At 44.8% G+C, this 104,016-nt stretch overlaps 2 protein-coding genes across 8 annotated transcripts in view; both read right to left on the bottom strand.

Annotated features, from left to right (window-relative positions):
* SINHCAF (SIN3-HDAC complex associated factor) overlaps positions 1–1,048 on the bottom strand; it is a 13,949-nt gene extending 12,901 nt beyond the window's left edge. Inside the window, exon 1 of one of the 4 annotated variants that reach the window (XM_015866070.2) lies at positions 900–1,007. The gene's annotated coding sequence lies outside the window, so the exon portion shown is untranslated. Of the gene's footprint in view, positions 1–891 lie in introns of all 4 variants that reach the window. The other 3 variants (XM_015866091.2, XM_015866075.2, XM_015866081.2) reach the window with 3 other exon arrangements.
* A 10,457-nt stretch (positions 1,049–11,505) lies between these two features.
* DENND5B (DENN domain containing 5B) lies at positions 11,506–100,961 on the bottom strand. Of its 4 annotated transcripts, XM_032445502.1 has the most exons (24): positions 100,704–100,961; positions 67,842–67,907; positions 63,124–63,233; positions 59,199–59,865; positions 47,804–47,991; positions 44,579–45,115; positions 43,006–43,237; positions 42,148–42,234; positions 41,166–41,316; positions 33,354–33,447; positions 32,244–32,354; positions 30,187–30,318; positions 29,157–29,309; positions 28,627–28,705; positions 27,347–27,428; positions 24,127–24,255; positions 22,841–22,962; positions 21,705–21,850; positions 20,696–20,814; positions 19,440–19,627; positions 17,126–17,208; positions 16,842–16,968; positions 15,959–16,133; positions 11,506–15,409 (listed from the first exon to the last, which is right to left on the bottom strand). In XM_032445502.1, exons 1-24 carry the CDS (start codon positions 100,813–100,815, stop codon positions 15,226–15,228), a joined length of 4,074 nt encoding a protein of 1,357 aa, XP_032301393.1. In that variant the 5' UTR covers positions 100,816–100,961; the 3' UTR covers positions 11,506–15,225. The 4 variants fall into 4 exon arrangements, with proteins under 4 accessions (XP_032301393.1, XP_015721589.1, XP_015721598.1 ...); XM_015866103.1 differs by lacking the exon at positions 67,842–67,907 and having other exon boundaries at positions 100,704–100,960; XM_015866112.2 differs by lacking the exons at positions 32,244–32,354; positions 42,148–42,234 and having other exon boundaries at positions 100,704–100,958.
* Positions 100,962–104,016: the final 3,055 nt, after the last annotated feature.

Raw genomic sequence — 104,016 nt, forward strand, 5'->3', positions numbered from 1 at the left:
CGGGCCCCGGGAGCCGCGCCGAGCCCTTTAAATCCCGCCGCCCCGCTCACTCGCGCGAAAGGAAACGGCGACTCAGTGCTGGCGTGAGGAGCAGAGCGGAGCCGGGTCGGACGACGGACAGGATGAAGGAGCCGACGGCGCCGAACCCTCCCGCGGCGGCGTGCTCGCACCGCGTGGCACCGCGCGGGGCAGCGCCGCGCTCCGGCCGCGAACAAAGGCCCCCCCGGTCGGGCAGCCGGCCGACCTACTTTCCGCCGCCCGGGGCCAGGTGGGGCGGCCCCCGACCCGCTGCCGCTGCCGCTGCCCTCGCACGGGCCGCACGGGGCACGTTGTGCCGGCCGCCCCCCGGCCGTGCCGCTGGCGGCGCCCCCTCCCCACCCCCGTGCGGTGCGCGCGGGTTCCTCGTGGCTCGGCCCTGACGTAATTCAAACATGGCAACAGTTGCACTTCAAAGCGCGGCGCGGGGCTCCGGGACCCGCGGGGAGGAGCTGGGGGGGACGGCGGCACCGCACGGAGCGGCCGAAGTTTCGCCTCTCCCCGAAAGTCGCCCCCGCCCCCCGCTCCACGCGCTCCGAGCCCCGGCCCGCCCGCGGCACACGGCGGCCCTTTGTTTTCCCCTTGGCCGGGCCGAGCTCCGTGCCAACGGGATTCCGCCCCAGCAGCGCGTGTCAGGGCCCCCGAGCCACAGGTGTGAGCGGCCGCACCTGCACCCAGCACCGCCGGGCTCCGCTCACTGAGCGCAAACCAACGTGCCGGGGAGCAGAGTTCAAAACAGAGGAGAAAAATAAAAAGAAAACAGCAAGAAAAAAGCACGACCACAAACTCCCAACATTAAAGTCTCCCGCCGCCTCCCGGCCGCACTTTTCTCCCCTCCATCCCGCAGGTACCGACCGACTCACCGCTGTCCCGCAGCCCAGCCCCGCTCGGCGCCGCCTCGTTCCGCGCTGTGCCCCGTGGGCGCTGCTCCCGCCGCCCTCCGTCCCGTCCCGCAGCTCCTCCAGCCCGTCCGGCCGCCCCGCAGCGCTCCGCTCCGCCGCCCCCTCCCGCGCTCCGCTCGGCCCCGCCCCTCCTCCCGGCTCCCGCGCTGTGCGCACGCGCGGTTCCCACGGCTCCATTCTCAACAATCGCGCCGTCTCGTTCGCGCGCCCCATTGTCCTTTTAAGGCAGAAAGGCGCGGGAAGCCCGGCACGGAGGGGGCGTTTCCCGCGTGACGTCACGTTCCCGCCCCGCGGTGGGCGTTTCCCGCCACCTGCCGCCCCGCGTTGGGGGCGGGGCCTGTTTGGCGCGTCCCTCCCGTAGCGCGGGAGCTTTGGGGTGCCGCCATCCCTGAGTCTTTGAGTCTTTAGGGTCTGAATTTACCCTTAAAGGCCGCCCGGTCCAACCCCCCCGCAGTGAACGGGGACACCCGCAGGTAGATCAGGTTCATCCATGTTATGAATGCTGACACACAAGCTCTAGCACGGGCAAAGTAGGGCATTGGTCAGCTCCGACATCTGATCCTATTGTGTTCCGCTCCAATATTAATGAATAAACAAACACAAACAGGCTCCTTGTTGGGAGGTGAACAGCAGCTGTCAAAACCAAACCCCGGCAGCTGTTCCCGCTTCAGTCTTGCAAGGCATAAATGCTCACAGGGCTGGGATTTTAAAGTAAATATATCAACAAAGCAGCAGAAGTATCCGTGTTATGATTTAGGCAAGTGAACAGCGACAGCAAAGCTTGATGATGCTGAGGACAGGTACGAGGTTCTGCTGTGCTGCCTGGGTGCTCAGTGCAGCGCTGAAGGTGTGAGAGTCACTGACAACAGAAACTGCCTCTCACCTAGGAAGCAAGCAGAGCATTTGCACCTCAGCCTGCCTAATAATAATAGAGCTTAGCAGAGAATAATAACCTTTCTGAGGAGCTTTTAATTGGTGTGTCAGATTCCTTTGGAGGAGCATAATTCTCTCAGATTCTTCAGGGTTTGCTCAAATTCTATAACCACACAAAAAAAAGCCAAAATATTTTATATTACTGCTTAAAAACCTTTAGTGCAGCTTCAAAGGTGCTTCTCATTTCTTTGCGGCGCTGTTGCTTTCATCCTTATTAAAGCCAATAAGGCCATTCGATGTGGATTTGTATTAAGGCGATTTGAAGACACCATTAAGAAGATCAGCCCTCTGCCTGCCAGGCTGTTTCCTGTCAAAAAACTCATCTCTTCTTACGCTGCCTTTTGAGGCACTTGAAAAACTGGAGGCCGAGTGGAAATCTACCCCTGAGATCTGGAGGGAGGAGCTGGAGGCAAATGTTTTTGCAAGGGTGGGAGGGAATGGAGTTGGCTAACAGAGCCACCACATTACACAGATAACTTCAGATAGCTTAATTGGATTGAATCGGCTAATTGGACTGCAACAAATCAACCAAATTTGACATTTAACATGCGCAAAAATCCACGACGGGGGCAGGCAGGGGAATAGGGCAGGCAGGGGGAAAGCGGCATTGAAGGTGGGGAAGGTGGGAAGGCTGAAGGAGCCACTCAGCTCCTCAGGACGGATACGTTCTGTTCAGAAAATGAAAAGATAAGAAAAGGTGAAAGACCTTCCAAGAGAAAGTGTTCGCTCACAAACCTGTGTAGATAAGGGGTGGACAGAAGCAGGATGGGAAAGCTTCAGGCAAGTTTGATGTCAATCGCAAGAACCTCAAAAGCAAACTGAGTGTCGGGATGGTTGTTCCTGGTTCAGGGACTGGCCGTACAAAGGGGTGAAGGGCTGAAATAAACAAAGCAGGACACACATGTACCCGCAGTGACTTCCCACAGGGCTGACTCCCTATTCATATTGCAAATGATGGCATGCGAAGAATACAAGGACCCAGTTGTTGCCTCCGGGGCACATCAGAGCTTGTGTGAAGCATGGGGAGTGTGCTGCATAAGCATGTGGTGATCTGACAGACATCTTAGGGCCAGCAGGAAAATTTCTCTGACTTCACTGGCCCTTTGATGCAGAGACCACCAAGAAGGTAGGGTAGCATCAGCACAAGTGTAGGCACACGAGGGGAAGGATATATTAGGATATTGGTCCTGTAAGGCCACAGGAGGTGTTTTGCAGCTTGTCTGCCTCTCTCCAGGTAATGTACAAAGACTATCAGTTGAGCTTTTCTCTTTCTTGCTTGGACTGTCAGTGTGATGAGGCTCAGCTGGGAAGGTTTAAGGCTGATGAGGTACCATGGGAGAGGGACATAATCCCTCTGGGACTGAGCTCCCCAGACCAATTTGGGGTCCCAGCCAAGCAGCAGTGCCCCGATATTTGTGGGATGTAGGGGTCACCCGGATCCACAGGGAATGTGGGTGAGTGTCTATGGGGTTACTGGAGTGATGGCACCCCAAGTGAGCTCCTGCCCTTCTTACAAGCCCTGGGGGCTTCTGGAAAAGCTGCAGAGAGCAGCCTGCAGGAGGTGCCCTGGCACCACCCTTCAGGCACGGGCACTTTGTAGAAAACAGCTAAGCAAAGTGATTGCTATTTACAGCACTGTGAGCTGGTCAGTCAGAGACACTCCAAAAACTGGCCTTCCTAAAACCAGCCAGCAGTGTGGCTTGTGAGATGCTATTTTCAGCTTGCTGTCAAAATAAATCTCCGTCCTTGGCTGGATAAGTGACTCTTCTTGTCCAGACAACCACCCCTAGCAGGGGCTGAGCTAGTCCTAACACAAGGCTTCAGAAACAAAAGCAACGCTTACTGGTTGCTTTTCTTTATCTGGAGGATGGCGGTAGGATAACTGGATGGCTCTGGATAACTACGAAACTGACCTCTTGAACCGATCCATCTTTGCACTCAGAGTTGAATGGCTATTGGGAAATCATCTAATTCAGCCCATGAAAGCAAAACCAAAATTGTGGAGGGGTTAAAGCTCTCCTGCTTAGACCTTTTGCTAATGGCTTGAATGAGAGGGAAGATGGTTCGAGGTTCCAGACACCTTCCTCTGCACCTGCCCTGGTTCTAGGCAGCCCTCAGGTGTGAGGATGCATTAGAGCCCAGAACGCACAAATGCATGTTCTGCAAAGGCCCAGGTGTTTCCCAGCTGTGTGTGTGCAGAATGTGCAAATGCTTCTCACCTGAATGGCTGGGCCAAGCCTAACCTCCTATGAAACACATCTTGCTGTAAAGTTTCCATTCATAGGATGTCTACGAAACAGAGGGGGGTTTGTATGCACCATTCTTTAGCGCAGCAGCAGCCCTTTAAAGCTCCTTTTATAAGCTGTGGCCAATGGGCTCTCAGCATGCTCCTCACTGTCAGTCAGCACGTAGATGCCAGCTGGGGCTCTGAAAACAACATTTGGGGCTGTGCTGGGAGGCTGGGGGACAAATAAGAACCACTAAATCCCAGAGTCCAGTTGAAAGCAGTGTCACCTCTCTGTCTATCCCAAGATAGATGAGGGTGTTGGGTGTGATACGTCAGCAATGCATGCCAGAGACTCTGTCTTGGGGACAGACTGAAGTAGCTCGGTGCCATAGACCACTTTCCTGCATAGCTCTCGCTGTCCTTAGCAGCAGCCTATTTAGCTCTGGTAAACAGTGCACTGCTTTGTGACTCCTGTGCCATGAGGGGTTTCCTCCTAAGCCCCTGCTCCATGCTCTTGCCACTCTTTGCCTTAAAGCTGGGATTATTTATATGCTGGTTTTATACCCACCCCATCTCAGGGCTCAGCAGCGTCCCCACAACCTTTTGACTACAACAGTATACCTCCCTGCAAGGCTTACGTAACCCACCACTGCCATTGCTTCCAGCTGCATGTGTTTCTAAGACCTTAAACGCACTGAATACAGCACAGTCCCTACACCCAATGGGTACATTCAGCCTGTGGTAACACCAGTCACAGAAAACTAAAAATAATAACTCAACTCCAACAAACTTCATAGTATAAATACCATTAAAAAAGACCAACCAAACACACAAAAGAACAGTTAATAAAACAATTACCTTGCATTTCTGTGAGCAGCTTCTGTGTGGCCTCTTGTTGGTTGTAGTGCACATTTTGAGCACTGACCAGGGCAGGATTGAGACCAAAAAGCAGTATCTCAAGCCAGTGTTTTTCACTAAACACAGAGTCACCTCCCACCATTAGAACAAGATAGAAGCCATGATTCTTGTTTTGGCAGAGGAATACAATGCTTGTGGTTCTGTTCTGCTTGTGAGATAGCAGTGATATTCATGTCTGTGTTTCTGATACTTCAGAATAAGAAACTGAGGTCACACGATGTGACGACTCAAAGGAAATAAGCTGTAAAACACTTGCTCTCACCTTTACCTTCTCTTCTTCATGTGCCCTCGGGTCAGTTCAGCTGTGAAGTGATGCTGGCTCTGGTGTGGGATAAGCTGTTCCAAATGTAAAGTGGCACATGTGGCTCTGGCCTTGCGGGGCAGAATAACCTTTCTGGCAAAGCCTGCACGTCTGTCTGCTGTGGGCTGAGCTCCTGTCTGTTCTTTGAGGGTGTTATGCACCCAGACTCCCAACCAGCCAAAGCACATGAGACCCCTGCTTAGCCACTTGCCATCTGGGCAAGCTTTCAGATCCATTGCTATCTCAGCATTTCAAAGGTACATGCTGCACTGCTGCTCATCCACTAGGAAAGCAATGTAAACGTACATCCTCACCCTGGTTCTCTCCTCCTCAGAGAGGCTCCTGGCCCCACAGCACCTCCACTGACACAGAGGTGGTGCTTGTGGTGCAGGAGGTGGTTGGCACGGGCCCTGCAGACCTCCAGCTCCTGTAGGCAGGGGGTTGCCATCACGGCTCACTTGAGGCTGTCACCCCTTGATGGGGTTACGGCTCTGTGTTCCCTCAATCCTTCACTCTGTCCCCATTTGAAGTCTCCACAGGCGGCTGCTTGGCTGCCTGAGGGCAGCGAGGTGGGCCGCTGCACACACCAGGCCTGTAGCGTGGCAGCCGAGGAAGAGGAGGCGAATTCTTCATGCTCCAGTTGCTGTTTTGTTCCCGGCCCTGCAGCTGCTGCCCGCCGAGCCTGTGTGCTTCCCTGTGGGCCCTGTCTTCCTCAGCTCTCCTTCTCTTTCTTGATCTTTGAGCTCACGCTGGTTTCCCACATGTCAAACACGTTCCTAAATTTATTTTACATCTTCGATAACCATTTGGTCCTCCCACTTATTTTGCTGCCTTTCCTCGTTTCTGTTAGGATTCCTTTTGGATAAAGGTGGTGAGGCACTGGAGCAGGTTGCTCAGAGAGGTGGTGAATGCCCCATCCCTGGAGACACCCAAAGTGAGACTGGACGGGGCTCTAAACAACCTGATCTACCCATGGGTGTCCCATTCACTGCAGGGCAGTTGGGCTGGGTGACATCTAAAGGTCCCTTCCAACTCAAATGATTCTCTGATTCCTTCTTTAGGAAGCTGCTGAGATCAGCCAGAACTGCTGCAGGTACAGATGCAAGAACAAATTCTTAGCCTCATCAAAACTTGTTTGTTCCCTTGCTTCAGCATGCTTTGCCTTTCTACTTCCTTGCAACTCATGCTGAGAACACGCTGCCCTTGGAAAACCCTTGTCTTGCTGCACTGCAGTACCACAGCCATGCACTGGTGCTAGCTCCAGATCCAAGCAAAGGACAGCAGGAAGGTGTTCAGACTGCCCTGCTCCCTGCCAGCTGTTTGTCTTTGTGCATTTCATGCATTTTTAATCATACACACTTCTGTTTGTCTTCAGCTTAGTGCTCTCATGAAGAAAGCACGGCATTCTCTTGATTTGCAGCCATCCGCTTCTTCGCAAGAAAAACCCCGTTTTGTAACAGCCTTTCTGCAAGTTGGGAGCTGGTTGCACCACAGAACAGTATTTGAATACGTTATTTACATTTTTTCAGGGTAGCTAGAGGGGGTTTGGTTTTAATTAGCTGAGTAAGAGAGCCATGAGCGATTACACAGACACGGAGCTGCTACCATCATCTCCCAGCTCCTTACCCACGGCTCCTGTGCCAACATAGCTAAAAAAGAGAAGAAAAATAGCATAGTCCTTTGGAGGCAATCGTTTTGTGAAAGGGGATGGGGAGATGGATAAAGATGTTACAGTGTGTGTTGTGCCTGGAGTCCTCAATAGCTTTTCCATACCTGATTCACTGCCTGAACCAGAGGCAGAAAGTCTCCACTAGCCCCAGGAGGAGTGAAGGCAGCGTGAGCCCTCCTGCCCCAGGCAGTACTATGGGGGACAATGAGGAGTTGGGGTGTTTATTGCATGGTGACGTTGCCCGCTGAGAGCTATTTCAATGAGCAACAGGCTCTTTCCTCCCCCATCTTGATGTAAAACTCAGCTTCCTTCTCTTCACAGCCCTCATGCTCAGCACAGCAGTCACTCACTCAGAATGCCCCTGCTTATGAAACTTGAAGGGAGGGAAGTCCAAGGGGATGAGGGCATCCCAGGCAGCTCTCTGAGGAGGAGCCTCACTAAGCAGCTCAGCCTGGGGCTTCATAAGAAACAAGGCCAGCTATGTTGGTAGAGCAGGACAAGGCATCGGGCTTGGAATGCTTGGGAAAACTTGCAAGCCGCCCTGCATCAGTTTTGGATGAAACATTCCAGCACTCTAAAAGCATGCAGAAGCTGGTCCTGTTACAACACCACAGGAAAGCTTCCTTCAGCTGCAGGCCAAGCACAGATCAGAGACTGATGCATGCCAGCCTGAGCTGGAGAAGTGCTTCTGGTACCTATGGCCCAGGGTGAGCTCTTAGGAAGAACAGGGGTACTATTCTTTGCATTACTTTGCACTGTTCGGCCCTGATCTAAAAGAAAATAGGGTCTCAGATATGCTCAGAAAAATGTTCTGGGCTGCTGAGCTGGATGGGCTCTCCCCGGGGTTTCCTTCAGTTAGTGCTAAGGCCAAACATACTGTTCACAAGTCTGTCTAGAGTTAATGCTGCAGAAGCCTTCATCACTGCCAATCTCCTGCCTGTCAGACATGGCATCTCATCGCTGCTCTGACAGGCTGTGGCTACCAAGGAGATGAACACAAGGCTTTGGAACGCCTTCACTGGTGTGAACCATGCCCTCCACAGAGACAAGCGTGCTGTACTCAAAATGCCGAGCAAGGCCAAGGTGCAGCAGCCATGGTGGATCACCTTTGTATTTGCACCTCCTATGGCGCACGTTTCAATCAAAGACCGGAGAGTTCACAGCTCCTCCGTACAGTCCATTCCTTATTTCTCAGCATTGTGCTGACATGAATGACGAAGCCTGGAACCCATCACAGCTACCCACACTACCCCTGCCAAATTCATGCTGACGTCTGAAATTCTCTCGTAACAAAGCCTGCTCAGAGGACACATGCAATAGCTTCTCTGGTCTGCAGGCTTTTCTTTGGTCTTCCGTGTTCCTGTTACCAGGAAGGAAACGTTAAGAAGATGAAGGCTGGTAGAGCCCGTGGGTGGTGTTTTACTTTAGTTCCCAGTTTTACTAAAAGCCATTTTTACATAGGAGAGGAAAAATGTCCTGTGCACCACACCCACTTTCAGCCAGCTTCCTGCTATTTATACAGTCAGGAACCACAGACCATCTGCAAGAGGTTTAGATCTCAGACAAGCCAATAGCGACACAGTTCCAGGCTGGTGGGTTCAGCCTACGTGGTCTGATTTAAGCACATCCTATTTATCTCACTGGGTAATGACTGTCAGAAAGCTGCATGGGTGTGAGCAGGTAAACTTAGTTCAGGTGCGAGTATCGATCAGACGAAACAGACTAAGGAGTTGAAGCATGAGATCTTGACTATCCGAAGTACAGGAGCATGGTGTCCAATAGTATTCTCAGGTGACTCCCTCTTTGAGCCAGAGCACAAGAAGCTTAAAAGCTTGCAGGCATCCCCATCACCTCCACCCGAGCATAACTGCTGCTTCTTGGCCTGGACAGCTTTCTTGTCCCAGTAGACCTTGCTCCTGGGGTAGAATGAGTGCCTGATTTAGACTCGGGATGGAAAGCCAGAGGGACTTGCTCTTGCAACCATCTGTTATTCATTTCTCCATTCTGGTAGACTAGCACATGCCCACATGCCAAAGATCCACAGGTTTTATAAATGCCTTTAATCTGGACTTAGCCACAGATGAGAACCTCAGGGTACTTCTGTCACAACAGCACAGAGAAGCTGCTCCCAGTCACACACCAGTTCAAGCCGAAGGCCGAACAGCTGCTTCTCTTGGCAAGCCAAAGGCAGGCCAAAGACAAGACCCAGCGCTCTACTGCAGCTCCCTGCCTGCGGAATGGGACACACCATAGCACTTTGATTAAAGGTCTCTGTAGAAGACAAAGGGACCTAGAAACGAGAGCCACATTTTTCTGGCCTCTACCCTGTGCCTCTCTAAGGCAAACGTGGAATTTATCTTCATGTCCAAATGATTAATATATCATAGAGAAAACCAAACCAAACAAAAAAACAAAACCAAAAACCACCATCAGACCAAAACTTCAGTCTATTCCCCTTACATTTCTTCGTCCTTAAGCTCTTATATTTATGCTAATATGTCACTTGGATCCCTTTGAAGAAATGAACTCAGTATGGGAGCACAGTGCTGGAGGGGAGACTCATAAAGATTAATGTTAGCTTAACCTCCGCTAGCTGCCTCTGCTGGACTTCTCCAGGCTTAATTAAAAGCAGCCAAGTGAGGTTTCCCTTCATAGGGCCAACTGGAGGAACTCATCTTTTCCCTCTGGCTGCAGAGGCAGGGCAAGGAAAATGGCTTCCCTGGGCTAATGATGGCCTTTGTGGAAACCTCTTGCTGAAAGCAGGACAATATAAGGATTGCAGAGCATCCTTGGGGTGCCCACTGCATTCTCCATGCCTCTCTCTTGTTGGGATAAAAGAAGCCCCATGGTGTTAGAGCTCCTCAGGCATTAAACCTGCTGCACATTTCAGCCAACCTGAAACTCACTTCTTCACCACGCTCACTTGTGCAGCATGTAGCCCAACTGTGGGGCTTGGCTACTTCTGCTCCTCATACAAGTCAAGTAGACTTGCCACCACAAGCAGGAAAAACAGTGTCTTAGGGATTATTCAATTACTTACACCATTTTCTCTAATATATGTGAACCTCTCAGACTTAAACCATAATTTTACATTTCTGGATCCCACTGAATCAATTACTGAATGATAACAAGGCTGCCATTCAGTTACACAGCAACAAGAGCCTCTACAGCAATGTTTCTTGAGAACTGTGCTGTGGGTAAGCACTGCGGGGTGGGTTTGTTCCCCCCTGCTCCCCTTCTTCCCCCCAGAAGAGCTCCGAAAGGTCTGTGGAGAATGCAGATGGGCCTGTTACAATGTCAGCCCATCCTGCAGAACTGTACCTCTCCAGTGACAAATGAGCTTCACAGTAGCCTAGGCAGAGAGTTCACCTTAATGAACCACTGTGGAGGAAAGCCATACAGAAACATTTCCCATTTCCTTCACATCCTATGTAGAACTCAAACCATTTTTTGGTGATACGTCTGATGGAAGAGCAGGAGAACAAATGTGAATGTCAGCAGTGAAGTTCTCCCTGATAGCAGTGACAGGAGTTCAGTCTTTGAGTTGACAGAGTGACAGAGAGGCCAGTGCTTTGCTCTTAACTTGAGCACAGTCTGTTCCAAGCAGCCTACCTGAAACGCCGACAAGAAACAGATCAGAGCAGTGAGCTGCTCTGACTCTTACCCACGTGTGTTTTCTCAGACAGTTTTATTCTACTTTCCCTTTGCAGAAAACACGGCAGTGTTCCTAGATTGTACCACTGGCGGTGCAGTGGGGAGGAAGTTATTTGCACTTCCTCATCAGGACAAGTTCACTCCTGCTGTACATCAAGTATTTACAGCCTTTAGGAAGCCAGACCATTCCATCTCTGATTTACACACATCAGCCTAAAGCATTCAGTAAGGAAGTGTGTTAAGTGTGATCACTCCTACTGACATTTGACAACACGAAGCTCTGTGGATCTTACTCACCTATAGGGGATCCTATATTTTTGGTGCTACACTGCTGATAAACAGCAGTATCCTCAAATGATGTATTTGAGGATGTCTACATACATGCAGTGAGATTTGCAGTCCTCTACCGAGACTGCATTTTCTAAACCAAGAGTTACCCTCATAGAACCATAATCATAGGATCATAGAATGACTGAAGTTGGAGGGGACCTTACCAATTACTCAGCCCAAGCCTCCGTGCTGTGGGCAGGGCTGCCACCCTGCAGATGAGGAGCTGGGAAGCTCAGGGCAAGGCCATCTCTGAAAATCCAATCCAACTTAGAAAAGCCTTCACCTACTGAGCAGGGCGTTTCATTACCAATCTATTGCAGCTTCCTTGTTGCCAGCACCCATCTGTCTCTTCTCTACCAACCTCTCTCAACACGGTGTGTGCTAACAGACAGAGCAGAGGGCAGGAATTGCATTCCAACTCTTTGACACCATCTTTGAGTATCAGAGCAACCCAGGCACAGGGGAAAAGCTCACATCAGCTCTCCGGCTCGCAACTCGACTCTCGGTTCTTCTGCAAGGAGAAAGTGACACCAGCCATTATTCTCACAGTTTTATTTGTAAAGGACATAGCATGAAAAGCTGTATTTCAATGTACTTCAAAACCTGAAAAACCCATGTCAGTTTGTGATATGTATGTTAAAGTGCTTGATAGAACAATACTTTTACTAATGTCATCTTGAAAATAATCCAGTTCTTATTCAGTTAGTAATGATGTCAAGACAAAATATACTCAATGGAGACACCGAAGGGTTCATTTGAAGCCATACAGGGCACATCTGTACATTTCAAGTGTAACACACAATATTTCCCCGTAAGATGCGCACCTTCATTTGATTGAAAGAAGGAATTTTCTCGAATACGCCTTTGCACAACTATTCTAAAAAGACAGCTTTGATTCCTAATGACACATGCCGACTCAGAATAAACATGAGCAGATTTGTCACTAAACAGTAGAATCGCATTTGCTTCAGAGAATTATAAATACAAGTTTTGTACACAGTGAGGCATTGGATTCCCTGACTGTCCCCAGTCATCATCAAGCCGGACGTCAGGATAACAGGACTACGCAAACTCAGACATCTGCAAACAGGTATTGGGTAGGAATTGTTTTATAAAAGCAGATACCGCAGAGCTTTGGTCTTTTCCCAGATTCCCTTTTCTCAACCAATGAAGGTGCTTTAACACTGAAGTAAGAACTGCGTTAGCTTAGAAGGATCCTGATAGGTTTGCCGCTCTAGCAGGCAGAACGATTTCTGTAAACCTTACAGAGAGAACCTCACAGTTTCCAACAAACGAAGGTAGTTGACGATAATAAGCCATACATGAAAGAATAAAAACTCCCTACAAAGAATCGTACTCGCAAGGTTGTCAAACGTCCCATCTTCTGGGAAGCAGGGACACTGCCGCACCCCTCAGCACATCTTAGGGTGCTTTATTGCCTACAAAGAGTTATTAGACAGACCTCGTTTTTATCGTACTGTTAATCTGATGCGAAACCTGACATAAAACAAGTCAACGCTCGCTAAAAAAGAAGATGTGAAACTGTGTTCAAGGTAAGTGCTAAAGGCTCCTTAATGGAGTTTGAGACAGGGGAAGCCCCTGTTTTGAATTTTCAAATGTCTCAGGTTTTGACTTATTTTACCTTAAGAAATACTTCATCTTCCTGCCCTTTTTGGAGCCTACATTCACCCATTCCCAACCCTTCGAGGTGCCTGTGTTTCTACTTTATCCTGCTCGCACTTAACCCACATCATGTTAGGTGAATGTCATGTCTGATTAAGTCATAAATAACCACTAATCTGAGAGCCATGCAGCAGTGTACTTTGGAGAAGTATCCAGCTAGAAAATGCAGACACCGCTTGCAAAGAAATCCAAGGACTAAAGAGGTTGTTATTTCAGTTAAATGAAAGCCACTTAGGCTGGGCTGCACATGAAAAAGTCATGTACAACGCTTATTAGACATAAAATGCCTGAGTTGTATAAGAAATCAAAACATTGCCTAAGCAGTCATTACCAAATAATTCTGCCATGTGGCTTTTAGTGCTAAACATATCATTTACCAGTAGAGGAACACATTTCCAATTGCTGCTGTAGGGCTGTCACACATCTTCTGTGGACTTTAAACAGACTTGTCTGGCCGCACAGAAAACCCTCACGCCCTGAATTTCACCCTCCTGGAAATGCAAGAGAGATGTCACAGAGCTGTGGGCTGCCAACTCACACCACCACTCAGTGCCCTAACATCAGTTGCTCACCACCCACAGCGGTGATACAGCAGCGCTGCCTACAGTGTCTGCAATGAGTTCAGTCAGTTTAAGAAAGTACAAGCACAGGAGGAAGGAACAGTAATTAAAAGCTGGAATTCCTGTTACAGTCAGTGACTTCCTGACTTCTTTACTTTCTTAAATACCAAAACCAAAACCAACCATTCTTTAACATAAAACTCTCCCTTCTACTGAAATGGAGTCACATGAAGAGTTTCCTTCTGGCCAAGAATGTGGTGCAAACCTTCAACACCAAAACATGTGCTGCTCTAAGATCTGGACAGTAGAATGATCACAGAAAAGGAGCAGCTTGACAAGAGGCATGTGAGAGAACAAACCCCACTTTGCATCTTCTTTCCCTTTCCTTAGCTCTCTGCCCTTGCTCTACCATGTATGCACCATACTGAGATGTGCTACTACCCATCATCCCAAAGCCCCTCCTAATGCTGCCTCCAAGCAAAGTGCCAGGCAGTTACAGTACCACTGAGGGCTTCCCCAAGCCACAGCTGATGGCTCCAGCTGTGAGACATCCAGGAAATCCTCTGACAAAATGGCTAAGATCAAAGGGAATAAACAAGTTATAGCAGACACCTGTATTCAAACTAACCTGCACAACTGGAACTACATGAAGTTAACAGTGCCCTCAGACCCTTACAGCTCCCAAACTACAAATGAGGAAAATACACTCTGTATTTGCTGCATGGCACCTGACAATTTCAATGCAATCTGTTGCTATATTTTCAGCTTAGCAGATTTCAGTTGCTTCCTGTTCCTCTTCAAGACCGTAGCTATACAAACACACTGTATTACTAACACGTTAACTGGAAAGAATGTGGGAGATCCTCAAAACACCACCTTTGTTCTCCTTTCACATCATTCCTTTTTTTTTTTCTCTTTTAACTTTGTACCTGGATAATTAAACAAAGAAACAAACCCACCAAAATAATCAAAGGTCCTGGACCTCGAGGAACACTCGTCCTGTGGGATAAAGGAAGACTAGTAACCTGCCAGCATTACAAGACCAGCTCAGTATCACACAACATTGGTGTCTGCGGCAATGATTCTCTCAAGTACAGCAAGAATTTGGTAAGAGCCAAATTCCTCTCGATGGGAGGGGGAAAGGAAAAAAGCCATCCACAACACAGGCTGGCTGGGAGTAACGGGGAGCCACCAGATCATCTAGACAGACAAGGAAAACAGCGAGCAAAACAAGCCACTGTTTCCCATCTCTAGTGCCACTTCCACAGGTGTTAGGCTCCAAGGCTCAGCGTCTCACATCTCCAGTGTTGAAGCATTTCAGCTCTTGTGTCCTCTTCTGGAGATCAACAGAAGTGACACAAAAGACCTTTACAGAAAAAACCCAAAAAGACAATTCACAACTTCTGTGCATTGAAAGGGCTGGGTCTCTGAACAAACAAAAAACAAAGGGAGACCATGTACAGCAGGATAAACAACATACACTAATATTTCCAAGACTGAGACAATCACAATGGCTACATAAGGATATTTGCTGTATTCATCTGCAATACCTGAAAAAAGCCCTGCTGAGTTTGCGCTGTATTTACACATTGATTGGCTTCTTCCTTGCAAGCAAGTAGCAGCATCCCTTCCCACCGCAGTCCTTCCCTCCCCAGCCCTTCCCCTGGGTTTGAGCTACTCACAGTCAGAACAAGAACATTCAGTCTAAGAAAACTTTCTTAGAGTAATATAATTTCTTAAAGAAGATAGCGTATTTACACACATCTAAACACATGAAAATACTCTATTTTATACTAAATTTCTGTTTCAAATAAACTACAATACTGCATCTTAGCTTTCTGCAGCCTTAGAGGACAGTCCTGACGGAGCACAGACTGGGCTTCCTGCTCCCATGGGAGCCGGCAGTGGTGCCTCGCAGCGATGCGCTGCCGTCGCGTTCAAGTCCTGACAGGTCTCCCAGTTGTGGTTTGCTTGCTTGGGAAAGGAATAATGAAGTTCTCAGCAAAGCCATGCTAAACATCCACTCCTTTAATGAGCGATCCTTCTAGGACGATGTTGAAGTCTTGCAATGTCTGTAGGACTCGGATAAGGGAGTTGACAGTCATGCGGTCCCGTAGCAGGGCGTTCTCCTCGTACATCCTTGTAATGAGTGGGCATTCCGCCAGTAAGGGGATCCACTGAGGCAGCAAGTGATCCCTGCCAAGGGAGGAAAGGAGTGACTGCAGCACAATATATGACACATCTCAAACTGACATGCTTCTCCAAGAACATTTCTAGATATACCAGCTCCCCAGTAACATACAACTGAGTCTCTCTACTCCCCACAAGCACAAAACAGGAAGCAACCTACATGGGAGGAAAGATAAATCTAGAATAGTTTGTCAAAATCCTAACAGACACCCCATTTTCATAGGCAGCGATTCAATGAAGATTTAGAAATGCATCAATTCTTGTAAAGAAACTGCGCATTCCCAAAATCTGCACTTCATCGAAAGTACAGATTTCATGCATCCGACTGTCAAGTGAACAGGTATTTTAAAAGCTAAAAACGTTCTTAGAGGCTTAGACGGTATCTATGTATTATTACCACTTCTTTGCCACAATTTTTTGTCTACTATCAAAGCAGCCTAAAATAGGTACTGGTAATAGAAGGCACAAGATCTCTTGAAATGGAAAAATAGAGGTGGTAATAGTAGTAACACGTCTAGCACAAGAGGACACACATAATGAAGAGCAGTTCGGTACCTTGTCCCCAGGCAAACCAGAATTTGGAATTTGCCATCCTTTCCAATGTTCCTTGGAGCTGTATTGATAGCATTCACATAATGGCAGAAGGTTTTGCACGATGATCTCTGAAGCAAAAGGGCCTCCTCGTTGTCTCCAATCTGGTCACTGGTTTCAAAATAGGCAACAGCTTTTTCTGTGGTAGAGAGAAAAACCAGAACCTGGTGAGAAGTACTTCAGTACAACCGAGATTTACCCTACCCTAACCCAAGGGAGTCCTTGAAAAACCTGCCAATACCTATGCAGTTTATGTATAAACTCCTTGCCCTGAAAATAGTAGGTGGCTGGTGATCTCCCCCTGTGCTATGTGGCTGTGGTCAGCAGATACACTGACGTACGACACGTGTAACATCAAGGCACAGCACCAGCATCTATCAATGGTTTCACTGTGATACCATCAGCTTTGATTTTTCACTTTCTCTGAGTAAGCGCTTACCCTCAGGCTAAGAATCTCAACCTGTCAGCATATTTTAGGCTAGAAATCTAAACGCTTCACTACCTGAAATTTCCCAACTCTTCTTCCAATATCAACTGCTGCTCTACTCCAACCTCCAATCCACTTCCTTTTCTGGGCAGGGAAACAGTTGTTTGAACCTTTATCAATGAAAACATGACTAGAACCTGAAGTGCTCTTAAATTTCTGTGGAGATTGACACTTACTTTTTATGTAAAGTTCTGTATTTCTCATCTTCCACTCAGTTTCTCATTCCCTTCAAACAATCTGCATTTTGCTAGGCAGGAACAAACCACATCCTTGATGAACAGCATCTTAGGTCTGTACATAAGTAGCCATTTTGCCCTAATCTTTCATCTCCTTCTACCTCCAAATCACACAGCAGCTTACCTATGAAATCCCAGATGAAGACATTCTTATGAAAAATGCGAGCTGATTTGAATCCATGGTGGAAGACCTGCTCCAGTGCTGCAACCAAGCCATTCTCCCCGCACAACAGAATGGTAAGGCTCCCTCTCTGTGGGAAAGGGAGAGTCTGTGAGAACACCCTGTCCTGTTCATATGCCAGCAGGCTTAACATCTAAAGGTTAACTATCCCTACTAGTCAATTTCTCTTCATAACTATTTTGACAACTTGCTGTAGACAACAGACAGGTAATGATCAGTAGAAGTACCTCTTTCTCTGGCTTGTGAAAATGCTTCACGATGCCATTGACAGCTTCACCAATTCCCTCTTGGATCTGTCCTGCATTTGGCTCTGTGAAACCACAGAAAAGACAATAGATGAAGATATCAACTTTAAAACATTCATCAAATTCTCATGATGACATAGCTTGAACTGCAGGAATTATCCCGTATCTTCAACAGGAAAGAGTCAGGGAGTCATTTGTCTTGAGTAAACCTAAGTCATAATTATAAGCAACTAAGGAGCAATCCTGGAATAGTAAAATAAATTGCCCTACTTAAAAATGCACAACCCAAGGGTCTGGCTTGATAAATATTTTATTTGAGCTAATCACATCTTGTTCATCACAGAGTGCAGCAAACCTCTGATGAAGAGATGTGGGCTGGAAAGGTTGTAGGCAAGTCATCTGACTCGCTTCTAGGCAACTCATGTCAGAAAACCCTGCACCTATGAATTCCTGATTTGGATCCATAATGAGCCACAAGAAGTAACTGCTTTAGATGCGTCTGGTCATTGTACGAGTGTGAGAAGCAGAGGCAAGAGGATACTCTTTACCGTTACTTCCAAGAGAAAGTAATCTTCACTATTAAAATGTATGCCCTATTCCCGCTCTGAATTGCTACGCTGTGTGCTTCTGCTACTGAATAAGTCTATGCTTCCACCTGCTACCACCTCATCTTCTTCTGCAAGTACCTCCAGAAAGTTATCTAGTTACTCACACACAGAGAATCACAGAATCAAAGAGGTTGAAAGGGATTTGGAGTTCACCTAGCCCAACTCCCTTGCTAAAGCAGGTCCAGTAGAGTAGGTTGCACAGGAAAGCATAAGCAAACAACCTGCTGCAATATGAGCACTTGGTATGAAGAGCAAACCTGACTGCAAGACTGGCACCAAGTTGTACTGCACACAAACTAAGATGCTGCTGGCAGCAGATCTTGGTGCCCATCCCACAGTATCACCAGTGTTTCCCCCAGCCCTGCCTGGATCAGGCAGCTGGGGCTACGCAGGCTGTGCTTGTAGCAGCAGAGGTGAGTGGTTTGGGAACACAGCCCCCAGGGTGGATGGTAGGGAGCAAGGGCTGGGAGGGTTTGCTGCTGAGGGATTGAGGCATTGCTGCTGCCTGTCTTAGGGACAGCAATGATGATGTCACCTACACGACCCATTTCCACTAGCCTTCTTATAGCCCATCATAGCCATCATTACAGCCTCCTCCCATCAGAGGACTCCTGAGCTGCTCTGTCAGCCCTGCATGCACCAGTGCTGAGGAACTCCCCGGTGTCCTCAGTGGGGGCCCCAAACTTTAATCCTTTTGATGATTATTCTGACTTCTTTCCAGATTTTCATATCTGTAAAGATTTTCATGTCCTAGAATTGTTTCTCTGGAAGCATGGAATAATTCAGTATTACTTTACCTGCTCTAGCTGTGGTGTCTCTGCTCATTGCAGGGGAGTTGGACTAGATGGCCGTCAGAGGTCCCTTCCAACTCTAAGGATTCTATGATTCTATGATTTTAGTATGTGACAACCTCTACGGTCTCTGATAGGTCTGAAAAAGTATCTCCCGTAGCTCAAAACAAAAACAAATAATTGGGCCATAGTGTTCCCAGACCTAATTAAACACTTTGCAAGGAGCTCTGCCGGCTGCTCCTTCATGCATGTGAATAGCTGCAGTGATGATTTTTAGTTAATCTACTCTTGAAGGCTCATGTTTCCTTGCTTAACCTTTCAGCAATCATTTCAACTAATTTTACCAGAGCTGAACGGATTTATGTATATGATCCACAACGTGCACTGTGCTCACCTGTATGCTATAGCAGACAATGCCTCACACAGCCCTCACAGCCCTGCACCCTGTTGAAGCTGAGTGCTGCTATTCTCAAAAGCCAATGTGACAGACATGAAGCTGATGTCCCCACACTCTCTCTGGAAATGGATCCTCTAGAGGACAGTTCACAGCACCTACAGCACTCTGGACTGACCCCCAGAGGTGCCTGTCTAATTGCTGACCACAGAGAGAGATCCAGGAAGCTGAGCAGCACCAGCAACTGCAGATTCTGCTGCTTCCTACTGCCCCATCCCGTACATCCATGCTCCAAAGGCAGAGGTATATTCTCTGTCAGCTGTTAGGAGAAAGAAAGAGGCAATGTTCACCCCCACAAAGCAAGCTGCAGGCATAGAAGTAGGAAAAACAAGCTTGTGGCTGTTCTTCTGCATCAAGCCTTCTTCCAGCAGAAGCTGTCCTGCTCACAGCTGTCCTGACACAGCCCCCTTCTCTAGAACCCTGTGAGGAAGAACTGGACTTACTGGTGTTCTTTCCTGTGAGAGAGGTGATGCTCAGACGCCGAGCTGTGGTAGGAGACTTCTGCTGGGGTGGAGTACGGCACTGCTTTCCCAGCTCTTCATCAGACGTGGAGGACACCAGCTCTCCAATAAGGATTCGCTCCAAGCTGCCGTCATCAACGCCCTTTCCCAACCATCGCCCGCAGGGAAACCTGCCGAGTGCCCAGCAGAAACATGGGTCAGACACATGGGTAGGTAGCTTTATCTCAAAGCCAGAGGGACAGCTAGCACCCATCAGCACTGCTAGCAGGCAGGAAACACTGCAGCCAAGAGCTGTTCACAGAGCAGAGCTCAGCAGGCAGTATTTTACTGCACTGCAACTGAAAAGACCAAACCAAAGAACTACATCTGCCTTCATCCTTAAGGAAAGGGAAACATGCAAATCTAGCATGAAAGCACTGGAGAACAAGAGGTGCAATACCCTTATTTAATGGGCCACACGTAGCTCTCTGCTGGGTTATTTTTCAGTTGCAGCCACACTGGCAGTCCCAGTGAGCTCTATGCACACATCCATGCTACCGCTGCTTGTAGCTGTGTCTTCCCTCTTTTCCCCATACCATGCCCTCAACTCTAAGCTTTGGAGCTCACCCCTCTGAGGGATAATTTTCCAAGTTCAATTTAGTTCATTTTCTTCAATTTAGAAAAAGAACTGCCTGTTTAGCCAGATGATTTGTAAAAACAACGGTGAGTTAGGAGATAACATACAAGCAAGAAGTATGTGCTCAACAGAGCATTAATCTGGGTTTCTCTGTGTTTGTCAAACTACTTACAATATTTGAATGCTTTAAAAATAACAGCTAAAATAAAACAAAAAACCTCAGCCCCAGAAGCCCAAAGATTTGCCCTAAACTATCATTCCAGCTCTTGGGTTCATTTGTGCGCCATGTTACCATCCTACATTTAAAAAAGAGATTTAATTATTAGATGTAAACATATGAATCACTTCAAAAGCATCCACACCATCCCTCCTATCTCAGAGATGTAAAGAAAATCCTGCACTCAAGCCTCATTTAATATTTATCAGATCACTTGGCTTCAACTAGAGCTTCTGAAATGAGAGAGCCGGGGGTGGGGAGACCAACCCAGCTCTATCAGGTACCTAAATCAGCCTATGCTGCTCCACGATAGTTTTGCCCAACTGAAAAGGCGAATGCTTTCTTGCTTTTTCTTGACTGATCAGTAGGAATTTCAGACAAGGACAATTAGAACTTGTTGCTTACTTGTACGTGTGTCCTGTTATTTCGTTTCTGACCATGACACAATCAACCAGCCACTTGGCCAGCAGCCCTGAGTTGTCATGACCAATCTGAACAGTCGTCAGCTTTCCTAAATTCTGGCACTGAAACAAAAACGAATAACAGTTTTTACTTCATTAAAAGAAAAAACAACAAACAACAGCCCGTACCCCCAGACCGCATGCACATATATGGTCCCAAATGTATGCTTGTCTTCAATCTCCATTGATTTACACAGCAAGCGTTTTCAATTAAAGAGGCAGAACGTTTTGAAAACCAGAATAATCTGTTTCATTGTAAGACAGGAGAAAATAAATACTGTGAAACGAGAACTCTTAAAAGGTTATGAAGAGACTGCAGTCTTTGCTGTGAGGACTCTGAGTAATTCTGAGGAGCGTTAATTGCAAACATCTGAACTAAGTCGATATAAAGGTGCGCTTTTGTGGAAGAAATAGAATACTGGAAGAGTATTAGTATAGCCTGTCATTCTGCTCATTAGAATTATCTGAGTAAGAGTCTTTTGTCCACATGTTTTTGTTTTACTATTGTTTCTTAAGATCAGCCTGCACATGCTCAAAGGATGCAACTTTAGCAGATTTTCCTACATAATCACCTATTACTGGCTATGGTACAGCCTGGAGCTACAGGTGCCCAACTGAGCTTTCCCTGCAGCCAGCAGCTGCTTTGGGGTGGCACCAAGCCAACCTATACTACGTGGTGGGTGGGAAGGCATAGAGAAGCACGGGCAAGTCAAATGCAATGAAGGAAACACATTAAACACTGAGAAAAGAGCCCAGTGAGAATGGCAGCTCTGCAGTTTGATCATGGTAGTACCTGCCGCTGGGAAACTGAAGAGCACAGGGGTCAGACTGCCTGGTTGGAAGGGATGTAGCAAACCTGGACAGAGCCTGAAATGTTGTGTTCTCAAGACAATAAAGCTGATGTTTATGTGGAAGTGTGATTGAAAGGCAAAACGGAAAGAGAGCGCACTCACCTCAAATGTCATTTCTAGCAGGTTTTTAGGGATCTGCATGACGCCCGTGTCTCCCAGCTCTCCCGAAACACAAATCCACGGGTTGGATGTGGTTATCGCATTGCTCAGTTTCTTGATGGGGATTATCACTGCCCTGTAAGGGATCACTGAGAACACAGAGGAAGGAAACGTCAGTCTCGGCCTTTACTCCCCTAGTGGTAAATGCGACCCATGGAGCAAATCATGGCCTTCCCTTGAAGGCTGGTGCCGCACGGGGGTGCTGCAGGGCCGCAATGAGCCGCCAGCCTGAATGAGGGTGTGGGGACTCAAATCCAATGTCTGCTCTCGTTCTTAAGGGAAAGGAAAGGAGGGGGAATCTTCGGGGCGTTTAAGGAGAGCACAAAGCGCCTCGCGTTTCCTCCTCCGAGCCCTCTGTGCTTCTGTCAGCCTGCGGAGGGTGCTGGCTGTGCTTTTAGGGAAAGGCAGAGAGAAGCGTTAGGATTTAGAGGGCTCGCCGGGGAGGGAAGATGAAAGAGACTGTACAATGAGAAAGGCAGAGAAGAAAGCCAGGTGCTGCGGCACAACGTGCTGATTACTCTCCTTTGTGAGGACGCTCTTATCCTGCACACTCCCACACAGCCTTGCTTTCCAGCTGGTTTCCCACAGCAACATCCAGCACCTATGAGCTGGCAGCAACAGCCAAGGGCTGCAGATAAGGGCTCAATCCCTCACGCAGTGGCAACAGAAATGCAGAGTCACAGAACGGTTTGGATTAGAAGGGACCTCAAAGCCTACACAGCCCCAACCCCCTGCCATGGGCAGGGCTGCCACCCAGCAGCTCAGCTGCCCAGGCCCCATCCAACCTGGTCCTGAGTGACTCCAGGTATGGGGCTTCCACTGCTTCTCTGGGCAGCTGTGCCAGGGCCTTACTGCTCTCTGGGTAAAGAATTTCTGCCTAATAGCTGCCCTGAATCTCCCCTCTTGATTTAAAACCATTCCACCTTGTCCTATCGCAGTCAGACTGTCTTAACAAGTCATTCCCCTCCTGCTTAAAGCTCCCTTCAAGTACTGGAAGGCCACTGTGAGGTCTCCTCTCACAAATCCCAACAGCAAGAAGTTTTTATCCAGGGGTAAAATAATATAAATCTCCAACTCACCAATTGTGGTGAAGACGCTTGTGAAGCAAAAGTAATCCACAGCATTGAGTGAGAGGAGGTGATACAGAAACTGCTCCCGTTCTTCCTCGCAGCGCAGGAAAGCATAACGCTTGTAAAGTTTCCTGGTAGAAAAAGATACATTGCTGTCTTGTTGAAAAAGTACCAAAGAAAGAGTTGATAAACACAGCAGGTGTGAAACGTATGATTCCCCAGTTCATGCACGTTGCCAGAAAACCATACAGAGCACTTATCCTCTGTGTTACATGTGTTTTCAGACCACTCTGAACTCCCATGGTGCTGTAGCGGGGCTACAGAGCTCATCTCATTGAAGGGTCAGCTCTGGTTTTGCTGCAAAGTGCAGATGTAAACTAGTGCTACTCACAACCTGAGCCTACAGAGAACAGCCCCATTAAAGGCTCTTTCAGCTTTCCCACGATTATCTTCCATGGGATGTATCTTCCCAGAACTGAATAGCCATGTCTAATAACTTAATCTTCCTTCTGCTTCATGCTCCAACAGATGAAACCAAACAGAAGGCACCAGACCATCTAAAACCAAGCATCACGCTTGCTGCCACCCTTTCAGGTCAGCAAATCCAGTGCACATCACTGGTTGCACAAAACAGTGCAAAAGCCTGCCAGTAATGAACCTGGTCCAACTCAAGAGAGGCATGCAGCTCATCTTTAGCTGTTCACTCATTTCCAGATTACAGTATTTGTTAGCTTCTAGCATAATCAAGCATGCAATTCATCATAGTGCCAGTTCTGCTAAGAACCGCATGCAGTAGTTGGGATATTTTCCTTATATAAGATTTATTTATTTTTAATAGTTTTCTTTGAGAAAACAAAGTCAGGGAGCTGGCATTGCCTGTGCTTGCAAAAGGACGCAGAGCTGGGAGTGCTGTGTGGATGGGAGGGTTGGCTTCCATCCCAGTCCTGCTGCAGCTGGGATGTGTGCCTGCTGGAGCCATAACACAGTACCACTGTAAAAAAGGCTGCAGCTTCACTTGCACAAGACTGTAGGACTGTAAGTCTGTGAAGTGAGTTGTTTCAATCTACTGACCCTAAATCGAACCTCTTTTTCCTGAATGTTACTTTACTATGCCAAGAAGTGGACTCCTGTCCTGCTGGGTGTGCAGAACCTCCTCCACAGCCCTTCAGTCCCTTCTGTCTGGAAACCACCAAATCCAGACAAGGCACCAGGCTGTGCCCTGAGCCTGCAGGGCCCCTCGGCTCACCAGTGAGGAAGATGTGGAAAGAAAGCTGTGAGAATAAGAGCCAACTTACTTGGCAAGTGGCTGGTTGGAAAGCAGCTGCTTCAGATGCTGAGACAAAAGCTTCTTCTCCAGAGAAAGCCTTATCCAGGCTCGGGCTCGCCCCACATCAGTCTTTATCTCACTCATGTTCTGAACATGTCTGAAATGGGAGGGAAAATAAATAATAATGAATAATAGAGTAATAATAACAATAATAATAGATGAATCATAAAACCCCTACGTGTTTCAAAAAGTAGCATCCAGCGTGATGCAGCAGCTGGACTGGAAAATGCTTCTTGATTTAAATGCTGCAGGATAGACAGAACCAAATCCCATCCAATCCCTGCATGTGACAAGTACAACAGAAGGTTGTGCAGTTACTGCTAGGTATAAAAACCTATATGAAAACCATTTATAGAGGAATGGTCTCGCAGAGCTCTGCACCACGCAGCATGGCACTAAGACCTCCATTAGCACCTGGCTGGCCTGAGAACTACAGCAGATCCTCCTGGGCACAGCAAGTTCATTGCTAGAGCCCTACATTAGCTGCTCTATGACCCAATGCCTGCTTAGCCAAGATGAGCAGGGGTAGAACTGCACATCCCTGCACTGCCTGGGGTAGATGTCTCTGCAGACGCTGCTCCCAATTGTCTGCACTTGCTCCCAGCCTTTGTGGCGTGCTCCACACACCATCAGCTGAATCTTTGTTGCCATCATCCCTTATTGCCCCCTGCGCATTGCTGAGTGTTAGGAAATGTGGCAATATTTACTCCAAAGAAAATCTAACAAAGTCATGCTGTGGCTGATGCTTTCAATGTTGACTAGTCTAGTCTCACTGTCTCGTGTTTTTTTCCCATCTGTTATATCTCTACGTTATATTTAGACCCTGCATTAGTGGAGAAAACCACTCCCTTGTTTATAGAGCTTGTAATGTGACAGGACTAGGGCTTTAGGAACAGATCTGCAATGTACAACTTAGTGCTGTCCATAAATGTGTGTTTGCTCTGAACAAGTGAGGTGGGCACCAGACACAGCAGTGCTCAGTGCCCTTTGTAAGCAAGCTCATAAGCCTCCCTCTTTCAGCAGTGATACCTCACAGCTGAATCACTGCAGAGATCCTCTCTCCTGGCTCTGGAAAGCCCTCTGTGACACAGCCTCGTCTTGGCTCAGAGCAGGGCAGCCAGGAGCTGGTAGCCCAGGCAGCTGGGCACATCAGAGACAGGACGTGCACTCCACTCAGCTACACAGCACTGAGGTGCTCTATTCAAACATTTCATGTCTTTTGAGATGGGAAGATCAAAGCACAGACCATCTCCCTCCCCGCTCCCGTCTGCTTGGCTTAAATTACATTTAATGTGAAACGCTAAGTTATTTTACTTTGAGTAGATTCAAATACAGATGGACTCAACTGTATTCCATGCATACTCTATGCCTCTTCATGACTTGTTTCTGGTTGAGACCAGATTGGCGTAAACTGGGCATTTGGGAAAAATGCAGGTTGGCAGAAACATTAAAAAGATTCAGTGATCAGTCTTGGTGTCAGCAGAAGCAGAGTGTAACAGAACAGAACATTCAGGACCTCAGATTTATTTCATTCTCACTGGTGAGAGTCAGAACAGCCCTATTTTTATCAGTGACCTCAGCATAAGCCACCCGGGGATGCTCACCACTGAACAAACTCTTTTTGTCAGAGAGAACTGAACAGCAATTTCAGTGCAACTCCCCAGGTTGAAACTTGCTTTTTAATCCCATTAGCAACAAAGAAAAATCTCTTTTCCCTGCCAAATGTAAGCCTGGGGTATGGTGAGATAAACTCTCTGCAAGTAGCTGCGCTGCCAGAAAAGGTTATAGCTGCTCAGCATCACCACACCGCTGAGGATGGCACCACGCTCCCAATCCTCTTGCAGTCAGAAGTGAGCTGTATTAGTTGGTGCCACAAAGGTCTTCGATAGTGCAGTCTGTTGTGGCTGCAGCAGGTCATACAGCATCTCTGTGTGTGCACTGCACCCTTGGCTGGATGCTCCCCAAGGAGGGGAGGCACAGCAAGACCCCAGCACTGGGCACAGGAAACAACCTGGCTGATGTAAACAGAGCCCAGCTGGGCCAACCACATCTAGGATGGATGGTTTTGCAAGGGAGGCAAAGGACACACATGACATTACCTATAGCATAGGCTCATCACACATGCAGAAATGTGACTGTGATTCAGCCGTTCTGTTTAAGTTGTTTACACAACCTTGCATGAGCCATCAAAAACAAGCTGTGCTTAAGGCAACGCAAATCCTCTCGTCATATGTTCAGTTAGCTCTGCAGCTTTGGCAATTTAACAATTACCCTTCCTTCTAGCTTCAGCATAAACCCATGTGTGCAAACAAATATCTTCCCAAGCAGGAGAAAGCAGGCCACGAGATTCTGCATGACCGATTCAATTCATCACCTCTCTGGCATTCTGTATGACCAGATATACAACCTCAAATACTCAAGATACTCAAAACACAGTGTTCTGCTTCTGTACATTTTCTGTGAAGACATGGGCATCCCTGCCTATGGCAAAGGGTTGGAACTGGATGATCTGTAAGGTCTCTTCCAACCCAAGCCATTCTATGATCTTACGATTCTCTGCAAAACAGCGGAAACAGTGCTGGGACTCAAGCAGCAGAGTTTGGGTTTGTGCTGGACTTCCATTAGTAAGCTTGGCAAGTACATGGAAGACAACACACACACATGCAGCAGTGAGTGCTGCTGGAAGTGCCTTCTTTTTACATGGAAGAAGGATGAGGAACTACAAGAAACAATGGTTATATTTCCTCACGCTTTAAATTGCTAGCAGCTCTTTACAGATGAGCATTATAGCAGTACTCCTGCCCTCTTTTCTATGGCACTTGTATTCCACTGTCTGTCCCTTGCATCATCTATCAACTGTACTTGGTCAATAATTTATAACAAACAAAAAGTAGTAAAGTACCAAAGAATTCAACATATCTGTTATTAGCTCCAGTTGTCCTGCTATAATCACCCCGACAGAAGACAAAACCAGAAGCCCAGGAGAACTTGTTCATTTTTCATTGTCTTTCACTCAAAACACACACAGAAGTTTTGTAAATCCAAAAGGCAACTCTAAATTTGAATGCAGGCTGTAGAGAATGTTTAATTCTACCCAACATTAGTAAAATCAAAGCTAGTGAGGATCTGGTCTCTCCATTCTATGCTACAGCATTAAAATCATGGTTTAGAAAAATCCAGTTGCATACCTCATATCTTGTATCAGGGAAACCCTCAAAGTAGGCATAGTAATTCCTGTATCAGACTTCCGTCTTTCTGTTCCAACAGCAACTACAGTGGAGAAAATATATGAAGTTAATACAAAGTTATAGGAATGGCCTGCAATGCACTTGTTTTATATAAAGCTGAAAATAATTGCTGGCGCTGCGGTGTCTCTGTGCATCATCATTAACACTATCCTAGAAAAGTATGTAGAAGCAAAGAGACTTATTACCTATTCCTTCCTAACTCCAGTGCTGGGGATATAAAAGCTTCCTTTTACTGTATGTGAAATACATCAACAGAAATCCATACAGCGATGGTTTTTATTAGTAGTATGTTCTAATGGAAAACTCACAACTGAGAAGGATGTGATAGAATTAAGCTGCACATGAGATGTTCAGAATGCCATGCATTTCTGTGCTCTGCTCCTCTGATCAAACTGCTTTGTGGTGCAACATTTTGCTCTCAGGAATTTGTGCCTGCCGGTCAGATTGCTTAGTGCATTACTCACTGGAGCTTATTAGAAACTCTGAGTGAGTGAGACTAGTTTATCTGTCAATGTGTCTTTAAAGGACTGATCATAGAAGTTTCCCTCTGCAGGACATGAAGGATTTCAGTCCTTGGAAAATGACCCACGAAGTTCAGAGACCTTTACTACAGTGTGCTGCAGCAGCCATGGGGCAGGGAGATCTCAAGGTCATCAGAAAACCATCTTCTCTCACAACACAGAAGTAATTTGGTGATTGTAAAAGGCCAAACCGAAGCATAAACCGGGTGCCTAGATTAGTGGGTGGAGATTAATTACACAGCTTCTGAACTGTACCATCCACCAAAGATATATTGAACATGCAGTTACTCACACTGTGATTTGAGAGACAGATTATTCTCAGTGAAAGAAAAATGTCAGCTGTCTGAGCTGTACCTCCAAGGCTTCAGCAATTTCAGTAATAATCTTCTACAAAAGCACTGCTTCTCTCATCTTACTCAGTGATGGATAATAGGGAATGGGGGTAGTGAACAGGCACTGAATGATTTTCAGATAGCAAGAGTAAGTATCCTTGTTTCCTTCCAACAACATCAATCTGTTTTGTCCAGACATCAAGACAGCTTCATAATGATTACGAAAGGCCTCAAAATGTAAATATGATATTAGCAAGCAAGTACACTGAAAATCTCACATGGACTTCATGTGGTTGCACTCTTCCTCGCAGGCCCGAGTTCACTCGCTGTGATGGACCCATCAGAGGGCGAATTGCTGAGTACTCACCTGGGGACTCTGCACTATGTTCTTGCTTTTCTTCTCTCTCCTGGTACTGAAGTAAATGGGACCACAAAGCAGATTTCCCCTGAAAATTGAAAATGAAGTAGCTGTAAATAAAATGGCCAGTAGAAAAGATACTGATAAATGCAACAAAGGAACGGGGTGGCATTTCAGTGTGCCTCAAGTTCAGCAGTGACAGTCGTTACATTTCTCTTGGGCCACGAGGCCTCAGGAAGAGAATGTGAAGGTCACACTGACCTGGCAGCCACATCACCTACCTTGTTTGTTCTCTCTCGGCTTTAGCTTCTGAAGGTTGAAAGAAAAGAAACCAAACATCTATTGGACAATATCACTACAATTTCCAGAGCTGCTTTGCCAAAAGAAACCCCCTCAGAAAACGAGAGCCAGTGAGACTGAGCCCAAGGATATCTTAATGCTGAAATGACACTACTGGCTAGCAGCTTAGAAGGTACAGGGGACATTCAGTATTTGCTCAAGTGTTGTACAAACAGAGTTCTGAGTTTCTAATTACCAACCTGCTTGACCTGCAGACCATGGCTCCAGATTCTTTCTAGCAGATCACAGAGACTAGCAATCAATGTATTTTCCTCCAGTCCTGTAATATTTGCTTCTCCATGTCCCAGCTCAACTGCTTCATGGCCCATTTTCTCTACCAGCATACGTTTAGTCTAAGAAATAAAAACAATAATAATAATAACAACAACAACAACAACAATAATAATAAAATTCTAAAAGGCTTATAAAAACGTTATTTCCAAGGGACAGAATTGATAAATTACTTTACTAAAACATTCTTGCAGAAGGCAATATAGACACTATTGCTAATGGCCTGGCTTGAGAAATCTCGGATCTCTTTGACCGTGAATTAAAAAAGAATAATTAAAATATCACACTTGCATTATTAATTCATATTGGCCCATTTCTATCCTCTTTATCTGTTGTCCTGTTCCTACATTGCCGATTTATCACTGGCCGCTATCAGACAGAATACAGAGCTATATTCTTTCAGTCTTATTTAGTATCTGCTGTTGCTCTTGTCACAGGCAACAAAGCTTAAAACTCAGGTAGAGCATTATACCATCAACTGTGACTGACACAAAGGAATTATTTTTCAATGGATATGAAAGCTTCTTTAATATTAGAAACTGGTATACTACATTAGCTCTGCATAAATACCATGCACATGTCGAACACATCCATTTTGACACAGGGTCTCAATCTCATTATGTTTAGGCTACCTTTAAATATGAACAATTAAAGGAAATCCTTCCTGTCTGATCATCCTGATTCTCCTTCCTGTCCTTTCTACTCTTCCCATTGACTCTAACTGCATAAACAGAGCAGTGATAACACTTTTTTTTTCTCTTTTTTTAGCAGATGAAAAATATACAACACAAAGGAATATCCACCTTGTAAACAGCCCATTAAACCAACAGACCAACACTGTCCCAGCTTTGAAGTACTTGCAGGATACAACCTGCAGATGCTATTTACATTCAGCATACGTAACTGGAGAGCAATGAGCAGAGAGAGGGGAGGATGTACCTTCATGCGACATTCCTTCAGCAGCCCTTCCACGAATTTCGAGTTGGTCTGAGCAATCACAGCCGGAGAGAGGTCCGAGAGTTTGGGCTGCCTCAAATTTTTTCCTAAACTCCTCGCCTCCTGCATGTATTTCTAAAAATATACAGAATCATTTTAGGTATTACAAATTGGAGAGATTCTCTTCATCCTAATCCTAGGCAAGCAGATGCTGGTGAAAAGGAATGAGCTATTGTTAATCTAGTAACAACAACGTGATTTGTCTGATGCTTAAGTATTGGCCTGGAGAAGTGGAATGCTCCCTTAAGACAACAGGAGAAGCAAGATATTTTTCAGTGTAGAACTGAAACAGTCAGTGTTGGCTGGTGAACTGTGCTGTTAGCCACTAGCACAAAGTTAGACACACCATGTGTATAAAAAGCGTGATACCTTCATCCAGCAACAGAGCCAAAGCACCAAGCAAAATGTCTTTCCACTGTTACTTGATCTTCACTAATAAATAAATTAAAAGCCATCTGTTTAATTTATTGACTAGACTGTATATGAATGGAAAAAAGCCTTTGAAACAAAATGACAGGAAGCAGAAATGAACCCAGTCAAGGAGAAAAATGTATCTCATTGCTTTGCATTTGGATAGTTCATGTGGGAAAAATTAGACTTGATTTTATTCTCAATTTACTTCTTAATTACAACTGAAGCTCATTTTAAGTTAAACTGACATTTAGCGTCATTCTTGTTTTTACTGTGGGGGTGGTAATGGAGAAATATGTATGAAAACCATGCTCTTTAAAATAAGATCTGAGCTATAATGAAAGACTTTTAAACCTTTTTGTTCCACTGCGTTGTTGTTCTGGAGTTGGGTTTTGTTTGTTTGCTTGTAGAACAAGAAACCCAAGCCCATCAAGAAGTGTCATCTCCCCCTACCATGAGTGAGAGGACCACACGCTGAGCAAAGCTAAGAAGTTGGCCGTATTGAGGTGTGCAAGTGGGAAGTTCATCAGAAGGTCACCTGAACACTAGCAATAGTTTCTGTTAATATGATAGATAATAGGATGTTGCCACATAAAACAGTCTTCAAACACTGTGCTCAAAGGCTGATGTTCAAAATGCTCAATTTTTGTGCAAGACCTGTGAAATTCCAGATGTATGTTTTTGCTGCCTCTCTGGGGAGATGGTGGGTAACAATGACCATTCATTCTTCCCCCAAAAAGACAAGAACCACTTCACATCAGTCCAACAGGTCGGACAAGAAAGTAGGGTTCTATCACAGAAGTTGCGATCAACTAGTTAGTAAGTGCTTAGCTAAGTAATTACAGTTCCACTGACACTGTAAGGACTTAGAAATAGTTGAAAAATGAGATGGGAATAAAAACCACAGCTGGTGAAAGCACGTTGTTCAGCAAGCAATCTCACAAGTGACTTCCATCTAATTCAGTGCAAAAATTAGCAGTGAAAACAGTGAAAAAGTAAAACGGGGTGTATGTAAATACGAAATCTAGTGGTTCTTTCTAAGGGCAAAGGGATAAATAAAACGCCAAGTGCGGTTATAGTCTGAAGAGTACCAAAAAAAAGACAACCTTATTTTATTCATAGAATGTCTTGTTATTAAACAACAACAACAACAAAAAAAAAAGAATAAACTTTGATGAGTTTAACAACAACGAAAAATGAATATGGGATGAGAGGACCAACAGAATGCTCTCTGCCTGTTCAACAACCACCACCTTCCTCCATGTCAGGATGTGAAGACTCAGCAGTCAAAACAATGCTTTTTGGATTTGACATCCTGAGCTGAATTGCCAGCTGAGCAACACAGGGAAAAAGGAAGCAAAGCAAAATCCTCATCTTTCGATCTCAGAACTGTCATGTTTGCCGTGGAGCTGGCAAACATGGAAGCCAAGAGCTGTTTTCCAGCTACTTTTCTGATTATAACCACACTTCGAAGCACTACAGGGATGTGATCCTACTCTATGAGAAAGGGAAAGGTTTGGGATGCAGCACAGCGGTTCCTTACGCTACCACCTCAAACGCAGCTTTCAACAAGAAAAACTAAAACGTACCAGGCAGCATTCAGAGAAGGATTTTTTAGGAGGCCGTGCAGGAGGGGGCGGCCCCTGATCCCACTCCCAGAAGGCCATTGAGTTCTGGCGAAGCAAAAGCTCCTCCGAGGGCTAAGAGGAGACAGATGCCCCGATGGCAGAACAGCCAGGAAGAGAAACAAAGCAAAAGAAGCATGCATATGATCCACAGCCGTAAAGAAGAAAGTAAATACATGACAAAGTACTGAAAAGGCTCTGCTAAGATAAATGCACAAGGCAAAGTTTCAAATATACTTGCAAAGTCATCCTAGCGGAAATGACAACAAACATCCACAAACGCTGTTTTGCTTTGTGTTTCCATGAAACACCGCAGCCAACTGAGATTCAGGAGTCAGTCATTATTAGAGTTTTACAGCGCAAATGCCAACACTGGTCAGCATTATTCAGCAAGCCTTACCGCAAAACAGCATGAATGCTTTATTTTTGCTAGTGACATACAGAAGCAGCACACGGGCATCAGTGGAAAAATATGGCAGAAAATACTTAATGAATGACAAGAAACTGAAAAGATGGGACAGAAATGCATGCATGCAACTGACATTTACAAGATGCGTGTGGGAGTTCCCAAGCTTCAGGCCCAAAAAGGACCCTGAAGTCTTAACCTTTCAAATAGGCTTTACTCCTGTCAGTAACCTACATAAAGGCTAAAAAAAAAATAGGAAAAAATCCTGGGGCGGGGGGGGAAAGAAGAGTCCTGCCTCACTCACTGACATTTATTCAGGAACTTGGCTTTTCCAGAGACCTTCACCCTGGGCAGAGCTCACAGCTGCACTGAGGCAGGCACCAGAGCTCTGCTCTCCATGTGCAGTTATACAACAGGGGTCTATATCAGCAAATAGGCCATTTTCCTGATGACAAAGCGACAGTTTTATTCCAAAATAACAGAAGCTTGTCATCTGTGCTGTGTGCTTTGAAGTTGTACAGCACATACAAACATCAGCGATAAGCAGGTTTAAATGAGACCTACACAAACCTTAGGGTGGCAACAATATTGACTGAAGCAGCAAGGGTCCCTCTACCCAAACGTTACCTTGGGATGAACATCTCATGCCGCTCGCAGATGCCACCTACCTCCCTCAAGTCATTGTCCAGCCCGATGTGTTCTGAGTGCTGCCGGAGACGGTCTTTCCTCCGCTGTGTGGTGGCACTGCGACTGGCCCAGCGGCTGGGAAATCAGAGAGAGGGAAGACAGCTGAGTGGAACAAGTGTATTTGTATTTGCTAAGACTTGACAGAAATGGTATCTGTGTGAACAAACAAAATAGAAATATTTAGAGTAACAGCTCCTAAAATGTTTCTTCTCTTGTGAGGTTTCTGTGGTACCTCCACAGCAGGAAATAATCCAGACAATCTTGACACCATGATTGTAAAGATGAGAGGGAATGGCCTTACATGCACAAGAGAAGGATCAAGTTGAATATTAGGAAATACTTCTCAGAAAGAGCAGTGCTGCAGTGGCACAGGCTGCCCAGGGAGGTGGTGCAGTCACCATCCCTGGAGGTGTACAGCAGCCGTGTGGATGTGGCACTGAGGGACGTGGTCAGTGAGCTTCCTTATGCCAGACAATATAACAAGAACCAAGATAACACTGTGCCAATGAATTGACAATCTCAAGCGATTTCTGGGTTTCTAATAATACCGCATTCTGTCAAATCCTTGAAACAAAAATGCTGAACTAGTGCAGAAAATAAGTTAATACATTATTTATAGATGAAAACCAAAATAACAGGATATAACCTATCAAGCAATAAAAATAAGCGCACGAATGCTACATCTTCAGAATAATGATTGTGGTTGCATTTATTAAAATAAAACATATTTTCAAATATAGTGAAGATTAAAGCAGCCTTTAAGCCCTTCAGTCTGCTCACAAAGATCCTCTGCCTCTGTCCTGTGCTCAGAAGTTCCAGAGACAAAAACAGCACGTACTCATTGAGACTCTCCACACAGATGGATATCTGCAGGAACAGGAGTCACTGGACCCCAAATCCACCCATTTCCATGTGCATCCCAAATAAGAATATATACAAGCAGGACCTGAGGCCTGAACTACCCAAGCAAGGCTTCTGTCTGGCAACAGATTTGTAGGTGTAAGCCTGGAGGAAGCCCTTGCCTGTAGCTGGACTTGGGTTATGACATGTCTGACAAGGCCCTGGAGGCACAGCAGAGCATCGTGGCCCATGGGAAGTCCAGGCACTGCCCCTGGTCATCTGAGCCCTGCTGCTTCCAAGGAACAAGGCATGTGCCTAACTAACCCCACCAATTGCTCTAGTGAGGCAAAGACCACATTTTGCCTGACTGGCTCAAAAAAGCTTGAAAAATAAAAGTCACAGGAACTGACGTTTTTAAGGTCAGAATTACAGCGCTTTCCCACCTTCCAAATATCATCAAGAAAACAAGTGCAGAGTAAGAAATAAACATCTGGGTCTGCACATAATTATGCTTCAGCACTTCACCAACCCATATGACAAGGAATTTATTTTTAGAGCCCTGTAGCCTCAAGTCTCTGGTAACTAAATAGGTGTCTGAACAGGAGACATTTATACCTTCTCAGAGGAATGCATTACTGACATAAGTGTCTTTTCACCTCCTCAGAAATGTTAAAAATACACAGCCTACGACTTTAATTAATCATCACCTTCTTTCTTTTTTCTTTTTTTGCAAAAGCAACACCCAATGTCCTATTAGACAACTGAAAGTGGAAGAGAACTGCTTTTTGTTCATTTCAGCAAGCTGAAATATAACAAAAACTCAACACCCAGAAACAGAGGTTAGCAGATGCAAAACTGACTTTGTTTACCTGGCTCTAAATGGCTTCCATTTAATGTAAGTTAACACCATGCTTACGTTTTGGATAATAGAATGTCAATACTACACCTGAAATTTATGTTTAAACCATACATTATCTATATCATATTTTTCTGCTCTGATTCATCTTACGCATTCTGACTTGATCCCTTTCCACCTGCTTTTCTGCCGTTATTGAAAGATTTAAGAACTGCTATGAGCGTCCTTTGAGAGAACACGTCTCACAGAAGGTGAAGGCAGAACCAAACCTGCAGAATAATTACAAGTAATACAGCATCATTACAGCATTCTCAGTTAATTCCTGCCGGCTGGGAGAGCACACAGAGCATTCTCCAGATTATTAGTCAGAACTGTTTGAACATTTTCAACATACAAGCGGAAAGATCATTAGGCCTTTATGAGAAAGTGATGGCTGCTCATTAGGCGGAGCAATGACACGTATAGCGAGCTGCACGTCCCCGTGTCCCCAGGCACCAGGTGATGGAAGGGAAGCTACCGGGTACTGAGTGAGGTCTGTGCACTTGGATGCTGCTCTGAATCTCCCCGGGAGATTTGGTGAAGATCTAACAGCAGATAAGCAGCATTAAGCAGCTAAATCTTTTAAAGCCTTTTCTTTACTGGGCCACACAGAATTTTCCCGAAATAATGCTTAAATACCAAAAGAACCACTCGCTCTGCCCCTCATCAGCAGAGAACACACTTTAAATTACTCCTCCTCACCCTCCAGCAGCTCCAAGTATTTCTAAAAGGAAGCCCTCACCACCTCCTCCGGGGCCGCTGAAATCCCATTTGAGGTATTTTACTTATTCCCCACAGCAGAGGTGTTGCTCCAAGCACCAACTATCTGGGGGCAAAGCAGCTGCAGCTCAGGCCTACATGGAGCAGGGAGAGAAAGCTCTTTTTGGCAGTCTGTCCTTATCTCCTGTATCCAGAGATAAACACGCTTCACCTTCAGGGACTGTGAAAAAGGAGTGCTGTTTCAGAAGAGGGATGTGGGAAGACTGCGTGTTGTTTAATACAGAGAAATAAAAAGACTCTTCAACATGAAGTGCCTTCAGTATGAAGGCTGGAAGGTCAACCGTGAAATCAGTATTGTTTGATGCCAAATTAGACTCAACAAGCATAGTAGCAGGTTTGCAAAGGGGTGGAGGATCTGTATAGATGGCACTTGTAAAACACAACACTTAACCTGTGATGCTTGATTTCTGTAATGGAATGGAAATACAGTCAGCATCAAAGTAGAACTGTCAGAAACCAGTCTAGCAAAACAGCACCCTGGACATGCTGAGTTGCAACCATGCGTTCATCTCTCCATCTCCTGCTACCCCTTACCCCCCTCATTCTAAAGGCTGTCTTGGCACATTATGTGAGAAGAAGTGATTGCGAAGGGTGGCACCCACACCACCATCCTGTGCAAGCAACAGGGGGACAATCAGCCAGGGTCACCCTCAGACCTCATCAGCTGCTGCCCAAAGTACATTGATTGCAAACTTGATAGCAACACTGCCCAGCAGGGAGGCACAGTAAGGAGATGAGAGGCACAAGGATTGCCACACATATTTCCCTATAAACTTCTAAGTCTGCATAGTTTCCATAAGATGATACATTAAATGAAAGAAGTTAATTGTTCTTTTACTGCCTGGAGCAGGCTGAGCCAAGAAGCAGCACGTGGAAGGCTCACCCATGCACTTATAAGTTCCCACAGCATGTAATTCCTATTTTAAGAAACTGTTTTTAAGCACAGATTGTCAAAGCCATTCACATTGTGAATGTATTTGAACACAAGCTGTTAGCATTTCCATTGCACCTGTTGGTGGTTTGCTCCATTAGGTTACCTAATGCATAGTGGCCACTTGTTACAGATCTTCAAGCTTGTAAGTTGAGCTTTTACTACTCGCCAGCTTTAAATAACTTCAGTGCTGTGTGCGGATGGCTCCGTGCTGACTCATGTCTTACTCACTGAGATGCTCTCCCTACCACTTGAAAGCGCAATCATCTGGCTTGACTTAAGAAAAATAAAGAGCTTCACTAATGACTCCCAGCCTTAAAACAGCACCCAACATGTAGGGAGATAGAAAAAGCATGCACAATACAGAACACTCGCTGCAAGACACACAGATTATTTGTCATACAAAATGTAGTTAACTTAGTTAAAGCCTGAATCAATTCTACCCTGCCTAGAGATTCATCAGAGCTGAATGGTGATGGAACCTATAGGGCTGCACCCATACAAGTCACACCATCGCCTTGACTTCAGTGATGGACCTAGCAAAAGAGGGGTGGCCAGAAGGAACACAGAGGTGATTGTCCTTTGATTTATTAGCTTCAATACTAATTATATTGTATCTTAGTGTGTTATCTTGCATTCTGATACCATGTTTAGTAAATCACCCCCCTGGACACGGAACCGGGCCAAACCTGTTGAAAAGTCCCTTCCAACCCAGGCTATTCTGTGGTTCCGTGACTCTGTGGTACATTGCTAATGCAAAGCCTTTTACAGATAAATACTAATACAGCCATAAGTTAAGCAAAACACAGCATGGGGACAAAAGTCTGGACAAAGCAATTATATATTCTGAAATCTGCGTTATGGATAAGTATAACATATCACATAGCTAACTTTTGAGGTTAGGAGGCCAACTCCAGAGGGATTTCTGCTCAAAGACCTGTGTTGCACCATCTTTTAAGGGGTAAAAAGGGACACAGAAGACAGATAAAATTACCAAGTTCACAGGATGCCAGAGAACAAAGGGAAAGGGCTCAGAAGAGGAATGTGGCCAAGAAAGGGAAAATGCAGAGGGCATGGATAAAGAAGATAGGAAAAAAAAAGAGCTAAAATGTAGAGGAAGGCCAAAAAAAGCCCCAACAAATAAAGGGGATAATTTAAGACATTTTGCAATACTGCAACAGAGCAAAGCAAAACAAAGCAGGAAGGAAGGAGAGGGAAGGGAAAGGAAGGGAAGGGAAGGGAAGGGAAGGGAAAGAGGAAGAGGAAGGAAAGGCGACAAACTTATATAATCAGTTGCTCTCTGTGGGCATTTGCTACAAATTGCCAGAATGCTAATATACTCCCATGCTTGACAGGCAATCAGTGTTTTCCTCTGCAATATTTAATCTCATTTATCAAGCTTCTTAGTACAAATTAAGTTACAATGTAATCAATTAGATTGAAAACACAGCTTGCTCCATTGTTCTAATTCTGCACTGTAAGCATATACACCATAATTTAACAATTAGCTAATCAAAAACCATGAAGTGTTTACTCCGCTTGCCTTTTTGTCATTCAAATTCCTTTCCTGAATCGTTGCAAATATATCAGCCAGTGGAATAACAGCTCCAATTCTAAAAGCCTGGCAGAAAATGCATGCAGGGAAGGAATAGGGGAAAACATAGAAACCACAATATTGTGGTGCTGGTGTTCAAAAAAGGGAAGGACAGCTCTGGAAACGCTGCTCTTTTCTAGGCTGGCAGACAAACCGCACAAATGATTGCAGCCTGTTTTCTCCCAGGCCGCTTTCTAGGAAGACTTCTGCAAAAGTTGCTGCTTTAGGAGGCCGCAGCAGCGTGGACGGGATGTTGCTGAACCCAGAGGAAGCTGCAGCTGCTGCCTGTAGATTTAGAAAGCTTTTTTATGAAGTGGGGGATGTATCAAAGGCAATGGGCGCAGAATGAGTCACCCTAAGAGGGACCTTGATACCTGATGTGAAAATGGACCAAGTTCAGTTTTGTGGATTTTTTTTGTTGTTGTTTGTTTGTTCCCTTAATTGCTGTCAGCTGGGATGAATTGCTCTTTTCCTTATTGAAAAAGATATTTGTTTTTATTTAAACAAATATTTTGATACAATAGTTACCACCTTTCATGAAAGTTAAGGTCCACGTATTCTGCAGTTAAAGTCTTTCCACGTTCCATCAGTTCTGATAAGAAAGATGGTTAGAAACAGTATTTCTGGGAGCTTGTTCTTCAGTTTTATGGAGGCTTGGTGTGCCTTTTTTGCTAATTTTTCATTTCTTTTCAGCAAGATCGAGTTTGGAGTTAGTGTCAGTGAGTTTTCCACTCAGCTGAGCAAGACGTTTCCTAACCAGCCAGGGATAGAAGTACCCAGTATCCCTAATGGTACCAAGCAGAAACCTGCCATCTGAATGAACTGGCCATGCAACAGGAGTTGTGCCACCAACCTGCAAGTGAGCAAGCAGAGGAGAGAAAGCAGCAAGGAGCATAATACTGGTTAGGGCTACGGGAGCACAGGACCACCCCCTGTCCAGTCTTTTAAAGCACATCATAGCAGAAGAGGAGGCAATGACAGAAGTGGGGCAAATCACATTGCTGAGCATGGCTGAGGGTTGACAGATGAAATGTTACTAGACTTCATTTTATGACAGACCTCAGTGTTTTAACTCTTCTATGTGGCAATGTGACCAACATTTGTTCTCAGCTGCACTTAGGTGGAAGCGATCCAACACGACTGCCAGCCCTCCCTCTGTCCCTAAACCCTGCTTCCCATGGCCTACAAGTGAGAACCAGACACCTCTTCTTCCAAACAAAGCTTCCACCTGCCTGAACAACAGGTTGTCTGGTAACCTGTACAGGGCCTGGGACTAAAAGCACTAAAAGAGTTTGTTCTGTGTATTATATTCCTGACTTACATATAATAATTACACATAGAACGGCACAGCAATAGGGGCACCTTCAGTGTTCTGCCTGGATGCAGGAAGGGAAGAGCTACATAACATTATGTGCACACACGTTAACTATAACTGAAGTGCATGGGGATACAGCCGAAACTTCCGTTCTCTTCCCCCAAGCCCATACTCAAAGGCTGAGTCCTGTGTGCAAATATGACATATCCCCATGAAGCACACACTGGGAAATTCAAATTAATGGAAGGCTACAGCTCAATTGATTTTGTGGTCAAAAGAACGATGCTGTATTTGCGGAGAGCAGGAAAAGGCTATCTATTTTATCCGTGGGTGTAAATTCAGCAGAATTACATGTCTTAAATGAGAGAGAAAAAAGAGTCGTCTCGGCTGCTCACATAAAATGCCAGGAAGCTGAAAGATATAATAAACAGATGGTCCTGAGATTTTCCAATTACAAAGCTTTTTGGCAATATATGACTGGAGGAATTCCAAGCATTTGTCACTTTGACATCACTTTGCAGTAAGTAATGGGATTTTGGTATTTACAAATTCTGAAACACGCTGTAATTTGAAGAGCAGAACCTGCTGCCTACATCAAAATTACCACACGAGGAGTTAAACTCTCATTTTAGAGAAGGCACAAATCTAACAGAAGCATCTCAGAAGATGCGAGAAAGCTGTTTTTAGTTTAATGATTATTCATAAATTCAGTGAGATTCTGTGACAGAGCCTGAAACATGTAAACAAGTTTGAGGAGGCTGGGAATGCTCGTGCTATCGCTGATACTTTAAAACTGAAACTTAGCATAGGGATAAAAGACAGACTGCAAAACATGGCATCTCCCAGAAGCTGGAGATACCTTTGATTTCTTTTTATCTTGGTTTGCAATAAGGTTACAAACAAAGAATCCTTTAATTTCTGTGGGTGTTAACTCAAAAACTAATTGCAATTCTATAAACACTCAGTGCTCATGGATGATCTTATTTGATCATTTGCAAGTCTTTTGCATAACAGGCTATTAAAATAGGATTAGCTAGCACTGGGGGGGGCACAAAAGGTATATGAATAGAACTGAGTGGGCATCTCACAGAGTTGCTCAGAGCAGCATGTGTACATGCTGTTTTCTAGAATGAGATAGCTTTCAAAATGTGAACAATCATAACTTTAAGAGCTCTTGGATTTATCTGTGTTCCGTCTTGATGTATCACCGAAACTGGAAGTTAGGGCCTGAGCTTGTCATTTTGTAAGCAGTAATCACTGATGCACAAATATTCAAGTTTTGATGTAGGAGGGGAAACAATCTCCCTCCTGAGTCTGGGAGGAAGGAAAAGAAAGTAAACTTATAGCACTTACTCTCCACTATATCCGCAGCCTATTGATGTGGATCTTTCAGAACAGAAACCTGCTTTCAAACTCAGAAAATAAAAAGCGTGCTTACTTGTTGTTGGTAGGTCCTGTTGCTAAGACATCTGATTGCAACTTTGGGAAGAATCCTTGTTCGTATTTCCCTTGGCCAATCTTCATATCAAGTAAATGCGGGTGGATGGCCGTGTGATCGATCTTCATCAGCCGCTGCTCAATGGACTGGGCTGCAAATTACACCCACATGTCAACAATCATGTCATCCAGCTACCCCAAGACTACAACAGAAGCTGCCATGCTCTTATCCTGAGTAAGTCTCTAAGAAGTTAAACACTCATTTTAGTCCCTGAAATCTGTCGCTTACAAAAGTGTTACTGTGTTATTTGGGTTTTAGTTTCCATACTGCACACAAGTGGCGCTGAGACTAACAAGTTATCTGGTAGGGCTGGGGAATGAGCAGACATTTGGACAGGCCAGAGGCTGTGACAAGAGCAGAGAGGGCTCCATGGAAACCCCTCTGAGGCCAGCAGAGTTTGGTCCTCATGTGGCCTGAGGGTTTCACCACGCTCTCTGGCAGAATGCAAATCAAACCCATCAGCCTCTCAACACTGTCAGATGAGCTTCTAACCGAGTGGGGAGAGGGGGGTAAGCAGGGGGGAGATCAGAAGTGAATTAACAACTTCAGTATCCAGCTCTCTCAGCCCATCCATTAATGGGCAGAGCCATTCTTTCAGCACTTCATGACTGTGAATATAAATGCAAGATGGGGAAGCTAAATCCATTTTCCATTCGTCAAGAACAACAAAGAACTCATTTCCTATTTTATACAACTGTGACTGAGAAGAAACTGTCATAAGATTTACACACATTATCATCAGAAACTCAGGAGCTTTTCTCCCCCCAAAGAAAAGTCTCTGTGTGGTTTTATTTTGGAGATAAGGACTGGGTAGTGAGGGATGGAGGTTTTATAGGGTTTCAAAAACAGTGGGTTAAACAAACAAGTGCTGATGCTCGGCTCATGTGTGTGAGTGGTAAAAATGAAATAAAGCTGGCATTACAATCAGCTTGCTGCATTTCAAGAGACAGAAAATGAGGCTCCGGTGCCACAATATCTACCAAAACTAGACGCCGGATAGACAGGCAACCTGCAAATTAGAATTGTTTTTAAAGAGAAAGGGTTAACCAGAGATTGGATTTCTTTCTGTCACGTTTGTAACAGGTAAAATGTTCTCAATAAATCAGAAAATGAACCAAAAAAAAAAAAAAAAAAGCAAAATAAATGTGCTTGCCTCAGTTCATTAATTTATGCCCCAATGAATTGCAGAGTAAAATTCTTCTGCATTACTTGGAAATTAAATAAAGACTCTCACAGTAGGAAACTCAAATATAATTTGAAAAACGTGTGCTGTGAATATAGCAGCACACAGGGTGTTGTTTGCTAACACTGAATATCTACTGCAGGAGCTACCAAATGTGCCACGTACAATTATGTCCCCACCACCCCCTGCTGCTCTGTTCAAATGGCCTAAGCCAAAAAATGTCCTTGTTATGGAAAGGGGGAGATGAGGTGAACGTCTCAAGTGCCAAGGCTTGGTGTGGCTGGCTCTGGTCCCACTCATGCAGTAAAGGGAAGCCCTGCCATGGACAGACGTGAGCTGCCTGGAAGGGGATGAAGCAAGCTTCCTCCTGGGGCTTGGCTGTCATTACTAAATACACAAGAGGGCTTGAAGGAGAGATGGGGGCTTCTGCTGTCTTTAGAATGTAAAAGCCCACCGAAGATTTTGCCTAAGGAAATAATGATATTGAAGGGTGCTGCTCAGGTAGCTTGAGCTTCAGCACTCAAATGTCTGAGGACCTGTATCTCCTTGTGGCCGACACAGTACTTTTAAATATTTTATTTGCCCATCTGAACGTACCTGCTTCCTTCAGAGTGCTGCATTTCTGATAATTGGATGTCCGCAGTGCAGGGGCCCTTACATTATATAGCCTTATTTTCTCAATTCGGGAGTCAAAAACTCGCAGAAAAGGGTCCTTCTCTTCCCATTGGGAGATTATCTTGTTGTCTATGAAGGTTGCAAACATCTGCGTCTCAATGAAGTGTGATAGAAATGGGAGGTAAGGCTCAGGTTGGTCCGAGAGGAAGGAAGCCTGAAATACAGAGCAAAGCATTAGTGCCACACTCATGTCTAGCCTTGACATGTTGAGCTGTCCTACAATGAACTGGTGCAGCAGCCATTAGGGAGGCCTGAGCAAGGCTTCCCCACCACAGAAACACCCCCCGGAGAAGATGGAATCCAGGTACAGAAGCGTTTTCTCATGCATCACCCCTTTGGTCACTACTTTGAGGAAGAAGGAGCTTTGGGACAGCTCAAGTAATTGGAATATGGAGCTGCGGAAGGAGTACTTGTGCTGCCAGCTTTTGCAAAGAAGTCTGATGGCTACTGCCTACAGGTATGAGCCGTATGCAACCCGTGTGTACCTCTGGTCTGCTCATACCTGCTTACTCACAAAGGTGCCACGTATATTTAGAGGCGCTCGATGCAATTCAGCTAATGTGAAATTTAATAGGACAATTATTCTCGTAATTCCAATTAAAATTGAGCATGTGCCTAAATCTCTTGAGTTCTGAAAACTCTCACCTTAAAAGCCCATTTTATTATACAATAATAGCAGAGCCCACATAAACAAACTCCTGCTTCTGAATGCCACTCTGCTCAGCACCAACGTACAAACAACACCAAGAAAAGACATGGCAGCTTTGTTTTTTTATGTTCAAAAGCTGACTGAAATCAATATTTAGTCTATCCCTCACCATTTATCCCTCTGACATTCTCCTCAGAGTAGGACTTGTATCTATAAAAGCTGATAGCTAGAAGCATTATCTACTTTGAAAAGTCATTCAGAAATAACAATTGTGCAAGCTCTCAAACATTTCTCATTCCTCGTGTTAACCCACAGTCTACTTATTTCCCCATTTCTAATCTCACCTTCTTTTTCACTCCTGTGTGTGCATTACAATGGAGCCATAACAGTACTCTAGTGACATAATGACATGATAACCTTCTACAGAACTAGACTAAATGTTAACAAAAAGCCCTACTGTGAGATTAGGAAACAAGAAATGTAGAAAACTGGATTCTCTATTTGCCTTGTGTGTGTACATCTCCTATCCACTAAGGAAAAGAAAAAAGTCGCTTTTCCATTGCTGCTGTTCAGAAAACCCATGGGACAGCCCCATCAGCCAGGGCAGCAGCACATCTGTGGGGCTGGTACCCACCAGGACAGCTCTGAGTGGCTCAGCAGATGCACACCAATTTACTTTGGCAGAAGGCCTGGTAACGTGTAATCAAAGCAAATGAATCTCTTGGGGAGGCAGACAAAGAAGGGAGGATTAAAAAGTATCTAGGCTACATGCACGTAATACAGCTATTGTCCCACACCTCCCAAAAGCACTTTCAGGTGTCAAAATAAATACAGAGCAATCTTTACTTTGTCGAAGTTCTGCATTTGTTCCCTGTTGGTCAGCCATGACTCCAGATCGGGGGCAGCCTGGATGACGAATGCCTCGTAGTCTGCAAACAGTTGCGTGAAGCGGTTGGCAAACACCTCACGGAGCTGCACGTTCAGTTTGTAGTCCCTCAGCTCCACTTCCTCACACTGCAACTTCACATCCTTCTCTTTTTCTGCAAGGGGGGCCGTGATGGTCACCTTCTCCATCGTCACGCCTGTCCTCTTGGCGAGAGCTTGCAGGCGGGCGATGGTTTCGTTGCCTTTCAGCAGCTCGTACATGTTGAGGGCATTGCCAGGGATGTTCCCATTCTTTTTGTCATTCACCAAGTCACTAAGGACCAGGTTCTTAAGTTTGGTGGCACTGTCACTGCAGTGCAAGTTGCCCTCCGGAGGGATCCCAAACTGCAGGAGGACCTCGGAGATTTCCTGGATGAACTCCAGCTTATTTGGGAACTGGGGCAAGTCTTCCGGCAGCTCAATGAAATGGTTATCGATGTCCACAAAGCACAAGTTTGCCTGAAATATGAAGAAGGGTTTCAAAATACACACTCAGAACTGAATTAGCTTTTCCAAATAGCCCTGTTTTGCCAGAATGTGTCCAGACAAAAGGACAAGAGCACATATTTGTGAGAGACCTCGTGTGCCTGAAATCATTAGGAGTGACTTCAGTAAAGATGAAGACCAAGAGACCAAGTGGATGACAGTGATTTCATATATGAGTAAAGCCTCCTCAGATCATTCTCATGGGATTCACATTTCCTAAGCCTCCATATCCGCTCCCAGCATAGGTAGGGGTGCAGCAGCAGTTGGGATGCGCAGCACCACTTCCCAGCTCATGTAACCGCTAGCCATGTGGATCACTTCATCCTGAGGCCGCGTTCATTTTATCAGGAGCCTCTGTAGGAACCTCTGTAGTTACTGAGGAACAAGGATTTAACTGAGAGAGATGATGATGGAGTGACGATACACAAGAGGGTCCCACACAAATCCTTAAATCCTTTGTGATCACAGAATCATCATAGAACAGCCTGGGTTGAAAAGGACCACAATGAGCATCTGGTTTCAACCCCCTGCTACGTGCAGGGTTGCTAACCAGCAGGCTGGCCCTGAATGCCTCCAGGGATGGGGCATCCACAGCCTCCTTGGGCAACCTGTTCCAGTGTGTCACCACCCTCTGAGTGAAAAAAATCATTATAAAGATCATGCCTGACTACAGTTTGTTCAAGTGGGACCAAGCTCTACTGCTCTACTTCCCCACTCCTCCCACCCCTCTGCTTCTAGCTTTTAATCTTGGAAACTGCTCTGCCTGAGATATAAACAGAATGCTCTCAGACAGCTTTTCTGTGCATGGAGATGGATCTCAGCCCATAAGATTAAAGCTAAGTGGAGGCATGAATTTAGCAGAGCAGATTCTAGCAGTCAGCAGGGGGAGGGAAGCACCCAACATAAAAATTAATTACATTGCAAGCGCACCCTTAGGAATAATAGGAGGAGGAAAATCAGTAACTGATCTTCTGAACTGTGGCTTACATCTGAAATTCACCGAGTGCACTATGACGAGTAAAATGTTATAACAACTCTGATTCCCAGGGAACTGAGCTCTGGTGGGTTTCACCCCAGCTGCAGACACTGACGGGGCAGCAGGAGCAGCTCTGTGTTAGCCTGACTCAGCCACCACCATGGCTCCTCTGGCTTCTCTAAGGCACGTTGCCTGCTCTCTACTTCTCACAAAACCCTGCAGATCTTGTGAATGGAAAGGATTTGTTTTACTTGCTTTACTTAACTGCACAGCCATAAAAGAGCTGCGAATGTGTAGGTAACTGTTCCTTAGCTCAGGGACTGCCTTCTTATCTACATCAATATTTCATTTCAAAGGCTTTTTAATTTCAGCTCTGCATATCATTTACAAAACTTGAAAAATGAGACTCGGATGGAGAACACCCTCAGGGAATTGGTGTCACTTCTCTCTTCAAAAACATCTGATGATTAAAGTTAATGCAGAGAGATTAGTAACCTTAAGACAGCACGATGGCCAGTTGTTAGAAGTTTTATCTCTGACACATAAAGGTTTATATTTAGACGGAGAGCTTGACAAGCCAGCCTCTGGCCTGAAGAATAAAGGAATGCTAAAGCAAACAGCGCTTCATCATGGCTTGTATGCTGAAGGATTAGTTTTTAATTGTCTAGAGGAATTCGAGATTCAAGATTTCCCTGTTCAATACGACTCTTTTTCCTCTCACACATTTACTGGACCTATGATTTCCATAAATGCCGGGTTGTTCTTTTTTACCCAAATATCAAATGTTGTCACAGGGCGCTTCTTTCACGCCCCACACTTACTGTTCTCTCACTGGAAATATTCAATTTGTTGTCCCAGTGATACTGCGAGCCTATCACATTAACATTTTAATTTAAGGAAAATGACAGCTTAATCTGCTAACTAAAAGCATATGACTAATAACTTAATACAGTAATTATGTAACATTAACATGGTTTTACTGAAAAGCATAGCTAGATACCAGCTCCATTTCCAAGGCTGTATGAATTTTGTGTAATTGGGCCATTGCATCCAAGAGGTAAGATCTGATTTGTATTGTTACATGCTACCTAAGCTGTGAATCTGTCACCTCCACCAACCCCTGAAATAAACCTTCCTTCCCTTCCCTTCCCTTCCCTTCCCTTCCCTTCCCTTCCCTTCCCTTCCCTTCCCTTCCCTTCCCTTCCCTTCCCTTCCCTGTGTGTGATGTAGGGAAAGCAAAGAAACTTTGTCACAGCAAGAAGTAGAAGAATGCATAAGTCATAATTAGCTGCCCCTGTTAAATTCAGAAGCACAGGAGGGAACAGCAGGGGAGGGGCAGCTGGGTGTTAGGAAAAGGTTATACACCAGAGGGCATGGAACAGGCTGCCCAGGGCAGTGGGCACGGCCTCAAGCTGCTGCAGTTCAAGAAACATTTAGACACCGCTGTCAGACATAGGGTTTGATTTTGGGTAGTCCCATATGGATCTGGACACGGTGGTCCCTGTGGGTCCCTTCCAACTTGGGAGATTCTATGATTCTATGAAGTTCCATTTCTCTCCTGTTGGAAAACAGAGCTTCTATGGAAACAGTCTTCACAGTACCAGAGCGCCTGGTGTCTTCCAGCAGGGATTCACACAAACACCAGTTACGTGCTTCTGAGCAGCACCCCAAATGCAAAGACCTACCTCTTGTGGCAGCTCCAGCTTGGAGCGGTCAGTTCCCTCCTTGGACTGCAGCCCCATCAGGTAGGGAACCGGAGCATCCAGAAAATGCAGGAGGGAGGCAGGAAGGATGGGAACGTATACATGCTGCCATTGAAATGGGAACAGCAGTGTTGTGATCCCCTCTGCCACTGTCATCAGGCGCTGGTAATCTAAGTGCAGGGAGAGAGAGAGACTCTGGATTACCTTCTTGCCTTCCACTTCTGGAATCTGGTTTGCAAGGACAGCAGTGATGGCACAGAAACCATATTTATATGGTAAGATGCTCTTTTGAAAATGTAAGGACTGAAGTATTTAAAAGCCTAAAGCATTATTTAATTCATCAAAACTCATTCCCCCCAGGAAGAAACTGCTGAACATAAATATTCATATCTTATCTAGATCTATTTCATCACTAAATTCATTCATTAAAAAGATACCAAAAATTCTCTCTAAAGTACAGGTTAATAATATTCTGATTCTATAAAAGGCGTACGTTTTACAAGGAAAAAGGAGAAGAAAGGAAGAGAACTTCAAGGAAACACTGCAGTGAGGTTTTCTCACTTGCTCTTGCCAGCCTGTTTCTGCTGTACTTGTTGCTATTTCCACAGCTGAGTGCAGTTTCTGAGAAGCTCACCTCACTCCAGCAGAAGCTGACAGTCCCCAGGTATACAAAAGGACTGTTTTAAACAGAAATCTAAAGAGAAGCTGAAGGGAAATTCAGTTCTTAGCACATTTCATACAGCTTGCTCTTTTGTATTGCAACGCTTTCCCAAATTTGTCTTTAATTGAGTAGTTTACTGCCTTGTAGTGTCGTAGTGCAAGTAAACCCACAGTGTGCTATCTTTTAAATTGCAATTTAATTAGGTCTAACTGAGCCACAAGAATATTCTATATTTCAGCTTTTGGATCAGAGCAGATTGTTTTTCAAATATTCAGCTAGCAAGAAATGTAATTCCACTATCTGCTTATTAATACAAATGAGTGAACTGAATGGAGAAGTTAAATAAATGAATAAGTAAATCACACATTTGTATTAAAGAGATGGCCATCCTTATGGCAAAACTCAGACTGCACATGAGCCATCCAGAAACAAGTAAAGAGACTTGGGTCTGGTAAGTTGATAAAGACTGTGAAACCAGGTGATCGCTTCTGCTCTGTATTACAGCATCTTCTGCATTAACATCTCCCCCTACATTTTTAAGAGCACAAAAGTACACCTAGGTCCTAAGGAGCATTAAATAAACATGAAGAAGCAGCACGTCTCATTAATCACCACTGACTAAAGGCAGGAGCACCGCCCTGTGCTATCACAAAAAGAGTTGTTCCTATTTTCCTACAGCCCCGCTGCCTTCTTTTGTGTGGTCAGGATCCCAGCCTTCCTGTTCCTGAACAACCCAGCCTGGCTTCCTGGCAGACATCAGTGTCAGCCCAAGTGCAGTTATCTGACACTGCTCTGCCTTTAGGAGAAGTGCGCCAGGAAGACGCACTTGAATAAATATGTAAATTCAACAACAAATTGCACAGTCCTTTCTCCTTCCTGCTAGCACCTCTATGCGGAAAAACCAGCCCCTATCTGCAGGTCAGCTGGCAGGGTAAAAACAGTTTTCATCTTGTCCTGCTAATAGCCGGTCATTCAGCCTTCAAAACCATTTTCATAAATACAAGTCAGTCTCAAGGTTAAACCTCAGAACCACTCCCAGCTGCAGATCGGCCATTTAGGAATCTGTCCCTTTGGAACGGGTATGTAATTATATATGTCGATTGGCTGTCTTGTCGTGGAGCATTTATACAAAATTAACACCCAACATCTGCTGGTGTCTCAGGGATGATGACATTTGGCACACATTCCAGAACTCTGAAAATTGCTCAAGTTAAAACAAAATTAATACAGAAAATAGCATGTCTTAATAGGCACAAGATGACTTCAAGGTCTGCTCTGATCACGTGAAAGGACAGACCTTCATGGCAGGGTTGCAAGCTTTTTTTTTGGATAAGGGCATTCAGCTCTGGAAATTCCTGCTTTTTTTGATGGTACTAATAATATTTCATAAGGTTTTTTTTAAACAATCTGCTATGAGGAATGAGGTGATGACCAAATTATTAAGCTGTTACCATTTAGCAGAACTTGTCAATTAAAAGCACTTAAGTATCCAGCAGTTTCCACTAAGAAGGAAGTTCAAGTCAGTAGAGGTTAGACACACTTAAGTTTTCCTGCAAGGCCAAAGGCCTCTTTATTTGAGATCGGTATAGGGTTCTATTGCAACCACTGCCTCCCAGCAGCTGCTTAGCAGGATTTGGCACAGGTCTGTCTCTCATAATTAACCCTCCTCCTGTGTGAAGAAGAGGGCAGCGGAGCTGAGTTCAAAGAGTCTGGATCCAATGTCTTCTTCTGGCAGCATCTGCTGGGGGCTGTTGGCCAAGTCTGCATCTCACTTCCCTGTGAAGGGAAATAAACTGCAGTGCAGACCCACTCCAGCACGGGTCAGCAGCTCTGCTGTGTGAGCGCCACATTTCAGTGTTGTGAAGTTGTGGAAATACTCACGGGGATCAGAAGTCACAGTGCAGTGCTTAAGCTGCAAGCCCAGAAAGATTCCTACGTCATTATGGGTCACTGTTTTGTTTGGAAATGATTTCAGAATTTGAACATAAACTTATTATAATGTTTTTTTCTGACAGAGGGCAGCGTTTGGCAAATACCTGATTCTTCACAATATAACAAAGGGCCAACAACCAAGCTGAATTATATTACAACATAATAAAGTCATAATCAAACAGAATGGAATTCCACCTGGGTCTTCCTCAACTAATGCTTGATCACAGAATTTTTGATAACAAAACATATGAAGAGCATATACACACATCCGTTCAAACCAGAAACTATATTCTTGCTGTCATCAGTACAATGCTATTTTAGCTCTGTTACATCTGTCTTCCTGATAAAACAACGCAGCCATCCTCCAACTATGTGCCAGCAACCTGCCAGATACAGCACAAAGCCTACAGCAGAGCTGGAGTCTCAGCCTGGTGTCATGGTCTTGGCATGACACCTGGATCTTCTAAATCCACTGCAATGCTTGAAAAATAGGCCATGCCTCCCCTTTTTTTTCACCTCTCTCCATTCTGTTTTACATCCAATTTGCAAGTACTTGGAAGTAGTTGAAAAGCTGAGCTAGCTGGATGCCACTTCCCTTGCTTTACAGCCTATTGAACACACAAGCATAATGGCAACTTTGCAAACCCTGTGTTTGCGTGTATCCTGGAAGATGATAAAACAAAGAGTACCTTATGGAAAGGAACAAATCAAAATGAAGCAACAGTTAAAACCCAAGTTTTAAAAAATAATAATAATAAAAAAGAGGGGAAAAAAAGAAAAACTATAGAATCATAGAATGGTTTGGGTTGGAAGGGACCTTTAAGATCATCCAGTTTCAACTCCCTGTTATAGGCAGGGGCACCTACCAGGTTGCTCAGAGCTCCATCCAGCCTGTCCTTGAATGCTTCCAGTGGGGGGCATCCACAACCTCACCGGGATACCTGTGCCAGTGTCTCACCACCCTCACAGTAAAGAATTTATTCCTAATAGTTAGTCTAAATCTACCCTCTTCCAGTTTAAAACTATCATCTCCCCTTGTCCTGTCGCTACCTGCCCTTATAAGAAGTCCCTCCCCAGCTTTTCTGTAGGCCCCCTTCAGGTACAGGAAGGCCACTATAAAGTCCCTTTAAAGCCTTTTCACCTCCAGGCTGGACAACCCCAGCTCTCTCAGCCTGTCCTCATAGGGGAGGTGCTCCAGCCCTCTGATCATCTTCATGACCCTCCTCTGGATCTACTCCAACAGCTCCATGTCCTTCTTGTGTTGGGAGCCCCAGAACTGGACACAGTACTCCAGGTGGGGTCTCACAAGAGCAGAGCAGAGGGGCAGAATCACCTCCCTTGACCTGCTGGCCACACTTCTCTTGATGTAACCCAGGATATGGTTGGCCTTCTGGGCTGCAAGTGTGTATTGCGGGCTCATGTTGAATGAACTGGCACTCCCAAATCCTTCTCCTCAGGGCTACTCTCACGCCATTTTCCACCCAACCTGTATTTGTGCTTGGGATTGCCCTGACCCAGGTGCAGGACACTGCACTTGGCCTTGTTGAACTTCATGAGATTGACATGTGTTCACCTCTCAAGCCTGTCCAGGTCCCTCTCAGTAGCATCCCTTCCCTCTAGCATGTCAACTGCATCACTCAGCTTGGTGTTATCTATAAACTTGATGAAGGTACACTTGATCCCACTCTCCATGTTACCTACAAAGACGCTAAATAACACTGGTCCCAGCACTGACCCCTTAGGAACACCACTCATCACTGATCTCCACTGGGAAACAGAGCCATTGACCGCAACTCTCTCAGTGTGACCAACCAGCCAATTCCTTATCCAGCAAGTGGTCCATCCATCAAATCTATTTTCCTCCAATTTGGAGACCAGGATGTCATGTGGGACAGCATCAAATCAATGAACCTTAATGAATAAGATCTAATTCTTCAATGGGAAATGACTGACCCATCTTTAAAACACCCTTGTGACTAATAGCTTTTTCATATGCTACCTTCTCAGTGAAAGTATTACAAGCAATTGCTGCTCAGCATCTACTTTTGTAATGCAGTATGGATTAGCTGAGTCAGGTATATTGAAGAAACTGGAAAATAAAGGTTACTGTTTTGCTTTGAGCTCTGTGTGTGAGTCACCAACAACCACGAGACTTGTCTCGTGACTTGCTACTCTCAGATCTGTGATGTTTTATATATAGCACTCTGCAGATGAAAAAGGAAATCTGAAAGAAAAATTGTTTATGAAAGCAAAGGTTTTCAAAACAGAGCTCAGAAGATCCTTGGAAGCAATGCATACAACTCCCTCAGACCTCAAAGTGCCCTGAAAGCTTCCATATCATAAATCACAGACTCATAGAATGGCTTAGGATGGAAGGGCCCTTAAAGCCCACCCAGCCACAACTTCCTTCCATGGACAAGGCTGACACCCAGCAGCTCAGCTGCCCAGGGCCCCATCTAACCTGGGCATCCAGGGATGGGGCACCCACAGCTTCTCTGGGCAGCTGTGCCAGGGCCTCACCACATCCTGAGAGAAAAACATCCCCCTAATATCTAATCTAAATCTCTCCTTTTAGTTTAAAACTGGTCCCCATTGTCCTACCACTCATCCTCCTTTGTCCTTGCCCATGTAAAAAGTCAGTCTTAATCCTGTTTATAAGCTCTCTTGTCTGACTTGTACACTGAAGCAGTGATTGCCAACAAGTAATGTCAGGCGACTTTCAGATATTCACATGAAATGCATGTTCCCTTCAGGAAACATTTATTTGCCATAGGAATCACTGCACTGCCTACAGGGGACATGAGCAGCTTGGAGACACAGGCATGTAGCCTGCAGAGTTGCAGGGAAATGACCCAGGGCATCTCAATCTTCCACCTCAGGCAGGAATGGGTGGCACAGCACACAAGTAATGCGATCAAAGCAGAGCAGCAATTTATGCAGACCTGAAAGTACATGTTTTCTTAAACAGGATGATTGAGTCAAGTCTGCAATCTAATTGCATAAACTAAGAATTAGCTCCTCAGACTGCGGGTCAGCTCTGCCTAAGGGAAAACATCCCGAGCTCAATTTTTACTGTGGCCATTTTCTCCAATTTTTCCCTCACTGGCAAGAGCTTAATGGAAAAAATCACTTCCACTTCAATACATTTCCATTTATACCATTTATCTGTGTCACAGGCTGCAGGTCAGCATAAATTAGTTTATGATTAAGAAGCACCTTAAGAATTAATTCACAGGAAAATTTGAATCAGCTCTGCTACTAGCACAGTTACGCCTCCAAAAGTGTGGCACAAGCCTGCATCAAGCTGAGAATACAGCAGCGGATGTGTGATATAGCGGGTTGGACTAGATGATCTCCAGAGGTTCCTTTCAGACCCAACAATCCTGTGATATTTGAAATGCAAATTCAAACTAAGTCAACTTTTTTTTCCTCCTGTTCTTAAATGTAGAGCTGTCTTATAATGGAAAATATTAAGATCAAATTTAAGAAGTGGACAAGTGATGGATTGTGCGCGTGCAGCAATAAAGACGGTGCCAGTCTTCCTCTACACTTCATTACTAACAGAAGTGAGGCCATAGAACAGGCCTGTACTAGCAGTTCACCTTGTTTGCAGATGCTTAAAAACTGTTTGACTTTTCAGGCTGAGTGACTTCTCAGTTAAGTTAGTTAACTGAGTAACTTGAAGTTGAAAAATAGTTTTGTCTTTTCTCTGAAGGTGAAAGTCAAGAGGATAATTGATTCTTTGGGTCACGTTACTCATCTCTGTTCCTGAGGAATAAGCACTGTGGTCTCCTATGACCATGGTGCTGCTAAAGCCCCAGCTGTGGATCTCAATCACAGCATAGACACGTTTTGTCCCCATGTAAATTGTTCAGCACTGGCTCTGCAATGGTTTCCTATACATTTTGATGAATATCAGTGTGGAGTGTAACAACTTAAATAAGCAACAGGGGAGGACAAAGATTTTCTGCATAAGTATATGGCGTTAAAATGCTCTAGAAGGCAAACACATCATCCATGTATTTAATTTGAATAATCTCACCCCAAAACAGTTTTCATATGAAAGATCTTCCAGGCACAATGTTTTTTCTAGGGCACACCTGTAAGTAAGCATAGCCATTTCAACTATAATCCCTAAGATTTAAAACAAAAAATGCAAGGCATGCTTCAATCTTTGAGGAGCAATTACTCAAACCCTCTGCAAAAACAACTTGGGAAATGCTTAAAATTATAATGAGTAGAAATAGCCTAAGCTGTAAGAAGTTTATCTTTGTCTCATCCACATTCCCTCTCATGTTTAAATCCCTAGAAAGGCAGGCACACGGATGGATTGCTGAGGTTTCTGCAGAGCCTGTGATTTAATTCATCTCTCTCCAGCAGACATCTCATGCCAGTAGCATTTTGTTACCAATCCTCGGGAAACTGTGGCAGCTACAGCAGAGTGTTATTAACTTGGACACTGCTGGAAGCCTGGACACTCACAATACCATTACATTGGCTGTCACATGGGAAGGCTGTGCTCTGAATGAAACAAAGGGCACTTGCGAGAGTATTAATTTTTAAGATTGAATAAACTACAATAAAATTATGTGCAACAGCAAATCTGTTTCATAAAGGAAAGTCCGTAAGCCCCAAGCTTATACAACATAAGCTGTGTGCTACACCATGTGCCTTGCTTAGTAATAAGCGTGACTATTGGTATCAGCTTTTTAGAATTTATTTGGAGTCTTGAGGTCGCCTGAAAGTCATAGGAATACATCATAATCCAAGCTATAATTTTTAGAGGTTGAAGTTTAAAAGGCTGCCATACAAAAACTTCTCCCTGTAGAACTGCAGAGAAAAAATGTATCTAAACCTTCCCTTTGGTTTTGCAATGTCCTGTGTTACAATCTGGCACTATTTAAAATATTCTCCATATCCAGAATACACCAGCCTGAGGTCACGGGAGTTCTGCTTCCAGAGCCTCCAGGTACAGCTTCCAACTTTGCATGCCAAATCTGTCACTTCCAGCAGTCTGTTGCATCTACCTACTGAAAACAACTAGAGTAAGCCCATGGAACTCCGTGTTGTCTCCAACACAGTCAAGGACTTGTCTTTTTTGTCCTGCTACTGACAGTGCAAGCACAGGTCCCTGCTAGCTCTTACCTGTCCATCTTTGTTCAAGTTTTGCCCTAGCATGACCACGGCACAGTCTGACCCAATGCTTTGTGTCTTCAGATTGAAATACTTTGGTCACAGTGGCTTTTGCTCTGGAAGTACACAATCCTCCACACCAGTTCCCAAGTTGTGGTTCATAAAGCCACAGCGACAGTTCTGCAGCACCAGAATGCATTAAAGCTTAAGCCATAAGCCAAACTGAAGATGAAGGTAGTTTCCTGCAACTCAAGAAGTTTGGGAACCAAGGAGCTTAAGAGAATGAGCTCATCATTTTCCTACGGCAGTCTCTCATCGCTTTAGTTCAATTGCCGTAGCTGCAAAATGAAGTTACAGCCTACTGCAATCCCTTCTTTTGAACAACAAATAGGATAAATAAAATCCACAAAACCCCACAGAGTAACTAGATACCAAAGTTGACTGCAGCAGCCACAGCACAAATATCTACCAGTTGGCCCTTACACGCTTGTATCATGCTGGGAACACTTTCAGGACAAGCTGGACAAAGTCACCCAACACCCTCACCTCCTCTTTCACTTGCATGCCTTTGTTCAGGAAACACTATTCTTCAGCTCCATGGCTAGAAATAAACTTTTTCATCCTTAACTCCTTATTCACTAGGGAAAAAAGCACTCCAGAAAAGCCAGTACCATCTTTGAGTAACCCTCCTTTGCTGCTTAATACCCAACTCTGTCAGTAAACACAGTGCACCTTCACCTGAACACCATCCTTTGCCCTGGCAGCCCACTACCCGAAGTTACTTATAAAGCCAAGATTTAAAGCCAGTAGATCTTGGAGCTCCGGCCAGTTTCTGAGGTTTTCAAAGTCCTCTCTTTCCTCCAAATGTAACCTGCCTTTAGAAGGCAGATGTTTCGTGAGAAGTTTAAGGCTCTCAGCAGACAGCCAGCAGACTTATTCTACGGTCAGGGGTGCACTCTTTAAAAATCGAACACATTTCTTGGTGAGCACTAATGAAAAGTTTCCTTCCAACATGGCCAAGGGAAACAAAAAAAAGTCAGCTTACTTCTTCCACATATGTTAGGAGCTCACTCAAATAGTCTGGTGAACTGAAGCAGGTTTTGGCTCAGAGCTCTGATGTCTCACGTGTTGTACTGTAGCATTACAGCGAACTCTGATTTCAGGTTAATAATGCTTTCTTGCTTGAAATCACACCCTGTGGACACAAGACCATCTTCTCCTAATCTCCTGTTGAATGTGGGAAGGCTTCAGAAAGGCCCAGACCACTGAAACAGTCCAGTGAGTCCATTGTCTTCAAAGCAGAAAGGGAAGGAAGGGTAAATCTGCAATTTTGTTTCAGTCATTACTTCCTTTCATCTTCTGCCTTTGAAAAAACTTGGGGCTAAGAAAGTATTTTTTCCCTGGTGGATCTCAAAGCTTACAGAATCTATTTCAGGGATACCTAGGCCAGTTATATCTCAAAAAGGGGAAGGCTGCTTTGTCTCCTCTTTCAGGAATGGCAAGAATGACATTTAGAAGCAGTTGCAGCACAGGAGCCAAGCGCTCAGCTATCAGGCTATGCCAAAACTGTGGCTTTGCACTTCGCTCAGCATTCCTCACCTTTGGGAACCAGCATTACGATGCCATTTACATAATCCCACAGCTTCCCTAACCCAGCTACCTAAGGGCTTTTCCCCACACCCCATCAGGATGTGTCTGTGTTGAATAAGGAGATAAAAGTCATCTCAAGGATATCTCCAGATTCCAGATATCATTGAAAGACAACGATACTTATTAATGAGTTATTGAATTTCTGGTGGAGGCACTATGAAGGTTGAGTCAAAAATATTTAATGAATATTTTGCATCCATCTCAAGGACTTTCACAAAGGTAATGAAAAGCCACATGCTCCGGATCTGCACAGAACACTACTAAAATGCAATCTGACAAGCGGGGCTCTTTCTTTGGTGGGGATGGTGGGGGTTTTCTGCTAATACTACTAGCTTACACTAAAAACTTCCAGCTTTTCTGTGAGTTCATAAGCAAGGACAAATGATGAGCAGGGATGCAGAGGCACTTCAGAAGTGTTAGCTGAACTCCATTGTCAGGTGGCACAGGCCATACAAATCAAACAGAGGAAGAAGGAGGAAAGCATCCACACACGGAAGCAGAAGGGAGGGGAGAAGCAGCCTAATCAAAACTAACAGCAGGATTTCTGCTCACACTTCAAACTGAGAGCAGCTAAGGCCCTTCATTTCTGGTTCTTGAAAGCAAACCCCTGGAGTCTGTGTGGAGAAGCACTACACAAAGAACAGACAACCCTTTGAATTCAGTCATTTTCAGAACTATCCTCCTTCTACCTCCCCCAGCATTTTTCCATTCTTTTCCTTTATTCATTAGTATTACCTTTCCATGCTTACTGACCTTTTCTTTTATATGATAAAGCCAAGTGTTCAGTTTTGGAGTCTGAAGTTCATTATCTCAAACCACTCATCACATACTGTTCTCAATTTCAAGCCCACTGGTTTTTGAGATGCTGCTTGAACCACATCTCTTGAGAAGTCTACGTGTGCGTGCATCATCTTCTCTCATTTTTGCTAAAATTTACTCATACCTATAAGCTTTATATTGTTCACTGTAGTCTGACCAAACATCTTCCCCGTAACTTCTATTCCAAAGCACAGAAACAATTTAGGAACCAAAATAATTTGGTCAGGCATCCAGTGAATCTTAATGGAACCTATGAAGAGCCTGGACATCCACTTGAAAGTCATCAGGAAGCCAGAAGTTGATTTGTTTCTTTATTGCCACGCATGCTGGCCCCGCAGTCACACATACAGCTTTTAGCTCTTGGGCCAGACTCACCCATCAAGACACAGAAAAGAGCAATGGGGACTGAAACCTCAGGGCTTTCCCAGCACTAACTAAACGTTCCCCAAACTTGCAGCAGAGAACTAGAGAAAGAAAAGCAGAAGAGAAAAGGTGGGAGCCAGCTGTTCAAAAACTTGCTGTCACACTGCAGTGTGTACAGGCTCTGTGCAAGCAACCACTGCCAGAACAGTTAACCTTTGCCAACTGCAGTCATAAATGCCTCAAAAATAAGCACCAGCAATCTTGCCATAAAGTATTTCATTCAGACTGCCTCTGTCTCCACTCAAACCCAACGCAGCATTAAACCTTCAGCCTCTAAGTGCTAAAAGCCAATCCATGTTCTAACTAGAACATATCCCATCGTACAGGACAAAAGAAGTCTCACTGAATTTCAGTATGCTGCTGAAAGTTCAAAATGAAAGCAGCAGAAGTGTTTTCTGCACGATGTAAATGTATTGCTTTCTGCTGGTATTTGTGCAGAAGATAGGATTAGTTTCATGCTGTCTTGCAGCATGATCAAGGGCAGTGTAAGGATGATAATTAAGTGAATTCTATTGCTAGCTGTCACAAGTGATAAATACGATGCATAATTAAACAAGTGGCACCTAGACTGCCTGGAGGAAACAATTATTTAGTGCTTTCATTAGGACAGCCTCATTTCTCTCGCTTTTTTTTCATTATGCATTTGTGTTTAACAAACCTGCTGAAAACCAGCAGCTTATTATCAGCTCCCACGACTGCAGCTGCCCAGGAACTGCCTGGTGGGAGCAGACCCATGTGTGTCACTGGAGAAGTTCTTACCTTGTGAGTACAGGAGGATCTGCATCTCCAGCAGAACGCAGGTGAAAACCTGAACCAGGTTCTCCAGCCCCAGCAGCTCAAAGACTTCCCGCAGTGGGTAGTCAGAGAGTGGCAGCTCATTGGGCCCAGGTCGCTGGCAGATGATGGGCTCATAAACCCCATAAAACTTCAGCGACCGGCCAGGGGGCGGCAAGGGCACCTCGTAAAGTATGTTGTGGATGTAGCTCTCCAGGGGCAGCGGTGGTGGTTGCTGGGAGGTAACTGCCTTGTAGAGCTGGACCAGGAACTTCTTGCAGGCTTGCATGAAGGGCAGAGGGGTGATGAGACATATGCATTTGGAGACATACAGAGTGTCCCTGCTGATGTCGTAGGAGTTGTACCGCTGGAGCTTGGCGAGGGAGGTGGCGTCGCCCTCATCAATGCTGCTGGCCAGGGAGTCCATGCTGCATGAGGACGAGGCACAGACGCTGCTGTACTGCTCAGCATTGTGCATCTGGTACAGTGTCTGCATGGCTGTGCAGATCTGCTTGCTCGTGACCTCCTCATAGAAGGTGAGCACAAACCCATAGGTACGAGAGCCATCTTCCCTGGTGATTATGAATGAGTGGAGCTGTGGATCTCTGTTGTCAGCCTGTGTCCTGAAAGACAGCCCTTTGGGCATACATAGCTGAGGAAGAGAGAAAAGGAATAGTTATTTAAGTTACAACTTTATTTTGTTACCTTCACCTCATGGGCACTTTTCTTTCTTTCACTGCATCATAGCAAACTGTTTGTTATTAAACATCATCCGTCTGAAAGGCAGCCCAAGAACAAACAACCTAAAACAGGTGCTACTTAAAAGGAGAGAGAGTCATGACTGATGAAAGCCTCTAAATCACTCGTCTATTAAGTCATTATGACTTATCTTTCATTACTACTGTGTAGCATTTGTCTCTTTTGTTTAAGCAGCATATGAAGACATTCAGATTTGTTCTCACTTGCATATACTGTGCTCACAGTACTTAAAAATTGACTTATGCAGAATTCTTGTAATTCATTGATCCTCCCTAATTTTCTTCAAGACAATGAAGCAGTTGATGTACAGCTACCACATTTACTTTCCCCTGCAAGTACTACAGAACAACACAGATTGGAAGAAGGAAGAAGGGGAAAAAAAAGTAGTCTATGAAAACCTCAGTTTTGATAAACCACACAGCAAAATATTTTGCAGAGACTACACTGTGCTGGGTGTTTCTTTGAGACACGGCCCTGGTAATAACTTGAGGCATTTTTCCAGGCATTCCTCAGCAATTCTATCAGCTATCTAATACATAATAACAAGTATCCAGCAAAACATGTTGGAATGTGCATCAACACAAAACTTCTTATGTTCTGAACAAATCAGCGTGCTTATAAACAAAGCTTCCTTCAAATCTTCTATCTGAAGAAAAGGAGAGATGAGAGGGAGACCCTTCAAAGCACTCCTGCTGTTCCAAAAGGTAACACTAGAAGACAACTGTCAAAAACCAGATCACCTGAAACAGCTGTTAAATAAATATCCTACAAGTCTTAAATGTTATTCTCTCCTCCCTGATATACACATTGCATGCACACAAAGGAACTCTCATCCATTAAGTTTCTGCCACAGCTCAGCATGTGCAGAATATCAATATTTTTAGTTCCTGGCTGCAAACCCTGGCAAAGAGGCTGCTGGATTTGACCTAAAACAAGGCATGGGAAAAGCAAGAGAAGACGGGAGAGCACTGAAGGAAGGGAATGACCAAGAGCCACTTAAGCTGCTAAGATCAAAAGGAAAGACTGGCGCTCATTTCCAAGTGATGCAGAGAGCTTCACATTTGCAGCTAATGCATGAAAACTTTCATCTTAGTGCCTTGGACATCAATCACTCCATCATAGCTGTGTTTGCTATTTATGGCACAGTAAAGAGTTGGCAAAAAGCATTTTGGATATGTTTTCTGTGTACAATACAGGGAATTAAAACATGCTTGTATGAGGCTCATAATCAGCACAGCCTGGAGAAGCAAAAGGAAGCTGTAACGAAGCACGGCGAAATGATAATCAATGAATCAATACCTCCTCTCTACAATTGATGAGAAGGAGATGCTTTTTTTTCCCCCTTAAACACAGAAGCACACAGGCAGGATGTGCAGGCTGTAATCCCTGCCTCCTGCCAGCCTCCTCCACCTATTTCAGATGTTTCTAAACCAAAGGCTCCCCCTGGACCACTGCCCATCAGCACAATTCAACTCTTCTCCATTAGATCCTCTATTTCACTTTCTAAGCCCCTGTATATTTTTCATACTCCCGATGTGCTGCACGCATCCAACCTGAGCTGTGGGTGAGGGAGTGAAAGGGAGGAGGGAGGCTTCTCTTTGTGTTAAGGCTCGTTCTTTCAAAGTAACCTGTAATAATTTTATTTCAGTAGATGAAGTTTGAAACAAGACAATGCTTCCTTGGGCTCCAGGAATATATGTGGTTATTTACATACCTAAAAGGACGAAAGCAGGAGTATTAGTTCCTAACAATTTCACAGCTCCCCTGCACTGAGACCTTCAGTTTGGTATGAGAGATAACTCGCAGAATGGTCACAGAAGATAGCATGTGACAGTAGGCAGGGATAATCACTGAAAGCAGTGTGGGGGAAAAGAAATATTTCCCTATTAAATAGAACTCTGCATACTTTAAAAGAGAGGAAAAAAAATGACTCTCAGGCAGAGTGATTTCTCAGGACTTCAGGGGGTTATTTTTAAAGTGACAGGATGGTTTCAAAAGGCAATTGAAATTCCCAAGGCATCCAGCAGCGCCGAGTTCTCACAAGTTAACCTTGAAGGATTTATGCATTTTCTTCTCTGAGGAAAATTGCTTCTGGAAACTCACATAAAGCAAACACATAGGCAGAACTAATACAGCAAGGCAAGATCAGAAAGGCCAATAATTGCCTCAAGGGATTCTGTGGAGGTGGATATTACTTTAAATGATGTTTCAGATCAAAACAATAAAGAAGTTTTCTAAAAGACGATTTAAAAGACCATTAAATACTGCTGCTGTTAGTAAATGCTTTTTTCTTCCCCTTCGAAGACACTGCAGATGAAAGCTGTGCTCTTCAGCTATTTGATTTCAGAGGAATTCAGCTTGTTCAATTATTTTATTTTAATAGTTCTCTTGCTGCTTTTGGTATTCCATTTTTGTCTGGCAGTGTGATCATACTTCATGAAGACAAGACCTTTGCAATGAGAGGCACAAATAATGCAGCTATTCCAGCTACTGCCTCTTGCTGTCATATTCTTGCTGCCCAACCCCATCACTCCTCCTCTTATCATCCCTAATTCGGAGGCAGAACTATAAGGCAGAAATAGCCTCAGCAGTTATTATCATCCCAACTGTGCATGTCAAGCATTGCTCTGATTGCTCTGTGCCTTCTGTGTATGCAGAGTAGTACGGAGACCAACCCAAATATCACACCATCTCCATCAGAGCACATTTGGAAGCGGAGAACAGAAATTCCCAGCTGTCAGTAGGCAGAGTGATTGATACTGGCCTCAGGCTCTTCTCTGCCTTTCTACACATGACTGCAGTGCCATTGTGCCAGCTCTCAGTGTCTACCTCTTGCTCTGACATTTAAGGCCAGGCTGGATGGGGCTCTGGGCAATCTGATCTAGTGCTTGACCCAGCAGTTGGCAACCTTGCTTATGGCAAGGGAGCTGGAACGTGATGATCCTTGAGATCCTTTCCAAGCCCAAACATTCTGTGATTCAGTGAAATGACAATAATTTGTTGCCTTTGTCAGGAGACAGTCTTAACACGTGCTTTGGTGATTTTGGAAACATCCAAACCCAGTATGACTGCTCTGTTGTAAACAACCCAGGAACCATTTTAGAGTTGAAGATGTCAGGAAACAGCTTGAGAAGAGAATTTCTTTACCTACCATGTTGACAGCATCCTGGTCAAAGGGGTTCCACTCAATGTTCTGAGGATAATGGGCCAAAACCTTGGACTTGAAGGTTCTTCTTAAAGGACTCTGATCGAAATTCTCTCCTACGAAAAAAAATGAAGAAATAATGACTTGGGACAACAGCAAGGCTTCATAGGGAGATGACCTGGGTAGCTTTCATTCACTTCATTTCTTTTGTGTACGTGAAAATGTACTTCTGAAGGAGAAACAAAGATTCACATTCAGTGTAACCTTACCTTCCTTTCCCACAAAATCTTAGTATAGTTTCAGTGTAGCTTCTAGCTCAGTATTTACTGCATAACAGTGTATTGCTAGGAGAAAAGATATTGCTGGAGTTTTATGGAAAAAGACACTACCATTAACCAAATCTTCATCTTTCTCTATAGATTTAGCAGCATGAGATGGCTTTACTTAAATGCCGAAACAGTATTTTCTCTCCAGTTTGTAAGAAACCATCTTAGAATCAATAAAACACACGAGCACCTTGCAGCTATCACAAATAATTTAAGGCTTCAATATGGATTATTATTTATATCACAAGTCTTGCATGAAGATTAAACATTTATTTTTTCTACGTTGAGTTTCAAGGACAGACCTTTTCCACAGATGGACTTCAGAAAGTACAAAGAGGAAGACTGACATTAAACTTCAAGCAGATACACATCCAGTTATCAGCATACAAAGGGTGTATGTCAAGGTGATATTGTCAGTGGAGTTTCCACCACTTCAGAGTCTACACTGTGCTACACTGCAGCTAAAATAGGAAATAATCTGTGAATTCTACTACCATATATGGTGCTTTTTTAGATATCAGGCTACTAATTTAAGGTTTCTTGCTTTAAAGACTAAGGGTAGGTCTTCCCTCTTCGGTTCCATACTCACCTGAGAGAGGAGAATAAGCTGAAAACCTTGAGTTCAAAATGTGAAATGTTTTCACTGTAGCCAACTTTGCACTCATAGGTACCTTATGGAGACTTCTCTGTGTTACTTAGATACTTTTTAAAATATAATCTATTACTGAAATAGAATTAATTTTCCCTAAAAATAAAAATATTTTAATTTCTCCTTCTACTTAAAAAACAAATGTAAGGAAGCTATGAGTCGGTATTAATTCAACAGCTATTTGCAAGTATGGCTTCTCAATCTTTCTTTTGAGGAGCTTAGGATCGACTGATAATTGAGGGACACACAATGGAGAAATACACCACTGTAATTCACAAGACAATAATTATACTGGCAAAGTTGCAAAGTTTTAAGAGAGTTGTAAACCATTTGTCATATAAAATAGAGCTTTCAAAGTTTATTTTTTTTTCTAGCAGTGCAAGTTTCTCTTTATTTTTGTGGATAAAAATAGGAGGAAAAATACGCTTCTACAAGGATATTTTCTGCCTGAGAGGAAAAATGCTTCAAGATGAGTCAGCACTGCACATATCCTGGGGCAGGAATAGCTGCGAATGGTGAGGCGTGAGGAGCAATGGCACGGGAATCCAGTCTGCTTCTCGAATCACTCAAGGAAACCCCTAAACCCACTAAAAGTTTATGGATCACAGAAGTGAAGAAAACCAGAGGCATCAGCTAACCTCTACCAAATGAAAAGCAAGTCAGTGTTTAGCTGATTAGCTCACCATGTTTTCCAAGTTGGACAAACATCTATAGCAGCTTGAAACGTAAACCTTGAAAAGATGTTCTGCATGCTGTTACAGGACTATGACTGAAGTATGCAAAACCAGAGACTACCACTCTATTACACAACACATCAGTAGAACAACCTCTCGCTTTGATCCAGAAGTTCTTTGCTGAGGCACTGGACTAAAAGACACAGCGTTATCTGCCAATTCATGAAGTTTCACAGATAAAAATCCCAGCAAAAAATTCTCTGTCAGTTTTATGCTCTTAAAAACATTTGGAACTATTTTTTATTTTTAGGAAAAAAACATAATTAATGTGCACGCTAAACCAAATAAATACGCATTAAGTTATTTTCTAATTAGGTTTTCAATCTTCCTCATGTGCTTGATGCTGTTTACTTTACAGCTGTGAATGGGCAGAAAGGCAGATTACCTCATGCTAAATGTGCTTGGCTGCTTCTGCTGAAATTCTGAAGAGCATCTGGATGACTTCATTACATTTTCTGCTGCTGAAGGTCACATTTCTTTAAAGGCTCCCTTTTTTCATGACTAAAATAAATACTAGTGAAGTAATCTTATCTGATGCTAATCGGACACTGGTTGAAGAACAACAGATCGCTCAAAATGCTTTGAGAAGTGACCCTGAAGGGTCCTGTAGAGAAAAATACCCTCCTCTCCTGGTTTGGGGGCTCAAGTACTAACTGCAACAGATAAAGCTGTACCTATTTCCAAATCAGACTGAATTTCCCTGTAAACCTCTCTGTCTGTGTGGAACATCTGAACAGGAACAAGGCATACTTGCCAGTAACCCAAATAATTGAGAATAACTGAGGTTTTTAATCAGCTTATGGAAATGACCAATAATTTGTATGTTGCTGCAAATACTTGCATTGTTCTTTAGATGTCAGAGAGGTCTAAAACATTCTGTTTGTGAAGCGTGAGCATTACTTTCTGGAATCCAGCTTTCCAAAAACATCCAATGACAATCTTCTAGTAGGCTGACAACATGGATTCATTTTATCCAGGAAATTAAAAGACACAAATAACTTACCTTTGTAGGGTCCCTTCAGGGTTTGCATTTTACTACTAAAGATAGATCTATAAGTATTTAAATTAAACTAATGATTAAACACACACAAATCACTATTTTCTCTATCAGTGATCACGACAGGAGAAGAGCCATGAAGCCACACCAGAGGGAATCAACTGGTCATTACTTAGAAGAGACACAGCACTGCACCCTCCAAACAAAGCTGCCCCTGGGAAGCCAGGCAGGATAAACTTTCACAGAAGAAAAATAATTTAGGACAGAAACAGCACAAAGGTGTGACAGAAAGCAGCCCGCACATCAGGGTGAAGCGTTGTCATTCGGCCAAGCCACTCTCATTGACACAAGGTAAGAGGCATGAACACGCTGAGAAGGAGCTAGAGGGGAACCACAGAGAGCAAAACCTTCTTGGCAAACACGAGAAGGAGCCTGGACTGAAGGGTATGTTATGTGATGCATTGTCACCTCCCTCGGGTCTGAACCGAGGAGTCACGTGGCAAGAAAAATTCCTTCAGCCCTAAGAAGTTGTAGGATAACAGTGAATTTTCATTAAATCTACTTTGGTTTTTTTTTTTAAGTGCGTGCTTGCTAGCTTCCAAAAGAGGATTTAGCAGGGCACATTAAAAATGAAGCAAGTATCAAATGTGAATTGAATCCATATTCTAAAATATTAATGGCCAGATAACAGTACTGTGAATACAGACGGTAACACTGTGTTTGATGTGTGCTACCCATTCATGCAAGCAGCACAGCTTGGTAAGTAGCTTTCCAGAGGCAAGTTAAGAAGCTGGTTTCCAAGAGAATCCTTTTCACCTCCAGGATGCTTTCAAAAAAATCAAGTGAAGTATTTCCCAAAATCCCGTGAATTGTGTCAGATTCACATTGAGTTTCAATTGGATACGGTGTGTTATGTAATGGGACGTGCACCTTACCTTAAAAGCAATCAGTTCTAAAAATTCAGTAATGTTAAGTTTTAAAGCCACTACAGAGGCATACAAAAATACATACTACAAATTCAAAGGCATCCTCCACCCACACTGTCTGGCCCAGGGAACGTGTACTATCTGCTGGTCCTTACTGGCTCTGGAACGTGGACAGGAATGCTTATGTACACCAGAATAAAAATATCTTTTACTCCTTTAGAGGAATGTACTGGGAGCACAAACGTGCACAGTTCTGTACATCATGGTGACAACCTCTTTGATAGCTATTCCTAATTAAAAGTGTTCAGCACATCCAGATATGTTTTCCCTGCAGGCTGAACTTATTGGATAACTGCGTGACCCTGCATGAGAAGCAAGCAATATACAGCATGCAGGTGGGGACAACGTGAGGACAGGAATAACAGTGCTAATTGTCAGGTTCAGGAATCAGTTATTTCGAGCAGCACAGAAATCGTGCTCTGCTGCTCTTCTTTTGTGCCTCACCCTTATACCAGGGCAGCAGTAGTTAGCTACTCAGTATTCAAGGACATGAACTCAAAGGCACAGTCTCCCATTACTCCCTCCTACCACATATTCTTATCATCTTGCAGTGGAGGAAGGAGATGATATGAAGAGGACGGGGACAAGACAACCTGAACAGTTTTTGTTTCAAAATGTTTTAATCTGGGTTTATTCAGCAGGCAGCTGTTGTCTGTAAAATGGCGGTGGCTTCACCTATTTATGTCGTGGTGAGGGTGTGAGCAGGGTATATCCTACCTAGTAAAACTCCTGCACGTCGATATTTCAAGGAACTGATGGGTCATATTTAAGCAGGAAGACATAGCAGGCTGTGTATCGTGGGTGTTCCTGACACCACTAGTGGCATTTCTTGGGAGAGGGGAAGCACATCTGCCAAGAGAGCTTCAAGGAAAAGAACAAAATTTACCAGATATCGATTTGAGTTAGGTAAAAAGGTGAGAAAGGCCAGCATTTTGGTTTTTAAGCTCTGATCCTTAATTTGATTCAAAGGAAGATGGAAAGTAAAGAGACACAGAGGGCCTGTTGATTTCTTTGTCCTTCACCCCTGTTTACCTGAGGCTTTGTTTGCAGTATCTGAGCTCTTGCCATGGAGATCTGCTTCTAGCCATTTGTACAAGACTACATGACATAAAGAGAGATAAAAAAGCAAGTGTGAGCAACGTGAAAGACATACAAGTCTACTGGAGGAAAAAAGAAATAAAAATAGGTGACACGGGCAAACAGGCCCCTTCACAACCTCTCTTTCCCCCACTACTGACAAAGGATAAATACATGTAACAAACATAAACTCAGTGATTGTTTCACTACAAGGCTGTTGAACACGCTGAAAGTAATTGTAGAAATGCCTGTCAAAATTAGTAACGAGATTAAATTCTAAGCACTCTGAACAGCATGCTGTCATATAGTTTCCCTAGTATGAAAGGCTGCTTTGCTCCTACATTAAGTCATTCCAGAGCATGGGGAGGAAAAAAAAGTTATTTAACTGGTGTAGAACTAAAGCCAAGAGGTTTTCTACAGTATAATACTGTTAACTGTGTAGTTACATCATCAATAGAGTCCTGGGTGACATTTTCAGGGCTCTGTAAAAGTAATCTACCGCAAGACGGAAATTTTGAATAGAATTATTAGGGTGCTTATAGATGAAGTTTTGAATAAATGTGCCCTATATAACTTGGATGAGCAGTTTTAGTCTCCTGTAGCTACATTTACCCCAACAAGCACTTGTAATGATAACCAAAAAGGGTGTCCTAGCACATCTCTCTGAGGTTTCTCCCAGCTGTTTTACTCCTCTCCCGCAGCAAATCAAGAACATTTTCACAGCCGCCGTAGTGCTCTTTCATCAAGCAAAGTCTCAAACTACTCAAAGGCAATCTGTAATCCCCCTCAACTTTAATATTCGCTTCAATACATAAAAATAAATCTAAGCTGAAATGCCATTGACCTCTCTGCTCGTTCCATTTCTAGGTGTAAATTCAGAGTGATTTCCACTGCTGCCTTCCACTCGAGCTGTTAATCCAGGCAACAGTTCAAAGGACCCAGATCACTCTGTCGAGCCTTAATTTTCTGGAAAGCAGCCTCTATAGAGGGCACCAGAAATAATTTCAATACATAGATGTGGATTTGTGTTTTAGGAATTTTTATGTGTTTGTTTCTTCATGAAATATATACAAATAACCCACATTCATATCTGCAGGATGATGTCTTCCATCCCAGGCACCTTATACTTTTCTGGTCTACTTTTGAACTGTTTGAACCAGAACAGTCGCACAGATATTGAAATTGAAGGAAACAAAACAAGAAATTGCCTACTGCTTTTTTGCAGCCACCCCTTCTCTTCTGGCCTTGATTAAGATACTTACTATCTGCCTACATATTGTACAGCACCAGCACTGCCAGCTTCTTAAAACAGCCACAGTCCCAGCTGCCAGCAGGCAAGATGCATCCCACTACACCAGAAAACCAGTATGAGTTAGACATTTTGCTTGAATGATGGTTTGCATAAAATTGCATCATAATCTGTCCAATTCAAATAATCATGGCTTAGATTATGCCATCTTTTTTTTTTTTTTTTTTTTTTTTCAGTGTGTTGAAGGGAATTCAATAAATACATATGGAGGCACAGCATGACTATACAACCGGCATCTACTCCCAGTGGCTGGAGCTGATTAATAAGAAACAGTGGATGGGGTGTAAATTTGGACCTACACTTCTAAACAGAGGGAGTTAGTTACATTTCAGGCCTGTCTGGTCTATCCTCATATACAACAAGTGGCACACTTATTTTTATTGCATTTTTATTTACTCGGATCTCCTGTTCATTTTGTATTCTTGATATGGAGTGAGTGAGCATCTGTATTAATGGAGAAAACAACCTCAGCAAAAACTCCTGCTGGATTTTTGGTTAGTTTCAGAGCATCACATATCAGTATTTGTCCCCCTTTACACCTCAGGGTGGCAAATCTCAGGTGTTTCATTACCTGAAGGCAGAAGCAATCTCACAAAAGCTGCACTTACTCAGCACCACAGTGTGAATAACTTCACGATAACACCTTCTGTCAGAGTAATTAAGCTCGGCTTGCAAATCAGTACAAAAAAAGAAAGAAGCTTAATTTGTCCTGCACCATTCTCAGCACTAATCAACACCGATAGAAACAGAGAAGGAAGAGGCTGGTCCAGCAGCTCTGACATCCACCTCTGCACTGTTCAGAATTATGCTCTATATCATCTTTCTTCTTACCCATCTCACACAAACTTAAGGATGTAGCAGATGCACTGGGCAACAGGCACTGCTGCTTTGAACTGGTGGGGCAAGAGGTGGGTGCAGAGAAGACATGGAGTAAGTTCACTACCCATGGCCTTTACAAGGAAAGGGTTACAGGGAGTCAATGCTTGCTTCTGAAGGGCTGCTTTAGGAAAATTTAGTTATATGTGTTATTGATGGGAAGAGGTTCTAGCAGAGCAATATCTTTGCTTCTTGTCATCAAGAAAGCTCATTCATCGACACTGAATAGAAATGCTCTTTTATGTAGCACAAACTGACCTTGTTTGAGAAACTGCTGTTTAAGCTTCTGCCAACAGATAATTGTCCTTATAACAGCCTCCATGGCCGGTCTTCTGCCAGTTTTCAACAACTGAATCTTTTTAGAAAGAGACAGAAGTCTTTGTACATACTGAAAAATCACAAGTGCCCGCAGGCAAGGCATGAAGATATCAGAACTTCTGTACGGAGGAGTGATGAGCAAGAATGAAGGCATGGGCAGACAAGGTCCCGCTGCCCAAACAGCCGTACGGCTCCTTTGCAGCTGATGCTTCTATTTAAGAGCTGCCCAAGAAACCACTACAATTTGGAGAATGCTCTCATCTGTATTACAGTAATTGCAGATCAGTGTATTGCTGCAAATGCTTCTACTGAGGGCAGAACTGACATGAAAGGAACAAAGTGTCTACAACAAGGTGCTGGGTGACACAGCTCTTAATAGCTCCTGAAAAACAACAACAATGAAAAACCAGTTGAGTTTTGTCAACTAAAAATGCTGGAACATTGTAAAGAACAAACATCATCAGACTGAAAGAAAGAAGTCCTTGCAAGTCTTCAATTTAAATGCCTCTTCTGCCACAGTCAACTTTGCAAGATCCTACAGGCCTTGGTCAAAACCACCTGCGCTTAGAAACTGTTTGAAGATCATGCTGCTGCCAGTGAGTTTACACAAAAGGGATTGTTCAAAAGGTAGCAGTGCTCAGCAATCACACATCCAAGCCACATGAAAGATGTTCTGTATGCCTTAAGTAAACCATGACTAGCTAGATGGAGATTCCTCCTCCTCCCCTGCGTTGCAGCAGAGCTCTATACATTTTTGAGGTTATTTGCTTTCCCAAGAACCCAGCCATAGACTTTGGGATAAATCTTCCACTGTCACCAGGAAAGTCTCTTAAGGAATGAAGGCTGAGTCAAAGGAGTCTGTGAAAAGAGCACTACGTCTTACGAATCTCTCCTTTGCCAAGACCCAATGATGTAAAACAGAGTCTTGCTCCCTCTCCCCCCAAATTTCCACTGCTGCTCTGATGTAAATGTAGACACCCATGGAAAAACAGTACAAGTTTCTGGGAAGTCTTGATTTTTTTTTTTCTTTACCTTTCTGAATGTAAAAAGACCATGTAGAATTGCAAAAGGGAACCATGATCATTTCCTGGCCTAAAAAGTGCTCGAGAAGAGCCAGTGGAGCCTTGAAGGAGGAGTCAAACAATGTTTTGTGTAATGGAGCAAGCTGTGCCATGCTGTTTGAAGTGCTCTGTAGCTGTTTCAGTATATACATATATATAATTAATATATATATAAGCAATTCATACTAAGCATATCAAGGCTGGATCAGTCATGGACTGCATCAGAGTTAAACACACTTCACACTTATGGTCTCTGTGAACATACTGACATCTTGGTGATGTTCCATAAATGAAGGGAAGTACATACAAAAGACAAGAGGATTAACAGAATGTGTGGGTATAGCAATGTGACTGAAAACAAGGGTGGCACTTCTTGGTGGGACAACATGGGACAACTAAAACTAAGCATCCAGTTATAGAAAACAAGAGCATCATCCTTTTGAATGGTGGGAGAAGTTATTCCTTTGATTAAAACAGAAGAGGGTTGTTTATGGTGCATAAAGATGGGTTTCATCCCCTACTTCCATGCCCCATAGCACACATAAGCCTACACAACAACAGAGATGGTAGCCCTAAAACCTGGACTCAGCTGTCTCTACTTCCTCACAGTTCTGTGGTAGCACATGAGCCTGTGTTGCTCCCAAGGGACTATAGTTCCTGTTTCAAATCAAACAGGATACACACATGACAGATGAAAGAGACGTGGGCATCTGCATCTCTCTCCAGGGCCTGACAAGTTTCTGGTGATTAACTCTGTAACACGCAGATACACCAAGACCATCCCTGACGGATACCTCCTCTGCGAAAAGCTTAACAAGCAAGTGTGCGCTGCATTAAATATTTACATTAAGGAAACAATTCCTTTCTTGGGGGGATACCTACATAGGAAGCGCACGCATGGGAAAAGCCACAAACTGTAAGTAATTGCGACAACAAGTGATGCAGATCTCAGCAGTTATGCAGCTGAGAGGGTAGCTGAGCACAAGCGTTACTGGATATTTGTTTACATAGAGCTTGCACTGTTGTTATCAGGCTGAAAACAACGTCCTGAAAAGGACAGTAAGATGACTGACTAATATTAGGTTACCAAGAGCTGCAATGAATATTTCAAGCACCTCACATGTACACAGAGAATCAGCCCAGGGGCTGCTCTTCAAGTCATCATGAAAACAAGCAGTGAATGTGGGGAACAGAACCCCCCTCTGAAACCAAAAGGAGCTTATTGATAAACCAAAACAACAAAGCACCAGAACCACATTTTTTTTCTTTATTTTTTTTTTTCCTATAAGAAGCCACTCACTGCTTCTTAAAGTAAGACTGTCCAGAGCTTTGAATTCAGCAAGGTTTATTCTGTGATTATACTGGCATGACAGCCTGAATATGACATTTTAATACAGAAATGTGAAACTTCAACCCGAATCTGTGTTCTGTGGCATCACAGTATCTATTTATAAACAGCCTGAGGAACCAGGTAGTTTTAAGCCAGATATAGAATCAGTTCCGCCGGGGCTTCTGGTTAACCCCTTCCCAAACTAACCATTCTCCAAAGGCTAGGACACATCCTTTGGCCACCTATGCTCTCTGGTGTGCGTGTCCAGGCACTATGATAGGCCCTGTGGTACCTGCCCACAGTGGAGCTCCCACACCACACTGGGCCCAGCTGTATGCTAGCACTCAGCCTGGCTTCACCTATTGGCAGGAATGCTTCCCCTGAGCAGCAAGGGGAACCTGTGAAAACCCTGTGATGGCACCATCCCACATCCCCTGCTCACCCGTTGCTTCCTTTAAAGAGACAATGGCTTCTGATGCGGCCCGTAGTGCATCAGACTTTATGGCAGCAAAACTGCAGCCCCACACAGGTCCAGCTCCTACTCCAGCCCAGCACAAAGGGCAATTGCCCTACCCAGATAAAATCCAGACTCACATGGCTATGCAATGTCACCAGGTCGGGCACCTCCAATGGGGAAGGGCAACAGTGAGCTGATCCAGCAACAGGATACCCAGGGAAGGGACAGGGATGAAGATTGCTGGCAGGCTGAACCCCAGGCCCCAGCATTAGCCATCTCTCTCTCCAGCAATTCAGTTTGTCACCAGAGAGGTAGGAGAGAGTTAGTTCCAGCACCCCTTTAGCTGCCATCTGTGCTCCCGCAGGAAGGGGGGCCCAGACTTGTCAAATGGCTTGAATTAAAAAGCACAGGGGCAAACCTGCATCAGAAATGGCAAGAGGTGGTGATTTCAGGGCAGCAGCCTGACGTTCCTGGCCGCCAGCAGAGCATATGGCATATGGTTATACATGAGAAACAGGCTCCCAGCATCTATGTGTAACATCGCACTTGGGAAAGTCATTTCTGAAGGTCCAGTGACTGATACAGACTGTGAAAAAGTAGCTGTTCGTTCAGAAAAAACACCGGTCTGAAAGACTTGAGAGAAGAAAAACAAAAAAGGAATTTCTGCTACTGGCCCTCCCTTTTTTTAAACAGCAGTTCTCTATCATTTTTGTCAGGGAAAAAAGTGAGACAGGATTAGCATGAGCAAAGCAGTCAAGATGTCACTGTAAGAGAAAGAAGAAGGAACAAGAGGGAGGAGGCATATTCTGCACAGAACAGTTAGGTTCTGCTGCATGGGAGATGGGAGTGAAGAGGGACCAGGTCCAGCCCAGGCCAGACTCTGCCCCACAGTTCTGCAGAGCTCCCACACCATCCAAGTTCCCTCTTGCTCACCTCTGGCGAAGTACAAGAAGAGCATCATCTGTCCAACTAATAACTCACACCAAAGGAGACCTCAGCAGAGAAGACAGACTATGTGAGGTTTGGTAACAAAGCATGACATCTTGTACACACCCCCACACCCACCACAAACACGTTCTCACTATGACCACAAAGCTGCCATCTCATGTATGCACAAAGCTGGGTATGTTGGCCCCTTCTTCACTATAGCCTGAAGGATTTTTCTAGCAGTGACAGTGCTCTGAAAGCTGTTTTCTTCCTCTGTCTCTGCTCATCCGAGGCAAGTTTGCCAATAATGATTTTTCTCTAAGGAGCAGGATTTCCTATGTTGCATAGCTTATAATTAATTGGAGCATCTTAGGCCAGAAGGTCTGCCTGCTCTGTCTAAATCAGCCTCCTAAATAGCGACAACGCACTTAACATGTCAGGGACAAGGTTCAAAAGTTCATTTGGGCTTAGCTCTGTACTAGAAAACAATGCTGATACACAAATTCAGGCAGATGCAGATCTACCTAGGAGTTTAGGAGGACTAAAAGGCAATTACAGCAGGTCTGTGCCTGCTCTGAATAATACAACAGCAGATCAATTTTATGTGGTTGAACAATTAATAGAGAAGGGATGGCAAATACAGAACCGATTGACAGACAGACAGACCCCTAACAGGCTATGAGTGGAAGCTGGATGATTTTAGGTACAATATTATCCAAAACATAGACATATAACTGCAAGGGACAGGAACTGAGGGCTGAGACCACACAGTGAGCTGTGTCATTTCCCTGCCTTGCCTCTCCAGGGGAAGGAAGCCCAGCATGCTCAGAGGTTCCACCACTACTCCTTGGGCATGCAATTCCACAGGCACTGTGCTGTCCACTGCTTTCCTATTTGTGGTTGTGTGGAACAACACATCACACTGACTCCTCAGTGCAACGCTCACCGTTGTGGCAGTTGGCTATACGGACTCTCACAAGACTTAAGACATACACTGCATACAGTCTCTGTGCCCTTCTTTGCCCAGCTGCATCCCAGGCAGGACTTAGGCTAATCCTTCCTGAACAGCCCCGCTGCTCCCGCCTTGCTACAGGGCAGCCCTCCTGACATTGGTTTAATGCTGATTAGTCCCGACACAATTCTGGTGCAGGCTTCCTGCCAGGCAAGGGAATGAACAAAATTGGTTTGCGCACAGGCCAGACGACAGCTGCAGTCACTCCAGCTCAAATCTGTTGAATAAGAACCGTTTTCTTGTTTACCAAGATGAGGCTAAATTAGCCCAGCATGAGACAGAAGGACAGAGCAAATCCTAGGAGCCAGCGATGCCAACCTGTTATAAAGGTGTGAGATGCAACTGTAAGGCCCCAGTGCCTCAAATTGAACAAGCCAAGAATGAAGTATAAACTTCATGTAAAGCATACTCCACCCCAGCCTAGTAAAGTAAGGGGTTTAAAGAAAGATTATTTGAATGATGAGCAGAATGCTCTCAGTTTCCAGCAACTGAGTGACAGAGCACACACTTTATCTGGAGCATTTAGTAATTCTTATTATTACTAAACGTTCCAGCTCTAGTAGGAGAGAAGCCTCCAGTCTCTACAAGTCCCACAGTTTCCATGCTCTCACTACCTCTTTCTCCTACTCTGTGCTGAAAGACTGGAATCAATCTGTATTTATCCAGACAACGTACGATGCCTATATTATATTGGACAGCAATATATAGTTGATCAAGTACACAGACATCTCCAGACGGTTTCCAATGAGAAAGAAGCTCAACATGCTTTCTGAAGTCATTCTGGTACGTATTTGAGGATGGATCATCCTGAGGTGCAAAACTACTCAGAATGGCAATCTACTGTTCAGATCACAGAATATCACTGTAATTAGGATGCATTAAAACTGAGAGAAGCAGTAAGCAAAGGCTCACATAAATCATTACTACTTTTGGTTTGGAAATAGGAAAAGGAAGAAGAGTTGAGAAAGATTTCTGAAGAGAAGAAATCTAGTCTTTATTTATTTATTTTTACAGGTGCTTATTTCTTCCTCATCTGCCTATTTTCAGGTTTGTCTAAAACAGTGTTTTGCTTAGCTGTAGAAGTTGTCTGGATAGCAAGAGGTTTGAATAACAGCAGTCTGAAGAGAGGTTTCTGTCATCACTTAGGCACACATATACCTGTTCCTCTCCTTCGGGAGAGCTTTGGGCTACTATGGCCTTACTCTTCACATGCAGAAGACACTCACTCATTTCAAAGATACTCTACAAAAAGCTTACAAAGTTACCAAAGCTTCTGAAATAAGAGGCCCTTGTCAGTAGGTTATCATGAAGTATCTGCAAGCTATAGTGCTACAGTGCTTGCTTTTAAGATGCAGAAGGTATCCTGTTCGGAAGATTTACTGCTCAGAAGTGATCTATTGATTTGATCTGAAGCATTGCCTCAGATTGCAGAATGAAGCACAAACCTCTTGACATGAATCACATCATCTGCCCAGAGGCAGCGCACACACAGAGTCAACACTTGAACATAAGCTGCATTCACAGACTTATTTTCAGCACAGCCGGTATTTCTCAGGCTCTTAGAAAAATGAACTTAATGCAAAAGTAAGAGCGCTGAGCTCTCTGGCCTTTGAAAATCTTCAAACCCATTTCCCAAAGTGGATTCAGCATCATAAAATTTTTCTTCTATATATAGATGAAAAGCCTGGCTTTGGCACTTCCAGAGTTGGCAGGTCACTGATTGGGGGTTTATGGATTTGTTAAGGAACTCATCCTTTGGCCTCAAGCTTAAGTAACAGCTTGAGAGCAGAGACTGGCACACAGATAGCTGTGGAGCAGGCTCTGGGTGGTATCTCCCAAGCGATATGTCTAGCCAACATGAAGAAAGGAGACCCCAGCAACCAAGGGCAACAAGGGAAGGACATTCCTTACTTAGGCTTACTGTCACCTGCAGTGTTCCAAGAAAGTAATATGACGTACCTTCACGGTACACAGGTATAGCACTGAAGCTTTAAAGCAACTGCAGCGCCTTGACTAAAGAACTAGTGCTTTCTTCTATTTTATTAAGAATAAATATAACACATGTCTGAAGGATTTTGGCAGCTATCTTAAAGCATCCTCCTCTCATAATAGGTACCCACAGGTACCCCTTACAGGACAAAGCAGGGTTCTCGATATCATGACAAGGTTCCCAGAGATATGGACTGGTAGTTAATCATCCCAGTAACCAACTCACACTGAAATACTGCCAAGAAAAGGAAAACAGAGGGTGAAATGAACTTCTTGCAATCAATTTGCCACACAACTCCCTATGACAGAGTTGCAAAAGTCACCTTGAAACTGATCGTCACCCTACATGACCAACCACTTTCCAGCACAGAGGAGCTGATGGAGGCCTGATGGAGGCTGCAGCTCCTCACAGAGAGCAGAGGGGCAGCGCTGAGCTCTGCTCTGTGTGACAGCGACAGGGCCCAAGGGAACGGCATGGAGCACCTTTGAGGCTGACAATGGTAATGGATGCCCTGGGCCTGGAGTAGGATCACAGGCCAGTAAATCAGCCACAATGGGAGCCCAACTCAAGTGTCTATACATCAGTGGGTGGAGCATGGGGAAAAAGCAGGAGGAGTTGCAGGTGTGATTGCACTTACAGGGATGTGATGTCACTGATATCACTGATACACGGTAGGATGACTTTCATGACTGGAATGCAGGAATAGATGGGTATAAACTCTTTAGCAAAGAAAAGCAGAGGAGAAGGGGAGGGGGTGTCTCCCTCTATATCAGTGACCACCTGGAGGCCGTGAAACTCCACCCGGAGATGGATGAGAAACTGGTAGAGAGCTTACGGGTTTAAGGATTAAGGGAAGGCAGTGGTAGGAGATATTGTAGGGAGATCTGCTATAGGCTGCCTGATCAGGAAGACCAAGAGGGTGAGGCTCTCTATGAACAGATAGGAGCAGCTTTGCTTTCACAAAACGTGTTCCTTATGGGGGACTTTAACCACCACAATATCATTGGAGGGACAACACAGCAGTGCACCAGAAATTGAAGAGGTTCCTGGAATGTGTTGATAACTTCCTCTTCCAAGTAGTACAGGAACCCACGAGAAAAGGTGCTATGCTGGACCTTGTCCTCACTGATTAGGCTGATGAATAATGTGAAGTTCAAGGGCAGCCTTGGCTGTAGTGACTATGGAGTTCAAAATCCTTAGGGTGTCAAAGAGGGTGTAGCAAGCTTGCTACTCTGGACTTCAGGAGAGAAATCTTCAGTGTACAGCTTAGCAGGGGTAAAAAGCCCTGGAGGGAAGAAGGGCCCAAGAAAGCTGGTCAGTATTCAAGGACCATCTCCTCCAAGCCCAGAAGCAGTGCATTCCCAAGGAAAAAGAAGGCAGGCAAGAATGCCAGGAGGTCTCCATGGATTGACAAGGAGCTTCTGGACTTAGACTTTAAAAGTAAGTCTATAGGAAGTGTAAGCAGGAACAGGTTACCTGAGAGGACTGCAGAAAAGTTGTTTGAGCAGACAGGTATCAGGTTAAGAAAGCTAAATTAGACAATTAAATCTAGCCAGGGACATAAAGGGGAACAAGAAGAAATTCTACAGGTATATCAGTGATTAAAGAAATGTTAGGGAAGATGTGGGCCCTTCTCTGGAGGTAAACTGGAGACCTGGCCACGATGGATATGGAGAAAGATAAGGCACTGGCAAGGGCTCTAGCTACTCCACTCAAGTTGCAGAAAGCAAACATGGAGAAGGAAGATCTGGCTGCTGTAAGTGAAGATCGGGTTTGAGACCACCCAAGAACCCAAAGGTGCACAACTCCATGGAACCTGATGAGATCAATCCAAGGGTTATGAAGGAACCGGAGGATGAAAATGCCAAACCACTATCCATCGTATTTGAAAGGTTATAGCAATCTGGTAAAGATCCCACTGACTGAAAAGAGGAAAAACAAAGACCCAGGGAACTAAAGGCCAGTCAATCTCACTTCTGTGCCTGGCAAGATCAGGGCAAGATCCTCTTAAGGCCCCACAAAGGTACATGGAAAATAAAGAGGAGGAGATTGGTGATAACTAATGCAGCTTCTCCAAGGAAAAGTAATGCCTGACAAACTTAAGCAGCCTTTCATGATGGAGTAACAGCATCAGTGGATAATGGGAGAGCAACTGACATCATCTACTTGGACTTGTGCAGAGCATTTGATCCCGTCCTGCATGACATCCTGGTCACCAAACTGGAGAAAAATGGTTTTGATGGATGGACTGCTTGCTGGATAAGGAGGGCTGGAGCACCTCCCCTATGAGGACAGGCTGAGAGAGCTGGGGCTATTCAGCCTGGAGAAGAGAAGGCTCCAGGGGGACCTTATGTATCTGAACGGGGCCTACAGGGAATTTTTATATGGGCAGGCAGCAACAGGAGAAGGGGAAATAGCTTTAAACTGGAAGAAGATAGATTTAGACCAGCTATTAGGTAAAAATACTTTACTGTGAGGGGAATGAGACACTGGAAAAAGTTGCCCAAAAGTCTGTGAATGCCTCCTCCCTGGAAACAGTCAAGGCCAGGCTGGATGAGGCTTTAAGCAACCAGGTCTAGGGGGAGGTGTCCCTGCCTGTAGCACAGGGGTTGGAACTGGATGATCTTAAAGGTCCCTTCCAACCCAAACCATTCTATGAAAGCTCACACTATGTGACTATAATCTGATTTTTACTGCTCATCTTTTGTGACAATCCTTTCATCTATTCTGTACAATAACCCAAAAAAAAGCATGGCAAATTCAAATATCCAGACAGCAGCTGAAATATTTTTTCTTTAGTTTTAATGGTCCTAAAGTGTTATTTATATAGATTTCTAATTACCCTGAGCATCCCATTAAGCAGTCTTATGGCTAGCCATATCCTTAACCCCTCCACAGACACCCCATGACCCTTCATCCCACTCTCCAATGCATGGGAGGAACAAGCAGTAGTGGTGAACTGATGCATGATTGTATTGGCTGAAGTAGACAGCCATCCTGGGCAAATGCCAAGCCCCACTGTCCATTCCAGAGAGCTTAGGGTAAAGATCAGGGAGGGAGAAGGAGGGCACTGCTTCCACCAGCACTGCTGTGTGAGCCTGCCCCAGAGGCATGATGTGAAGGGAACACCACAAAATGCCCCAGCTGCAAGAAATGTCTTGTACTCATTCTCCAATGGCAAAAATCAATCATGCGTAAGGCAAAGCCACAGGAGACCCAGGCTCCATTAGTTCCAGTGCTTGAGCAACTGCTGGTTGTTTGCTTTAAATATGTATTATTTCCCCACAATAGCAGTTAACATCCCACTCATTACTCCTACCATCCGATAGGAACGTGTACTTTGAGGTTGTAGTCTGAGTGCAAGTCACCTACGGCCAACCCAGGAATACAAACCATCTCTTCTAATCACACAAGGAGCACTTTGCAATTAAAGTGAACTCCTCCCAGGAAAAAAAAAAACAAAACACAAAAAACCCAAATCAAAACAAAACAAATCCATTTGCAAGCAGAACAAAAACCTGTTTCCTGGGGGTCTGTCTCCCTCGTCTTTTTCTAACTACTGTTTTCTAATGGCAGCAGCCGCTAATCCTCAGAAATGCATGCTTCCACTTAAAGGGAAACTATTGCAAAGGAAATGAAGGAATAAATTGGAAATTGCAAACTTGTAATAATGACAGCGACTGTTACTAGAAGATTTTCGGCGCCCTTCTGGCTTGCATTTAGCAGGTGTCTATTTCAGCATAACCATGGAAACAGCAGTAAAGAGTCTCATAAAAGCCTTCACTTCAGCTGGTAGGTTAAGCTATGAGAACGCAGCAGGCTTGAATATTAAAAGCATTCAAATGGCTCTAAAAAAAGCTCAATCTGAATAGTAACCGTAGGATCATATTGTAGGAGACAGACATCTGTGGAGTAAACAGACGCAGCGCCCAGCAAATAAATTGGCAAGGGGAAGCCTGACACGAGGCACCCAAGAACAAACAAGCCCTATTGATAGAGCCTGCTAAAGCCGGGCTCTGTAAACAGGTTAAAAACACAAATCATGAATTGCCTAACATACTGTGCCATGAAAAACTGAGACCATATGTTTCCGGTAGCTGTCGCTTTGTTTAACGAAGCACAGCAGAGAGACTGAACAGCAAAGGTCCTCAGTAACATGACAACTTCACTGCCACATCCACCCGAGCAGTAAATTTAATAGCCCGTGCTTTTGCTTAATCCATCAAAGAACGAAATTATTTAATTCTGGATCATCATCCTCCCTTAAGGAAATAGGACCAAAACCAAGTCATCCATCTTGAAAGAAATCCAGTTACAGGGTGAGAGTTAACCAACCAAACGCAGACCTCAAGCAGACTATCAGTGTTAAAAGGAGCACTTAAGAGCGAGTGAAATGAAAACGTATGGACTGAAAATGTGTACCTAGGCACAATATACTGATAGAATTACACGTTTGTTCTAAATAACATTAAGATAACAGCTCCTCTAAGGCATCCGTTACTTATCACACAGCAGTAAGACTGAACAGAAAGCTTTTTTTGGAGACATGTTCATGTTATTCCTTAACAGTTTTAAAAGATGCTGTTCTACAAGAAGCAAGTGGACGTGAAAGACGGGAGCTTGGGTTGAAGGGGACCACAATGATCACACCTGGTTTCAACCCCCTGCTATTTGCAGCGTCACCAACCAGCAGACCAGGCTGCCCAGAGCCACATCCAGCCTGGCCTTAAATGCCTCCAGGGATGGGGCATCCACAGCTCCTTGGGCAACCTGTTCCACTGTCACCATCCTCTGTGTGAAAAACTTCCTCCTAACTGCCACAGAGCTGCCATCAGAGCTTCAGAATTAGTGTTTGGAATTGAGAAAACCCAAGATGACCCAGGCTTGTATCACTTAGATGCTTCATATCCCATCCTGAGCCTGCAGCACTCAATGTGATACTGTTGTCAGCAGGAGTCTATGAGAGGTCTGCCAGCAAGGTTTATTCCAGCTAGAAATAGGCAGCCTCTAGCTGTGTTTGGAAGCAGTTCTGGATTTGTTTTAAGAGAAAAACCTCAGATTTTATTTCCTATGTCTGTCTTGTTTTAAGCACCTGCCCATCTGAGCAGATTTACTTTGCTAATAGCTTCACAAAGGGATCTCTTACTTCTCCACTTGAGATTTTCACACTTATTTTGACTGATTAGTCCTATTATCATTGCAAAGCCCCATCCTTATTTTATCTACAGATGGTAAACACCACTTCATTCAGATCCACATATAAATTCTTCATGTTACACATCTGCAAGTTAATTGCAATGTTCAAGTCTCCACAAGTACCACTGCATTGCACGGTACGCCAGTGATGCTGCAGAGGTGGTTTCAGTCTCTTCTGTTAAAATAACACCTGGAGGATGGGGAGGATATGAGGAAAAAGAAGCAACCAGCACTGGCTTTAAATAGTTCAGACTACCCTTTATCTCATAGGCAAAAGAGGTTTTAAGTTTCACTTAAATAAATGTGTTCACTGAATAGTGAACAAAAGACTTTGAGGTGCACTGCTTCAGAAGAAGCAGCAAAGAAGGGGGGAAAAGGATAGTGAATAGCATTTGAGACTCCAGCCTTCCAAAATAAATGATAGCACACAGGAGAATGGAAGAGAAGAGAATGGAAGAGAAGACTGAAACATGTGAGAACTACCCCTCAAACGCAGGATGATGAAAAATGTTTAGTAACCTCTTTCTGAAAGATGGTTCCTATAGCTACCCTATCATGAAATGACTTACAAAGAGGTAATCATGGGTTTTCCAGATGTTTAGCCAGCAAGTTCCTCAAAGGATACAGCTCATTTCTGCCCTCCCTCCCACTCTTCTACATACAAGTTACTGTGAGGCAGCGCAATAATACACTGCTATTTGACATTACTGCATTAATAATTCACACCAAGGCAACTACTGCAATGAGAAGCCTACACCTGAACAGCCCGAGGCTCTTCATTGCTTTGGAACAGTCATCCCTGCAATAAGCTAGTGATGTTTTTTAGTGTTTATTTTTATTCTTAATTATGAGCTTGGAGAATCAAGTATAGGAGACTACCAGTTCTACAGCACCAACAACTGCTGCTGCCTGCGTTGTTGAGGAATTAGTCCAACTAACTAAGAGCAAGTCCAAGCACCTCATAGATGCATGCAACAGCATGTGAGTGAAACCCCATACCACAGGCACAGACCCCCAGGCTGCATATAGGGTGCTCCACAGTGTTGTGAAGCCGGTCACTTCACACACCCATCAGATCCTACACTAATTACTTCAGTGCTTCCACGTCACTGAGAGAGCTTTGGAAAAGCAGAGCCATAATGCCTGGCTAAGCCAGGACATATGTGAAATGGCCACAACACGCCTCATAAGGGGAGTGAAATTCCGTATTTCCCCCTGGTGAGAGCACCCATCTGGCAGGAATGTGCTCAGTGCTGCAAAATGAGATACCTGGCCTGTGTGCACCAGGATAATACCCAGGAACAAATCTTGGGAACAGGGACAGGAATGTCCTTTCTCTCACAGTGAGCCTCAGCATGTAACTGCATTATAGAACTGGAGCATCTCCTGTGCTCTGCAGTTTCCACTGGGTCAGTGTGGTTTATGGGACCCATTAAGCAGAAGGGGATGCACAATTGCTTTTTACATCGCAGGACAAGTCTTTCTATGGCTATGAACCTAGTGACTTAAAGCCAGGCAGATTCCTGTAACTGGCGCTGTTAATGTCACATGTTACTTCATGGTGATTCCTCCCTCCTATTCTGAAAGGGGAAAAGGGCAGGGGAAACTCCGTTTGCATTCTGAATAACCATCTCCTGCTTGAGCTCACACATCAAGCTCTAACATTTTAATGAGGTGCCTAAACCATGCTTGTTTTAATGAAAGTTTAACCAGCATTTTTACAGCAAGATTTTAAGTTCTATATTAATATTTCATAATGTGCTGCATTAACCAGTGTCACCATGTACCAAATAGTTTATGTAACTCGCAAAAGCTTTTTATTCAGCCAGGTTCTTCCTACCACAACAAGCCTGTTCTAGGAAAATGCACTCTTTCCAGCAGCCTGGTAGAGCTACAGCCATCATTACAACACAACCAAAAGGTTTTGTCTTGAAAGACAAAGCTCTGATATGACTTTAGAACATGAACCACAAGATCACATGCAACATTTACTGACTTACACCATAAAGATATGTAATCTTTTCACCAATGAGTTGTCCAGGAGCAGCTGTTTTGGAAACCACGCAACATCCAGTTCTACCCATATGACATGCCAGCTGGAGCATAAAAACTCATATTAACATGGGACCCAGAAACTCACTTTTGTTGTCCCTATAGGGCTTCTGAGGCTTTCCCAAGAATTTTCTATAGGCAAGTTCAAGCTTAAGGCCTATTGACAACTGTCTACATACTTGATTGCAAAACATGCTGATAAACTAGATATCGCCCTAGTGAGTTGACTCCAATGGAAGGTTGAGGCTGCCTGGTAAGAAGTAGCAGCATACTCATACAACATATGGCAACAACTACTATTGACCACCTTATGCAACATAGCTGTGTTTCAAAAAGGAAGGTGACATAGCTGTCAGCCAGCAATTGCTTCTAAGACCACTGAATATTTTGGTGGACAGAGATGTAACTGACCTTGTGCATCTACAGAAAAAAACAAGTCTTCTGGATTAGTTTATGGTAAATGACTCTGCTTCAGAGCCACATCTCAAGAAACTGTGAATGCTGAATCTATTTAAGAAATACTGTGATTGGGCCTGTCAGAGATTTAACATCAGTTTATCTTTTAGAACTCACACATGGAGTAATCCCTATAGTTCTCTCAACACACCCTCTTACACACATTTTATCAGAAGCATATATGTCTTTTTGCTTCTTTACCTCATAGACTTCAAAATGTGGGTCTTCTATTCAGAGACTCAAGGGAACTCATTACATCATCTTGACTTACTATGAGTGTGCAAGCACACACAAATCAAACGAACACACCTGATTTTGTTTCTACAGCCTTCTGTTATGGAACTGAAGGACAGAGCAAGGAAACTAATCAAAAAGTTTTTACCTTTGGCATAAGTGGAGAAGTTTGGAGGTATCTAGTGCGCCAACTCTGATAGCATTATATACTTAAGAGGCTCTGAGCGGAGCATTGGGATCAGTTGCCAACTGTCATAAAACATCACTGCGCTGTTTTTAATCTGCAAGGGCCCTGGTGGTAGACGTGGGAGGATTCTTTGCTCTCAGTAATTATTGACTGGACACCCATGCAAAAGATTATTATAGCTACTTAATTCCCGGATCCAGTGCAGGAAAACCACATGCAAGCAGCCGTTATGCTCTTATGGTGCAAGTCTGTACTCCGTTCCTAGTGTGCTTCTTAACTTCAAGCCATACATCCTGGCTGTTCTAATGCAATGCATCAAACAAAAGCCAAGCCCCAGTGATAAAGTTATTTAAAAGGAGAGCTGTGCACAGTGCCTCTTATTCTTCATCCTCCGAACACTATTCCCTGCAGTTAAGATCACTTCCTCTGTATTCCATAGAAGCACAAGACTTCCTTTAATCTAGGCAGGAATCTCACACCCACACTGGCACAGCTATGCTCACAGATATGCCAGATGCCATCACTCTTCCCATGCCTATATTACACTCCTCCTTTGTGTCAGCACATCTGACTAATCGGTAATTTGGATGCCACAATGAGAAAGCTCTAACCGTAGGACTAAGAACATAAATGCTAATCTAAGCGGAGAGCTTGCCTGCTTCCACACAGAAGTAACAAAGCCTTTCTTGGTCTGTCCATTTAAAGCTGGTTTATTTCACAGAGACATCTCAAAAATATTCAAATATCATATTTGAATATACCTAATCAACTTGAGATCTCTGTCTTTTTACCTTGGAAACTTTGAAGAGCTGGCATTAATCCCAAACAAAAGCAACATGCATTTTACAAGGCTATTAAAACAGCCTTCCTGCTCAGGCTTGAGTCTATGCCCTCAGATTTCCTTCTCCACCTCAATTTATCTTCCTTCAATTGAAATCGCAGTTACAGCAGATTAGGTTTATCAAGTTTATCAAGCAAAAACAGCATCCACTGCTCCAAGTGAGCTCAAATGGAAGGCATTCATTTGCACGTCGCTCCTCCCGTTCCCAATTAAAACAATAACCAAATTGGTAGGATGTTATTTCCCTACATCTCACTAGGATGGCTGGAACTGCTCAGCACTGAAATAGCTCAGAAGCTGCCTGCACATAACTGCAGCTTTCACAGCGAACGCCTTCGATGCCCTGTACAAATAACACATTATTCCCAGCAAACTGCAAGAGAAATAGAACATAAAGCTCCTCCAGACCCAGTCAATAGCACACCAGGATTAAAGTTCAGCGTTTAGACTCCCCTGTCATACGCTTATTCTTCCTGATACAAATAACTCTCCTATGAAACTGGCTGTGAACGCTCTTGCTTCCTCTGGCAGCTCGCGAGTAATCTCAGTTTTCCTGCTCCATGAAGGCTTGCATCAGACGGGATACGCTCATCAGAGTGCAGCTGGCACAGGCACCCAGCTGGGTGGCACTGAGCACAAGCAACAAGTTCTGCAAGGGCAATAACCCCTGCTGCCTGCACAGCTTGGTCTTTGTGCGCTGGACACTGCCCAAAGGTCCCAAACTGACTCAGGGGAAGGAAATGACCCGCTGTCACCACCGGGTCAAGGAGGCATTCCAATGCTGACTCTCCAGTTCACACAGCGTTTGCTCAGCATTTCTGTTCACCTCTGCATGCTGCTGAGTAACAGAGGCAGGGGCTGAAACTGTTATGCCGGGACTTGTTCCAGTTTGGCAAATTTGACTGAGTAAAGAAGAGAAGTTCTCCTCCAACAGTAGCAAAGCTTTACTGCCTCAACCAACTAAAGGCAGCATTATGTCTAATAACATTTCTGGTACTTACGGGTTATTTAATAGAAAGACTAAAAGGCAAAAAAGACCACGCAAAAAGAAAACTCACAGAGGATTTGCATGACCGACCACTGTAGCAAGTTTGATGGCTCTGAAAAAGCAGCACAGAAATATTGCTAAAAGCCCACAGATCACAAATGGATGATAAGCAGCACATTGGCTTCCTAAACTAAATGCTCGTTTTAAGGATAGTGGTAAAACAACCACCAGGAAGTACTTGATGCAGAATTATTGACTACTGCATCCCATTCTGATTTTATGCTGCCTTAAAGGAAGCCCTTTGAATTTTCCTCTGCTCTTGTTAAGCTGACATTTCTGCAGAGCTTGATGCATCTCCACACATTTTACTGGAAGAGAACAAAGAGATTCTCCGCTTTGGCACATCAAAGTAAACTGAATGAGAGCAGCGGGCACCCTCAAGTGTACTTCCAAAGGTGCCATGTAGGTGTTAGGATGTGACACCATGGCACTCTTGCACCTGAAAGGAGACAGGAAGCTTTTCCAGCTGCTTTAAAGGAGTCATGTGGAGTGGTGTGGGCTGATTTCTCAAGTACAGACCTGATGGCTCAGCCAACACAGGTCAGCAAAGCAAATAGCCAGTATCATCTATTATGAGGTGGCCACACTGCACAGCAGCACCTCAGAAGCCTTTCCCTGGTGAGATTCAGCTTCACAGACTGCCCACGTAAAGCAGATCAGAGCCCATACTAGTAGGAGTAGCCTGTGATCAGACCACTTACCACGCATGAGCTCTGGTTTCATGCAAGAGCTGGGTACTCCCTCATTTCATTTAACCCCTGTGACCAGGAATGCTGTTTCTCCAGGCCTTGGGTATTTCCCTGGTGTGTCATCAGGCTCGTCACACCCTTTGGGTTTTGAAGATCCCACATCCTCAGAGGAGAGATGCAGACTGCTACTGAAGGCTGCCCTCCCTCAGCACAGGTGCTGTGTGCTGGCTCCAGAATCACACCCAAGAGAAATATTTCCACATGCTTTAGATGACGGTACCTCCAAGGTCTACAGATGTGAGGAGGGAAGTTTAGATGGGGGCTAAGAAGAAACAGAAGAATGAGCCCAATTTCCACAAGCAGTCAGGGACTACCCTGCAGAAGCCATCAGGAGGAAGCTTGGCAGAAAGAACCAGGGCACTACATCAGATGCAGTCATTTTATCCACGTAATTCCCTCAAAATAAACCAACAAACAAATCCCCCTCTGTTCATCAGCAGCCTGCACAATAGCAAAGCCCTCCTTGCGTAAGCAGCACTAGAAGCTCCATGCAGAGCTCTGAGGAAAGCCAGCGCAGGGAATTAGAGCTCATCATGCTGCTCGCCAGCTGACAGCAGTTCTGCCCCTTGGCCGGCAATCCCGTACCTTGCTCACCCAGGTCAGCCCAATGGGGATCGGCCCCCATATTTACCTATGGCATTTTCCCAGGCAATGCTTCCCTTGCACAGCACAGTAAGGGGCACTCTGCAGCCCAGCCACAGCCTCCTCCTGTACAGGGTACAGCTTTGTGGCATTTGAAGTTATGTACAAGAGCAGCATGTGGAGCTGGCACTTCACGATGAAAAACCATACTGATGTCTGAGCATCAGCCAAGATGCAGAAAGGGAAAGCACTATTCATCTAATTCAAAGGAAGGAACAGGAGACCTTTCTTCAGCTGTTAGCCCAGGGGCAGGAAAAGCCACCCTGCCCTCCTTCTCCAAGTCATTTGGACCCAGATTAAGCTGCAGATACACTGTGCACTGCTGCAGCTGAGCTTCTCCCTATCCCAAAGTGACCTGGCAGCACTGCAGAGGAACTGGCACAGAAACCAGCCTTGGCCGTGCTGTTGCATCAGAACAGCAAGCGGCTAAACAAATGAGCTGGGCAGGTTGTGAGCCAGGACCTCTTCATCAGCACTGACAGTCTTGTTTGCGTGCAGCTGGAAGGACAAAAAACTGCAGAGGATTTGTTCATTATTTGTGCTAAGTCCTGCAGCAGGATGTTTTCCTGCCCTCCAGACCTGGATCGCACAGCATTGTGCCCGCTCCAGTAGCTATACATAGAAACAATCAGCCAGCAGCCAGGGCAACACATGGTCCATAAATAGACGGTACTTAGCAGCATGCTTAAGCCCTACAGGTAGGCTGACCCTTTTATTTGGGAGGCTCTGCAGTGATTCCACTGCACAAGAGTGAGGCTTTTTCATTTGCATTGTTTTTAGGAGAGCACAAGATCAAACCTCAGCCTAGATGAGCAAGTCATATGACTGCTGAGTGTTACTTCTCCAATCTGTCCCTTATATGATCACATATTATAATAAATGCAAGCAACTTGAATGCAATTAGACTTGGCATTTCAGATAGTTTGGGTGAGGGGCAGATGGAAGAAGAGAACAATTTGGGGATGAATATGTGTATTCTAAAACAGAAGTACTTGAGAAGACATCAACCCATCACTAACAAGACTGGGAAGTCCAACTTGCCCAAGGGAAGGGGAGTCCTGCTATTAATAAGCTCTGCTTAGTTTTGAAATTAAAAGGTGAAACACAAAGGCTCAGCAGTTCTCAAAGGAAGAAAAAAAGAGCCCCATGCTTTTTTCAGCATGCAAGCTGCATCACTTCTCCACAAAAACTTGCTTTTAGAAACAGATGGCAGCCTGCAAGACCTACAAATCCTTTGTCTGGAGTGGCAAACTAGGCCCTATTGCCCAAAGTCAACCATCACATTGTGAAGCACTGACCCTAACAAATCCATTATGTTTCTTTCTACCGTAGTGCTAAACCAGACAAAAATGAGTCAGACTCAATAGGGAAGGGTGAGGGATTTTAAATCCCTTTCCCCCCCTCACTACAAAAGTGACGCTGAGGGGACAGCCCCTGCTGACCCTGCTCGGAGGAGCAGGGCCCCAACCTGCAGCCAGGGCTGCCCAGCCAGGCTGAGTAGGATGGATTTGGGATTGAAACATTTATGCTGCTCCATCCAATAGCTTTGAAGTCAGACACCTCCATCAGCCCAACTACCCACGCAGTCAAGAGCGGATATCCAGAGCTAGAAAGGCCTTTACGTTAGGTGAATAATTAGGTCTGATGTGCTTTGTAGTTTCTCAGCCCTCCCGTTCCTGCGCTGCCAGGTAGCTGCAGGCAGTAGAATACAACTGTTTCTGTCCTGCTTTTCCCATGCCAGCTGAGCCCAAGCAACATAAAGTAAAATGGGAAAGCGACAGAAACTTCCATCAAAGAGCTGCTGCCTTCAGTGGAAAGGAAACAAGGCAGGAGCCTGCTGAGCTGGCAGACGGGTGGGAAAAGGAAAGAAGAGCCCATTCCTTGCTGTGAGGACTTGGTACAGCTTGATGCGCACAGGGAAATACCCACTGCTGGCACCACATGCAGACACCTCCCGACGAAGTGTCTGTCAGAGAGAAAAATCTGTATGAAAAACACTGTGTGCAGACTTCGAATGATGCAGCTGCTTCCATCTTGCACACTTAGCAATGAGATAGAGCCAAAAAAGAGAAGGCGGCAGTGTCCTCAGGGCAACATATCGGCTAGATTTTTCACACATTGGTAGGAATTGCCCCCCATCTCCCTTCACCAGTTTTCCTGGGCATAAAACAATCTCTCAAGGACATGGCAACAATGACACTGAAATTCAAAGTGCTGAGATCAAACACGCAAAGCTGGTGCTCATTGTGGCTCAATTACATCGCCTATCTGAAGGCTCGAGCTTATTATTTAAGACAGTACAACAGTCATTTTAATCACAGCCATTGCATATTGCTTGGAGAACATCTAGAAAGCCAAAGAATGCCGTGGAGATTTATTATCCTGCAGTGCCAGAGTTAATGACACAGCTCTCTCCTCAGTGTCTTTCTGCTTCTGGTTTACCACCTGTTTGCACCAGAGGATCTGGAATGAAGATACGTTGGCTGTGGATCAAAGGCTGGACGCACAAGTGCCTGTGCTGTGACTTCCCTTTCAGGACTGCAGATTATTTATGTAAAGCTCCTGTTTTCCTCTTGAGGTTTTAAACTTGAAAGTTCACGCGCAGAAAAGGTGCACCACTGAGCTTCAGCAGAACAGAAATAACTCTCCCAAAGTCCTTCCCAAAGACACAATGTGAAGATCTGTGCCATGACCGACACAACAATACACCCGAGCAGTCTGTCTGCTGGCAGCCTTCTGAGTTTGCATTTTCTTCTATAAATATTTAACATACAAGAACTGTTCATGTTACCCACTTTGCCCAAAGTGTTTTGACAGCCATGCTCACCCTATGACAATGATGCTCTATTTAACACCGCAGCTGCAGACAGGAGGATCTGGTTTCGGTTTTATACAATATTGTGAAACCCGTAACCTCACCGAAAATAAACCAGATAATACATTTTTAAGGAGTAGAACCCAAACGCATCACTAAGACGATCATCAGCAAGCCACGACAATAAAGGAAAACATAACTTCACAGGAACTCACCAATGCACTCATCTATTAAAAAGCCTGCTGCAAACACTTCAGTATGATCAGATGAACTGAGCAAGGGTGTTCAGCCTCCCACTGTGCTGCAGTGCAACATTACATCCTTTCAGGCCATTTCAGTGCACAGATTCATCTGAATACGGCCATTTACTCTTAAGACAGCTCATAAACACAGCACGATTAGCCATATATCTTGCAGTGTTTTTTGCCCGAGTTACTCACTCAAACCTTAATGCACTTAACACAGCTTTATGACTCCTCACACATCATTAGCGTCTTAATACACTAGAATTCAGATCCCCTGCTCATAACAATATTATCAGAAAGGTTACAAGTGCTTTTTGAAACCACAACAAAGCGTAAGGAAGAGCTGGTTTGTTTTTAAACCTGGGAAGGTGGTAGATTAGGAACAGAAGAAAACGTACAGAGCCCCTTTTCCCTGTGCTTTCTGCTCCTATCTCTCTCTTTTACTGAGTTTTGGGGACAAAACTAAACCTTAGTGAATCTATGTGGGGTAATACTGGTGGTAGGTAGACAGTTGGACCAAATGATCTTAGAGGCCTTTTCCAACCCCAGTGACTCTATGGTCCTATTGAACCCACGATGCTAAACTGACCTATGGATTCAGAAAATAAGGATACCAACTACTTTGGCATTTTGCTTTTATTACTTAAAAAACAAAAAACGAGGGAATGGGTCCGGTGAGATCACATCATCAATCACACAAGCCTCAGTTTTGGGTGTGATAATAGTATATTACCAACACAGATGGTCTGCTGCTTAGTGTAAACGTCCCTTTTTAGCTATTCATACAATGCAGGCGAGTGCTAGGACAGAGTCAGGAGTCATCAACATGAAGCACTGACAAAATATGAGCTGATGACTGAAAGCTGAGACAGATTTTGAATTGCAAGTAGTTTTCAGATCTCAACCGTTATCAACTACAATAGATGCTGGGCACTCCGCTGCAGTATTTGCTGCGAGCAATTCATTCCCAGCTCAAGGCAAGACCCAAATCAGCACCTTTTCTCCCCAGTGCTTGCACAGACCTGCAGGCAAGGAGCACAAACACACCCCAGCCACAAGACATCACATTTGCTCATTCTTAGTCCTGTTGAAAGCCCAAGAGCTGAACTAACTGCCCCGAGCCCTCGGGTCAGCGCCAGGGCAGGCACTGCAAGGACCTCCGCTCTCCCTCACCTGCTGGTGAGGACAAAGCACGGCTGAGGGGTCAGCATTCATTAAAGCCCGGCTGTTATGGGAAGTTCAGCCTGCATTACACTAGAGGGTTTTTTCTTTTTTCTTAATTTAAATCAGCGCGTTAGACTGAGCTCTTTCATTCCCCTCCCAACTCACAACCCTGCGGGCAGCTCCAAGAAGAAAGAGAACAAAGACGTAGGCATAGAAACTATAGAAGTTATTAACCAGAACAGCTAACGTTAAAGTTAACATCTCCCAGCACCATTCCCCTCTCTCTGAGCATGACATAAGACAATAGCTACAGCTGCCTCACCCTATGCAGATGTTCATATTCATACAAGAAAAAAAATGCTTGCTTAATAGCATTCCTTACACCGGGATTCTTTAGTTCTTACTCATTCCTCGATTTAAGACTGAAGCATTAGACCAAATATCCCTGCTTGAATTAAGACAGTCAAACAACATCTGTTATCACACTTGCTAAAGCCAGAAAGAGCCAACATATTTGTAAATGCTAGTAAGACAAGCCTATCCCAAGTAGCATCATCTCGGGAAAAGGCTAAACACGTGATCCATCTGTGCTGATGAGCTGCTATGCTGATTTCCAGAGATAAATATTCTCCCTTTAGTAGATTCATAATGGTAGACATTAAAGACAAAGCTTGACAACCTGCAAAGGAGTGCATTAAAGACATCTTAGTACCATTCTTCCAGACCTTGACACTGCTGACATGTTTACAAGGCAAAACATACAGGAGAATGCACCACTCAAAGCTCAGTGTCAGGGCATACATCCACGAGCTGCGCTCTTACAAAGCACCTGACAATTTTTAAGCATTGCAAGTCATGACCTGGCATCTCATCTCCATGTATTACACAAAGGTGCCTTCCTTTCTGTTTTAAAGAAGAAAGGAAGAAAGATTCTGCCCCCCAATACTTGGTGCAGTGTAATTATATGTTGTAATATTGGATAAATAAAGCATTACCTCCATGAGACAAAAGGTCCCATCCTACAACTTGTAGTATCACTATTCATCTCTCCTATTCCATCCAGCATCACAGCTGAGACAAATTCTGTGTTAACAGAGCTATTGTTTTGTTTTCCAGCATAAAATTACTCTGGATTTCAAATTAACGTTTGCTTTATGCTGGGCAATAGTTTGACAAGAACACCACATGGGAATACTGATAGAAATAAAAACAGTGCTGTGTGAATAACCAACTCATCAGCAAATCCTCCCTGCCCTCAATGAAAAGCCAAATATTTACTCAGTCATACAGTGCATTCTTCACTCCAATACTTCCTAGTTTGAATTTAAACATAAAGAAAGCTCTCTCTCTTTCCAGAGCATCCCATGGGAATGCAGAGGGTGATGTTCCCACATCACGCTGGACCCATCTCAGCTGGTCACACAGTAAGGAAGTGGGCTCCTCCACTTGGGCTGGACTATCAGCTTCCTGACAGCCTCCCCAGCAGTGAGAATCTGCACTGAGGATCCTGTCTGCCATCTCCCACCAGCATTAGCAATACACACGTGGACCATGGCAGCATCCTCCTGTCCCACAGGGCTTCAGCCATACCAGGATATAGAGCAGTTAAAAAACAGGCTGCTCGGCCCATTGGATCAATGTTTCACTGGGAAATCAGCAGTTGGGTGCGTGCTTGGTTTTGCTATTTCATCACAGACAGCTGTGTCCTCTCATTTGCCAGTCACAAGACACCAGAAGCACATTTTACACCTGGGCAGCCCAACATAAAAATCATTCAGTCACACTCACTTCTCCCTTGCATCTACAGCTCCTGCCAACACCGGCAACACGGCATCACATGCCATCACACACCGACTGCTTTGTGCATGAAAATAGCTACGCATGGAAATGAGCATATGTATATAGCAGCTAAAGAAAAAGAAAATGCTAATTTATACAGACAATTCCAACCATCCATGAAAAGCAGCAGCCACTACACACCCACAGCGATTGAGGTGGGGTTTATTTTCATTTCCTTTTTTTAATCCTACCATTGTTTACACAAAATGGTATTTCAGCTTAAGCCCCTCCACCCTTCCCCACGTTTAGCCTTTAACATGACAAGAGATCACCAAAGAGGGGGTAGAGGGAAGATTCTACCCTTTGTGCTGTGCAACCCACTACTTGCAGTTTCAAAGCCCGCTTTGACTCCATTGGATACACAGTATGTTTCAACAGCAGCAGCAACAACCATCAATACCAGATCCCAGAACTACTGCAATGTGATAAATAACATGGCTGCAAAGCTAAGTTCATGCTTTAAGAGGAGAGAAAAGCTTGCTTTACATGAGTGGCATTGCCCCTGAACACAAAACAAGAACTGATGGCATTTTTGTACAGAATGTTTACGTTTGTTCACCACTCAGAGGTTTTCTAGGCAGATTCACTAAAACCACTTCCCCCTAATGTTGTACTGTGCCAAGAGTTTGGCTTTTTCCCCACTGTCACTCAAAGCAGGTCACTAAGGTCTAGCAAAGCCCTTCAGCCTTACTCTACAAAGAGTACATTTTAGCAATGGAATACTCTTCCCACTTCACTCCTTCGAAGCATGTTTTGATGTTTTGAAGTTATTGTCAGTGCATTTGGCCAATGTGCAGAAGAACGAGGAAGAAGCAAGACCCCATACCTGGAGAGAATGTGGCTTCACATTCCCAAACAGGCACTTTCTTTTTGCCTAGCACACCCCAATCAGGTTGCTCTCCATTCAGATAGTGATCAGACCACTCACTAAAGATGTTTGACTCCAAGCAAGGAGCACAAATTACATCACTTATTTTTTCCTATACTGATAATATAACGGAGGCTTCTTCAGGCATCCCAATATCTGACACCTGGAAAAGGCTGTATACCACAACATTAAACAGGCCTGCTACTGTAGTTTTTACTAAAAGCCATAGCAACAGAAAAAGCCCACTCCTACTGACAGTAGTATACCTTCTACTGTGCTATTACAGCATCCCTTGGTAGTAAAAAAGACTAAAGTCTCTCATACCCTCAGAAGGCTAAGTGGAAATGTCAGCTTATTGAGCAAGAGAAAAACCACAAAATTCTCCTTAGTTTAGCATTAGAAAGTCATGGCTACCAATACAAGAACAGATTTGCCAACCCAATCAATTGGTTGGTTCCTTACTTTCAAGGGAATATAATATAAAAACTCAAAGGAAAGCAAACGTATAACAAGCATTACACCAGGGGAGAGGAGCATTCCAGTCTCTCTGGCACATATGAAGTATAGAGAATGAAACCCATATTACTAAAGCATATTAACACATTACGGCCGTTAGCAGTTCCACAGATGGTCTGTTATCCAAGGGAGTCACTCCTTGTTGAAGGTTACCATTACTGGCTATGATGCTTGTCAATAATATTGACAACTCTTTGCAAGGGGCTCGGTTTCCTTCAGCTGCAGAATTTCTCATACAGAAGTCAAGTCTGCAGTGAACAGTTCAGAAATCATCTCCACACACTTTAAGTTAAATAAATAAATAACGGTTTACTTAAACAGACCAAAGTCGAGAGCTTTGGCTTTATAGTATAAAATCTTAACTCAACTTAGATTTCTATCAAAAGCACTTCCTACATTCATACAAAATGTCAAATGACAAAATGTCATTTGCCAGCTACTCCGTTCTGTTCCTCATCCATGAAACTTGCTTATTCCAGCAAGATCCAGAAGATTTAGTGCTGCATTTGAGCATCGTGTTTTAACGAAAGGAGGCAATGTTAGGCCCAATCCTTCACTAGCCCTGTAACGATCAGAAATCCTAAGCAGCCTGCAGCCTTTCAGTACCTAAATGGGTACTAGAAATAAAAAGGGGACAGACTCTTCAGAAGGGTGAGCTGTGACAGGACAAGGGACAATGATTTCAAACTGAAAGAGAGGAGATTAAGACTGGATATGAGGAAGAAGCTTCTTACAGTCAGGGTGGTGAGGCACTGGAGCAGGTTGCCCAGTGATGTGGTGGATGCCCCATCCCTGGAGATTCTCAGTGTCAGGCTGGACGGGGCTCTGAGCAACCTGATCTACCTGTGGGTGTCCCTGTTCAGTGCAAGGGGTTGGATCACACGGCCTTTAAAGGTCCCTTCCATCTGAAACAACGCTATGATCCTACTGCAAGTGCTCCTGAGGTGCACATTAAGATCTGTTAAATTGTATGAGCCACCTCCTCCTCTGCTGGTACAAGTCTCACCCACATCCATGTTGCTCCACCTGGGCACTCCCCCCCATGCATGCTTTGCAGTGCTCTAGATTGCACTTTAAAAACCAAAAAACAAAACTCCCATAGCTTGTTTTTCATTTGTCACAATTGGGTGAGTCACAAACAGGAACTGCAACTGTTCAGAAATCCCTTGGTCGAGGGAAATTCATTAATATATTTCCAGTAACCCAAGAGGGAAAAACCCACTCCCTTATTTGGGAAAGGCCACACACACATGACGTTGCATCAGTGTAGTAATGCCACCACATTTCTCTTGTTGAAGCCTGGCCCTCCAGCATGACCTGGTGTGAAGGAAGTTGGGTGGAGAACCAGGCTCGCTGCAGCCAGGCTGTGCAACACGAGAGCACGCAGGTGCCAAGCACACACAAGACAATAAAAGCTTTGGCTTTCTAAAAATAAAAGCCTGTAGACAAGCAGCATGGTTAGCCAGACTGCAACACACACACACGGTTTGTTTTTCAGCGTTATGAGCTCAGATAGTGTTTCATTGTTGAAGGAAATTAATTCTCAATGCCTGACCATTTACTGCAAGAGGTAGAAGCAGTGATTAGTTTGCCCAAGACACTCAACATGCCCACTTAACATGAGCATAAGTTGTCCCAGCAGCTGCTGGGCTGGACACAGCAAGAAATAAATAGCTGATCCTGCACATGTAGCTCTCTCTCACTAGCCTCCAGAACACCACATTCCTTCCCTCACTATAAGGCACTGCTTTCTCTTTGACTCTCATGTATTCTGAATATTTTTCCCTTAAACTGTAGAATTTATTCACAGCTCTTCTACAGAGTTTAATATGGATCAAAGCAAAACGTAATGGCGGCTACAACCATGAGAAACCCTCACGCCTTGCGTGCACACACACTTGAAGTTCACAAGTATGAAAAAATAACGTAATAGAAACAGTTTAATTTAGTATTAGGTATTTTTCTTCAAGGCAATGTTAAGTATTTGCTATAATGCATTCATTTAAACATATGCATGTTCAAGGCCGTTGGTCTCAAGATGAGCATACCTGAAAGAAGCAGGCATGAAGATGAAAGCAAACTGAAATGCATTTTCTATCAGCCCTGAACATGAGAGAAAAACCATTCCTCATCCTTTTTAGTGCAGCTCAGCAGCAAAGAGAAACCAATATTGAAAATGTCACGCTTTTCAAGATATTTCATGTCAAATACACCGCTTTCCTTCTCTGATCACTCAATGCCAAGAAATCCTTACAGCTTCCTTTCCTCCCTCAAGTCACCAGATTCTTCTTCCACCCTTGGCTGAGAGCTCAGTGATAGTGCCACAAGTGCCTGGATGGCATTATCATCCATACACTGCTTTGCTGCGTGCCTGGATGCGCTACCAAGTTAGCGATAGCTTCCACAATTTTGGGGGAGTTGGACTGGATGACCTTTAGGGGTCCCTTCCAGCTCAAAAGATTCTGTGACTCTATTACGTTCTATGAAAGTGAACTGACTTAGACAACTATGAATTCTCCACAGCCAACTGTGGAGCAGCTTCCCATGCTGCCCCAGCCCTGCAGAAGCTGAAAGCCCTGTGAGGATCTGTAACTCCTGCTCCCTTGCCCACAGGAGAGGCCCCAGGCCTGCAGCTCACCTCCTGCCCCACTCCTCTGCCAAGTTCGGGCCTGGCACAAGGTATTGGAGCTTTGTGTGCTGGAGCTGCTGAGGGACTCCAGTGTTTGGAGATAAGCAGGTTCTTAATTACTTCTTTTTGCTCAATTAGGGATGATCTGCACAGCAGCTTAAGTGACAGCACTTCTCAGGGAAGGCACGACTTACCTCAGCAGCTTCTATAAGCACAAAGCTGGAGGGATGGAAAGCCATCACATCTACAATTCCACACTGAAATAACAGGATCGTTTCTTTCCAGAAAACACTGTAAAAGCATTTTTAGAAAGAAACAGCCTCATTTGTGGGTGTTCCTTTACAGAACGGTCCATCTGCTTCCTTGAACATCTTCCTGCCTGTATATTCCACTTAGGAATTAAATCCTCATAGCTTCATTTTTGGAACCCATAACAGTTTCATATGCTAACTCCCTGGTGCCTGCCTATGGCGGCATTAGCTCTCCCCAGGCTTTAGCAGAAATATTTTCTCAGCTATACCTAAAGCCTTAGTTAATTTTTGCACGGCTGCATTACACGCATGGCTCACAGCACTGCCTGTTCCTCTCCAGCACTTCCAACTGCTCAGCTCCCAGCTGATAGCAGAAAGCTCTTGTCACGAGTCCCTAAAAATACACCACGGCTAATAGCAGTCGCATCATAGCTCTGTTACTCCAGTTCTTCCTTTGCTACGTCCCAGCCCTCCTAGGTGCTGATGGTGCCTCACGCATTGCCATCACCAGGCTCTGTGTGAACACCTCTGTGCATCTCGCTGGGAAACTGAGCAGAAAGCAGCAAAAGGCACATTGTGAAGTCCAGGCCACCATCAGGGAAGGCACACGCTGCTGCCCAATGCTGCCTTAAAAATGAGCTCTCTTCAGAATGCAGAATTCGAGGCAACTCAGAGTTTGAGCTGCCCACACCCCAATGGGGCACGTTATGCAAATCAAATGCTGAGCTCCATCAGCTGGGCAAAGGCTCAGAAGCCAGGAGGTCGCTATTAAAAGCAATAAAACCAAAACACGTAACTGCGGTCACCAGCACGTGTTAGAAAACAAACAGCTGGCAGCCTGCTTGGCTGACGCTTCAGCTCTGAGCCCCTAGGGCTGCATCGACCGTGCGTTCAATGCAAAGACAATGGGACAAGATACAGACACCTAAGCCAAGGGAAGGCTCTGTGGCACTTCAGGTGATCCTATCGCCCTCCTACAGCCAGCATAGATGTGAACTTCAACCAGGGTGCATGGGTCAGCAATGCGGATCACACAGCCTCCCTCTTACACAACACAAGGCCATGTCCTTCCTGCTGCAGCACCAGAGACCTCGCAGGCCCCACTGCCTGCACCTGTCCCATGCAGGTCCCTTACCCACAGCAGGAGCACATATGGGCAGTGGGACCTATGGACCTTAGTGCTTACAGGCTCCTAACTTAGAGAGGAAACATTCTGCTTCTACACAATTATGCCCCATCACTAAGCTTACAGTCAGCCCCGCTGTACACATAACAATCAACTTAAACATTTCCTTTCAGATGAGCACAGTAACATTTAGGAGAGAGTACAGGCTTCCCTAACATAATGTGCTCAAATCTGGGTATAAGCTCCAACAATAAATATGTCTGAATATCCCAATCCCACAGTAATAATCTCATTCTTGGATCTGTAACATTCTCTGGGGGTGGAGCGAGAAGGATGCGGGAAGACTATTTCCGAACAGGCAGAAGACATGAAAGAAAGCAAGGCAACCGGCGATGCAATTGCATTCATTTATTCGGTTCTTCCCACATCCCTCCCCCCGGTTTGCAGCACACAACAGGGACGCACACGCATTCTCCCGGCACCGAGCTGTGCCGCGGGGCTCTGCAGGGTTCCGCAGCAAACCCAGCAGCGGGGCCGGAGCTGTCTCCCGTACCGGCTTCGCCCGGCCCGGAGCTCGCCCCCCACCCTCGTTCCCCGGAGGCCCGACGCCCCTTCCGCGGGGTGAGCGGACATTTTGCGGCAGCCGCTCCCCGTCCCCTCGCCGTGCCCGGTCTCTCACCTGCCAGCTCGTCGGGCTCCAGCCCGCTCTCCGCGTCGATGCCGCAGAGCACGAAGTAGTGGGCGAAGCGGCACGGGGCCGCGCCGGGCCCGGGGGCGCCGCTCCCGCTCATCCCGGCGGCGGCGGCTCCGGCTCCGTGCGGCAGCTCGGCGGGCTCACGGAGCGCCGCCCCCCATCCCCGGCTACAGGCACCGGGCGCTGCCGAAGGGCTCTGGGCGGCTCCAGGCGGGCACCGAGCGGCGGCGGCTCCGACCCCGCTGTCAGCTGAGAGGGGCGGGCAGCAGGCGGTGCTGTACCGCCGGTCCGCCCCCGCGGGGCTTTTAAACGCTGCGCGGTCGCGGCACCGCCCCGCCGGGACCCCCGGTGTGCTGGGCTATGGGGGGCGCTGCCACACAAAAAGCAGCGGGTGGGGAACTGCGCTCCGGCTGATCGTAGCGTCTTCCTGTGGGAATGGAGGAGGGTTTTGTTAGGACAAAGGTCCGAAAGACAGAAGTGAGCTGTAGAGAGCAAGTGATGGATGAGCGTGGGGCAGAAAAGGTCTCCTCTCGTGTACCATAAACAGTTTTAATCATATCACGGTTATCATCAGGACAACTGACTCCTTGTTGCACACACAAGGCAAAATCTAAAGCGCTTCTTCATTCAGGCTAGAGGAGTGAGCCCATGAAAACCTAATGAGGTTCAAAAGGCCAAGTGCAGGTTGGGTTGGGGCAATCACGGCTATTTATACAAACTGGGGGTAGATCTCCTTGGGAGCAGCCCTGTGGAGAAGAGCTCGGGGGTCCTGGTAGACAAGAAGCTGGACATGAACCAGCAGTGTGTGCTTGCGGCCCAGAAGGCTGCATTATAAAAGGGGTGATCAGTAGGAAGAGGGAGGTGATTGTCCCCCTCTACTGGGCTCTTGTGAGGCCCCATCTGCAGTACTGCATCCAGGCCTGGGGCCCTCAGTACAGGAAGGATGTGGAGATCTTGGAGAGGGTCCAGGGGAGGGCCATGAAGATGATCAGAGGGCTGGAGCACCTCTCCTATGAGGAAAGGCTGAGGGAACTGGGCTTGGAGAAGAGAAGGCTCTGGGGAGACCTCATTGTGGCCTTCCAGTACTTGAGGGGAGTGTATAAACAGGAGGGGGAACGGCTGTTTACAAGCATGGATAGTGATGGGACAAGGGGGATGGTTTGAAACTGAGACAGGGAAGATTTAGCTTAGATATTAGGAGGAAGTTTTTCACACAGGAGGTGGTGACACACTGGAACAGGTTGCCCAAGGAGGCTGTGGATGCCCCATCCCTGGAGGCATTCAAAGCCAGGCTGGATGTGGCTCTGGGCAGCCTGGTCTGGTGGTTGGTGACCCTGCACAAAGCCGGGGGTTGAAACTGGATGATCATTGTGGCCCTTTTCAACCCAGGCCATTCTATGATTCTATGATTCCCAAATTGCCTAAGATTTAATAACCATTGCACCATGTCCAGGAAGAAATCAGCATTGTCCTATCCCCATTTGTACAGCCCTTCTGTTATGATCACTCACTGCCAAAGCCCCAGCAGACAGATTTGGGAGCAGCATCTCCTTCTGAAAGGACTTGCATGGTTCTGAAGTTCCGAGGCTGTTCTCTCCACTCTGATGAGCTCCCTGCTCATGTTCAGTAATTCCACTATCTGTACACTTCAAACAGGTTGTTTGCAGAATGCAATGTATTCCATCCTTCTCTCACAATCTGTTAGTCTTTAACCATGCACGAGCCATGTTTATTCTTACATCATATTCTTCTATGACTGGTATTTGTCCTTATACAAAAAACCGCTGTGAAAAGGAAATGCCTCCAAAGAACTCGGTGTTTTACCTGCAGCACAGGTCATTAGGCAGAGGCATAGAGAAGAACTGCTGCTTCCCACCTGCTGGCAACACAATGGCATCTTTACTCTCTCCTTGCCCTGGATTCACAAATTATATGTCCTTTTTATGTCTCATCCTCCTCTAGTGCTCTACTGAAAACAGACAAGAGCTGAAACAATTTCCACACGTATCCAAGGAAAAAGAAGATGCCAGTCCTCTGTCACATCACAGATCCATGGTGGCTGCAGTGCCACACTGTTCCAGATCCAAGCAGGAGTGTTCCAGGAACCCAGCTATGTCCTCGACTTTGCACTGAGAGCCTGGACATTTTATTTAGTTTGGTTTGTTTATTAACTTGTACCTGTCTACTCATCGAGCTCTAGGTCAGAGAATAAGAGTTAAGTCAGTCTGACACTCATTCACAGACCTAGACAGGCTTGAGCAGCGGGTCTGGGAGAACCTCATGAGGTTCAAGATCTGCACCTGGGTTGTGGCAATCCCCACTTTCTGTACAGCCTGGGGGATGTAAGGATGGAGCACAGCCCTGCCAAAAAAAGGCCTGGGGGTGCTGGTGGATGGCAAACTGGGCATGAGCCCGCGATGTGCCTTCATAGCCCAGAATTTTTTGTCCCATCACCTGCCAGTTTTCCAGTGGTGTGACAGCAAAGAGATTTGGGGCTTGGTAGGTTTGTTCTTCCTCAGGCACCCGTGTCTTCAGCTGCAGGGAATTTTCTTCCCAGTGTCAAGTTTTCTCAGCTTTCCCACTCCTTAATCTCTCAGCAAGTCGTCTTTTTTTTTGCAGGATCTGTTAGTTTAAATTGGGTCAAATGCTAACAAGCCTTAGGATCCTTAGGATCTGCCATAAGAGATCAGACTACAGGTCTGTCAAGCTCTTTGTCCTATTTCTACAAGGAGTCAATGCCCGACGTTTCAGAGAGGTGGAAAACCCTGCTATTTGAAGGGTATCTCACTTACCCTTGCTGGGGCTCTGTTGCTTCACATTTTATTTAATTCAGCATTCTTCAATGACTTTGAAATCACGCTGTTGGTGTGAGATTGCTCAACTCCTTAACATAGCTCTACAGCTTCCTGCATGTGATAGTTCACCAGCTGCCAAGACACATTGATTTTCCATCGAAAGCCTCTCTTCTTTTGCTCTAATACCTACATACTCACAAGATTCACAAGATCTGGTTGGGTAGAAGAGAGGGAAAACAAGATGAAAACGAATGTCTGCGATGCTCAGAAAGACAGTTCTCTACTTTCAGCTGACTTTCCTTGGAGCAGTTTGCAGTGCTGTGAGCTGCTTCACAAGATGCAGAGCACAAATAGCTGGAAGAAACAGGCTGCTCATAGGGATGGACTTTTTGACTGACATTGAAGCCATCCCATGCTCAGGGCAGAGGAGAGCACACAGCAGGAACAGAGAGAAAAACAGCAGCAGTGAATCTCACAGCAGGGTTCATAAATAAAGCAAATTT

Source organism: Coturnix japonica, chromosome 1 (genome assembly GCF_001577835.2).
Source record: "Coturnix japonica isolate 7356 chromosome 1, Coturnix japonica 2.1, whole genome shotgun sequence".
NCBI lineage: Eukaryota > Metazoa > Chordata > Aves > Galliformes > Phasianidae > Coturnix > Coturnix japonica.

Bases quoted from the DNA above. Each gene is read 5' to 3' on its own strand.
- DENND5B (XM_032445502.1), bottom strand. From the start codon at position 100,815: ATGAGCGGGAGCGGCGCCCCCGGGCCCGGCGCGGCCCCGTGCCGCTTC. The intron at 27,429-28,626 runs GTGAGTACTCAG...TCTCCACTGTAG, and splicing joins ACATAGTGCAGAGTCCCCAG to TTGCTGTTGGAACAGAAAGA. The intron at 16,134-16,841 runs GTAAGCTGCTGT...TCTCTACCACAG, and splicing joins CTTCATCTGGGATTTCATAG to AAAAAGCTGTTGCCTATTTT.